General features: G+C 49.3%; 4 protein-coding genes and 1 non-coding gene across 16 annotated transcripts; 3 read left to right on the top strand and 2 right to left on the bottom strand.

Annotated features, from left to right (window-relative positions):
* Positions 1-35599: 35599 nt before the first annotated feature.
* WDR48 (WD repeat domain 48) lies at positions 35600-69065 on the top strand. Of its 2 annotated transcripts, XM_070391586.1 has the most exons (20): positions 35600-35691; positions 45402-45542; positions 47366-47444; positions 48285-48367; positions 48495-48624; positions 50481-50569; positions 50958-51059; positions 52874-53098; positions 55221-55295; positions 56164-56266; positions 57064-57161; positions 57587-57694; positions 58013-58109; positions 58773-58868; positions 61019-61124; positions 61998-62085; positions 63379-63414; positions 65018-65094; positions 66462-66654; positions 67087-69065. In XM_070391586.1, exons 1-20 carry the CDS (start codon positions 35644-35646, stop codon positions 67180-67182), a joined length of 2070 nt encoding a protein of 689 aa, XP_070247687.1. In that variant the 5' UTR covers positions 35600-35643; the 3' UTR covers positions 67183-69065. The 2 variants fall into 2 exon arrangements, with proteins under 2 accessions (XP_070247687.1, XP_070247688.1); XM_070391587.1 differs by lacking the exon at positions 63379-63414.
* On the top strand, positions 42151-42257 carry LOC138992831 (U6 spliceosomal RNA). The gene has a single exon (XR_011468160.1). It is a non-coding gene; the product is annotated as a U6 spliceosomal RNA (small nuclear RNA).
* On the bottom strand, positions 68994-78635 carry GORASP1 (golgi reassembly stacking protein 1). 2 transcript variants are annotated; one of them, XM_070391589.1, is made up of 9 exons: positions 78505-78635; positions 75768-75848; positions 75106-75309; positions 73604-73690; positions 73349-73479; positions 72770-73097; positions 71881-72031; positions 71258-71407; positions 68994-71032 (listed from the first exon to the last, which is right to left on the bottom strand). In XM_070391589.1, exons 1-9 carry the CDS (start codon positions 78565-78567, stop codon positions 70755-70757), a joined length of 1473 nt encoding a protein of 490 aa, XP_070247690.1. In that variant the 5' UTR covers positions 78568-78635; the 3' UTR covers positions 68994-70754. The 2 variants fall into 2 exon arrangements, with proteins under 2 accessions (XP_070247690.1, XP_070247691.1); XM_070391590.1 differs by having other exon boundaries at positions 75106-75273.
* Positions 78636-78772: 137 nt separating this feature from the next.
* TTC21A (tetratricopeptide repeat domain 21A) lies at positions 78773-108210 on the top strand. Of its 10 annotated transcripts, none has more exons than XM_070391585.1 (29): positions 78773-78881; positions 80380-80509; positions 81760-81870; positions 82558-82724; positions 84022-84144; positions 86210-86367; positions 89366-89450; positions 89923-90021; positions 91194-91386; positions 93526-93623; positions 93793-93993; positions 94690-94819; positions 96679-96836; positions 97033-97248; positions 99608-99846; positions 100533-100605; positions 100728-100838; positions 101208-101346; positions 101536-101639; positions 103063-103251; positions 104177-104287; positions 104992-105073; positions 105893-106043; positions 106266-106427; positions 106532-106712; positions 106812-107036; positions 107563-107683; positions 107847-107914; positions 108027-108210. In XM_070391585.1, the coding sequence occupies exons 1-29, from the start codon at positions 78855-78857 to the stop codon at positions 108102-108104; spliced, it is 3930 nt and encodes a 1309-aa protein (XP_070247686.1). In that variant the 5' UTR covers positions 78773-78854; the 3' UTR covers positions 108105-108210. The 10 variants fall into 10 exon arrangements, with proteins under 10 accessions (XP_070247686.1, XP_070247685.1, XP_070247684.1 ...); XM_070391584.1 differs by having other exon boundaries at positions 106520-106712; XM_070391583.1 differs by having other exon boundaries at positions 80359-80509; positions 106520-106712.
* A 3209-nt stretch (positions 108211-111419) lies between these two features.
* Positions 111420-123251, bottom strand: CSRNP1 (cysteine and serine rich nuclear protein 1). The gene is given in 6 exon segments (XM_070391574.1): positions 111420-112621; positions 112623-113519; positions 113619-113933; positions 114379-114638; positions 116353-116586; positions 123124-123251. Coding segments are annotated over 5 exon segments (1761 nt in total). The 5' UTR covers positions 116564-116586; positions 123124-123251; the 3' UTR covers positions 111420-112543.
* Positions 123252-136397: the final 13146 nt, after the last annotated feature.

Below are 136397 nucleotides of genomic sequence, written 5' to 3'. Positions count from 1 at the left end.
CTGAGGGTTGTCCACAGGGACATTAGCAGCCTCCAAGATGGCCCAATGACCCTTATCTCTGATATTAGCATGTAAATACAGTGGTTGAGAGTAGCCATTTTGAGACTACATAGTCTCATCCCAAATTGAACAGGTGTAACCAACATGACATTGCAGAAGTGACAATGTGCAATTTCTGAGGCTCAGTCAAAAAAGGTAAGGTGACTTCTTTCTTGCTCTTTTGAACAGCCACCATGCTGTGAAGATATTCAATCAGCCATATGGAGACTTCATGTGGAGAGGCAATGAGACTTCTTGCAATAGCCAGAATCAATTGATCAGCCATAAGTCATCTTGAAAGCAGATCCTCCAAATATCAGTTAGGCAATCATTTCCCTTCAACCTCCAAATCTCTGGGCTGAGAGAGCTCTGAGGGCTTTGGAGAAAGCACTGAGACAGAAAAGCCAAGAGAAGCAAGACAGCTCCTCAAGGTGGGATGCTGTTAGCATGCAGGAACTGTCCACCACAGCTTTAGCTGAAATCAGGGTTCGGCTGAGGGAATGTGACAGGGATACCGAAAGTATCTACTATACTTGGAAACTTCCTAATAGATAGCTCCTGTGTATTCTCTATTCTGTCCAAAGAGTTTACCAAAGGGCTTCACATACATGTAGGTACTAAGCAAATGCTTCAATGCCCAGTTCATGAGGTCTCCTGTAACCCAACAGTGAAAACTGCTCCATTCTCTAACATCCACATTTCCTTACTTGTACCTATATTTAACATTTAGTTCACTTAGCTTCTACTTTCTGATATGTATTATTAAGGATTATTTTGGCTGCAAGTAATCAAAATCCTAACCTTAGCACACAGTATTTGGAAATAAAAGAGACTTTATTAGCAGGAAACAGGATTCATACAGAATCCAAGGAAAAAGAGGCTGTAGACCCTCATGGACTAGAACCAAAGACTGAATACGGGTAGGAACCTTATAAACTTCTATCCCTACTCGGTTTTGTTGTTGTTGTGTTGGGAGTTCTTTGCTGTTGCTATTCCCTAGCCTCTTTGCTCTCTTGTCTTGCTGTATACTGGCTTCCTCTGGTCCGCTTTGACCTGACCAAAACTGGCCACTCTCAACCACTGTATTTACATGCTGATCCCTTTCATTCTCAGACAAAATTTCTGGAGAAAGAGCTGAACCAATCAATGGATTCACTCAGCTCCCACTGCCAGCCTGGCGATGGATGCGGGAGGAAGAATTCCTAAAGAACTCCGGAATGGGGGTAGCACTAACATCACATTATTTTCAAAATAAATGAGGCAATATGTCTGAACGCCCCTCTGAATACTCTTAGATGTTATTCAAAGGCGCAACTTTATTGTTATTTGGAAAACAGTATAGTATAGAAGGAAAATACGAACACACACAGGACTTACAAATCAAAGACCTGACCTGGAATTCTACCTTGTTCTCTGAGCCTCAGTTTCTTAATCCATAAATGGCCCTGGTAACACTTACTGTACAAAACATTCACGAGATTTAGATGATCAAGGATAACACTTTGTAAAGTACAAGCTAAAATAAATGCAGATAGCTGTGGTGAGAGTTAACATTTACATATGGTCTCCCACTAGCAACTATGTCCCTACCCCACACAAGATACAAATACACACAATTCCAAATTCTTCATACCCACCATAGCCCCTACAGAGTTTAAGCTCCAACAAGAAGCAGCTACAGTGAACTACTGACTTGTCTGTGCAGGAGGGATGGGGAAAGGGATGGTGGGAAAGAACAAGGCAGGCAGAGGCATGCTGCCAGCCTGAGGCTGGAGAGATGGCCAAGTCTATATGGAAGCTCAGCGAAGGGACTGGCTGGAAGTCAAAAAGGATATAATTAACTTAGGAATCACAATAAACTTGTAGCCACACTTAATAGGCTTCAAATATTTTCTCAATTTACTCTGGCTTCATTCTTCTCAGTTTGCCCTTGTTAAGGAGGAAGGAAAGGAAAAGGCAAGGAGAAGTCTTAAAGGGGAAGCATCAAGAAGCTTATGAGGGAGAGGAAAAGGTTTAGATTTTCAAGAAAAACTCAGTGTCCTGCTGTGACATCAGATAACTGTGCTGCCACTCCTCAGAGGACACATGGAGAAAGAGAGTTCCAACAGGAAGCAATGCGTCTGACCTGCCCGTGAAGCTGCCTTCCCCAGCTTCCCTCTGTCCTCCGTCCCTGCCCTCCTCTTGCCTGTCCATTAGAGGCTGTAGGTGGCCAAGGGCTGTGTGGTTCAGTGTCCCCTGAAGATGAATGCCCGTTGTTTGGCCATTTCAGCTTTTTTTCTCTCTGCTTTTACTGATTAGATAGAAAGCAGGTGTTTGTATTTTTGGAGCAAATGTAAATGCATCCAGAAATGAATTCACACTGTGCATAGAAGAGAGGCAATAGAGAAACCAAGATGGCGGCATAGGTAAACACCTGAAATTGCTGCCTCGCACAACCACTTCAAAAATACAACTAAAAGACAAAATGGACATCATCCAGAACCACAGGAAGGCTGGCTGAGTGGAAATTCTACAACTATAAGGAAAGAGAAAAGCACACTGACACACAGAGGAGGTGCGGAAGTAAAGTGCAGAGGTATGGAGGCACGTGCAGAAAGGGCTGGCAACTGAGGACGTGGCTGTCTTTTTCAATCGGGAGGGGGACACAAGCTCCCGACGGCCCTAACTCCTGTTCCAGGTGAGTTTCTGGGGACCCAGACTCATACGGGGAGAAACTGGACTGTCTGGCAGCGGGTGGAACTCGAGGGCGGCTTTCTCTCAGAGGTGCTTGCAGTGATTACTGCGGGACACTGAGACCCTGGACCTCTTAGGGCAGGACTGAGGATCAGCCATAGCTGCTTGCTCCGCCCTGTGGATTCCCTGAGACCCCGCCCCACCCAAGCTGTGCGCAGAGGCTTTTGCATATGAATGCCCTGGCCCTTTGCAATCTAAAATTACCTAACAAACTGCAGCTGGGTCAGAGAGACCCAGAACATCCAAAAGCAGGCCCAAGGCCCCACAGCAGCTTGCATTGCTTCACAGCTGGGCCTCATCTGGGCACCTCCAAATCCCAAACAAAGAAGAGGAATCTGCAGATCTCTCCGTAGCTCCTGCTGGGTAGCCTCAGACAGAGGCTAAATTAGCACCTCCTTAGAGATCCAAGTGCCAGTGTACGCAGTGGTCAGAGTGGGACCATCCAGATTACAACTCCTCAGATCCATAAGGGACACACTCAGGGGCCAGACTCAGTGGGCACCAAAGCCCCACTGAAGCAAGTCTTGCCCCAGAAGGGTGTCTCCAGCACAGAAGTTCTCCCACTGTAGACACAGCTGATTCTCACAGCCAATTGGCCTGGAGGTCAATTCCTCCCAGTGATACCAACTACAATCAAGGCTTAACTACAACAAGACTATGCACACAGCCCACAAAGGGGTGCACCAAGAGTGTCCACCTCAGGTAATTGGGGAGGCTGAGCCACTGGGCCCTATAGGACACCTAGCACAGAAAGCCACTCTATCAACACAGGAAAGCAGCCAAAATGCGGAGACAAGAAACAGGTCACAAATGACAGAAATGGAGGAAAGAAAGCTATAGAGTTCAAAACCACGGTTACAAGGTTTTTCAAGAATTTACTAGAAAGCGCCGATAAATTTAGTAAGACCCTCTAGGATATGAAAAAGGACCAACTAGAAATTAAGCATACACTGACTGAAATAAAGAATATTATGCAGAGATCCAACAGCAGACTAGAAGATCGCAAGAATCAAGTCAAAGATTTGAAGTACAAAGAAGTAAAAAAAAAAAAAAAACACCCAACTGGAAAAGAAAAAAGAAAAAAGAATCCAAAAATTATGAAGATAGTGTAAGGAGCCTCTGGGACAGCTTCAAGCAAACCAACATCAGAATTATGGGGGTGCCAGAAGAAGAGAGAGAGCAAGATATTAAAAACCTATTTGAAGAAATAATGACAAAAAACTTCCCCTACCTGGTGAAAGAAATAGACTTACAAGTCCAGGAAGCTCAGAGAACCCCAAACAAAAGGATTCCAAAGAGGACCACACCAAGACACATCATAATTAAAATGCCAAGAGCAAAAGACAAAAAGAGAATCTTAAAAGCAGCAAGAGAAAAACAGTTAGTTACCTACAAGGGAGTGCCCATAACATTATCAGCTGATTTCTCAATAGAAAATATGCAGGCCAGAAGGGAGTGGCAAGAAATACTCAAAGTGATGAATAGCAAGAACCTACAACCAAGATTACTTTAACCAGCAAAGCTATCATTGAGAATTGAAGGTCAGATAAAGAGCTTCACAGATAAGAAAAAGCTAAAGGAGTTCATCACCACCAAACCAGTATTATATGAAATGCTAAAAGGTATTCTTTAAGAAGAGGAAGAAGAGGAAAAAAGTAAAGATACATATCTATCAACAAGTAGATCCAAAAATCAAGTGAATAAAAAATCTGATGAACAGAATAAACTGGCAAATATAATAGAATCAGGGGCATAGAAAGGGAGACTGACAATTCTCGGGGGGGAAGGGGTGTGGGGGTGCGGGAAGAGACTGGACAAAAATTGTACACCTATGGATGAGGACAGTGTGGGGAGGGTGTAAGAGCAGAGGGTGGAGTGGGAACCGGGTGGAGGGGAGCTATGGGGGGGGGGGGGGGGGAGGAACAACTGTAATAATCTGAACAATAAAGATTAAAAGAGAGAGAGATAGAGAGAGAGAGAGGCAATATCTGCTGAGACTCAAGCTCAGAATGAGAATGACTGGTGTCACAGGGGAAATTGGAGGACCTTGCTCCTCATTTTGCTATGTGGCCTCAGGTTAATTGCTTCCTGCCAAAACCTGAACCTGATGAGCTCAGTTCTCTCTCTAAAACCTTCCCCTGGCTACCTCTATAGAAGGTGGTCCAACCAAACTCCAGGCATGCTTGACCCTGTGGCCATCGGTCACCATTAACAGAATGTATCCTTTTGCCCTGACTGGTGTGGCTCAGTTGGTTAAGCATCGTCCCATGCACCCAGAGGTGGCTGGTTCAATTCCCAGTCAGGGCACATGCCCGGGTTGGGGCTCAATCTCCAGTAGGGGGCATGTGGGAGGACTTCCTTATTGATGTTTCTATCTCTCCCTCTCTAAAATCAATAAAAACATTTTTAAAAAATAATAGTAATGTGTTCTTTTATCTGTCCTCAGGGATCTCTCTTAGCCTTCCCTAACCCCACTGGAGCCCCAGTTTTTCTACTCACCTCATTTTCCTACCATCTTGCCTCTGAGGAATGAGGCAAATTTCTTTCAAGGCCTTGAGCATAACAGTGTCAAAGGTTCCCCTCCCCCTCTATTTTTTTACATGTATGCCCTTGGGGACCTTCCCTCCATCTCAAGCAATTTATCTGAGTGTTTCTTTCAAGTTAATAATATGCTATCCCCAAAAGAAATTTTAGTAAATAAATGTGCTTCCACTTCATGGGATTGCCATAATTTAGAATTAAAGGTAATACTGTCTTATTTTTTTACTGTCAACTTTAAATTTAATTTTGGAAATTAAAATGGACCCCAGAAATCTTAGTTAATGCTGTTTTTGTTGCTGAGCCTCATTTTTAAGACATTTTGGTCAACTGGCATCTTGAAGTGAGCATGCGTGTACAGACCACCTGGGGAACCTTCCCCACCTCACCTTCTCTCACACTAGATGGCAGCTCACACTGTGCTTCTGCCAGACCACTTCTTGGACTGCCCTCCCCTCTCCCTCCTCCCCAAATTCACACCAACACTCAGGACTCAGTTCAAGTCCTCTCCTGCAGGGAGCTTTTCTCACAGAAAGGTCTTCCTTTGCTGGAACTGACAAATACTGCCCCCTCCTTCCTCCTCTGACCATTTCATGTTGGATGAGCCTCATCACCTCAGTTAGATTAAAAGACGGACCAGGGCAAAGACCATCTCCTCCTCCCTTCCGCCTCTCAGCACCCAGCCTGCAGCTGATGCTCATAAATTAACATCCAAGTTCCCTATTAAGTGGGATGGGAGATGCTAGATGGGAGATGCTCAACTGCTTCCAGAAAGACACTCATGTTTCAAAGCCTAAGGAAAGCAGGAGGAGGAGAAGGGGAGGAAGGGAGGCGCTCACTAAAAGCCTGTGGAGTACACGGAAGAGCTGAGCCACAGAACAAAGCCTCATTTAAAAGGGCAAAGGAAACACTAGAAGGCTGTTAATGGTGAACTGGATATGATAAATTATTACTTAATTCACTTGTTTTCACTCCTTATTGTTATGCACAGTTAATTGGAGGGAACAAAATGCTGGGCCTGAAGGGGGTGGGAGGTGGGAGCAATCCCAGGCTGGGAGCTTCTCCAAGACCACAAAGCCATCATGTAGGGATGACAAGCCCTGGGCCAATCTCACTCCCGCCTCCTGGGTGGCCAGGTCCCATTTACCCACATTCTGATCCTCCTCGGGCTGGATCTGAGGGCAGCCAGGTGGCCTAAGGGAGGGAGAAGCAGAGGGGTAGGCTGAGTGGCAGGAGGTCTCCCAGGCTCTGAACACCAGCTTTGCCTCTGCTGGGCCCTACTCCATGTCTCCCACCCTAAAGAAAGCCAGAAGGCCTCAACAGCAAATTTTGACTGATTTTTTCTTACATTTCTATTTATTCCCTAAATTTATCCTGCGCTCCTATGAAATTGTAAAACACTTAGTGGGAGAGGGAGGCAAAGGGAACAGAGAAATGAGTAAGACAGAGCTGCCTTCACTCAGTGGGAAGGACAGATACAAGCACATTGAAACCATTGTGGGCTGCACAGAAAATAATCTGTCTAACACTTAATTTAAGACTGAGAATCTGATAGAGTCTGGAATTTGATGAATAATCCTGTGGCCAAAGGGAGAAGAGGCAGGCAAAACAAGCCTGACAACACCATCAGCAGAAAAAGAAAGTTAGAACATACAGAACTGCCACCGACCAGGATTTGACAAGTAATCTTTGTATGACAATTAATTAGCAAGGCTTGGAGAGTTATGGTTACATGGCATCAGAGACAACATTAAAATGCTGAAGTCCACCTGTCTACAAGATAGTTTAACAAACAGTATCAAAAGACATTTTCCTAATTATAGAATCAGAAAAAGAGGGTTACAAGATATAACACAGGTCTAAGTTTGTCCCTTTTCCTGAGCATGCAATTAAATTTATATGTAATGTTACATTTAAGAACTCTTCTCAACCTTCAGTTTTATCACAAGAAAAAGTTTTTAATTGCTACACTCCTTTTAGTGAAGCTTTTGTGTAAACAAATGTAATCTCAAGAGAAAAAAACGTTTTCACAAGCCTGTTAATTAGAGGCTCACAGTCTCTCCTTGCATATATATCTTAAAGAAGACCCTGGAGTGACATTTCTATCAGTACAGGGAGCTAGGTACCTTGGATAATTCTTACAGTTGAAACAACTAAAATGCTGTATTAAACGCTGAAAAATTGAAACATTTAAAAATCTCTGAGGACTCTACGGATAAAGAGAAAACAGAAACCCTTGGATGGAAGAAAGTGTTAGAACCAGCTTTTACCGGGAGGCCAAGCCCTGGAGACCTCGTGCTCCATTTGGATGGTTTCACGGGGTGTGAGGCAGGACAGAAAGCCTGGGCCCATTGAATGTGGGATGTTTAAGAGGAGCCTACTGGGTAAAGGTGGAGTACCAAGGGCTTGAACCCATAATATAAGATGAACAAGAAATAAAATCTGTTTCTACAATCAAGCTGGTGGAAGCAAACACAAATCCTTTCTAGAGGAATTCCACTCTGATCAGGCCCTAAGCAGTTCCCACAATAAGGTTTTAATAGCACTTAGCAGTTCATAACCAAAATCACAAAACATACAAGGAAATTAGCCACCGTGAGTGAGAACCAAAGCAATAGGCAACAAAGATTTTAGGCACTAGAAGTATCAGACAGGAAGCTTGAGAACTAATAGGAATGCTTAAAAACATGAGGAACAAGAGACTATAAAGAATGATCTTAGCAAATTTTTAAGTGAAACAAATAGAATATCTGAAAATTAAAATATTTTTTTAAATATATTTTTCTTGATTTCAGAGAGGAAAGGAGAGGGAGAGAGAGATAGAAACATCAATGATGAGAGAGAATCATTGATTGGCTGCCTCCTGCACACCCCACACTGGAGATTAAGCCCACAACCAAGGCATATGCCCTGATCGGGAATCGAACTGTAACCTTCTGGTTCATAGGTCGACGCTCAACCACTATGCCACACTGACTGGGCTGGAAATTAAAATATTTAGCAACTGCAATTAGAAATGAAAACAGCAGAGTAAACACATTTGAAGAGAAACTTTTTAAACTGGATAATAAGTATAAGGAAATTAGAACAGAGAACATCACAGAAACACAAAATGATACAAAATAAGTAACAAGTGTGAAAAGACTTGTGGGAGATTAAGGCCTAAATAAGTCCAATCGAAGTTCCAAAAGAAAATAATTGAGAGAAAGAGGAGAAAAAATATTCCAAATATATTAAACAATGGAAAAATTCCCAGAATTGTTAGAAAAACATCAATCTTCAAGTCCAAAGAAAGATTTTAAAAATTCTTCAATGAAAAAAATTTCAGAACAACCAAAGCAAGCAGATTCTGAAAGTTGCCATAAAGAAAAGGCAATTTAATTGATGGTTAGCTCCTCAATATCAATAAAGGAATCCAGAGAGGAAGAGAATAAAGTGTCCAATGTTCTGACAGGGGGGAAAAGTCTGTCTAAAATTCTATGTTGAGAAAACTATCTTTTAAAAACAATGGTGGGATACAGACAATTTCAGACAAAGCCTAAGAAAAGTTTATCACTAAAAGATCCTCACTAAAGAAAATTCTAAAAAATATACCCCAAGCTGAAGAAAAATTTTCCTAAATGGAAAGGCTGAGACCTATGAAAGGAAGGTTAGTTAAAATATGTTAATGTCTGGGTAAAGCTAAGCAAACATTGACTTCAAAATTAATAACAGTAATGGTAATAATAATGCCCAATTTAAGGGGTGAAAAAGTAGACTAGAAATAAAATACTAGATAACGGAGAGATTCAAGCATCCTTAGATCCTTGTATTGTCTAATTCAGCAGGATTCAAGTGTTGACTGACTTTTAACTAGTGTAGGCATGTTAAACAAACTTGCAAAGAAATAGACATCTGCCATTAGCACGTTACAGTTCCCAAGATTATAGTTTATTTTACACAGCTCCTTGTTTTCCTCGTTTGGAAAAACTCTAATCTCATCAACCACGTGTCTACAAGCCTTCTGTAGAGCTGGCAACTGTTATTGTCCAGGAATGTCACTCCCTACCTGGTAGACAGATGCAAAGAGTGTAACTCTCTCCCCTCGTACCTTAATTATTTCCAAGAAGTAGTTCAGAAAAACAGACTGGAAAGTGGCTTCGAGTTATCTCTGATACCAGCTAAGAAAACCAAGGGGAGCCAGTGCCTCCTGGGTCCAGGCTATGGTGGTCGGTGTCTTTAGGGATCGGTCTTCAGTTCCTTTTTGTACACTTCATCCACGGTCCCCAGAAAGGGCAGCGGGCCATCTGACTTACGGCAGATTTATGAGGTCAAGTGCCATAGTGACCATCCCGAGGTAAAGGATGAGGCCTGCAACAGGGCAATCTTCAGGGAGAACTCCAGCTCAAAAAACGAGGGACCAGGAGCAGCCCCATTCAATGTCAGACCTTCCAGTGAGTGGGATGAATCTGACAGGGGGTGTAAAGTGAGAGAGCATTAACTCAGAGCCATGGGAACAAGGGTAAGACAAAATTACAGACTGAGGCCAACACTAGGCCCTGTTTGGGGCTGCAAGGGTCAAGAAGCCAAGTGCTCAGGAGGAAATGGTGACCCTGCTGCCTGCTCTGTTGGAACAACACCTGGACCAGCTTAGGATGCAGAATTCCTGGAACTTTTAATGTTTTTCACAGAGCAAGAGGAAGTTAGCTTCACTCCCAACAAAGTGCACAAATTGTCCTGGCCCACAAAGACATCTTTTTTCTTAATGGTTTAATGGGCTCTGGGTAGATAGGTGAGCCTCTGACTTAAGTGGAGAAGTCTGAGCTTATATAATACAGCCCCACAGAGCTAATAAAGTAAGGTGAGGAGCTCCTTTAAAGTTGCTACTCCTTCATAAACGTAAAGGGAAATGAAAGAACTCTGTGGTTTGTTTTACTGGAACAAACTTTCCAAAGGTTTAATTTATTAAGAGAAGGAGGTTTCTCTGAAAGTAGGGAAACAACAGAAATACTGCCTGAAAGATACAATGGCGAGGCATTATGTGGTTGCCTAAAATGTGTCCTGCTGCACAACCAAGATGGTTGATGGCTCCGGAGGGGATGGGAAAAGGGCAAGCAGCAGGAGTCAATGGCTGAGTCAGGGATCAAGCATTTTGGAAAAGAGCAAACATAGGCAAGGAGTGACTGAAATCCATACCAAATCCATACAATTCTGGGAAAACCCGAGTGGAGTCCTAGCAACCCTGTTCTATTTGCACTGTGGCTCAGCCTCTTGCTAGGTTTGCACCGATTCTCTGGAAGCTGGGCTCAATAGAACCATATGACATTTTCCAGATACGGAACCACTTCCCACCTCATGGTCAAAAAGGAATGCGGTCCCCTGCATTTCTGTGCTTCCTTCTACTTTCCTTCCCTCACCTCCACAAATATAGCAGGGCCAACAGAAAGGAGACACATCTCACCTCTGTCCAGCCCTATTCCAACTCCCCACCATTGTCCTCAATGCCCTTTCCCCTATTTCTCCCTCCATTGTCACCAAGCTTCTGTCCAACAAGAGTTCTGCCAACAGCTTGGGACTATTCCAGTCCCTTGCAGTGGTCGGCAAACTGCGGCTCGAGAGCCACATGCGGCTCTTTGGCCCCTTGAGTGTGGCTCTTCCTAAGCCTTAGGAGTACCCTAATTAAGTTAATAACAATGTACCTACCTATATAGTTTAAGTTTAAAAAATTTGGCTCTCAAAAGAAATTTCAATCGTTGTACTGTTGATATTTGGCTCTGTGGACTAATGAGTTTGCCAACCACTGCCTTATAGTAATCCTGTGCAGTTTGAAAGGACAGCTACATTTTAAAGATATTTTATAAGTGATGAAAGGTAGCTAAGGGCTTATTTATTTTGTAATAAGTGATTTTTAGAAATGAAAAAACAGAACTTTGAATGGGTTAGATGGCTGGTTCAATGTCCCACAGCTAGTTAGTGGGAAAGCCAAGGCAGGATTCTAGCATCTGCTGACTCCAACTACAATTCCTAAAATAATTAGGGATCAATGGAGTCATAAAGGAGTAAGGGTATAAAGGAATAAGACAACATAGTGGTGTTTAAAAGCAATAGCTACAGCCCTAGCCAGTTTGGCTCAGTGGATAATGTCGACCTGTGGACTGAAGGGCCCCTGGTTCAATTCCCATCAAAGGCACATGCCAGGGGGTTGTGGGCTCGATTCCAAGTAGGGAGTGTGCAGTAGGCAGCCAATCAATGATTCTCTCTTATCATTGATGTTTCTCTCTTCTCTCTCTCTCTCTCTCCCTTCCTCTCTGAAATCAATAAAAATATATTTTAAAAAATAAATAAAATAAAAGCAATAGCTACGTATTCTTTTGCACTACTGAGAGTTGGGGGCCTATGTCCCTTCCCTTGAATCTGGACAAGCTTGTGACTGCTTTGATCAATAGAAGGAGTTGGAAATGGTGCTAGGTCAAAAAAGGCCTGCCTGGTTCTCTTGGGATGCTCACTCTGGGGAAAGTCAGCCTCCATATAAGAGCACCAAGTACCCTGAGACTGCCATGCTACAAAGGCCACATGTGGCGCTCTGGGCAACAGCCGCAGCTGAGCTCCCAGCCAACAGCCAACATCAACCCTCAGCCATGTATGTGCAATCCTGGACATCTAGCCAGCGGTACCCTTAGAAGATTCCAGCCCCCAATTTTCAAGTGATCCCCCCTGCGTGCATGTCTTCCCAGCTGAGGCTCCAGATGCCATGGATCAGAGAAGCCACACCCCTTGTTGCCCTGCCTGAATTCCTGACCTGCAGAACCTATGAGTACAATAAAATGGTTGTTGGAAGACAATCTGTTTTGGGGGTGATTTGTTATGCAGCAGTAACTGGAACAGACACATACAACCTGTGCATCTGTTTAAGTACTAAATTTCATATGACTTCCTCTAACAGCTTTTCAGGTTTCCCTTAACAGACCATGAGAAGGTGCCAGTTTTGGAGGATGTGCTTACAGAAAGCAAAGCTTCCCCCTCCTCTTTCACACTCCTCACTCCAGCCAGATCTGCTTTCTGTTAAGAAGTGGACAGGCTATGTTTTCCACTCCAGAGCCACATTAACTTCTCTGAACTTACGTTCCTCCTCTATAAAATGAGAGCTAGCGAGAAATTCTCACCTCATGGATTTGATGGGTGATCCAGGAAAGTGAAGGTGTAAACCTGCTCTGGGAACTCGTCAGCACGCTCTAAGGATTCTCATTACAGCTACCTACTACCTTTTTCCCCTGCCCACTCCACAGTCCCTCCCTTGCCTTGCTGCCCAGTAGATATGGCCTGACTCTGCTGAAATAATTTTCCCAGCCCGAGCCATTAGCTCTACAGAGCCCACACAGCTGTCATCCTTCCCCTCTAGTTTGCACCTTTCCAATAAAAGCATTGCCTCTTTTGATTACAGGAGAATTCTCCACTCTAATTGACTTCCATGCATTAAAGTTTTACTGAGATGATCTCAGAGGCTCCCAGGGGACAGGAGAAGTGCCTAGCATTGCCGCCCTTAGGGCTCTCGTGCTAGTGGAGAATTTCTAAAACTGCTCTAAATTTTGGCAAGGCACCTTCTGGGGGATATAGAGAAGCACTCAATTTCTCTCTCACCCTAGGCACTAGAGGGTGAGGGCAGCTGGGTCCCAGGCTCCCTGCTATCTCTCACTGCCCTCTGCCACGGGGGGCAGAGCAGGTCACAGGCTTGGAGATCCGGGTACCTGCATTCCTGCCCCAACTCCGTTCATGCAGACACACACAAAGTGAGAAGTGTGGTGCCTGCCTTCCATTGCAATATGCCAACATTAGGTGGTGTAATTAGCACTGAAAGAGGTAAATTAGAGGAGGAGGGGAGCTGGGATTAGGGATAATCAAGCGAGGTTTCCTACTAGAAAAGAAACAAGTGTTAGACCTTTGAGAACAACACTTATATCCCACTTGCTTTGTGCCGAATCCTGCCCTGGGCCCCTCATGGGCTTGAAGGCATTCATTCCTCTTCGAGGCAGATTCTACTTGAATTGCCTTGAACAGATGAGAAAATCATGGCATGAAAAGGCTGAGTAACTCCGCTGAAAAAAGCTGAGTAACAGAGCGAGTAAATGACAGAGCCAGGGTGGGGAGCCAGAAAGTCTGACTCGCAGTCTGTGTTCTTTATCACTACACTGTGTGGCCGTCCAATGAGAGGAGATGAGGAGGAAGAGAAAGGCCTTCGAAGCAGGAGACACAAAGGTGCAGAGATGGGATTCTGCTCTCTGCTTGGTGGTCAATCATGTCTTTCCTCTATCTGCCAGGTGAGGGGGGAAAAGAAATCATGCATATGGTTTTATATGCTTAAAACATTTCTAAAATGACAGGCTCAAAAATGTTATCAGTAATTACCTCTTAGAAATGGAAATGGGGGAGAGTGGAAGGAAGGGAGGGAAGCTCTTATTTTTACGCTCTCCAAATGTTAGAAAAATTTGCCTTGAATTACTTTTAGAATTCCATATTGTGAAACATGAACAAAGGAAAGACTCGCCTCCCCATACCCCCACCACGGTTCCCCTCAGGGAAACAGCTGTCAAGAGGGGAAGCTGACCAGTCAGAGACAGTCCTTGGGCTCCAGAAGTGTGCAGAGACGATGAGCCTCCACACCCTGTCTTCTGCCCAGAGGGAGCTGGGGACCTGCCCTCTGGCCAGTCAAAGGGCCCATCCTTCAGGCTCAGGATGCCAGGCTGGTCCCCTACCTCTCTTTTCTCTTCTCTGAGCTTACCCAGCTTTCCACTCACCACCACGTGTTTGCAAAGATCACAAAAAGAGAACCACAGAACCATGTTTTGCAATTTTTAAAAATTAATTGAGAACTTACAAAAATTGTGAAATTCCATATAAACATCTGGATTTCTCAGTTCTTTTGACCAAACTGAAAGATGTGGGCAATTCTAGGTGTGCATTCTTTTACATATATATTTTTTTATTTTTTACAAAGAGGAAGGGAGAGGGATAGAGAGTTAGAAACATCGACCAGCTGCTTCCTGCACACTCCCTACTGGGGATGTGCCCGCAACCAAGGTACATGCCCTTGACCGGAATTGAACCTGGGACTCTTGAGTCCGCAGGCTGACTCTCTATCCACTGAGCCAAACCGGTTAGGGCTAGGTGTGCATTCTTACCAGGCACCTTGGAAGCTGAGTTGAGGTTGCCCCTTTTGACAGGACACACACTCTGCTTGCCTCCATCTTTGCCTTTGCCATGCCCCATTAAGGTCAATGCCATTTATATTGCTTCTGTGCTGTTGTTTTTCTTACAAGTGGCAGGCTTCCTTGGCTACATCCCCTGCTAGATCCTGGTAAGTAGCTGAACCTGCAGTCTGTGGTTTAGACTGCAAATAAGTCCCAGTTGTCTCACAATTCTGTTCTTTCCAAGATCCTTGAGTGCAGGAACAAAGTTCAACACATCCTTTACATTCCACACACCCTCTATGGGTAAAGCTTTTCACTGAAGGCCTGATAAATTGATCTGTCATGGTTAAGTCACAGAGTAAAAACTTGGATTTCAATCTATCCAGGACTGGCTGAGGCCAAATCCTCCTCGCAGCTGAACGCTCAATCCTCCTCAAGAGTGCTCTGTGCTTTTATGCTTCAAAACACTGATAGACAGGACACTGCTCTCCCCTAGGCTTATAGTTTTGCTAAATATAACTGCTGACTTCTGCTATCTGTCTTTACAGACAATCTGCATACCTCTGGCTGATCTATCTTCCCCTCTTGACAGTCAACTTCCCATTACATCTTTCTCCTGCTCATGCATATTATATGAATAACTTGTGTATCAACAAAAGGGGAAATCCCTTTACCTTCTACCTGATTCATTTTAAATAGTAAAAATACCCTTAAAGTCATTGTGTCATGTAAAAACTCTTTCACACCTTTCATCTCACTTAATCCTTACAGCAACCCCACCAGAGTGGTGCAGTCACTATTTTAGAGATTAGGAAACCAATGCACAGATAGGTTAGGTGACTTGCCAAGCATCACACAGCCCCTGTAGGACCGACTCTAATCCAGTGACTTTTAAGGACAGGTAGGGTTGACTGATTCTCAGGACCAGGGATTGTGCTGCACTTGGCCCACTCAGTCCCAGAAAAGGGTTGCAATGAAAAGGGGGAAAGAAAAATTCATCTCCCAAGGCACTTTTCTGCCTTAGATAAACTGTGACTGTGTTTGTTTGGGGTGATGTAACTCCCAAGTGCTTGGGGATCCACTTGTCTGGCCATGAGAGCAGAAGAAATATTTCTAAAGGGCTTTGTGAGGCGCTACAGACCCCAGACATGGGACACTCACTCCTAGGAGTCTTACTCATTGAAGAATTCAGAACCAAGACTACAAGAATCAGCAAAGGGAGCCCGACCAAAAGTGCATTTCAAATGTCACTTAAAGGCACTGAACCAAAAGTGTCCCTCACCTTCCCCAGCCAGGTCATGCTGCATTTAGGTGTCTCAAAGTTATGCTGACTGTTTTAACCAGTTCAGCCTGCTATAACAAATACCATAGACGACGTAGCTTAAATAACAATCAATTTCTTACCGTTCTAGAGGCTGGGAAATCCAAGACCAAGGTCATTTCTTACCGTTCTAGAGGCTGGGAAATCCAAGACCAAGGTCATTTCTTACCGTGCTAGAGGCTGGTGAGAGCCTCCCGTGTCTGGTGAGAGCCCACTTCCTATTTTGCAGACAGCCACCTTCTTGCCGAAGAGAGAGAAGTGGGGGCAGTAGGGGTGGGGAGAGAAAACTCCCGCAAGATAGAAAGCTCTCTGGTCTTTCTTATAATGACCAAATTACCTCCCACCTCCTAATACCATCATTGTGGTGGTGGTTAGGGCTTCAACACACTAATTTGGAGGTAGAGAGACAAACATTCAGTCCATGAAGCTGACCTTGGATTCCTTTTCCTCTCTTTAGAATTATTAGCATCCAAATAAATACTTTTATACTAAACAGGAGAGGAATTAATTTCACTAAAATAATCAAGTCATGCATCGATCATAAAACCAGGCCAATAGAAGCTTTTAGTCACTAAATGAGATTTCATAAAATTATAGGGAAACACTCTAAGTCCAGAAGACATAGAGGTCTGAAAAAAATCTATATATTCAAAGAAAGAAAACCTCAAGTGTCAACACCTCTCAGAACACTATTAATCTTAAATTAATAAGATTCAACAGGTAAATGTTGGGATGAAATATGTTTGAAAAGTCAAAATGTCCTCCAGGACCACAGCAGGAAGAACAGGAGCCGTTGCACCCTCATTGGCAACACATGTAGTGGAGAGCAGGTGGATAAAGGGCTGATACACAGAGAAAACAGTCAAAGAGCAGAGCGCAGCAGCACCCATATAGCATTATCCAGAGCAGGGGGTGCCTAGCAGATAGGATATCTTAATCAACTTGGAAAGTCTGACCTTTTCAAGAATGGGTGCATCCGGCTGTCAAGCTCCATGACATCAGCCATCAGTTATCCAATTAGATCCCTTTGTAGGAGTCCCAGACTTCATGGTTAGGTGGCTTCCAGGAGACATTTTTCCTAAAGGTAGACTCTAGAAGCTGCCATACGGACCTAGTTCTCTTGGCAATTTTGTTGTTCATTATCAATGAATAAATCAACATAAGCCTGGCATGGGCTTTCAACATGAGACCTTACCTTTGAGAAAATTAAAGCACTTAGAAGATAATTTCCCCAGAATCCCACAGTTACGTCTACCCACCTGTTGGCATCTGCATTCATAGTCCCTGCCTTCTGTCCTATAGCAAGTTGCAAAGATGGCCACAAATTCTCCCCCTCCCAGAACTCATGTCCCATTGCAATGTAATTATGCAGCTTCTCCCATTAGGAGGTGGAATCTATTTCTCTAACTCTTGAATATGGGCTTGGCCTTATGACTCGCTTTGGCGTGTAGGACATTAGAAAATGTGATGCAAATGAAGGCTTCAGAAATATTTGCACATTATGTTTTGCCTTCCCTTGCTAAGCTTGGAAATCAGAGACCACCATGTGAACAAGTTCAAGCTGGCCTTCAGCAGATAAGAGGCCATGTGGGAAACAAAGAGGCTCCCCAGTTGGCAGCCATATAATTGCCAGACATATGAAAGGCGCATGAGTGCCAATCAGATGATCTGAGATCATCCAACTTCCAGCCAATCCACCAGCTGACCACAGCAAGCCCAGGAAAGATCAGTCAAGACAGTCCACGTAAGAACCAACCATCCCGCTAAGCCACTAAGTTTGGGGATGGTTTGTTATGCCACAAAAGCTAACCATACACCCCTCTTTACTTTGAATGGACTCTCCATGGTCCTGTCGAGAGCCAGCCCCTTCACATGCACACATATCTCATCCTCTCTTGTAGCTTTAGAAACACCGTTTCATCATTTCTCCCTTTTTCTCTTCTGCAACAAAAATGTTTCCCACTTTAATGAATCATTTCTATCTACCAGGTTGCAAATATGCTGTCATTTACTCATGTTAAAAAAAAAAAAACTTTCTTCTGACTCCACATCCCCTGCCAGTTTCTGCCCCAATTCTTTACTTCCCTTTGCAGCAAAAGTGTTGTCTATTCTTCCTTTCTCACATTCCTTCCCTCCTGTTTTCTCTGAACCCATTCAAATGAGGCTTTTGCCTCCATCCCTGTAACAAAACTCCTCAGGTTAAGTCACCAGTGAAGTCCAGGTTATTAAACCCAATGACTATTTCCCAGTCCACATCTTTGATAACTTAGCTGCAGAAGACACAGTTGATCATTCTCTCCTTTCACATACACCTTCTTTTTTCATATACACACCACACTCTTCTAGTTCCCTTCCCACCTCTCTGGCAGCTCCTACTCAGTCTTCATTTCTGTGTCCTCCTATTCTCCCCAAGACCTTAACATGTTAGTGCCCTGGGACTCCATCCTGGGAGAATCATCCCTTACTCCTCTTTCTTTCATATCACATATCCAATGCATCAAGGTAAATGTTGGGTCTACCTTCAAAGACAATTAGTCTTAACACTTCCTTTGCTTCCACCGAGGTGTAAGTGATGACCCATTCCCACCTCAGTTATTGCAATGGTCTCCTAGCTGATCTTCTGCTTCCACCTTGGCCACCCAATTTATAAAATAAATACGTTGAATGTCTATATAGGGATGCGGAGGGAAGGATTTTCATAATCCCCTTCCCAAGAAAGAGAAATTATTTGCTTTAACAATCTCCTCCCATAAACGAGGGAGTTTCACTGTGATTACTATGAACTTCCCCACTTTCCTAAGAGTTGGTTCACTTTATACATCTTTTATTTACATGTATTGCTTTTTAAGAAATGTGGCTGCAGTGCTAAGGAGAGGAAGAACAGCCAGTGACATCAGCAGCTGGATTTCTCACAAAGCCCAGAGAGCAGTTTCTGTGAGCCAGCCCAGCCTTTCCATGATTCAAGTCTGGGACAAGCAGATGCAGCTCTCATGAGGATACCTCACTCCTCTTGTGGGAAGGAGCTGGGCCAATGATCTGGAGCCAGGGTTGCAATTGCTGCTAACGAAAAACACAGCACGTTCAAAATGCTTTCATGCCTAGTGGGCCCTATATGCTCTTCTAGAGTACAATTAAGGAGTTCTTTATAAAAAAGCTTTTTGATAATTGGTCCTGGGAAAAGGTCACTTTAAGTGAATCTATTTAAATGGGAAGCAAGAGCTTATAGTAAATAGTGGGAATTAAGAGGAGTGTGAATTGGGGCTTTATCTTTAAAAGAATTAAAAATTATGATAGTGAATTTCTTTTATATTTAACCACATTTTTATTATAACTGCAACTGTGAACTCATTTTTAGATCATAACAGTGAATCAAGACATGTTTGGGGAATGCTTTTTTCTGGAAAAAAAAATTTGTAAGATAGCAAAATATGACACCTGTCACTTCTCATTTGACCTTCACAGAAAGGTTGTAAAGAAAGGAAATTTTGCAAAATAGTCAAAGGCTTTATCTCTTTTCCCCAGGGCCTTCTAATGTTTTGAATTTCTGATCATCCCTTTCTGAAGCCTCCAGTATGTCATCATCTATGCTGATTCTCTTTCTCTCAGTTGTGACCAAACTCTGCCAAACCTTCATTTCTTGGAGATTTCCTAATAATTATTGAATCAGTCCTCCACCATCATTTTCATTACCTTTAGTAAAATCCCACATCTTTTGCAAGATTGGCAAATTCACTCTGCAACTGGTTGGCATCGTAATCACAGTGAAACATCTGACATTATTGTTGGGGGAAGATGGATGCCAGTGTTAAGCCAGAGGGAGGTGTGAAGGGGGGACGAGCTTTATAAGAATCTGTTACTAAGCATTTCAGGTTGGGGTGACCTTCATTTTGGGGATTCCTATAGTAAGCACTTTGATAATGAGGCTCCCCTGTGCTCACGAACAGGAGGTAGCACTGCAGTTTCTGGGTAAAAGGACGGTACCGGGAGAAGTGTGAGTGGTCCATCCCTGCTAAAGGTGGTCACCTGTAACCTATGTGATGCTGGCTGAGGACTGAAACGTCCATCCAGGCCGTGGTTTCCAGACCCTGTGTGTTTAAGCCTTAAGGCTGTGTTCAACACCTAAAGCTAAAGTACTGAAAAACAAACAAAGAACAAAACCCCACAAATATTTGCTTCGTGACTACTGCCATCTGCTGAGGTTAAGCTTCATTTCTGATTTTACTGTCCACATTACAACCAACTGCAATGGGGGCGTTGCAGTTTCTGACGTGGGTAGGTTTTTCCGTTTATAACCAGCCTCTTCCAATCACACCTGGGTTTATGTTAATGGGGTGATTTTTGGAAAGTCCCTAGATAGTCTCAGGGTGGGGGATGGTTGACAGGGAGTACCAACCATGTGATTAGAGGGTTGGGACTTTCAGCCCCACCCTCTGACCTCTGGAGTCATCACTAAAGGCCAAAGATTTAATCAATCACGACTCCATAATGAAGCCTCCACAAAAAGCCACAAAAAGCCAAAGGACAGAGTTCAGAAAGCACCAACCGGAGGTGCTAGGAAGGTAGTGTACCTGGACAGGGCATGGGAGCGCCACACCCCTTCCCCCATACCTTGTCCAATGCATCTTTTCCACCTGACTGTTCTTTTTAATTGCATGCTTTATAATAAACCGCTAAATCCTCGTCTCGTGCAGTAGGAAGTCAACAGATGATTACTAACTCTGAAAAAGAAGATATAGAAATATAATCATGTCATTTAGAGATATGGAATAAAATAAATCATAAAAGCCTGAGAAAATAAGTGGAAGTGGTAGCCTCTGGGGAGGGGGAAATGGAGAAGAGAGGGCTGGTGTTTCCCAGGAAGTCCTATAGAGCTATCGGACTTTAATAATGTATAATTTTAAGATAAAAACTGAAAAAGTAAAAAATATAATACAAATAGAAGTTCTAGTATTTTTTTTCTTGACCTCAATTTTTTAAAGTTTTCTAAAAATATATTTTTATTGATTTCAGAGAGGAAGAGGGAGAGAGAGAGAGAGAGAAAAAAAAAAACATCGAAGAGAGAGAATCATTGATTGGCTGCCTCCTGCACACCCCCTACAAGGGATGGAGCCCACAACCCAGGCATGTGCCCTGATCGGGAATCAAACTGTGACCTCCTGGTTCCTAGGTCAACCCTCAACCACTGCGCCACACTAGCGGGCTTGACCTCAACTTTGAAAACATTGCCCTGGCAGGTCTGGCTTAGTTGGCTGAGTGTCCTCCCATGCACAGAGAGATTGCCAGTTCAATTCCCGGTCAGGGCACATGCCTGGGTTTGGGATCCCCAGTAGGGAGGATGCAGGAGGCAGCTAACTGATCGACATTTCTATCTCTCCCTCTAAAATCAATTTTTTTAGTTTTATTTCATAAAAGAGAGAGAGAGCAGTTTAGTCCTTTGATTCAGAGACCACAATCACAGTACATTTGGGATTTCAAATTTTTATTTAAGAAGCGGAAAATTCTCAATCTGGGAAGAGGCATAAAAGAATCATAAAGCAGGGTTGCTGAGAAGGGATACATGTGGCTTGAAGAAAAACCACTGTTCATTTGAGAACCACTAATATTTATAGGAAACAGAGAAGATAGAGTCAAGAGGATGGTTTGTGGTTCTAGGTCTGCCACTAACTCATCTAACAAAGCACTTGGTCTCAATTTCCTGTTGAATAAGAGGGCTGCACTTGATGGTCACCAAGATTACAATTAAGTCTGAAAATTATTTTATGTTCTCCCAATATTATTCTGAATAGCAAAAACAGGTCAGACTGATCTAGACAAGGTAACTCTTTTATCTTTAAAATAGAAATAAGAACATTTTAGAAAAAAATATTTGGTCTTTGAGAGTTACAAATTAAATAATACATAATTCTATTTGTTGAATAAAGTTAGTACACTGGGTATGGCTTCTTTACATGCAAATGCCATGATGTTTTTATTTGGGCTCCCTGCCACTAGCTTCGCTGCTTCATAAATTCTATTTAAGATGCTGTTTTCTCTTCCTGATCTCTATGTGGCTTAGAAAAAGGAAGTATGCTTAAGTAATAAGTGATGATCCCCATCTCTTACTTTTGCTTATGTTCATTTCTATGGTTCCTACTGCAATTATGTTTCTTTACGAAGGATGGCTAAAAATGTATCCGCAGTAAGAGCTTATAAATGCAAAGGTAAATGCTTGATTAGCTGCAATTAGAGACCCGTGAAAATAAATACCAGGTGACAATTTGCACTGATCATCAAAGAGCACTAATGGAGGTGAGAGGGAGCATCCTTTTCTTTTAAAAAATAACCAGATAACAGAAAGTTCTCAATAATGTCACCACTTAGAGAAAACCACCTTTGATAGACTGCATCATTACCAGTGTCTTCCAATTCTCCTTTTCTTGGCAGATATCGCAAAAGTCGCTATATCTGAGACATGTTCAAAGGCTTAGCACACATACCAACTCACATACACCAACTTTGTATGTGCCATAACTAGACTGTGGAGGAAACACAGCCCCTGCCAGAAATGAGGCAGAGAGGAAGCAAGGAGAAGGAAGTTCCCTGGCTTCCTTTCTTTTTCTCCAATCCCCCAGGAGTGCCTCCCATTGGCTGAACCTGCCAGAGGCCAGCTGACATGGGGGTCTGGAAAATGAAGCTTGCAGGGGGCAAGCCCCAGGCAATCATAGAAGGGACTGGGCGAGGCAGAAAACACAGGATCAGCTCGGTCCACCCTTCATTCTCATCCTCCAACCCATACCTCACGCTCACAGAGTCACTCTGTGCTTCTACCTGGCTGACATTAAGGGCTCCAATAGAACTGACTTACCACCAGGTGTCTGGCTTGTCCCTCAAGGGAATGGTGTCATAGGAGGGGCTAAGCATTGGCCTTTGCTGTTGGCATATTGTACAGTAAACAGTAGCAATAGCCAGAACAATCTTAGTGCAAAAAGTCTATGCCTGGCATAAATTCCTAATGTCATGGCCACTTTATACATTCAGTGAGCAACCGTGTGGCTGAAAAAAGATACCCAACTTAGATCCACAGGACGGTCACCTTGAGAGATCAAATCTAAAGGGCAATTGTCCATGTTCCCCAGAGAACCTGAGCTCGTTATCCACAGCAGAAAGCCCGCTCCTGTATGCCTCCTGGGTGTGGCTGTCCTCCTTCCTGTCTCCCTGTCCCTGCTCTTTCTTGTGCTTCCTGAGACTACCTCCTAAATAAACCATTTCCACCAAGACTCGCCTCAGAACTTGCTTTCTGGAGGAACACAGACTAACACAGACATGCATGTATTAGATTATCCTAGCAATTGTACTGTTCACATCCTCTAAGCAGCGGTTCTCAAATCTCATTTCATATTATCATAAATAGAGAAAAATAACATCAAAATTTCTTGGAATTGTCACATTTTTTAAATCCAGATTTAATGAGAGACTTTATTTGGAAAGGATTACTTCGGGGGGTGGGGGGAGGCAGGACCTTCCAATAGGTGGAGGAGGTCTACTGCATAGGGAGAAGCTCTGACCATACATACCATCTCCAGTGTTAGGCAAAAAGAATTTTTCATTTACAGTAGAGAGGAGTAAACAAGACTAGAAAAAACAAGAGTGACCTGATGGGATAGCAGGTCAGAGAATGTTTAACTCTGAGGTCAGCCTTTTCTCAGGAGAGGTTAAGGAGTTAGCTGTGTACTGGCTCTTGCTGAGAGTAGGACCAAACTCAGGGACCTGGAAGGAGAGGATCTTAACCAAAGTTTGGTTAACAAGCATTTTGTCCTGATTACTCAATGGAACAAGCAGTTCAGCTAATTATTTATGAAGCCAAGAATGGGAACTTCAAGGGTCTGTGTCTGGCCTTGTCATAGGTAAATGAGGGGGCCTACACCTAAGTCATATGGAAAACGATGGTTCTTTGCAGTGTCTTTTCCAGAACACAGACAAGGCTGTGTGTGTGTGTGTGTGTGTGTGTGTGTGTGTGTGTGTGTTTCTTAACTGTCACTGTTTTCCAGGAACACAGGGCTCAGATAAAATTCAACATTGTCAAGAAGGAGCCTAGACAACAGTATTTTCTAGAAGATCCCCAGGTAATAGATTATAACAGATTTGAGATAATCAGAGTGTGTGGTCCTTATTCAGATTCTAATTCAAACAAAGCGATTTTTTAAAATGACACTTATGAAACAGTTGAAGATTTTAATACTGAATCTTTGATGAAGTTAAGGAATTACTGTCATTTTAGGTGTGACAATGATATTGTACTAATGAATTTATTTTATTTTATTGTACTAATGAATTTACTTTAAAAATGATTATGGTATTGTGGTTACGGTCTTTAAAGACAGTTCTTATTTTTTAGAGCTATTCACCAGAGGAAATATTTATAGATTAAATGATATGACTTCTGGAATTTGCTTCAATATGAAAAGGGGGAAAGTGGGTGGGGAATTTGTTGGTCATGAATTGTTGAGTGTTGAAGTTGGATGGTGGGTCATGTGAGTTCATCAGACTAGTCTATTTTGCATGTGTTTGAAATAAAAATGGTTTTCTAAAGGAGCTCCCAAATAGCTTTTAATATGCAGACTGTTGAAAACTGCTTTTCATAGTCCTACTTTTTGTCTGCTCAAACGTCAAAACCAGAAAGAGGTTTGCCATGACTACTACATTTCCATCTATTTCTCCTTGTATTTTCTGCAATGCTTGATTTACATATTTCATTATTTACCATTTGTCACACTAAGGTTTATGAAAGATTGCCTTTTTTCTTTGAAAAATGATATATGCCCTTGGCAAAAGCAAAGAAAAAATCAAGCAGTATATAAAGGTATACAGTGAAAAATAGGTCCCCCCTTTGTCTCAGATTCCTCTCCCCGGTGTCAGCCACAGCTGCCAATTTCTTCTGTCTCCACTGAGGAACAGTCAATGTGTATGTGAACATATGCATGTACATACGTACATATACTTGAATGTCCTTTTTTATATATCTTTGGGACCCCAGTATTTTATACTCTGTTAGATCCTTGCATTTATCATTTCAATCTTATACAGAAAATTGCTTCAATCAATGGAAAATTGTACAGTAGCAGAGCCTGCATCATTACTGATCCTTTTTCTATGAGCTATTTTATAATTCTACAAATTACCCATAACTGATAACAATGCAGAATAATTCCTATCAATTTACATGCAAATCGATTCTGTCAGATGGAGAGATATCCTTACCCACTCGTGGAAAAAACAGTTTTGCCCCCATCCAAGCATTCGCTGTAACATTCCTTTACTCCATGTGATTTATGCTTCCTTGACTTCTCCTTTGAACTAACCATGACATCTGCCTAGTTCCTTCATTGTAAGCAAAATGAAATCTTCAACTTATGTTCATTTTATACCTGCACGAAAGTCATGATTTTGCTTTTTATTTTTATTTTAATTTTTAAAATATATCTTTATTGATTTCAGAGAGGAAGGGAAAGGGAGAGGGAGAGGGAGAGAGAGATAGAAACATCAACCAGAGAATCATTGATTGGCTGCCTCCTGCACGTCCCACACTGGGGACGGAGCCTTCCCACAACCCAGACATGTGCCCTGACCGGGAATCAAACTGTGACCTCCTGGTTCATAGGTTGACACTCAACCACTGAGCCACACCAGTTGGGCCTTTTTTCTTTTTAGAATTATTTTTTAACAATACTCATTTAGCAAACAGGTTGAGCATACAATTCACTGGATGTGAGGAAAACGCAATTTTATTTTTGCCTCTCATTGCCCTGTGTGAATAACTGTCTAGAAGTATCAATAACTCTGACCTGTACCAATGACTTGCTTCAAGAATGCCTCAATAAATATTCCTCTACTTGTATTTTTAAGTCAAATGTAATTACACTTGTAGGATTAATTTATAAAAGAGGAACTGCTAATTCTACTCTCCAAAAAGATTATACTGATTTACCCTCCCACTGAGACTGTATAAAATCATGGGTTTTCCACCTTCTCTGAACACTGTACATTATCAAACTTTTAGATCTTTTTCAACCTGGTAGGTGAAAAATGAAATCTAATTTAAGTGTTTCCTTTATTATGAATGAAATTAAGTTTATTTTCAGACAATGTAAGCCATTTTCTTTTCCCGTATGTAAGCTGTCTGTTTATGTCCTTTGCCTATTTTGTTTTCCTATTGTGTTATGGTATTTTTCATAGTCACTTATAAGCTCTCCTTCTATACTAAGGAAATTGGCTCTTTGTCATGTGTCGCAAATACATTTTTCTACAGAGGGGCCAGGGCAACCATGAAGAAATGACACAAGGCAAGCATAGTACAACTCAGTGGGTTCAGGATGTGGCTGTGTAAAGAAAGGCGGCCTCTCTCACATCTCTTCCTGCCCTCCAGATGTGATTGAGCTGTTACCTTCTAATTCACAGCAGATCAGCAATGAAGATCTAACAGGAGTGCAAGAAAAAGGGTGCATTGAACAGTCACCATGGAAACTGCCCCTCCCACAGCATTTACCATTCAAAAGCTTCTGCAGGCATTCATGTACAACAAATTAGCAAAGGAAGATTTACAGACTCACAACTCTAATTTTGAATGCACTTTGAAGGTGTTTAGAGGCATAAAGAATGCCTGTGGTTTTTGTAGGGCGATTACTAGGGGAAAATTGTCTTCAGTTCCAGCTTCTGCAGAGGATAATTGGTCAAAACACTAGAGTGTATTTTGTTTTTGCTGTACTTTTCCTTCCTTCCCAACCTTGTGCTGATGATTGCCGGTCCATCGTGTTGCTGATCTCAGAAGTACTTTGTATTACTGAGCCTTAAGCAGAAGCTCTTAAAGACTACCCCTGGTCTAGCCTTTCGTGAGAGCCCACGCTCCCTGAAGAAGTTGAGCAGTGAATCTGGGTGGGAAAAGGTGTGCAGGGGACAAATGAATTCTCTTTGTAGGTCAGAGAAGAAGTCAGTAAAAGCAAGAGAGGTTCTGCAAGGTGAGGGACTGTGACTACTGTTGAAAGCATCCAGGTTGGTGATAGAACCTGGTCAATGATGGCAGGTGATCTTAGGGAGGTGGGGCCTGGACACTGGGATTTCTAGCTGTAACAAAAAAAGCCCAGTCCCAGAGGCCTGTCCACTTTCAAAGGACACTGGGCATCTCAGCCATAACCAGTGTAGCCTGAGGCTTGTTGGTGCCTCCAGTATATGACCCCTGGGATTGATGAGTAACCTTAGAGTGGGTTACAGGAGCCAGAGAGCCTTAACAATGACTGAGGTTTGCTTTTCCATCATTTTGGTTGGCTGTGAGCTCAAATTATAATTAATTTTAACAATCTAATATGACATCCTATATAATAAAACCCTAATATGCAAATTGACCCAACGGCAGAACTACCAGCAGAACGACCGATTGCTATGATGTGCGCTGGTGATCAGTGTGCTCCCACAGGGGGAGCACCGCTCAGCCAGAAGCCGGGCTCATGGCTGGCAAGCGCAGCAGCGGTGGCGGGAGCCTCTCCCGCCTCCGGAGAAGTGCTAAGGAGGCAGGCAGACATCCCCCAAGGGGTCCCGGACTGCAAGAGGGCACAGGCCGGACTGAGGGACTCCCCCACCCCCTGTGCACAAATTTCATGCACCAAGCCTCTAGTCTTTATATATCCGTTTGTGGTATAATATTCACACCCATTGTACTTCTGTGGCCTGGCATTTTAGGAAGCCTCACTCAGTTCAGCTCCTGTATAGAAGTCCCACCACAAAAAATTACATTTGTGATTTTAGGGGATCAAATAGATTTCCTAAAAAGGTACTTTGGTTGTGGCATTTTATCAGCAGGAAATATGTATTAAATTTTAAGGTCTGACTTGTCAGATTAGAGTCTAGACTCTAGAGTCCAAAATCAAGGATGGCCTAAATGGTTCTCTACTGCCCTCCAGTGGATAAATTAGACAACGGTTGAAACATTTTTGGAATGGAAAAGAGACTGGTTTGTATTTCTAATACTGTAAAAAATATAGACATGTAGAAAATATATACAGAAAGAGATAAAAGAACTAACTAATGGCTATTTTTTCCCAGTGTGTTAAAAACTAAATGCACTGCGGAATGATGAGCCATTTAATACCATGCCTTCTAAGACTGTATTTAAACCTAAAGATTTGCTGACAAGACAAAATAACAGACAACTTTTGACAAACACCTCAAGCATTCTGTGGTTCTGTGTCTCTATATTTATGTATGTAATAGTGTTTTACTTATGCATACTTATTTAATTACTAGAGGCCCGGTGCATGAAATTCGTGCATTCAGGGGAGGGGGGGTCCCTCAGCCTGGCCTGCGCCCTCTCACAGTGAAGGAGCCCTCAAGGGATGTCCAACTGACGGTTTAGGCCCGCTCCTGGGCCTAAGCCATCAGTTGGACATCCTTAGCACTGCTGCGAAGATGGAAGAGACGCCCACCACCACTGCTGTGCTCGCCAGCCATGAGCCTGGCTCAGGGCTTCTGGCTGAGCAGCACTCCCCCTGTGGGAGTGCACTGACCACCAGGGGGCAGCTTCTGCATTGAACATCTGCTCCCTGGTGGTCAATGTGCATCATGGTGACCTGTCGTTCTGCTGTTTGGTCAATTTGCATATTACCCTTTTATTAGATAGGATAATCTTGTAGTCTATTATATATAACAACAGCCTTCTTGATAGAGAACCATTAAAGAGTTATAAGGAAACTAGTGGCCCGGTGCACAAAATTCATGCATGGGGGAGGGGGTGTTCCTCAGCCCGGCCTGCACTCTCTCCAATCTGGGACCCCTCGAAGGATGTCCTACTGCCGGTTTACAGGGATCGGGCCTAAACCAGCAGTCGGACAACCCTCTTGCAATCCGAGATTGCTGGCTCCTAACCGCTCACCTGCCTGCCTGCCTGCCTGCCTGATTGCTCCTAACCACTCTGCCTGCCGGCCTGCTCACCCCCAACTGCCCCCCCTTCTGGCCTGCTCGCCCCCACCTTCCCTCCCCACTGGCCTGCTTGTCCCCAACTGCCCCCCTGCTGGCCTGCTCACTCCAAACTGCCCCCTCACTGTCCTGATCACCTTCAACTGACCCCCACTGACGGCCTGCTTGCCCCAACTGGCCCCCCTGCTGGTCTGCTTACTCCCAACGGCCCTGCCCCCCACCAGCCTGATTACCCACAACTGCCCTCCCCTCTTGGCCTCTAACCACCTCTACCTCGGCCCCGCCACCATGGCTTTGTCCAGAGAATGTCTGGAAGGTCTCCTGGAAGGTCTCCCAGTCTAATTAGCATATTACCCTTTTATTAGTATAGATTATGCAGCTTCTCAATTTCTCCACAAATCTGATTGATATCATGACCAGCCTGCACAAATAAGTTTATTTACTTAGCACTTCTGCATTAAGATTCTATTCTTTTTAAAGTTGATCTTTTTAAAAAATATTTTACTTATTTTTTTTTAGAAAGAGAGAAACATCAATTTGTTGTTCCACTTACTTATACATGCATTGGTTGAATCTTGTATATGCCCTGACCAGAGATCGAACCCGCAACCTTGGTGTATCAGGACAATGCTTTAACCAACTGAGCTACCTGGCCAGGGCTAAAATTAATCTTTAAACTATCCAATTGAGTCCAGCTGATGTGGCTCAGTGGTTGAGCATCGACCTATGAACCAGGAGGTCACAGTTCAATTCCAGGTCAGGGGACATGCCCAGGTTGTGGGCATGATCCCCAGTGGGAGACATGCAGGAGGCAGCCAATCAATGATTCTCTCTCATCATTGATGTTTCTATTTCTATCTCCCTTCCTCTCTAAAATCAATAAAAAATATATTTTTTAAAAATCTCTATATGTAAAAGCCTAAGCGACTGTTATGACTGGTTGACTGAATGCCTGGTCGACCAGTCACTATGATGACACACTGACCACCAGGGGACAGACACTCAATGCAGAAGCTGCCCCCTGGTGTTCAGTGCACTCCCACAGCCAACCGCCTGCAGATGGCCAACTCCCATGGTCCCTCCCCCTCCTCGCCCACCTCCTCCTCTTGGCCAGCCGCCTTGATCAGCCCCTATTGATCGCTGGCCAGGCCAAGGGACCCCACCCATGCACGAATTCGTGCACCAGGCCTCTAGTAAATAAATAAAAAATAAAGTATCCAATTGAATGCATTAATCACTAGCAGACAGTACTAGTTACACACCAAGCCTCTACATGATTTTGTGTTTTTAAACACATTTTTAAAACCTATGAATTCCTCTAAATAATTAAAACAAAAGAACACTAAAGCATTCATGCCCACCCCCCACTCTGGTGATATCAAGTCTGCAAGGCCATACCTGGTTACCTTCCCTTTGCTCACTAAGCAGATTGATCGTGGAGCCAGAAAACATGTATTTAAAGCATGAGGACAATCTGTAAAAAGGCCTGATCACAAATCTTTCTCCAGGCTATTGAGAAAAAGGGAGAAGGCAAGAACCAAAGATATGACATTTCAAGCTGTTTTGAAAACTTTAAAAAGTGATGAAGCCTATATTACATAAAATTTATGAGACAACCTACTCTAGGAAATTATAACACTAACAATGTTTCCTGAACAAGGTGATGATTAAAAATAATACCTAAAATATATTGATGATTTCCCACATACTAAGTACCGTGCTAAGATTGTTTCATTTACCTTGAGATAGGTAATGTTTTTATTCCACTTTACAGATAAAGAAACCTAAGTTAATTATTTGCTCAAGTAACTGGCAGAGGGAAGGAACAACCTCCAGAGCAAGATTTAATAAGAACAAGCCTGGTTTATTTGGAAACAGAAGCCCTCTAGAATTCATATTTGCTTTTATTTTTCAAAAATACATTTTTATTAATTTCAGAAAGGAAGGGGGAGGGGGGAGGAGGAAGAGGGAGGAAGGGGGGGGAGAGAGAGAGAGAGAGAGAGAGACATCAATGAGAGAATCAATGATCAGCTGCCTACTGCCCCACACCAGGGATCGAGCCCGAACCCAGGCATGTGCCCTGACCGGAAATCAAACCATGACCTCTGGTTCATAGATGGATGCTCAACCACTGAGCCACGCCGGTCGTGCTTCATATTTACTTTTAAATTTTACTGCAATTTTATTTAACGTGTGGGGGGGGGGGGGGGTTTTGGCAGAATGTCAGAAGTTTTCATGTTGTCGTTAAGCAGAGTTCTCCAAATCTGAGAACAATATAATAGGTATCAAGCCTTCTTATATTTTGAACAGAGATGCCAATCTTTCTATGCAGGAAATGCCAAGAGGAATTCCAACAGGATAAGCCTCCTGGCAGTTACAGAAGACAAAGAATTAAATGGAGATTGATGAGGCTGGTGGTGAAGATATCTTTGTAGAGTTGTGAAGGTACTGACATTTCCCCTCCTTGTGGAGAAGGGAGGATGTATTAGTTATCTATTGCGGCATAATAAATTACCCTACCATTAGGACACTTCAAACAGCAAACATCTATTATCTCATACAGTTCCTGCAGATCAGGAATGTAGGATCAGTTTGGCTGAATGGTGCTGACTCAGAGTTTCTCAAAAAGTTACAGTGGAGATGTCATTTGATTAATCAAGCTGAGGTCACATGCACGCATTCTTGCTGTAAGGCTAGAAAAAAAGAAATGAGTAACTGTCTTTTTCATTTTCTGTAAGCAGTGCTCACCACAACAAGACACATAGTGGGGAATTCCTCAAACACAGAAAGAGAATTCAAATGATGAACAGCAGTAAATAAAACCACAAAAATGTCAAAGAGGTCATCCTTTTAGCTGCCCAACACCAATATAACCACCGCTTTCAATGTTTATTATGTCAAAAAAAAAGTTGTCACTTAGAATATTGCAACTATCCTTCATACAATCAAAGGTGTACTCACTCTGTCACCCTCTGAGGAAGTCAATCCAAAGTTTCATCAGTTACCACATCCATCCATCCATTTCTAAGTTTAGAACCTCAAGGTGATATCCATTCCTCTAACTTAGGGACTAAATAACGAAATTTACCAACAACAGCGCATCCTACAAACAATAGTCAAGTAAAAGGTAAAGAAAGAAAATAAAAGTTAAAATATATAAAAGTCTACATGATCTATAATAATAAAAGCAATAATAATATGCTAATTAGACCGGACAGCCGAAAAGACCTTCTGGACGAAGCCGGGGCTGCGAGGGCCAAGGCAAGCCGCCGCAGCTGCGAGGGCCAAGCCCCTTGCATCAGTTTCGTGCATGGGGCCTCTAGTACATGAATAAAGGAAATACAAATAGAAATGAAGCTCTCATTTCTTTCCCCGATCATGAGGATTTTACCTCCATTATGACTTCCTTGCTTTACCAGCCATTCTGTGTTCCCTTTACCTTCAACTAACACCTTCATTTCTAAGGAATCTGGGTGTTTACGTATACCAGCAAACCTATTGCTGCTTGGTTATCAGGGTTAATCACTCCCACCAATACCATAACCTTGTTCTTCTCCTTCTCTTGACTATCCAGTGACACAAGACATACAAAACAGATAGCAGACTCAGCTCCAAATCAATGGAACCACTGTTCAGCCTTTGTTTGAAGAATTCCTTTCTTTAGAATATAAATGTTCCACACTCCCTCCTGCCACGAGACCGTTCCCTCTCCTTGCCTAGTTAACTCCTCAGATCTTGACTCAAGGATCATTTCCTGTCTTATAACCATCTTTCTTCACTGAAATTAACCTCTAAACTAGGGAGGCCCACAATCTCAAAGAATGGCAGTTTAAAAAACAAACCTCTAAGTGGGGGTCACTAGGTATATTTCTTTGCTCCGAAATCCATCAAATTTTGCTTATGGAACTGTGGTGGTTTTAAAAACATATCCACAAGTTCTTTTGACACTTCTACCATTAAAAAGGAGTCTGCTTAGATATAACCACCTTTAGTAAGTCCTAATAAACTAAATGTAAAGTGATGCAGAACTTCCACTGGTAGTTTAGAAAAGGCATTAATTACAGTGTCCACCTGAATTTCTCTTTTTTGGGATGCCTGCCCTTGGAACCCAGCTACTATGTCATAAGGAACCTACCAGCATCTGGAAAGACCATGAGTAGGTGTCGTGGTACAGATTCAGCATCAGTCACCAGACAGTGAAGGAGTGAGTGGTCCATTATATGATTTCAGCCCCCCAATTTTCAGCTGCCCCAACTGAATCATGGGAAAAGTAGAACACAGCTAAACTGTCCCCACTGAGCCCTGCACAAATTATAAATTTGCAAGCAAAGTACATTTTGTAGTTGTTTTTAAACCACTAAGTTTTTGGGTGGTTAAAGAGCAATATAGGAACAGAAAGAAAGAGTGCCAAATATTGGACACTAGTTCAAAGCATACACTGCATCCTAGAAGTCACATCAAATAGGGTTACCTCCCAGAAGGCACCATAACTAAAGCTTCAATAAGACCGGGTGCTTCTTGGAGACAGAATATACAACTAGACCAACGAATTCTATGGACATGAGCCCACTGTACTGCTTCTTTCATTACAGAGTGAGTTTCTTGGTCAGAAGCATTATGGTGTCAGGCACAACAACAGGCTAGGAAGCATTCTGTAAGTCCCCAGATGGTGGTGCTGACAGAAGCACAGCAAGCAGGGAAAGCAAATCTAAATCTACAGTAAATGTGTTTCAGAGAGGACAAATAACTATTCCCTCAATGACTGGGAAGGGCCAATGGAATCAACTTGCCTCCAGGTGGTTGGCTGATCCTCCTGGAGCATGGGGTATATTACCAGCTCAGGATTGGTCACTGCTGCTGGCAACCTCAACATTCAGCAATGGCTCGGTGATCCCAAGCACAGCTCAATCCTGTCTATCATTGCCTTTTTTTTCCCATAATTCCACTGAGCCTGAGAAAAGAGGCTAAGTTTCATCCACACAGGGGTTCATGTCATCCATATTGTTCTCCAGATTTATTCTGCAAGGTCCAGAATATCCCTTTCCAAGTATGCCTTATCACCAGTTCTCCAATCTTATTCTTCCCATGTCCTTGACTAACTGGCCAATTAGTCTTTGGCCATGAATTACTACCAAAGGCCATTTCTCCTTTCAGGCAACGTGAATTTCAAGACATCCCTCTGGACATTCTGTCCATTAAACGGACTTCACAACTTTAATGTTCTTCAGGTCCAAAGTGGGAACACCACCACCTAACAGTCCATTTCTGGCAGGCATGAGCATATTGTCCTGAGGAACTTGGTGCCTGGCACAGCATGGGTAGCCAATAGGTATTTTTTAAATAATCTTTTAAAATGCAGATTATGTCCCTTCCCTGCTTAAAGCCAATAGCGTCCCACTGACATTAAAGATCCTGCTAGGCATGGCCTCTGTATACACTCCTTCCTCTTGTTCTCTGTACTCTAAACCTTGGCCCCTAATTCCTGAATGTTCCAAGCGCCCTCCTGCCTCAAGATCTTTGCTCAGACTGTTCCCTCTCCTTGCCTAGTTAACGCCATCCTCAGATCTTGACTCAAGGATCATTTCCTGTATTATAACCATCTGTCTTCACTGTAATTATCTCCCTATTTATTTATATGTTTAATTCCTGTCTTACCCAGGACCCTAAATTCTATGACTATGTGCACTTAACACTGACTCCCTGCACCTAATATAGTGCCTGATACTTAATAGGTGCTAAATGATATTTGAATAAACAAATAAATGTGTCTGTAATAAAATGCAGTACAGGTAATTTTCCTACAAGTTATCACTGCCAATTTTGCTTAAGATGCTTCCTGCCATTCCTTCCTACTCTTCTAACTTGCATTTCTTTATTAATTTAAAAAGGCATTTTTTTAGACAAGAACTCTCCTAAGCATTCTATCTATCCTAGCACTATGCAAAAAAAAAGTGAATACATATGAAGCTTTAAATATACTAATAGCCACCTTATAAAAAGTAATTTTATTTTATTTAACCCAATATATTCAAAACGTTATCATTTCCACATGTAACCAGTACGAAAATTATTGAGATACTCTGCATCCCTTTCTTTGTACTAAGTTTCTTCTATTCGGTGGGCATTTGAGTTACGTATCTCCAGGCGAGCGGGCCATGCATGTTTCAAGGGCGCCCTGGCCACACACGCCGAGGGGGGGCTGCGTGGGGCGCCGTGGTCCCAAAGGAGCCACTTTCCCCGGAGTCCGCGTGTTCTCAGCACCTGGACGTGTCGGGGAAGCTCCAGGGCCAACCTTCATCCACAAGTGAGCCCCACGCCTTCAGCATCTGCAACCTCAGAGGCTGTCCCGGAGAACACTTTTAACCAGTGTGCATTTTTCACCTTCCTACCAGCCTTTCCCCTCGTGTTTAAACATACTTGGCTCCCCCTGAAGATGGGAGCCACCTCCTTTGCAGTCTCCTCCTTTGAAGCCAGTTTGTGGGGTGTCGTGGCACATCTGTGGGTTCCCGTGGCTGCCTAGGGAAATCTGGGGGGAGGGTTTCTGCGCTTCTGTGCAAGCCGCCCATGTCCGGCATGATGGGCTCTTTCGGCGCTTCCGCGAGGCCGGCCTGGGCCTCCGGCGATGGCGCTGGGAGAGAGCAAGCCGGGGCAGAGGCTCCCGGAGCCGGACTGGACTGCTCCCTCGGCTCGGAAACGAGCTCTCGCCAGCATCACACTCACGCGACAACTTGGCGGTACCTCTGCCTCCGCACGGGGCCACCGGCCGCGGCCACACACAGCGCCGGCGGGACGCACCGGCCGCCCGACTCCCGCCCCGCCGCCGGCCCTCGGCCGAAGGGGAAGAGGCGCGACTTCCGCCTGGACGGAGCCACTTCCGGAAGTGACGTCGGAGTGTCAACATGCAAGATGGCGGCCCATCACCGGCAGAACACGGCCGGGCGGAGGAAAGTGCAGGTACGGGAGCCCGGCTCCTCGATCCCTCGGACGTGGCTGCCAGCCCGGCCCACCCACAGCGAGCAGATGCCTCGGGCCGCGATCGGCCGGCGTGGAGGCTTGGGGCGAGTGGGACGCCGGGCGCGGCCGGGCGCGAGGGGTGGGGCCGCGGCGCTAACGGCTTCTGGAGGGGGCGGGGGGCTGGGGGCGGCCCACCGAGCCTGCCTGGGCCCCGTCCCGGGACCCTCGGGTGCTCCGTTCGGAGCCCGGGGTTACCGATCGCCCGCTTTCTCCGGGGATTGGGCTTGCGAGGTCGGGAGAGGCTCGCTCTCCGCCCACCTGCCTCCCCCGGTCCCTAAGCCGCGTCGGAGCGGAGGCCTCCGGGCGCTTCCCCGCTGGCTGGCGGCCGAGGCGCGAGTGGGGCCGTGCGGGGGCGTGGCGGGGCAGAGACCGCTCCGCGGGGTGGCTGCGGGGGCTTCTGCACGTGAGAGCCGCCTGCGGTCTTTTGTGCGGGAGCTTTTTGCGTGTTGCGGTGGAAACGACGGGGGAGTGTGCTGGCGTTGGTGGGGAAAATACGATTTTTACTGTTTTGGAGTTTAATTTCGTCTTCACCATTTCTTCATCTCCACTGTGCATCCTTGAATCCTCTTTTCTGTTTCTGTAATCTCCTAGCTAAGGGTAAAGAGTTACCTAACCCTTCCGTGTGTGCTTGCTGCCTCCGTGAACCTGCTTTTGTTTCACGGGCACGTTTGAGAGTTTACTGTTGGCTATTTTCAGCGATGCAAGGAGTAAAGCCTTACTACAGGTGTTTGCAGCAGGGATAGCTTAGGTGGTAGCGAGGGTATGGTGCACTCATGCATTGAACATTACTGTGCACTTAGCTTGCAAAGAATGGAGAGAGTAGGGGAATAAGTGACACCCAGACTTTCTGTATAAAACAGCATGGTCTGTAGGTTGAAATCAGTGAGTGTTCCTCAGTAAGGAAACCCCAGCAAGTTGCTGTAAGCCGTAACGTTCTCTGGGCAGTTGACTTCTTTGTTTTGTGGGTCTCATTGATGAGTACAGTATCCAAGCATTCAGTGGATGTTGAATTGAGTGAAATGAATAAAGATCTAAAATAGCTAACCCTGTAAGGTGATTTAAAAAGCTGTTTTTTAATCCTTAACCCAAGGATATATTTTTATTGATTTTAGAGAAAGGAGGGGGGGAGGAGAGAAATATCGATGTGAAAGAAAAACGAAAGAAAAACCGATCGGTTGCCTCCAGTATTTGCCCCATCCCACCTGGGATCAAACTACATCTTAGGTATGTACCCTACTGGGGATCCAAACCGGAAATTTTTTTGTGTATGGGACCACGCTCCCACCAAACTGAGCAACCTGGCCAGGGCTGTTAGGTGATTTTTAAGTGTATCATTGACAGAATTTAAGTAACCCAGCATGCAAACCAGGTGGGGAGAATGTCTGCTTCTGAGTATAATGTAACTAAAAATGGTAACTGTATTCCAGGCACTAGAATGGTACACTCCTTAGGGTAGTAAGGAGAGCTAATCAGGCCACTCCGTTTCTTGTGTTTAGACTTAAAAGGCAATATAAAAGTATAGGATGGGCAAATATAAATCTTCAGTCTGTGTGGAAAAACTGGGTGTTTTAATAAGCTGAATATGAGCTATTGCATGTAGAATGAGAGAGGTGATCATTCTACTCTAACTGATCAGAGTGAATTAGAGTTAGAGATACGGCAATCAGGTTAATAAAGTGACTTTAAACTATTCCTACAAAGAGCACTCAAAAGAACGAAGACTAGTCTGCTGAACAGAAGATGCAGTGAGTCTTGTTAGCTGCTTTCAGAATTTCCCCCCAAGGTCTAGAACCAATGTGAAAAGCCACAGAGATTGATTTTATCTCAACACTTCAGAACTTTTATTTATGGAAGTGTTTTTGAAACTAGAGCATGTTCACTGCAAAAACCCACAAACAGTACAAAAGTATAAATGATAATTGTCCTCCACTCTTCCAAGAAAACTATGGACAGTGTGACATACAGTCTTAGACCAGGGTTTTCACCACGGGTGTTACTGACATCTTGGGCGGGATAATTCTTTAGGCGGGGAAGGTGTCCTATGCATTGTAAGTTTTGCATCTTCCTGGCTTCTTCCCACTAGATGTTAGCACCTTCCCAGTTGTGACAACCAAAAATGATTCTAAACATTTTCAAATGACCCCTGGAAGGCAAAATTGCCACTGGTTGAAAACCAGTGTTTCGTAACACTTCATGCACGTATACCTGACTTACATGATCAGACAATCAAACATGTGAATCCAGATATATAATGCAGTTATTTTCTGGTAATCAAGATGTCAAAGCCAGTCTTTTCACTTCCTGGTGGTTCCTTAGTGTCATGATTTTCCAACAACCTGAGTCTGTTGGTTGGCTCTCTCCGTCTCCATCCTTCCTTCAATTATGGCCTCTTCTCTCATTTGCTTCAGAATTCTTGGGGGTGCTGGCGGGGGCGGGGGGGGGGAGCGGAGATTGGACAAAAGTCACTAGTATTCCTGGCTTAAGAGCAGCAACTATGCCGTAATACTCAGTGATCATTCAATAATATAAATACTTGCTCTTTCATAACAATTTTTTGATTGGAAATGACTCCAACTCAACCAGGCTCAATAGGCAGTGCTAGTTGCGTGCAAATCTCGAACCAGAGAGCTCCCTGTGACTCTCTACCCTAGGAAGTGATGTAAAGTCAGCTTTACCACGGGTTGGTCCTCTCCTATTCCCAAACTTCCAGCTCTAGGCTCCCCTCTTGGTGGCATGGTGGCTGCCTCCAACCCAGACCTTGTCTCCTTTCACCACACTATCAGTTGGCAGATAAGAGCCCCTTAAATAGTCCCTGTCTAGTTTCTCCTGGAATCTGCTTGCCTTGAGGAAAACACATTGGGAGCAGAAGTGAGGGATGGAGAGACAGCCAACAAATGTCTATTCTACCAGTACTTAACTCTTTTCCCTGCTAAATATTTAGTTATTCTACACCTATTCAGAGCTCAGTATGGTGTTGAGTCCTGATTTTGAGTCCCAGTTCTGGGTTGGTTGATTATTCTTTGATACTTTTTAAAGGAAGTAGAATGATGCCAAATCCTGGCTCCTCAAGAAAAGACCCTTACAAATTAGCCATATCTGAGTCACTTTTTATGCAGGATGGGTAATTAAAACTGCGGCGTCAGTTTAGAACAGGGGTCTGCAAAATTTCTCCAAAGGGCCAGATAGTAAGAATTTTACACTTTGGAGGCCATTCTGTGTCATAACCAAACCTCTGCCATTATAATGTGAAACCACCCATAGAAAATACCTAAATGCATAGGTGTGACCGTGTTCCAGTAAACACTTGTTTACTAAACAGGATTTGGCCCGTGGACAGTTTTTTTACTAACCAATGAGTAGGAAAAGTCAGGCAAGACTGCTTTTCAGAATCTTTTTAAAATTAACGCTCCAAAAATATAGGTTCAAGCAGAAAGTCATGGTCCACAAGATTGAGCAGGAAAAACAGATGTGAGAATTATTGATATTTAGCCAGTTTTTCTTGGCCAAATTTAGCCTGAGTTAGCTTGATAGCTAGAAGTAGCCTTATATAAAAGAGCTGTGTGATTCCATTTATAGGATATTATAGTACAAGCAAAACTAATCTATGGAGAAAGCATCAGATCTAGATTGGGAGTGGGGTATAGAGGTTGGGGACGAGGATGAGGCAGCTTGCTAGGGTGGTGCAATGTTCAATGTATCTTAGTAGGTGTTTGTATTACACAGGTATATTCATTTGTCAGAAGTATCTATGTACACTTACATCTGTACATTTCACTCTAAGTAAAGTTTATCTTTTTAAAAAAGGAGCTATGAATAAATAATGAACTCTAGTTAATAATATACATGCTGAAGTATTTAGGGGGGAGTGTTATTGATGTGCAACTTACCTTGAAAGGCATTGAAAAATAACATGGATCAAATGAATAGATGGTTACGAGGTAAAGCAACTATAGAAAATGTTAATTGTAGAATAGATATATGTGGCAGGTATATGAATGTTTGCTGTGTAATTCTTTCGACTGTTGTGTTTTAACTTTTTCATAATGAAAGGCTGAGAGAAAATAAGTTTTAAAGGTTAAACAATAGTTAGATAGTGATAAGCAGCAGAAGATGAGGAAGTGAAATTTCAGTTGCAGTGGCCAGAGAATGCCTTGCTGAGAGGCTGACTTCTGAGTAAGGATCCAAAAGAAATGAGAAAACGAGAGTGCCATGGAAGGGGCGGGCATTCCAGTGAGAATATCACATGCAAAGGTCCTGAGTGGGAATGTCCCTGGCCTGTTTGTGGAATGAAGAGGCCTTTGTGGCTGGCATGGAGTGAGTGAGGGGAAGAGGAGCCGGAGATGAAATCAGAGCGGTAACTGCAGACCGGACCATGTAGACAGAGCACCAGGGCATGGTGAGGTCTAGAGTGCCATGGGACGGAGTTGGTGGGTTTTGAGCAGAGGAATATACAGGATATGCATGTGTTTTAATAAGGGTGGCCTGGCTTCTGCGTTCAGAACCTCCTGTGGGTGCACAGGGCAGAGAGGGGAGGCCAGATGCTATGTGGTAATGGCCCACCAGGCTCCTGAGAAGTGCTTGGAATTAAAGTCAGGAAGGCACCAAGGTTTTGCACCTGAGCAATTGGAAGAATAAAGTCACCATTAACTCCATCAATGAGGAAGACCAGGAAAAGCTATTTGGGGAGAACTCTCAAGAGTTGGGCTTGGAACATGCCGTGATTACGATGTGTGTGAGGCACCCAAGGGGAGATGAGTTAATGCACACACACCTCAGGGGAGCCTGGGGAAAGAGCCCAGAATATTCCCTTTGTGAACCGGAAATGCTTTCAGAATCTCCCTTCTTTTCTTAAAAGTATTGTGAATTTTGTACTTATTCCATAATATATCCACATTTGTTTTCACATAAAAAATTGTTTCGTTACTATAGTAGGCAGAGTGCCTCCCCACCAAAATGCCATGACCTAATCCCTGGAACCTGTGAATATGTTATGTTATGTGATAAAAAGGACTTTTCAGATATAATTAAGGTTACAGACCTTAAAGTAGAGGGTTATCCTGGATTATCCAAGTGGGTCCAGTCTAATCATATTAGCCCTTAAAAGCAAAGAACGTTCTGCAGCTGGCAGAAGTCAGATTTGAGGCATGAAAGGGATCTCTGTTGCCGGAGAGGGTGGGAGTAAACGGACTAAACCAAGAAGGGGGAGATATTGGAATTCAGGAAACAATGGCTGTAGCCCAGAAAAGCAGTAAAGGGAGGCACAGAGGATGAGGCTGTGCCAGCAGACCTAGAGGGCAGCCAGCCCAGACTGAGTGCAAGGTGGAGGATGCTGAGGGGGAAGCCTGGGAGAGGGGGTGGGGTGGATTCTTGCTGTCATATCTAATATGGTGCAGCAATTAAAGAAAATTGAACTTAAAGTAGAGGAAACCATTGAAGAAGGGAAGAAAGATAGAACTCTAGGGAAAAGAAAAAGCTCTCCGAGGAAAGAAATGTATTCATAATATAGTACTTAGCTAGTCAGCAGATAGCAATTACAAAGTCAAACAGTGTAGCACTGATTATTTATTCAACCAAAAATAGCGATGCATCTATATCAGAAGAGGAGAGGGAGGGGTTATTGGGGGTAGTTTCAGAGTTACATCCTAATCTACCGTAGCCTGAGTAAATAGGTGAATCTAAAATGGATAAACGGAAAGCTATAGAATAAACACAATATTTCAAGAAATGCAGTAACTATCCAGAAGAAACCAAGAGTTGAAATTAGTTACTCCTAGGGAATAAGACTGGTATGGGGAATGTTACACAGACAGTAGGTATGTGATTTTTCATTATAGTCTTTCAGTATTTCATATTCTGAGTATAGGCAAGAATTACTTAGACAAAAATTAAATTATAAATTCAAAAAACTAAGTAATATATGCCCATTGTAAAACATTGAAACCATATAAAAAAGGAGTGACAGTCACCATAATTCCATTACTCGGGTTAGTTTTTTATTTGTATGTCTTTCCAAACTTGTATATGTATTTTTTAAATATATATTTAATATTCTGAAGCATTTTTACAGTAATGATTATTATACACGCTGTGTTAGACCACACATTTCACTTAAATATAGCACGGCTGTGTTCCCATGTCATTCATTCTAGATCTGCGTCAACATTTTTAATGATTAGATAGTATTCTGTTTTATGGATGTGCCAAAGTTTATCCAATTAGGATACTTCTAATTCTTTGTCTTTTTTAATTGCGCATCTGTGGTGGATACCTTTGAAGAAGTGGCCCAGGCTTGTTTGCTAAGAATTACTTTCTACCTAAAATGAGGACCTGACCCTTCCCCACTGGACCAATCAAATAATCTCGAGAAATCTGAAAATTAAGATGTACATGCTAGTGCTCGCTAGTGCCAGCCCTCAACATATACTAAAATTGGAACTATACAGAGAAGATTAGCATGGCCCCTGCGCAAGGATGACACGCAAATTCATGAAGCATTCCATATTTTTTAAAAAAGGAAAAAGAAGAAAAAAAAAAAAGATGTACATGCTACATAGTCTCTATTAAAGGAAATGTATGGAGAAAAGCAGATAAGGGGTCATAAAGCCCCAGAGAAAGAGAGATCGAGAGAGACTGAAATTGACATTGACGCCAACTTGGTTCCTGATGGTTTTCTAATACCTGATTCATACAACAAATATTTATTTAATGTCTTCTATGCCAGACACTATAATGAGTGGTGGGAGGAACAAGGCAGACAAGTTTCTTGATCTCTTGCAACATTAGAATGGAGAAGATGTCACAAAAAAGAAAAATGTGGAGTGTGGTAAGAACTGTGAGAGAAATAAGCAGTGTAAGTGATAGAGGGTGGAGATCAGGGAAGGCCTTTGAGAGGAGGTGACCATTCTGCTAAGACCAGAGGGTTAAGGTGAGCCAGACAAGGTATAAGCTGGGGAAGCGTGCCTGTGGGGATTGGAGGGGGAGGATCTCCTCAGCATGGGGAACAGTGAATGGGAAGGGATGGGAAGAAGAAAGCTGGCTGTGTTGAGGATCAGGAGTTTGGTGTGACTACCATGAAAGGAGCTGGGGGGAGCGGGGGGGCCAGGGGGGAGTTAGTTTGAGGAGAGTGTGAAGATGCAGGAAGCATGTGGGGGAATTTGAACTTTAAATGTAGAGGAAAAAAGCCTTTGGAAGGCTTCAGCAGAGAAGTGTCATGATTTTATTTTTAAATATCTTGTGAGTCATAACTGTATTTCCTGCCCCTGGGCTGTTAGATATCTTGTATCCTTGTGTTAACATGTTTCTTTTCTCAATTTAAGCAGGCTTGAGTAGATCTCAGCTACATTGCTTGTACCCAAAGGACTGAGTTAAGACAACATCCTTGTTGTCTTCATGTATGCAACTCTGACCCTTTTCATGTCATTGATTATTTATGTTCATTGGCCATTTTTTTAAAAATTTCCTCTTCATGATCTTTACTCCTCTTTCTGTTGGAGAGTTTGACATGTTGTTAATATGTTGTAAGGAATCTTTGTATGTAGTCAAGATTAAACTTTTGTCTTGTGTAGTAGTATTTATTTCATTATTTTCCCAGTTAGATGTTTGCCCTTTAACCTTGCTCATACTATTCTTTTCAGAAAGCATTTTTTAAAAAGTAACAGCTTTATTGAGATAAAATTCACATATTATAAAGTCACCCTGTTAAAGTATACAATTCAATGATTTCTTAATATATTCACAATGTTGTGCATTGATCACCCAATTCCAGAACATTTTTCATCAACCCAAAAAGAAACCCTGAGCCCATAAATAGCCCCCCCTATTTCCCTCTCTTCCAAGCTCATGGCAACCACTAATCTACTTTCAGTCTCTGTGGATTTACATATTCTGGACATTTAGAATAAATAGGATCCTAAAATATGAGCCATTTTATAACTGGCCACTTTCACTTACCATGTTTTTAAGATTCATTCACATTATAATATGTGTCAGTACGTCACTCCTTTTATGGCTGAAAAATATTCCACTGCATGCATAACACATTTTCTTATCCTTTGTCAGTTGATGGACGTTTGAGTTGTTTGCACTTTTTGGCTCTTGTGAATAATGCTGCAGTGAACATTTGTACGTGCAAAAGGTTTTGACTTGTATTTGGTCAGATCAGCATTGCTCTTTTCCTTTGTACAGATTACTGTATTTCTTGTCATGTTAGCAGAGCCTTCTCCAAGTAGTTTCATGTAAATATTCACATGTCTTTTAAAATGTATTTTTATGAGTAAATTATTCTATTTCAATCTTAAGTCCTCATGAAAATTCATTTTGGTTTAAGATTTGGAAAAAGGATATATAATTTTTCCCAATAGAATCACTAGATGCTCCTAAATAATTTATTATTTAATAATTATCATGCCCTCTTTGATCTGAAACACCATGTTTACATCAAAATAAAAAATTTATAATAGAAAAAATATTTCTGGATTTTGTTTTATTCCATTCATTTTTAATATATTCCTATTGTGGTACTTCATTTTAATTTTGGTAGCTTTAGCTTTACAAAACCTTTTAAGATCTTTAAAGAATATGCTTTCTTTTTTAAAAATAACTGGATATTACACACACACACGCACAAAACACACATTATACTATATATTTTGTCAACTTCTAGAAAGCAATTCCATGGGATTCTGGCCAAAGCTAGGTTTCTTAAATTCACAAATTTAGGAAACAGTTGTTAGTTTGGAATCTTCCTGTGCTATAATATGGCACCTCCTTTATTCAAGTTTTTCTTTTATGTACATTGTTCTGTCAATTATTTTAGGTATTCGTTCTTGTTGCTATTGTAAATAGGTCTCCCCACTCCCCCTGAACCTCCTGTTCTGTTCTTAACACTTTATTTCATTAAATTAGGAAAGTTTTGCTTTTGGCTACTGGCCAGTTTGTTGACTTTTTCATAATTGTAATTGGTTGATTCTCTTGAGTTTCACATGAAGCAGACAGAACTGACCTACAGTAACAAAATAGTGGGAAGTGCTCAGAAGGAGAAGTTTAGTGTGTTAAAGGAACACAAGACTCATTTGCTTGCCAGGTCGGAGAACACCTTTTTGAGGAAGCATTAAACAGAACCCTAAAGACTGCAGCAGGATTGGCCAGAGAGAGGGGAGGAAGGCCTTCCTGGGACATGGGACGCTCTATGTGCAAGGAGGTGTGTTCAAGCAATGGGGGCAGAGTGAGCAAAGATGAGTGGCAGGAGAGGTGAGCAGGGAACTTGCACGTGTGGAGGAGCCCTGGTCAAATCGTGAGTCTGGGAGAGCAGGCGCCGGAGAGGGTTCTGAGCAGAGGTGAGACACACTCCAGTTTTGCTGCTTTGTGGGAAATGGATTAAAGACAAACCACAGAGTGTGGGAGGCCCGTGAGGAAGCGGTTATAGTAGCTCAGCATCAGACCGCCTCCTCTTGGACTAGGCTGCTATTAATGTCATTCTTCTCTCCTCAGCTCTTCACTCTTTTATAGAGTAAAGCAAAATTTTTATTGGATTGAAAAATAAGTTTTATATGGAAAACATGGGATTTTGAATTTCAGATCTGCCGCCAGTAGGCTGCCTTTACTGCATGTTCTGTCACTTCATAAAAAGCAAATGTCCACTCATTCGTCAGGTTTCCTATGTGATTCGAGATGAAGTGGAGAAGTACAACCGGAATGGAGTCAATGCCCTGCAGCTGGACCCAGCCCTCAACAGGCTTTTCACGGCAGGTCGAGACTCCATCATAAGGATATGGAGCGTCAATCAGCACAAGGTAAGGCAGGGGTCGAGTGGACACTTGAAATTCATACTCCAAAAATTTTGCTCTAATACAGCAGGCCTTCCATCTCTGAGCACTGAGTTATTTGGTACACTCTATAAAGACATGCAACCAGCATTCTATGAGCCCTTGAGAAAAACACCCGTAGGGGAGTTTCCGAAGTATTTCAGGGACCCCATAAAACGAGGCCTCTGATAAGAAAGACATAAAGAGATGTGTCTGGTGGGGGAATTACTTGCAACAATTTATTTTTCTGCTGTAACTATGTTCCCAAGAAGCTTCTTGGCCACCCTTTTCACTGCTACTAAGAAAAGGTTGACTATGCTTTTACAGTTATAACTAATCTTGAACAAATATTAGATTTCTTCAAGGTTGTCTTAAAAGTGTGAAGGTAACCTGCTGCCCTTCTTCAGATTTAAAGCCTGCTTTCTTAAACAGATCAGTATTTAAACACATGTAAAGACAAATCCCGTCAAATTGCAAGGAATTCTTTTTCTGTTTTGTTTGAATGTCTGTATTGTGAATGACATAGGCAGATTCGGGGAAGGAGAAGGACATTTCTTGAGCTCCTAGCTATGTACCAGACACTCTTAGCACTTTCATATCCAAGATGGTCTTAATTCTCACAGTCCTCCTTCGAGGCAGCTGTTACGGTTCCTGTTCAGAGACGGGAAAACAGGCTCACAGAAATCCATGGTTCAATAGCTAGTAGGTGGCAGGGAGTTAGAGCCCCTCTGACTGAAGCCCTGGCGCTAATCCTTAGGGTGTTAAAGTCTGTGTCTTCCTAGCAAGCTCTGCAAGGCTGACGTTCAGTCCAAAAAAGACCGCTATTTTGCACACTTGCTCGATGACGTTTCTTTACGTGGATTTCGGTCTCGTGGGCTTCGGATTCTTTAAACCGTGGCCGTAGAGGTGGCCCAGTGTCAGAAACGTGGGAAGGAGGACAAGCATGGCTTTTAAGTGCTTTTTGAAACTTATGTCTGAATTGGAATGTCACCTTTCTGGGAATTAACAGTGCTGTATTTCAAACAAATTACGGGAAAACATTCACAAAAGCTAACCTGGAAGAATCTAGAAAGCTGCCTATGCTGCCCTTAAAACATCTTTTTCTGATCTTCGTTTTATGACAGGATTGAATAGCGTTTCTCAAATAGACTTGTTCTCTTTGCCAGGAAGTTTCTGGAACTTGCCTGTCTTAGGTGTAGGATGTAACTAAACACTTGGCTTGGTAATTAAGCCAAGTGAGAGGAATAGAAGAATCTCAAGTTACTGAATTGAAATGGTGACCAGGGTAGCACTCCTTTAGCCCTTGGCTTCCATTTCTTCTCAGAAGGACCGTAGATAACATGAGGAAAACACTTAATTCAGAAGGTAAAAACCACAGTAGGAAGCTAAAAGCAGGAGTGTCCATCTCCCTCTGCAGCAGGCTGGGCTCCTCACCACTCGGCAGCCTCGTTTCTGCCCCTGCTGTGTGCGGTGAGCCTTCGGCATCACTGATTCATACCCCCCAGCCTGCAGGTGGGTTCATGCCCTGTCCTTTTCAATAACACCTTCCTGTAGCGCTGTTGCCTTCACTGACTCAAGGCATAAAAATTAAGCATTTGTCCTGGAAACCTAGGCTTTTATCAGTAATAAAACTGTCCTGGAACAAAAATTCTATGCACATGGTATGTGGAAGCATCAACTCCTGGGGGCTAGATTTTAAGATCATAGAGCAGTGGGTCACACTGAAGAATCAAAACATATCTATAATTTGTAATACAGTTCATTCTCTAAGATAAGCTAATGATATCCTGTGGTTTTTCTTTTAATTTCAGCAAGACCCGTACATAGCATCTATGGAGCACCATACCGATTGGGTAAACGACATTGTACTCTGTTGTAATGGGAAAACATGTAAGTATTTCTTTGATTATTGGGCTTCAGGAAGCTTCTCATTTAATTTGATGTATTTTTTTCATTTTTCATGTAAGCTTTTTATTAAAATACAGCATACATACAGAAAATATGCACACTTGAGAGTACAAGCTTGCAAGGTGAACACCCACATAAGAAACAGATGACCAGAAGTGTCCCGCCCGTGCCACCCTTTCAGTCACTATCCCTTGCCCCACTGTCCTCTAAACACTATAGATTAGTTTTGCCTACATTTGAACTGTCTATATAAATAGACTCATATACTTTGTATTCTTCTTTTAACCTTACTAATATCTCTTTCTGTTCTTATTATGGTAGGATCCATTTCTTGGTTTTTCAGTCTGTTAGAGAAGTTTTCCCAATCAAATTAGCTCAACTGGAACTTTAAAAAATATTTGCCTTAGCTATTAAAAAAATAAAATTTTGAGGCAGAATACAATAGGTTCTAGAAAAAGCTTTTATATATATATTTTTTAAATTTTTATTGATTTCAGAGAGGAAGGGAGAGGGAGGGAGAGACAGAAACATCAATGATGAGAGAGAATCATTGATTGGCTGCCTCCGGCATGCCCCACACTGGGAATCGAGCCCACAACCCTGGCATGTGTCCTTGACCGGAATCGAACCTGGGACCCCTCAGTCTGCAGTCTGACACTCTATCCACTGAGCCAAACTAGCTAGGGCGAGAAAAAGCTTTTAGATTATGTATGTACTATATGTGTGTATAAACATGAACAGATGTTTGAATTAATATTAGGAATATTATAAATATTGAAGTATATAGCACTAAGGTGTTTGTTAATTCTTTGCCTCTTCTAGTAATATCTGCTTCTTCTGACACGACAGTAAAAGTATGGAATGCACATAAGGGATTTTGTATGTCAACATTAAGGACACATAAGGTAAAAGAGCTAACATAATATTTCAATTTTCAGTGTGTTTAGTGTAATATTGGGGTCTCAGTACTTTAAGTGGCTCATTTTCTTATGGATCTACAGTGTAGATCATAGTACGTGTGTTCTGTTACAGGATTATGTAAAGGCCTTAGCATATGCCAAGGATAAAGAACTGGTAGCATCGGCTGGGTTGGACAGACAAATATTCCTTTGGGATGTGAATACTCTAACAGCACTGACTGCCTCAAATAACACTGTCACAAGTAAGGAGTTTGAAAAAATGTCTTTGAAAGTGCTCCAAGTTGACATAAACAAAGAACGGTTTCTAACCTATTTTTGATAAGTTTGTATTGAGACAGTGGTTCATACCTAGAGTGCTTCTACCTCCAGCGTTCTAGCCCCCAAGGGTGTGCTTGGGCAAGGAGCTAGTTCCTCACCCCATCTAAGTGGTAACGTCTCCAGGTGCCAGCTGTCATGTGCATCCCTTAGATCCCTAGCTGAAGCCTGAGGCCTGAGGCGGCAGAGTCTGTCTTACTGCTGCTTTGTATCTCCCACAGCATCGCCTGCCCAAAGCCACACCCTCAGCAGATACTGTTGATGGAGGTGGTAACCCCCTGACAGAGTAGGCAGTTTCTGACTTTCCAAAGTGTTACTGTATATTAAGAACCTTTGAGTTAATGGCCCAGATGGAAAATACCCAAAGCAAAGAAAGAAAAGGTTTTGAGTGCGAATTTTGCAGGACCTTTTTAGAGCAGCCCAAAGAATCCAGCCAATTCTAGAGCAGTTCGGGGAGGCTAGGGTGCTGCGAGAGGCGATTCAGAACGTTCACAGCAGGTTAATAGCATGGATGCCTCTTCGACTAAGAGATCTCGAATGACCAGGTCAGACCCATCCAAGTCTAAACTTGAAACTCAGCCTCATGCTTGGCCCAGCCTACTAGAGTCCTGCAGGCCAGGTGTCAGACGGGACTCTAAAGAGCACATTTTTTGGCTAAGCCTGGCCTGGAAGGTCTGTGTTCAGGACGTGGGCTTGAACTATCTAGATCCCTGTGTTATAGATTCAGTTTGTCATGACTGTGGAACACTCACACTGACAGAGCCAGGGCAGTTCTAATAAAACCTAGTATGAGCCAAGAGGGGCAAGTTGGGAGGCTGGTGTTCATGATTTTTTTAATACTGTTTTCCTTTTCCCCCCTGGGAGATATGTGAAGGTCTAAACACTATTCTCCCCTTGTTGTTGATTTTCCACCTGTACACTCTCTCAGTGCTTCAGTACCTGGTCCCTGCTGAGGCTATCGTGAGCCACTTAGCTCTTTGTAGATGTAAGTCCTGCCTCAAAGAGACACTAACAAAACGGAACAAAGCAGAACAGCAGGGTGGTCTCAAGGTCAGAGACTAGGCTTAGTGGTTACAGATTCTACAACAGATATGTCTTGGCTTAGAATAGTTTAGAGAGGACCTCATAAGTTTTTTGTGATTATAGAAATAATACTAATAGCTAACATTTATTGAGCACTCCTACAAGCAGTTACTTTTCTAAATACTTCACATATATTATTCTTTATTGTAAAATTAGCATCATATTCTATAGTTTTATATGCTTTTTTTTTCACTTCAGTGATATTTTGTTCTGAATCAAAGGGCCTGAACATGATTCTTGCTACATGTTGCCTGGTTTCCTTCCAGAAGAGTTATACCAAATTGTCCTCCCACAAGCAATGTGTGAGAGTGCCGTTTTACTGTGTTTTCTGATAATTGAATATTACCTTGTTTTCTTTTTAATCTGTTTGGTGAAAATAGTATTTTTGTTTATTTGAAGTAGTGAGTTTGGACATATTTTTCATATATCTCAGTGGTACATGTATATCTTTGAAAATATATTACTTATGTGGATAGGTTTTAAATAGCAGTGCAGTTCAATTTAGCAAATATTTATTGAGCATTTGTGTATACTCAAATCCAGAAAAGATGTAAAACTTGATATCTCTGTTATAGATTTCTTTAGAGCACTCATAAAGATAAGATTTTCAAAACTGAATAATTAAGCCTGCAATTTTTGCTGACTAGCTACTAAACATCTGGTAATTTTGTTAACATGTAGCTCCATTTATCCTTAATAGCTTCTTCTTTAAGTGGGAACAAAGATTCCATTTATAGCCTGGCAATGAATCAACTGGGAACAATCATTGTATCAGGGTCCACTGAGAAGGTAAGGGGGAGCTTAAAGGATGTACTTTTAACTCTAGAAAACAAAGAAACCAAAATAATTTGATCGGTGTCATTACTAGCCATATAGACAGTGGTTTTGCCTGGTGGAATGCTAAAAGAAAGGTTTTATTTGAACAAGTAAGAGCATAACTGTAATTACTGTCGTGTGTGGTAATGGGGGTGGGTGGACGGGGTGGGAAAGGCCTGTTCATTTTTTGACATTAAAGAGGCTTCCTCCCACTTGAGAAGGGAGCCTTAGACGGTGTCCGTTGGCAGAAGCAATGTTTCTTAGAATTTAGTGGCTGTCATTTGATTTATAAGAGTCATCTGTTATTGAAATTTGATCATGGATATACTCCGTTTATGTAATGTTTTGTTAAAATTTACAGGTTTTAAGGGTATGGGATCCAAGAACATGTGCAAAGCTGATGAAGCTTAAAGGGCACACGGATAATGTAAAAGCGTTGCTGCTGAACAGAGACGGCACCCAGGTACGCAGCTTCGCGTGGGCATCGACCTAATGGCTTTGCCAAGTTTCATACAACAGAAACCCCCCACTTAGTGGACTGCTGCACACACTGATTGAACAAAGCTGCATATATTATAAACTGTGGATTAATTTTAAATCCTTAAAATATTAAATTGTACATATAATAACCCCAGTTTTGAAAAAACGATCTTTCATCATTGTAGATAAAAAACGAAAACTAAGCACCACTTACTCCACTACCACTTACTCCTGCTCCCCCAGCCATTTTTTCATGGGGCAGGGATAAGTTCACAGCTAATTGGAATTAATTGATTGTGATGGAGCTAGAAAAGGGAGAGTAGGAAAATTATGAGATGAGGAACACCGTAATTCTATTACTTCTGTGGAAATTACGTCATGAAAATTGCCTCACATGTGAATGAGAGAAACCTTTTTGTCCCCAAAGGTGAAAGGAAGGTTTGGAAAACTAACCAAGGAAGGAAATCACTTTGCAGAGCCAGACGAAGAGCGGCTGGGAGATGTGGGAGGCACTCCGTGTTAATGCATTGGGTGGCCTGGAGGAGAGGACTTCATCCTGGTCCTTAGTTAGCTCATCTGCAAAGTGGGGATCAGATTTAGTCTGTGTAGTACGTGAGAAGATTAGAAATGATGAGTATGTTCTTGTCGTAGTCCCTGGATTTTTAGAGCTCCTGAACCCTTTGCAGCCCCATTTACATGAGTCAAGAAGCCTAGTGCAGTCAGCTGCTCAGGTTTTGCAGAGTAGCTGCTGGGCTGCGTGGGAGACGGGTGCAGGCCTTGTTCGCTAAGCTTTGTCCAGGTTGCCTGGGTCCTATGGTCTCCATGGGACTGCCCTTACGTACGGGCTGTAGACACAGTTTCCAGAAGAGGGGTCTGGGCCTGGCAGACTTGCTAAAGCTCCTCCTGACTGCTACACTCCATGCCTTGTTTCTATATATACGTTTATGAATGTGCTTTTTAAAACCAAGATAACTTAAATACAAGTCAACGCACTTCACTAAAGTCAGCTACTGATTCTCAAACTCTTGTTTGAGACAGAAGCGCTAGATATCAGTTACTGGACCAGAGTTTATTTTGCATCCTGCAGAATTACCCTGCAAGCTTCTAATGCAGGGTCTCTGGTGGCATTGTGATTCAAGGACTTATCCTATCTAATAAAGAGGGAATATGCTAATGGACCCTCACACCATTGTAAAGATGGCGGCGCCCACAGCCACAAGATGGCAGTGCCCAGTCCCCTCAGCCCCACCAGGGCGGTAGGCATGCGGCCTGCCTCCGGAGATCCCCAGTTCCCTCAGGCCCCCAGCCACCCAGGGCCAGCCCAAGGCACAGGTAACCAGGGCCAGCCGAGGCTTGCGCTGCCGGCAGTGGCAGCAGCAAGGTGTGATGGGGTGTTGCCTTCCCCTGATCACTGGATCACCTCCCGCCCCTGAGGGCTCCTGGACTGTGAGAGGGGGCAGGCCGGGCTGAGGGACCACCCCCTCCAGTGCATGAATTTTCATGCACTGGGCCTCTAGTGATGTATAATAGGCTAGTGAATCTCATGGACAGCAACCTATTGCCTCACTTCCTTTGTTGTAGCGTAAGATCCTTAGTTAGCAAATCTTATGATTTGAGGTCCGTCACCATAGCAATTATTTTGATTGGTGTCAACATACCTGGGTCAAGCCACTTTTCAGAGGCAGAAATACAGGTTGCTAGGGGTGTGTGCTTGACAGTGTGGCGTCAGGAGAGAAGCCTGGGCAGAGCACAGGAGCTTTCGGACAGATCTCTAACCTTTACTTGCTTTGTTCCCAGTGTCTTTCTGGCAGTTCTGATGGGACAATTCGCCTGTGGTCCCTCGGTCAGCAGAGATGTATAGCGACGTACCGAGTCCATGATGAAGGCGTTTGGGCTCTGCAAGTCAATGACGCCTTCACACACGTGTATTCTGGAGGGAGGGACCGGAAGATTTATTGTACAGACCTAAGAAACCCTGACATTCGAGTGCTGATTTGTGAAGAAAAGGCACCAGTTCTCAAGGTATGTGATATATATTTTTAAAATTGACTTGAGAGGAAGGAAGAGAGAGAGAGAGAGAGAGAAAAGAACATCAACGTGAAAGAGAAACATTGATTGGTTACCTCCTGTATGTGACCCGACCAGGGATCGAACCCGAAACTTGGGTGTGTGCCCTGACTGGGAATCGAACATACCACCTTCTGGTGCATGTGACGACACTCCAACCAACTGAGCCACACCGGTCAATCAGGGCAGTATGTCATATATTTTAGTTTATATAATTAAGATTGTTACATTGCTCCTGAGAGCGCCTGGCTGTCTTAACCTGTCATTAGAGGAGGAATATGAGGAGTTCAGGTATCTGTAAGCAGAAATTGTCCACTGCTCAGAGGGAGGGAGGGTGTGGCAGAGCACTCCTCAGGAGGAGGGAATGAGCTGGCTCACACCCTACACGTGACTGCTCAGCGTGGTCCTGATCGGGGTCTGGATGTGGGTGAACGGGTACTTGGGAAGCCATCCATATTGACACCTATTAGAAGTAGAGCCGAGGCTAAAAACTGGCCAGGCATCACGGGACAGATGTCCAGCCTCACTGATAGTCCTAGAATTGCACACTGAAACACAGCGAGGAGCTTTCAAAGGGAGCATAAAGACAGACTACCCTGTCTTCTCAGAAATCATCTGCAAACATCAGGGAAAGCAAGAAACAACTGCAAGTACCCATCTGTGAAGCTGAGTGACATCTGACACCCAGACCACAGCATAGGAGGAAGGGCTGCATCAGGGAACAGAGGTCGAGGAGACGTTGAGAGGATGCCTGTGGTCTGGCTGAGTGCAGTTCTCTAAGGTAGAGGGCACGTCCTAATGGACAAACCAGTAATGCTTTAGAGAACAGCAAGCGAGTTAGGGCTGCCATCACAGACACAGCATGTGTGCAGGAAGCAGCTGATGGGGTGACAGGTGGGGAGGAGGAACACGGCACTGTGAGTCCTGCAGCTGCCAGGGTCTCTTGGCTGGAGAAAAAGACCTTAGCGCAGACAGCCGTGTGTTACAAGGAGCGTCGCTCTGAACTGAAGAGGATCCCGGCTTGCTAAGAGTCCGGCCCTGTCCCCACAGCTCCAGTCCTGCGGTTTCCTGGTACAGGAAGAACAGTGGGCTAGTGCAGAGTGATTCCCGTTGCATGATATATGGGCATTTGTATATTTTATACATTCAGTATTTTTTAATACATATTTATTAATTTCAGACAGGAAGGAAGAGGGAGAGAGAGATAGAAACATCAATAATGAGAGAGAATTTTTGATTGACTGCCTCCTGCATGCTCCCCACTGGGGGTGGAGCCCACAACCCAGGCACGTGCCCTTGACCGGAATTGAACCTGGGACCCTTTAGTCCACAGGTTGACGCTCTATCCATTAAGCCAAACTGGCTAAGGCATACATTTAGTATTTTAAAAATACAGAAGGGCACACAGTAAACTGTTCACAAGTGCACTATCCTGGGTGAGGGGGCAGATTATGTGGGGTACTTTTCACTTTGGCTGTGTTATATTTTTACTACTAACATTTTCAAAGAGAAAAATAAATCCATTTCTTTGTTATTAAGAACATAAAAAAAGGGTAGCAAAACAAAAAAATTCTGGTAAGTCATCCTTTGGCCTGTACCCATGTAGATCCCTTAAATCAGGGGTGGGAAACATCCAGCCCACAGGCCATGTAAGGCCCACAGATCATTGGGTCTGGCCCTGCTGAGGTATTAGGTGTGAGGTAATTAAATGTTTGACCAAATATAGCAGGCTAATGTTAAGTTGATAATTTTGTGTGGCCCTCAAATGATGTTATAAATATCCAAATGGCTCTTGGCAGAAAAAAAGGTTCCCCACCCCTGCCTTAAATTAACCACACTTAAACCTTTAAGCCATTATTTTTGGTGAGAAGTCACTGCTGCTACACTTTTATAGGGTCATGAATTTCTTTAGCACAGACTCCCTCATTCATTTGTTGAATCCCTAGCTTTTAACACGTGCCATGGTATAGTCAACACACAGTACTGAATGGAGGAGTTATTTAATAATGTAGAGCTGGTCCTGGCAGCTCAAAGAGTCAGCATTCCACACAGCGGCATTTTTGTGGGTTGTTTTCAGATGGAGCTTGATAGATCCGCTGATCCACCTCCTGCAATCTGGGTTGCAACAACGAAATCTACAGTAAATAAATGGGTAAGTGAGCCATTGGACAGCTGACAAAGGGTTAGAAGCTGATAAAGGATTAGACCCAGTAGCAAATGCTCAGTATGAGCCTGTCTCAGCATGCCTTTCAACAGTGCAAAAATCTGAAAGCCCCCATGAATGCAGGTGTGGGCCTAAGGGTTGTACAGAAATTAAGGTAGTAGTCAAAATGACGCTTCGATGTCTTTGTCCAAGAAATATATGTGACATGCCTAAGCTGTGGCCTGATACAGCCAGTAGATTTAGTACAGCTCTGACCTCATGGAGCTGCATTTGACAATAGGCAGCCCAGTACCAGCACAGCAGGGAAACTGGTTAGGCTTCTGTTTCTCTAAACAGAGAAAACAAAACTGTGCTTTCACACTCATTTCCTTTTTCTTCATAGTATGAAAAACAGGGAGAGAAATAAGAGGATGGTCAGAGAGAAGTCATCAAAAGTACTATTAATGCTTAAATCTTAATTGAAGACTTTAAGTTTTCTTACCAGACTGTTTGTGGATAACAAAAGAGCAAGTGTTTATATTTATTCCTGTTTATTACGCAGGTCAAGTGGTCTTTCTCTGTACTGTAACAAATGTTACGTTTCTTGTCTAAATTTCATTGTGCTAATTTGTGATCAACTTAGTTTACCTGGAAGAATGCCTGCTGTTCTCTCCAAAAAGACATTCCCTTCTTAATGTTCGTTTGGATTTTTTAAATCATGGTAGATAATCATACTTTGTCACTATGTATTTTTTGGCTGATGTTTTATTGTTGGGTTGTTCTCATTTGTTTGTTCTTTGTTTTTCTTGCCACTTTAAACAGATTGGCAAAGCTTATAAAGCATAAAATTATTAAATAATAAATTTTGTTCCTTCAGACACTGAAGGGAATTCACAACTTCAGAGCCTCTGGAGATTATGACAATGACTGTACAAATCCTATAACACCCCTTTGTACACAACCTGACCAGGTTATTAAAGGTGAGTAAGGAAATTGGAAGGTATTTAGTACCTTTTGTGGAGATTAATTGTAGTTACTAAGAGACTGACAGAAATGGAGGAGATGACCTTCTATTAATGTAATTCTGATGTCAACAAAAGACTCATAATAGCATTTTGATTTATTTTTAATAGAAGAAAGTTTTTAAAAACTGCTATTTAGTGACTTCAAAATGTGGGCTTTCTTTAATTAATCTTTTTACCCAGCATCAGGATAGTCACGGTCTTGGTAAAGCCAACAGCCATTCTGAAAAATATATAGAGTTTAGTGTTGTCTTTTAGCACAAGCCAGAAAAGTCAGATCTGGTCCTAGAATTCTACAGACTACAGCTGTAATGGCACCTCTGACTTAATGTCAGAGCTTGGGATTAGAATATTGAATGACACATTCAACAACAATGTTCCTGCAGGAGCATAAAGAGAAGGAAGATAGGAAGCAAAAGTTGATGAGAGATGGGGCTCATTTAAAGGTTTCCTGTCATCATTTGGACTTTCCCAGCGGGTAAAACTGTCTGCCCTTAACAGTTTCAACTAGTAGCCCCGTGTTGAAGTGAGGATTCTTTTAATCTATAATCTGTATTAAAACCAGACTATTTTTGTTTGATTGACCTTAAATTGCCTTAGATATAATGACATAGTCTTCTGATTTGCCTTCTTCTTCCTGGGGGGCTAGTATGATTTATGTTCTGTTAGATACCAGTTCACAGTTATTGCCACACAGTGAATTTAAATGTAGTAGAAGGATTGTTCTGCTAATTGTGTGGGTTTTTCTCCTTTAGGCGGTGCTAGTATTATTCAGTGCCACATTCTGAATGATAAGAGACATATATTAACAAAAGATACCAATAATAATGTGGCATATTGGGACGTATTGAAGGTAAGTATCTTTTATATTAAATATATGATACTGGTTCATGTATCCCACTTATTTTTTATGATATAGATATACATAGATGTAGATATATAGATAGATATACACCAAGATAATAAGTATATAAATTAAGATTTAATTTCAATAATACTTTATTTGGGGAGTAGATACTTTCTTACGTGAATATTAGATAAGGCTATAGTTTCCAAAATGAATATTTTGTGTGTGGGGGGGGGGGGGATTAATTTAAAATTGTAATAGTTATTTAAAGGTAACTGCTCTAAAATAAAAATGTTTGACCATTTTTTTAAAAAATGTTTTAGACTCCATATTAATAGGCAAAATGTGAAAATGTGTAAAATTTTGAGTAGCTAAGTCAGAATCAAATTAAGTTGCCACTTAATTATTATACTTTCTTTTTTTATGTATAGGCAAGTAAAGTGGAAGATCTGGGCAAAGTGGATTTTGAAGATGAAATTAAAAAAAGATTTAAGATGGTGTATGTACCAAATTGGTTCTCAGTAGACTTAAAAACAGGGGTAAGTTCACAATTGGTACTTGTGCAATTTGGGATAGTTGAAAATTTCTAACGTAGCTCAAAATTAAGTATCATTAATTACAGAGTCCTATGTTTTTAAGTATGAAAGGGAAAAAATTATTAATTCTTGCAAAATGTAGTTTAAATATCTTTTGGTGTCCTAGTAAGTTAAAGTGTAGTTGCATAGAACTGCATGAAACACCTTTTGGTTCTGAATCTGTGGCTTAGCACTTTAGTTAAACAGTACAAATAAAGGTTTAGATACGCGTTTGGAGAATGTATCCAATGGCATGCCACTCACAACTTTTATTCCTGACAGATGTTGACTATTACTCTGGATGAGAGCGACTGTTTTGCTGCTTGGGTTTCTGCCAAAGATGCCGGCTTCAGCAGCCCTGATGGGTCAGATCCAAAACGTGAGTGTGTCCTTCCTTCTCTTCCTCCTTGCAAAAGAGAAGGTGGGTCTGTGCTCTCTCCTTGTGCTCATCTTTCTAAGAGTCTGTTCTGTTGTGTTGATGATGTCTTTGGTCAGGATTTTCCTAATGTAGCATGTACCCGATGTATACAAATACCGTTCTAGTGGCTTTATATGAAATAGCCTTTTAAAGAATGGCTATATCTGAACAACCAAATAGAATATGTTTGCTCCATATTATCACTGCTTTAAACATTCAAAGTTAAAATTTTAATAGACTTGGCAAAATCTCTGAAGGCTTGCTTTTAAACATCATTGGCATTGGGTTAAGAATTTAACATCAGGCTCTGGCCAGGTGGCTTGGGTGGGTGCAGTGTCGTCCCATACACCACATAGTTGTGGGTTTGATCCCCAGTTGGGACACATGTGGTGTTTCTCTCTCACATATCTCTCTCTCTCTCTCTCTCTCTCTCTCTCTCTCTCTCCTTTCTGTAAAAGCAATAAAAACATATCCTCAGGTGAGGATTAGGAAAAAAATTTAACATCAGAATATGTGGAAACTTGTTTTTATTTCTTTCCCTCTATTTTTAGGTAAAAAGGAGTAATTCTCTTTTCCTTTTTTTTTTTTTTTTTTTTTTTTTTTTTTTAATTAACTCTGTTGCAGTGAACTTAGGAGGACTTTTGCTCCAGGCACTCCTAGAATATTGGCCTAGAACACATGTGAATCCCATAGACGAAGAAGAAAATGAAGTGAACCATGGTTCGTGCTTTATATCGGGATAAATGGTTAACAGTTACTCAGAAGTTAAAAAGACTTAGACTGGTTGTTATTTTAAGAGGCATTTTAAGCATTTGCTAAATTGTGACATAATATTTGTGATGTGCCCAATTTATTGCCTTCCCTTCCACGTCCCAAAGAAGGAACATCCATCCAGTCTTCACTGAAAATCCAAGGAACTTCCAATCAGTGAAACTGCTCAATATAGAGAGAATAAACCCTGTATATTTACATGACCTTTGTCCTTAAAAGTAGACAGCTTAGCAGGCTTATGCTGAAGCTGTTTCTCAGGGTATCCATGCACCTGCTGGACTTACCTTCAAGCCTAGCTAGTTAGCTGCATCAGAAAGCCAGGTTGGCCTTGTATTGTCATATTTCATGTTGGCCTGAAATGTTGCTATTACCTAGTCTGATGATCTGCCTGATCTTGGCTCTGAATGTTTCAAAAAAATCAAATTTCAACTCAGAAGTGTCAGGAAAAGTGAACACGTCTATATAAAGAATGAATGCCCTTGAGGACATTCAAAGACTGTGTGTGCCACAGGCAGGGGCAGCAACCTTCTCATAGGCTCAGTCTGATTAAAGAAAGGGGAGGAAAGATCTTAAAATTTGACAACTCATGTGTAACCTACAGCCAGTTGAAGATGCCTTGTGTCCCACCTACTGAGGGCCCACTCTGCTGAGGATTCTGAGTTCCCTGAAGTCTGCCGAGGATGGCCCGCTTCTGGTGGTCAGCAGCGATGCGCACCTAGCAGGGACTTCACTCTGCTGACTGACGCATCCAGAATGATTTTTGGACTTTAAATCTCTTTTGTAAGCATGGCATGTTCCTTGAAAGCCAGTCTTCTGATGTCCCTGCTAGAGAGAGGGCACCGGTCCCCCCATGTGGCTTTTCTTTTATGTCACCTCCCCATCAGAATTGCACAGTGGGCTGGGACCCAGAGAAACTCAGTGGACAGATCTCTCCACTGAGGGTTGAGAAAGCGAGGCTCTGGTATGGCTCTGCCATTTATCAGCGGTGCAGCTGTGGGCTTGTCCTGTCCTGTTCTTCGCTTGTCCTCCATCTATAACATCACAGACAGGATGTCCTCAGAGGCCCAAGTGTCCGATAAAGATTAGTCAAGAAACAGTGCTACTGTCAGCACCTCTTGGATCCAGGTTTGGGTTGGGGGAAGAAGTCCCAGGAAACCACAAATCATTCTTCAAGTCAAAGTGCCACAGTAAAGCAGGGCAGGGCCCGCCCACCTCCCCAGCCAGAGCTCAGGACACTATGGTGTCCACCTGTCTGGTAATCTGCTGTACCTGCTCTGTACTCAGCAGATACTCAGGAGTTGCTTAGATTATATTATTGAGCTCAAGTACTCGGGCCTCTAGTAAGTTATAGGTGGGGATGATGCAGATAAATGGGCAAGAACCCTGTCCTGCAAGGACTGACGTTCTGCTGGGCAGAGAGCTACCTGCATGAAGCATTCTGAGTCCAGGGAGAAGAGCTGGGTGTCATGGGAGCGGCTCTGAAGGTGCTGTAGGATTTCAGAGGATGGGCTGCTTCCGGATTCATTGGGGAAATTCATGAGCAAGTTGGCACCTGAGTGGGGGTTAACTTCACTTGGGTCAAAAGATTACAAAGAAAACAGTGAAATGAAATGTGCAGAGAACAATATGAACAAGAGTATGACCTCTCTGAGGATTTTATTTTTCACTGGTCCCTCTGCCATCAGTTCTGGCCACCATGACAATAATTTTTTTTCTGACCCAAGAAATATTTCTGAGCTTAGAGTTCTACTAAAAACACACATCAGATTACCATTTATAAACACACTTTCCTAAACTCCCCTGTGGTTCAAGTAGATGGTTATGCTTTTGCTTCAAATCTCAAACATTAATCTCTTCTACTAAAACCCTCTGAAATGCAGTCATTTCTCATGGGGCACATCACAAGTTGCTATACCAAGTATTTCTTACTTTCAGGAATTTGACTTGGTTTGTTTTTTGCCTTTATTTTTTACTCTGGCTGACTTAAAGGACTTTTAACTTTAAAAATATTGCAGTGTTTGAAGCCTGGGTAAACATAATGTTTAGAATCTGTTCGTTGCACTAACTCTGCATCTGACACCATCTGTATCTTTTCCTAGTAAATGGGGAGCAGGAGAACCGAGTACAGAAGGGGAATGGCTATTTCCAAGTGCCCCCCCACACCCCCGTGATCTTTGGCGAAGCAGGAGGCCGCACACTGTTCAGGTATGAGCAAGGAGGGCTGGAGGCAGAGGCTACAGATTGTTCATTATCACTCTAGAGGTGTCAGGGCTTGGGAAGCTTTTCATCTCGTGAGAGAGTTAAGTGATGCTATTAGACCACTGATCTGAGAGCTGAGCCTCTGCTGTTAAATGAGGTCGACACCTTGCCTCGAGGCAGCTTCTCTGGTGGTGTCTGCAGGAAACTCACTTCCACTTATTCAGCATGACTGCCAGGGTCAGGGGACAGATGGCAGCACCAGAAGTCCCTGTCCACAGGCCAGCATCAGAGTAGGTGACTGCCCTCAGGCTGGGTCAGGCGGGATGGACGGGGCTGCTCCTGGGAATTGTTGGGCCCAGCGATGGCCTGATCTGAGGTGTGAGGCTGGGCTGCGTGTGTCCCTGCAGGAAAGAGCTACGCTGGCCTTACCTACACGTTGCCAGCAAGGCCTGCTAGAGTGATGGGGAGAGCGCAAGAGAGCCTATGTAGGGCCATAAGTAAGAAAGGGGCTTGTCTTGCCCTTGAGCGCAGCATTCTCTGCCTTTATGGTGGTTTCCTGAGTGTGTTACCAAAATACCCTGCCCCGCTCCGTGGGGAGGCTGTGCCGGGGGCTGCAGCGCTGGCAGGGGGTCTTTCTCCAGGGCTTTGCCTACACACAGGCTTCCGCATTACGCAGGGACTCAGGCAGCGCTGGTGCTGCTGGCCCGGAGTCTGCTCCCGCTCCAGCTGAGTGAGCCATTCAGCTGGCTGCACTTCTTTCCTCAGCTCAGTGGGTTGTCCTGAATGAACGCTGTAAGGCCCTGTCCCTTTGTCTAGTGTTTATAACAGTGATTTTGTCATCTGCTGCCGTGTCACTCACTACCTGATGGCTGTGTTTAGGCTGCTCTGCCGGGATTCCGGAGGGGAGACTGAGTCCATGCTCCTCAACGAGACGGTGCCGCAATGGGTAATTGACATCACTGTGGATGTAAGTGTCCTCCACTCCCACTTCGCCCTTGTGTTTTTTCCAAATCACGAAGCAAGTTCAGAACTGCTTCAGACTGTATAACCTGAAAGTGTCATAAAAACTAGATTGTCAAAGAAAACAAATACCAGAAAGCTGACAGGACAGCCATCCCCGAGTCCTCGTGCTCCGCCTCCCGAGGCTCCATCAGGAAGAGTGCAGTAGGAGTAGCCCTCCCGCTGCAGCCACGGAGCCTCGGGAGCTGTGCCAGGGACAGAGCCGGGAGCCCCGTGTGTCAGCTCTAAGCCCTTTGCAGCCACTGGGCAGCAGCCACTGTGGCCACTACACACCCTGCGCCGGTGCCAGACTGGTTGGCATGTCTACAATGACTTCTGTGTCTCTGTCAGTGAAAACCAGGCGGCACCCAGTGAGGGCTGCGTGCAGTTCTACCAGCTGATGCAGGAGCCGCCTGGTGCCGGCGACACCCCTTCACCCCTGGCACACGTGAAACCCTCCCAACACCCTGAAGTCCTGGGCTCCCCATTCACCTCAGAGACGTCTTTTTAATCGAGGATGGAGGAGGGAGTGGTTGTAACTCCCGTTTTACTTTATGTGATTACAAAGCACCCTTCCACCTGGAGGGTCTCTTGTCTCCCAGCCCTATATACAGAGCTCTCCAGGCCCTGCCCGTGGACCCCCGTCCCTCTACAGTCTCACTTTTTGTGAGTAAATTTATTAAGTAAAACTAGACTGCCAGGTAGAATCCTCTTCTGCTTCCCTGTAGTTCCAAAGTTGCAGAAGTAGTATTGGTATTCATCTGTGGATATCAGTATTTGTTTTTAACTATAAAAATAATATATGCTTATTAAAGAACATAAATGAATAAAGTGAAACTCCCATCCCTTTCTCAATCACTCCTTCTCTTCCATTTGCTCCCTGTCCTTCTCCCCAGAGGTAATAACTGTTACTAGTTTAGTGCAGAGCCTTTAGTGCTTTTTCTATGCTACATCAGCATATATTACCTGCATGCAGCTTGTTTTATTTTCACAAGATCTGTTATGCATACTGTTCTGCAACTTGGTGGTTTTTTGTCTTGTTTTGTTTTTTTACTTAAAAATCTATCTTGAGCATTTTTTCATGACTCTACAGATTGGATCATTTCTTTTAAATGACTGTATACTATTCCGTTGTATAAATGTACCATAATTTATTTAACCAGTACCCTATTAATGGGCACTTAGGTTGTTTCCAATGTTTTCTATTACAAACAATGCTTCAGTGAACATCCTTGTACATATAACTTTGTGTACTTTTTAGGATAAATTCCTAGAAGTGGAATTGCTGGATCAAAGGGTATGCACATTTTAAATTTTGATAGATATCGGCAAATTGCCCTCCACAAAGGCTGTTCCAGTTTACACTCTCTCCACAGCGTATGCGTGCCCACACCCTCACCCACACTGGATACTTTCAATCTTTGCTAAAAGATAGACAAATACTATCTCATTGTTTTAATATAATTTGGGTGTTTTTTTAATTTCTAGTGAGGTTAAGTATCTTTTCATATTGGCCATTTCTATTTCTTCTGTGAATTGCTTGTGTTATTTACTTATTTCTCTATTGGGTTATTTCTCCTTCTTATTAATTTATAGGAGCTCATCATATTAAATATTAACTCTTTGACTATTATGTCTCTTAATTGAATTTTTACTTTGTTCGTGGTATTTTTGTCAGGCAAAAAAGTTTTAATTTTATATAATCAGATTGACACTTTATGGTTCTGAGTTTCATGTCTTGCTTATGTATTTCCCTCTCCAAAGTAGCAAAAATGTTCTCCTGTATTCTCTAGTATGTTTATGATAATTGTTTATGTCTAGGTCTTTAATCTATTCGTTATTTTGTTTGGTGTGAAGTAGGATGCTAACTTTCTACAAATGGACAATAGCCAGTGTGCCAACACAATTTTTAAATAATCTATCCTTTTTCTACTAATTTGAAATGCTGTCCTTATCATATACTAAATTTCTGCGTACACACGGGTCTGTTTCTAGACTCTCTTCTGTGCTGTTGACCTATTTTGTATACCCCTAAAGCCATATGAAAAGAGATTTAATCTCTAGAGCCTTCAGAAAGTATTTTCTGTCCCAGATATACCACCTCCACGCCAGTGTGACACCTGGTGGATATTCTGTGGTCGTCTCCAAGTCCGAGCTCCCCCATAAACCACTACTCCTCTGAGTGTGCATCTCACCTGGCATACTTTAGGCCTGTGGCTTATTCCTGAGAGGAGACATCTGGGTGGGCCAGGGCATGGAGGCTCAGAGGGGATTGATACCCAGAGAGAAGATGACCAGTTAGTTTTATCTTTCACTAAGTATGTGGTTTATTTCAGGGTAGATGTCTAGCTAGTTGGCTGAAGTTTCCACTCTTGTGCAAAACCTCAGCCCTCTGACGTCAGAGGGAAGGAGCGTGGGAGGGCCTGGTTGGCCTTTCCATTGCATGAGGGGCCTCACCAGCGTAGAGTATGGTTTTGCTCAAAGACAAATGTTACAGGTTTCTCTCAAGGCACTTAATTTTTTGTTTGGGCCTTTAGGGATCAGCCTTAATAGTTTAACGTAGAATTTAGATTTTGGTTTGTATGGCTTCAAGAATTAAAATAAAATTTGTCTCCCTTTAATACTTTGAATTGTTATTTGAAAAGAGCCGTGTTTACAAGTTCATATTGCCACTGACATTACATATAATCTTTTATTACAAAACTGAACATTATACTTTTCTGATACATTTTGTCTAAGGCTGACTTAGATAATTTGATAGCTTACTGTAAATTTCATAGAAAGTGACTTTTAATTGTAAAACAACTATTAACTTGTAAATCATGTTCTCCTATTGACATCATTTTAATCTATCAGTTAATAGAAACTATGATGCCATTTTTTTACTTTTAATATTTCAGAAAAATATGCCCAAATTCAACAAAATTCCTTTCTACCTCCAACCTCATGCATCTTCAGGAGCAAAAACCTTAAAAAAGTAAGTAAATGTACTGTCATGTGATGCTTTTATCTAATTAATTACCAGACAGGTTTTTTATTCCTTATGATTGCTTTTATAGCAAAGGAGGCAAGGACTAGATATAAGGCTAGTTTTATAATATCACTTCATACAGTTTAACCATTTACCAAGTACCTACTGTGGTAAGCTACAGATGTTCAAAAATAAGACATGGATTTTGTCTCTTGCCATAATCTGTGCCCTACACTCTTTTGTGTGGAAGAGTGATGGTGACCTCGCCCTCCATTACTGACAGAAGTCCACGTGAGGGGTGGGTGAGTGCTCCTGTGTATCCATAATAACTGCTTTTATGGATACTTAAGAAATCATGAGCGTAGGGGAAAGAAATGAATTTTTGGAGCTTTCCAGAAAGGCTTCTCGAAGGACATGGAATTTGAGCTAGACCTCTAAGGATGGATAGAACTTCAAGAGATACTCCAGGTCCAGGAAATGGTTTGATCAGGGATGTGGAAGTGGAAGTAGAAGCATGCGCAAGAACTGAAAACTAGCCAGGACCTCCGTGCTGCAGCCTAGGATGTGGGGGTGGTGGGAAAATAACTTCCGAGGGGAGTCAGAGAAGAAATTCCGGTTTCATTGGTGTATATCCTAGCAAATAAAATTAGTAAGACTTTAAAACCTTTTGTTGGGGGTATTTCCAATCATATACAAAACAAAGAACAGGAGAATGAACCCCCATTTTCCCATCCAGCAGCTTCCAGTCATTCTCCACACACAGCCAAACATTTGCTTCATCTGCTACTTCCTCCTACCCTCCCCCCACCTGCCTGCACACACACAGGAGCAAGTCCTAGATCTCTCTTCACTAGATGTAATGACCCTACACTCAAGGTGCTTTCAGAGTTTGAGCCTGAGCCTACTTGGCTCAACCATTAACTGACATCAGAGAAACAGAAGTAGGTTTGGGGGTGAGGCAGTTGATGAATCTAGGTTTGGACATGTAGAGTTTGAGGTTCCTGGGGAACAGCCAACTGGAGATACCCAGTCAGCTATCGGGTTTGTGGGTGTGGAGTTGGGGCAGGAGGTTGAGACTCACGGTGTCAGCTGTAGGAAGGCAGGCCCTGGGGGAAATGGGCCTGGGAGCCCGGGGCCGCCTCCCCTCCCAGAGCAGTTAGTGTGTCCGCTCTGGTGCAGCATAATCATGGCTTAAAGGGCACCACGGAGGTCGGTTGGCAGTTCTAAAAATGGGGTAAGGCAATGACTAAAACTTGTATTGGTTTATGTTTCTGTGGTCTGTTTTCATCTTTATAAAATGTTAACGCCAAAGAATATGGAAGAGATAATATCCAGTGACTTCCTGGTGTCAAGTCTGCCCTTGCTTTTTACAGAGATAGACTTTCTGCTAGCGACATGCTCCAAGTCCGGAAAGTCATGGAACATGTTTATGAGAAAATCATCAACTTGGATAATGAGTCGCAAACCACTAGCTCTTCTAATAATGAAAAACCAGGAGAACAGGAAAAAGAGGAGGATATTGCTGTGCTGGCAGAGGAGAAAATTGAACTTCTGTGCCAGGACCAGGTAGGTGGGCTTGCGGACCAGGGCCGGTGCTCGGAGTTACATCACGGGGTCTGATTATGGTTCCCAGGTCTGTTGCCTTTGGGGGGAGGAGGGGCTTCTGCTCTTAAAGAGGCTCTAAGGAACTCCGGGTGTCTCCCAAGGAAAGGACACGGGGTCATCTTGATTTGCAGAGCAGATTCTGTTAGTTTCGGATGTGAAGTGGGGTGGGTGGAGCTGTTTTCAAACAAGATGCACTGAAGGCCTTCTGGAGGAATGACTGGAGACGGTGTCCTGCGCCCAGGGTTGTGCCTGTATGCATGGCAGTCAGGCCCAGAAGCCGGCCACCCCGGGGGTGGGGGAGGGGAGGGCGCTCTGGGTCACCTGTGAGAGGCAACCGTAAAGGCCTTAGATAGCAGAGGCTTTGACATTTCTAATTTATGTTTTGCTGTTCAGGTTTTGGATCCAAATATGGACCTGCGGACAGTGAAACACTTCATATGGAAGAGTGGCGGGGACCTCACCCTCCATTACCGGCAGAAGTCCACGTGAGGGGTGGGCGAGCGCTCCTGGGTATCCATTTACTGACCTTCCTCTGTGGCCCCAAGAGTAGTCCTAGGAAGCCCACTGAGCCCAGTGGGAGCCAGACTTCTAATGGCCGACTTGGTGTGGACTGAGATTCTCTTTCAACTGCAGTGACTAATGGAAATGTAATATAGAAACCAGTCTCCTTGTGTAGAGCAAGCTGTCCCCAGGGAGGCAGAGTCCGAGAGCAGAACCCCAGCCAACTGTCTCTCGAGATGTACAGAGAACTGACAGGCCAGCGCAGGCCTGGCTTCCTCCTTTTATTTCAAAGGACCTTATCTTCGTTAGCACTTGCTAGAAACACATCCTGTAGGGCCATATCTGTCACTGTGTTTCCACTTCACACGTGCTGAGTAGCTTTTCTAAGAGAGTACATTCCATTCGTGCAGTACCTATGAAGGCTTTTTCCAAGTTTGTCATTAAAAACAAATTGTTTTCCCATTTAAGACAGTTATTTTTAATAGGAACTTGCTGTTGCACAATTCGAGAGCCAGCCCATTTCATAATAAATGACTAGTGTTGGGCTTGTTTCTACTACTGCACCTCAGCTGTGTTCCTGCAGGTGGAGCTGTGGCACCTCCAGGGGCTGGGCCATAGCACATGGACCGCTGTGTCCCAGCGATGCCACACTGACGCCAGTGCCCCGGACTGTCCGGCAGCCACAGGGAGGTGCAGCTGTCTTACTCCTTCCTCCACTGTGTCATTTTATTTACGGGCAAAGCCAGGTGGCACCAGAGGTACTTGCTCTGGTAAGCAGCAAGGCACCATCAAAACTTAAGACCGTGGTGAAATTTTAACTTCGTTTAAAATGCTACCTAAAATGTATGGTGTCAGTGCAAGGATATCATGGTGAGTTGCTTTGGTAATTCATAGCCTGGAAACATACATATTTGTTTTCCAGAGTTTTATATGCAGGTTTTTGTTGTTGTACCTCTATCCAGATCGCTTTTCACTGTTCTTTCTAACAATCTAAAGCTTTCATAGAATCATTTGGATCTTGTACAGAATATAACTTATTGGGGATAAACACTTCAACTTTTGGCATAAAAACACTCTGGACTCTCCCCAAGGTCATTTGTATTCAGACGAGAGCAATGGTCTGCCCCGACCAGACTGCGTGAGACTCGCCTCCCGTGTGGAGCCAGAAGCACAAGTGCCTTCAGAGGCAGTTCCTTCCAGGCCAGGGGCCTCCCCAGCTCGTGTGCAGCGGCGCCCATAGCAGCGGGGCCTGGGGCGGGGGTGGGGAAGGATTTCTTTTCTACATCTTCACGGGTTCAGCTGAAGGCAGCCTATGGGCCTCGGCCCAGACCTTCCTGTTTGAGACACTGGGATTCGCACAGCTGTAGGGACAGGGCTCCCTCCCTCCCGCACCGCGGGCAGCCTCCTCTGGGAAGTGGACAGGTCACTGCCGCTGGCTCTCTGAGGACGTGAGCCCCATTCCACCGAGCCCCCCTCCCTCACGCAGAGAGCAGCCCATTTCTTTTGTAAACAGCCCTTTCTATCTGTTGGATACAACAGTGCACTTTTGCTGCACGTTTTTTAGCAATAGTCGTGAATTCATGTCAAAAAACACACCAAACTCATTTACCAGCCCTGTTGTGTTTGCATGAGGGGCCCTTGGGCTAAAGGGAGGGTTTTGCTGCTGGGCCGTCTTGCCCTGCTCCCGAACCTCGAGGGGCGGCTGTGCTCCCTTCCTGTCATAGATCTGACCCCAGCATGGTTGTACTTTTTTCTTTTCTTCCCATCAAACCAGTAAGTTTCCAGAAAAGTGGACAGTCTGCAATGCCAAAAGGGTAAAAATCTGTATTTCACAGTTGTATAGAATAAAGGCTTTAGTTAAAATATTCAAAGCATAGTACATGTTTATTTTTTCACTTGTCATTTTCCTTCAGAGCAGATGATAGAGAAATTGAGAAACCTCTGGTTTTCCTGTTTACCCTGGAAATAATTAGCATTGGTATCCGCTTTATCCTGCAACTTGGGAAGAGGCATGTGTGAAGCAAGGAAGACCAGAACCCTTGGGTGAGGGTGCCGGGGTCAGGGGGCCAGGCTGCAGCGCAGGGACCTGCCCTCGGAGCAGTCCCTGGGCTTGTTCTTCCTGCAGTTCTGCAGGCGGAGCTGGGCTCCCAGGCAGCCCCGGAGCAGGCCCCGCGCTGGCCTTGCACCCAGGCCTCCTGCTCTGCAGTGTGGCTGCGCTGGTGGGCTGGACAGGGCTCGCTGGCCGTGCAGTCAGAGCGCTAGAAACTCAGTGTTCACTAATTGGGGGCCTCCCTCCATACACTTGGCCTGTGCCACCTTCGGCTGATCGCCCTTGTGCTACAGGCCTAAGAGCTCTGAACTTCCTTGTACATGAGAACATGACAAATCAAGCAGCAGCGGGGACTCAATGTGGACAGAGACTAGAGGTGAGGACCCCGTCCCTGGGGGAGCCCTCCTCGTCCTGCAGGACAGAGCACAAGACCCATGCGTGCATTAGCCTCCCAAGGCACCTGGTGGCAGGAGGAACAGCACACGCACACGGGGAAAGGACAGAAGGGCCCTCACCCACTCTGGCCCTGGCCTCTCGTTTCCCCTTGTGGTAGGAGCTGTGTGTAAAGAGATCTGGTCAGGACTGGCTTGGAGAGTGTGAATTTAAATTTATAACTTATTCACCACTGGGGCTGGCCGGGTGCCTTGTGTATGTAGAAGAGATTGTTGTGTAAGTTTGGGAGCTGACGGGATACACTGGAGATACTAGGTCTGTGGGGTGTCAGCCCGGGGAAAGAAGAAACATCGTGGTCTAAGCACAGGTGAGTATCTGCTGAAGGTTCTAGAAATTCCAACCCTCCTCTCCCATGAGAGGTGGGCAAGTTCACTGCCTCTCTTCTCCAGCTGTGACTGGCAGATGTCAGTCAACCTGAGCCGGCTGTGCAGTGTGGCACAGGGATGGGGGCACGTGACAGAAGAGACAGTAATTGGGGCTTCAAGGGTCCCCAGGGTTGGGGTGCCTTCCAGCAGATAGCACAGGCTCAGCTGTGCAGGAAGAATCAAGGCAAGCTCTGCAAAGCGGTTAGGCAAACACCACACCCACCTCTTCCTCCCTTACCCCACGGCCACACCTGACCACGTCTGGGCCCTGCTGCTTCCTGGGCAGCCAGTGACCACGCAGGAGCAAGCACTGGGCCTCAGCGTACACGGCCAAGATGCCCTTCCCCAAGGCCCACACCGCCTCTCCCCACCACCAAGGCTCCGTGCACCACACAAGCAGCAAAGAAGCCTTCCTCTCCTCCTCCAGCTCCCTACCACCCCAAAGATGTGCTTAAGATTCTCAAACAAGGGCTCAATTCCCCAAAGCCAGGACCATCCCGCAGATGATGGCAGGTCATTTCTTAGAAACCAGTAGGGTGAGTGGACACGAGTCCCCCACCTACAGGAGTCCCCACACATCACTCGGAGCCACAGCCCAGGAAGCTGGACATACTGGGCTGGGATCAGGCAAGGGGCTGGACCCACAGTGTGGCCTGAGCCACCTCCCCACACCTGGACCTCAGGAGATGCCATCAGGGGCCTTGCCGTTGCCCAGGGTGTTGTTCAGGGGTAGCGAGCTGGGCCTGGCTGGCTGCCTCCGCTTCCGCCCTGAGACCTGGACTTGCTGTGCTTGCCGGCTCCTCCTCGGCCTGAGCTTCGAGCAGCTCCGCAGACAGCCCGTCCTCTGGCGAGGCTGCAGAGGTGAGGCTGTCGGGAAGGGTCAGCTGCGGCAGGTGGTCCTGCTGGGCCTGGGCACCGGGGCTGTCCGGGAAGGAGACCTCAAACTCTGAGCCAGACCACGTGGCCTCCCCTGAAACACACAGGAGGGGGCTCAGGAGGCCTGCAGGACCTGGGGCCAGTGTGGCCGGGGCAGTAACCCCACTGACCTCCAAATCCCACCCCAGACACTGAGGGGGAGGAGAGAGCCAGTGTACAGACACCTTGACATGGCCGGATTCTTCTCACACACCAGCCTCTGACCCATGGAGAAACGGGACAGCCTTCCCAGAGGCCTCTGCAGGTGCAAGCCACTCACCGCCACGCTCGTGAGAGCCACTGCTGGAGCCGACGTCCTCCAGCCCCGCGGCTGGCACGGTGGTGGAGGTCAGCTCTGGGAAGGAAGGCAGGCTGGGGCAGACGCTGGCACTGCTATCCAAGAGGGAGATGCCCGACACGTCCAGGAAGCCTAGGGGAAGGGGCACAGCTCTTTGCTAGCACAGGACCCTGCCTGCTGAAGGCCAGTCCCCTGGCTCCCTCAGCCCCGTTCCTGGGGCACCTGGCTCAGCCTGAGACTAATCTCAGCCTGTGGTGATGCCCCTAACACAACCCAGAGGTTCCCCTCCCCACCAACTGCTTGCTTCCAAGGAAAGGAAGGGGCCTGGCATTGGGCATCATGGGAGTGGCACAGCGGCAGAAGGACCAGACCCTGCTCCGGCCCCAATTTGCTGCAACCTTGAGCGGGCACCTCCCTTCTCTGGAGAGTAGCCTCCCCGTCTACACACTGTGTGAGGTCACCTGCAGCCATCCTGGCACAGAGCAGGGGTCAGTAGGTCTGAGGAAGGTTTTGGTTCTGTTGCCAAAGTCCAGGCCTGAGCCTGGGGCCCATTTCGGCACCAGGGGTGGCAGGTTCCCAGCTCCTGGCCAGGGCCTGCTCACTACCTGGGTCCATGACTCGCTGCACTGGAGGCGGAGGCTGAAGAGGAGTCTCCACGGGCCGTGGCAGTTCCCCAAGGTCACGCACACCATAGCTGAGAGGCCCGGGCTCAGGAAGCAGTCCCTCCAGGGAGGAGCCGGGTGCCTGCAGCAGGGCCTAGGGGAGCCAGGGGAAAAGAGGGCCCAGGGAGAGGGCGGTCGGGACAGTGTAGTCCAGCTTCACCCCCAGCCCCCACCTGCCCCAGAAGCATCGCTCTGCCTGAAGGAGCAAACAGCCTTGGTGGTCGGTCCCTCTCTACAGGTGATGTGAAGTCAGACGGGGGCCTGGCTGGCCTCCCCAGCAGTGCCGACACGGAGAGGGAGCGCTCTTGCCACTCTGAGGAGCCCAGGTGCCCATCTGGCTGGGCCCCGTCAATGACCCACAAGAAGAAAGGGCCTTCCCTGAATTCCAGCAGGCCTGGAAAGCCATCCTCCATGCCCCGGGCACAGGCCCCAGGGACCAGCCCAGGGCCTAAAGGCATCAGGGGGCCTGCTCAGCAGCCATGAAGACAAGACCAGCACTCTCCTGCAGATGCAGCCGGACAACCAGCCCGGCGGGGACTCTGATGCCCAGCCTCTGGCCCAACCTTACCACAGACTCACTGGGGCACAGCGCAAGGCTCCGCCCACCCCGGAGCCTGTTTCCCACTCATGAAATGTGAGTGACAGCTAGTGCCTCACCTCCCCACCTCAGAGGCAGGAGAACCAGAGCGGGTTTCATGGTCCCAGAATGGGCCCACCTGTTCCCACTGGGTCCCACAGCAGGTGGGCCTCCTAAGGGCCTCCAGAACCCTCTCTTCCTTCTGTCCACATGAAGCTCCCCACGTCCCCTAGTTGACAGGGGCTCCCCACGTACCTCCAAGTAGTCACCCTGCCTGGCACCCATCTCTGGGCCAGGAGGGGCAGGAGAGTCCAGGGGGCTGGTTCCAGGAGGCAGGGCACCAGGTGGTGGGGTACCAGATGGCAGAGTACCAGGTGGCAAGGCACCAGGTGGTGAGGTACCAGATGGCAGAGTACCAGGTGGTGGGGTACCAGGTGGTAGGGCACCAGATGGAGGGTTACCAGATGGCGGGGCACCAGGTGATGGGGTACCAGGTGGCAGGGCACCAGGTGGCTTCTTGTGGTAGCTGGGGGGCTGGATTGGGATCCGATGCAGATACCCGTAGCCGATACCACACCCCAGACTGCCGAAGTCCAGAAACATTCAATCCAGGAGTTGTCCCACAGCCTTTCCTGTGTCTGCCACCCCCACCCACCAATGGCAGTGAGGGGGCTAAAAGGATGCCTCCTGGACCATGGTCAGCCTCAGGATCCCTAAACCAGGGCCCAGCCCTCCACCCCCCACCATGGGGCTCTGGGGTCCATGCCCACCAGCCAGGCCCACCCAGGGCCCCACCAGGACCCCACCCTACAGCCCTCCGACTCCCGGAAGTACCTGCCCTCTCCACCCCAGGCTGCGTTGGGAGTTACAGACACCTCCCGGCAGGAGTCGGACTCGGAGTTATAAACCATCAGCTTCAAGGGCTTCCCTTCGTGGGACTCGATGAGCGTGAAGAAGTCCTCAGACTGGGACAAACACACGGGCCTGAGCCCTGGCCCCAGCGCTGGAACTGGAGGCACTTCCCATGGACAGCACCCACATCTCCACACCCATCCGGGGTCTGGGAGGGCTGGGCCTCGGGTTCCTCACCTCCTGGAGGAGCTGGTCTGAGCCAATCACATAGTCTGTGTAGGGGCACAGGCCAGCAAGGGAGGCGGGCGAAGAGGGTTCCACATCCTGGGGAAGAACAGAGAACCATCACTCACTACTGGCGCGGAGGAGGGGCCGGGAGCTGCCTCTCCAGGTAGCCTGTAGGACACTTGCCCTCTGTCCCCAGGCCAAGGCCTCGAGCCCAGACTCTACCTTACCCCCCAATTCCCCTACCTCCCCAGCAGAGGGCAGTACCGTGGCATGGCTCACAGCTCTGAGCTCTGGAATCTGCCCTGGGTTCAACTCCTGACTCCACCAACTGCTAGCTGGGCGATTGGACAAATACTTAACCCCTCAGCTGCAGGTTCCCAACAATTAAGACTACGATATGCAGTGCTCACTCACAGGGTTGCTGAGAAGATTTTAGAAGTAATATAGGTAAAGAATGAAAACCACACTCTGGCCCACAGTCAGTGCCCAACTGCATGGCTGTTAAGACCCCTGGGTATAAGGATCACCCTCTCCCTTAGAGGAGCCGTGAGCCACTGGCCCGTCCCAGCCTCCTAGGAATGCGCAGGGATTTCCATCTTCGCCCCGTGGCACTAGTGGACAAGCTGAGGTAGGTCTAAGGTTGAGAAGGCTCCCCGAGAAGTCGGTGAGCAACAGAGGAGGCTGGAAAGCCAGCCAGTTTCCATCTCAGGGCACCCTCCTGTGACCAGGTCGCGGGAGCAAGCATTCTTGCGAACTTGGGCACCATCAGTGGGCGCACATGTCACGTGTGCACGTGTAACTGTGCTGGACACTGACAGCGACGTCTGTGACAATTCCGTCACCGAGACTCACAGGGTTCAGACCCCAGGCACCAGCCCAGTGCCGAGGCGTCTCAGAGGACCAGCCGGAAAAACACACCAAGGCGGCCACGGCGGCACCACCCCCCTCCAGTAGGTGGCAGCCCCACCTCTCGAAGTAAGAAACCATGTAAAGAGCAGGGGTGGGGAACCTTTTTTCTGCCAAGGGCCATTTAGATATTTATAATGACACTCGAGGGCCACACAAAATTATCAACTTAAAAATCAGCCTGCTCTATTTGGCCAAACGTTTAATCAACTCACCGCTCATGCCTTGGCAGGGCCAGACTAAATGATTTTGTAGGCCTTACATGGCCCGCGGGCGGGATGTTCCCCACCCCTGGGATAGAGGGTCAAAAGTGCCCAAAGGCACACGGCTAACAAGAGGCAGGGCACACCATGCAGGTAAAGAGCTGCCCTCTCTGGACACTGGAGTGAGAAGGACCCTGCCCTCAGGGAGTCCTCCAATAGTCCACCTGGCTACTGGCCCTGTCCCAGTTGCCCCCACACCCTACTCCCCACCCCCAGGTACCCCCACCCCCAACGCCCTCACATGTTCTGGCCCCACCACCTTCCCCTGCAGTGCTTGGCCTGTGGCCCCAATGCCCAACTCATCGCCCCACCCACACCCATGCCCAGCCCCACCCCACTCACCAGCACGTGCCACACGTGCTCGCTGGCCCTGTGGAAGCTGCAGAAGCGCACACTGGCGCCCAGCAGGCCTGGGCCGCCCCACATGTTGCTGGGCACCACCTCCACCTCGCGCACCCGCATGGTCTTCATGTTGAACACCTCCAGCTTCACCGGCTTCTCCACATTGGCCTTCAGCAGATCCCTCAGCGTGTCAGTCTCCTTGTTCTATGGGGGCAGGGGGCTGACTCCAAGGACCCCCACACCCCATCCGGGCCACTCAGACAAGTCTGGGTCTGAGGTGGGGCAAGGGCCTTGGTGGCCAACTGCCCCGGCAGGGCCACACACCCCCCCCCCCCCAAGTAGTGCTAAATGGGCCTCCCTCAGCTCCCCCTCTGACCCAGAAAGCACAACAAACTCATCAAGGAGCCTCCTGGGTTCAGGGCACTGCAGGCTGTCCCGCTCTGAGCTGCCCCGTGGCCAGAGCCCACATCTCTCATGCCCCAAGAGGCAGGCCCCTAGGCCCCGTGGCCAGCTCCAAGAGTCCATTAACCTCCAGTCCACCCCAGAGAGCTCAGGAGCTGAGCGCTGGGCAGGGAGAAGAAAAGGGAGGCAAGAGCTGGGCTGGAGCCTCCTTTGGGGCATACGGGACACACACACACACACACACACACGGCAAAGCTCACCAGCCTTGAGTGCCCGATGGTGATGATGAAGTCAAAGTAAGGCTCCAGGCCCGCCTGCTGGGCTGGGGAGTTGTCCTGCACCTGTCCCAGGGCAGAGGCCGGTCACGGAGCCCGCCCCGTGACTTCCAAGAAGCCCGGCCCTCAATGTCAGGGACCATCACCACTCCCCGCGTCCCAGCGAGGAAACGGCACTGGCAGGAACCGTTCCGGACAGGCCACACATGGGCACTGCTAAGGTGACCTCCCTCCTCTCCCAACACCTTCCCGGGCACACAGTTTCCTCTTTAGGAAAACAGCTCTTCCCTGACCATGATCCACAGATCATGCTTCCAGGGATGCCTCGTAGGAGAGCCCTGGGCAGTCTGGGGGCTACCAGGAGGCCCCAAGGAACAGGGTGGTGCAGGCCTACAGGGAACGCCAGGAGGGTTTCCCGGAAAGGTTAAGATGTGGACAGAAAGGGAGGGCCCTTCGTACTGAAGTGGGCAGGGCCCCATGAGAGATAGAACCAGGGCTGTGGCCAGAAAGAGGCAGCGGGGAAGGCAGCCTGTGGCCAGATCCCAGAGGGCCCCAGACCCTGTGGTGACAGATCCCAGGTCAGCCCAGCAGGTGATGGGAGGTGCTGAGGAGAGCAGACCGCAGGGCAGGAAGGAGCCTGAGCCACGGAGCCTGGTGAGCAGTGCCAAGGCCGCGCCTCACAGTTCAGCCTCCGCTCCCATGCAGGGCATAGGAGTCACTCCTGGCCCAAGGGTGCTCCCTCCCGGCACTGGACTCCCTGCTCCTCCCATCTCCAAAAGCACAGCAACCAGGGCTGCAGCTGCAGCTGAAATCCCTCTCCAAGGCCCCATTTACAGAGCCTTGCCCTTCAGGCGGCCTTTATCTCCCTTCAGGTCCCAGCCCTGAAGGTGGGCTCCACCCCTCAGGCCTTCGGGTGTCATCGCTTGAGGCCCTGATGACCAGGCATCTGCCAGGCCCCCAGCCCAGAGGGCTTGGGGTTCCTGTGGCTCTGGTTCTGCTCACCTCTGCCAGGGGAAGACCCTGTGGCTTCCGCCACCCACCAGCCCCTCCAGGCGTGGATCCCCCAAACTGAAGGACAGCTCACTGCTGAGCCTTCGGATCAAAGCCAGTCCACCCCTGGCCTCCTTCGTGGCAGCGTCACCAATGGAGCCCCTGCGTGCCACCTCCAGAAGCTGCCGTGGCTTCCAATGAGAGGATCTACTGGAGCCCAGGACCCCACCGCTTTAGGGGAAAGCTGGGACCACGTGGCTTTTGAAAACCAAAGGACAATTCATCAGAGAGAGAGCGTGGAAGAGGTGCTCCTCCATGTTCGGGGGCCACTCTAAGCCACCCCACCTCCCTCTGGTAACACCCGGCTCCTGGCACCTGCCTACTCCTGCTGCCCTCCACCATTAATGAGGTCCAGAGGCTCAGGCCCCCAGTCTCCAGGCCCAGCCCCCTCCCAGCCACCCAGAGCCTCTGCCTACCCTCTCCTGTGGCCTTGTGCTCGGTCTGGCTGTACTTACTGCCCTGGCCCTGGGCCTTGTCATTGACTCTACAGAGGAAATTATCTGTGCTGCTGCCCACTACACCCCCGCACCTCCCTCCCTCCCCGGGACACCCCCCCCCCACCCCCCCAGCAAGCATGGCCCTCAGTCTGGCTTTCCCTTGGGGGTTCCCATCACATCCAACCCTCCAGCCCCCCACCCACAGAGCCTACCATCACAACACAGAGACCAGGCAACAGCCAGGCACCGAACTGACAAGCTTGCACCGGTCTCTGCAGCCATCCACGCTACACAAGGGAAGCGGGGTCCTTCCCCAGTGAGTCAGAGGCCCCCCTGGTCTGCTCACCTCCGTTACAACCCCTCCTTCTCTACAGTACAAATCTCGACCCCCAGATCCCCATCGGGCTACGGAACCCTCGCGACCCGCCGTGATCTTTCACCCCGGGACCCTCCCCTGCTGCAAACGCTGTCCCCGCGTCGGCTGCGGGCTCTCCCGCTCCCGCTCCCGCTCTCCCCGGCTGGTGAGCGCTGGTCCTCGAGCCCCAGAAGCCTTCCCGGCCCCAGGACGGGCGGTGTGTGCGCCCCCGCCAGCCCCCCGCAGCTGGCGTCCACTTGGTTTTCCCGACCCGCGGACACAAGAGCCGGGACCGCGTCCCAGGCCCAGCACGGAGCGCGGCACACATTGCACAGCAGGCGATCACGCAGGCAACCTCCATGCACAAATGCGTCCCGCCTGGGGCTGGTGCAATACTCGCCCGGGAGAAGGGCTATTGCTGGGGCCCGACCCGACCAGGAAACGCTCCCGCTTCCTGCACAGCTGGCACTGGGGCGGGCGCCGGGCCGACAGCTGGCACTGGGGCGGGCGCCGGGCCCACAGCTGCCGCGGACCGGACTGCCGCGGGGCCGCCTCTCGCGGGCCGATCCCCTCGCCCAGGGGGCCTCCCACCACCCACCAGCCCCTCCAGGCGTGGATCCCCCAAACTGAAAGACAGCTCACTGCTGAGCCTTCGGATCAAAGCCAGTCCACCCCTGGCCTCCTTCGTGGCAGCGTCACCAATGGAGCCCCTCCAGAAGCTGCCGTGGGCAGCTCACCCTCCAGGGGGCCTCACCCTCCACTCGGGCAGCCGCACTAGGGCCGGTCCCTGCCTCCGCCGCCCGGGGGCCGGCGCCGAGGCGTCCCGGCGCGTCGGTGTGGACGCCCGGCCCCGGTCGCCGGCGCCGCGGGAGCGACTCACCCCGTGCAGGTGGAAGCCCTCGGAGGTCTCCGCGGGCTGCTCGGTGCTGGAGCCCAGGCCCATGGCAGCGGCCCGGCCCCGGCGCCAGCGTCCCCGAACGCAGCGCGGACCAGGTGCCACCAGCGCCGACTCGCCCTCTCGGCGCTCAATTACCAGCGCCTGGTCACGTGGACGCTTTGCCACGCCCACCCCGGATTCTGACGCTCTTAGCAACCGGCCGGCATCTCCGTCTCCAAGGACGCGCGCGCTGCCAGCGGCCGGCGGTTAGAGGCGTGCCCTGGACCCCGATTCCGGCATCCGGCCCCGCTCCGCCCCGCTAGACCCGGACTCCGAGCCGTTGGCGTCCAGAGATGAACAGCAATGACTCCTCCCTGATGGTGCGTGGCCCGGGCGCTCCCTTTGGGACTCTCCGCCCCTAACCCGGTGACCCCCGAGCCCTGCCGCTCTCCTGCCCTCCCCTTGACCCGCACTTCGCTGTCTTCCGCTGCTACTGGGGGTCCTGACCCTTCTCGCTTCACTCTCCCTGACGAGGGCATCCCCTCTGGTGCTTTCTGTGCACCATGAACCCCAAATCAGCATCCCCATCCAGTCCCCTCCCCAAGCTCCTCCAAACCAACGCACCCCACCCGTCCATCATCCTGCCATAAGCTCCCCTTTCCCTGCCGGTGCCTCTTCTGTGTCCCCGACCTCAGTTGATGGCACCACCATTTGATCCCCCAGCTTTAACTCTTCCTCATACCCATCCCCTGATCCTATCTATCAGCAAGAAACGTCTGCTCCTAAATGTCTCCTGAGATCACCCACTTTTACCTCGGAGCCCCGGGTCACCACCACCTTTCCCCTGGGCACCTGTAACAGTCCCCCACCCAACTGGTTTCTCTGCTTCAGCTCTCTTCACCAGCCATCCCCCCTCCCCAGCCCCCCCCCCCCCGCCCCCCCACACACACACACACAACCACCAGGGTGGTTTTTTTTTTTTTAAATATATTTTATTGATTTTTTACAGAGAGGAAGGGAGAGAGATAGAGAGTTAGAAACATCGATGGTAGAGAAACATCGATCAGCTGCCTCCTGCACATCTCCCACCGGGGATGTGCCCGCAACCCAGGTACATGCCCTTGACCGGAATCGAACCTGGGACCCCCCCCCCCCTCCCCCCCAGTCCGCAGGCCGATACTCTATCCACTGAGCCAAACCGGTTTCGGCCACCAGGGTGGTTTTTGCAAAAACGCACATCTGAATACGTCCCTCTCTTCTGCTTAAACCCATTCCCACTGCGTCCTGTTCTCCTCAGGATGATGTCTGGACCCTTTCATATGGCCCACAAGGCTGTTACAATCCAACCACATCTGTCTCCAACCCCAGCACCCAGAAACCTTAGGGGAAGTGAGACTCGCTTTACAATCTCAGCCCCTGTTACTGTGTGGCTTCTGCCAAGCCACTGTCACCATGGCCTTTAGCTTTCTTAACTGGGAAGGCTATGAAGAGAGCAATGCAGAAGTTAATGAACATAAAGCCCTGGGTACACTTTCCAGAGGAGGTCGGCCCACAATAAGTTGTAACTAACTCCTGATGCAATTATTCTTATTATTGGTCCCCTCTCTTCCCCCTGAGCCCCTTCCTAAGACAGCTCGAGTTGAATTTTCCACCTTTGAACCAGAATCTGTGGATAATTCCACAACAAACACCTCCAGGCTCCTTCCTGGGGAAACTGCATGGAGTTGCTCCTGGGCCTGGTGAACAGGATGAGGCCAGAAACTTCTCTTTCTCTTTCTCTTTCCTTCACAGAACTGAGGAGGAGCAGGGAACCAGGGAGGGAGAGGTCAGAACAGAGGCAGAGAAGGGCTATTGCAGTGGGTGTCTCCCCTCCCGCAGGCTGGGATCATTTACTACAGCCAGGAAAAGTATTTCCACCATGTTCAGCAGGCCGCGGCCACGGGCCTGGAAAAATTCAGCAATGACCCTGTGCTGCAGTTCTTTAAAGCCTATGGAGCCTTCAGGGAAGGTAAGGACTCATCATTGGTGGCCTCCTGACCTGGGCACTAGCCCAGCACGAACACTGACTCCACCCAGACGCCCACTCCTACCCCCAGTCATCCCCAGGCTCGGCCGCAGAAGCCTGTGCCATCCATATGTAGTCGACTCTGAGACCTTAAAGGGCTCACTACTGCTGCTCTGCACCTCGGTTTCCCTATCTGCACAATGAGTGGGTGGAGAAATGACTGCACGAGAATTGAACTGATCCCGAGGCTGGAAGCCGAGAGCTGATAGTGTGGGAAAAGGAGGAAGTGGTGGGGGTGGGTACCAGCAGGTATGGTACAGGGGCAGGGGGAGTGTGGAGACCAGCTACAGTGTTTGGACAGGTTCAAGCCTCGGACTAATGAGAGAGCACAGTCCTCTCATGGCCACGTGCAGGTCCCAGCTTGGAGGGCAGAGCCCTCCCAGCACAATTATAGCCAACAGCTGTGGTTGTGAGCGCGAACCTATGGTCCGAACACGTGGCCCCATGTGCCTGAGTGATGTGGGCTTGATAGAGTTCAGGTGCCTGTACTTGAGTAGGATCGAAACCCACGAGACTGTTGTAAACATCTTGACCACGCCCTTACTTTGCCTCGTGGGATCTGCTATAAAATAAAGACACGGCGTGTAGGCCGTGGTGCTGTCGCTCCATCAAAGAAGCAGGGTCCCACGGAGACCCAGCTTTTCATTCCCTTGTCTGTCTTTTCTAAATCCTTCACCGCCCCCACTCAGGGTCACCCTTGGCCGTGCTGGCACGGCACAGGAGAGGAGTGGGGCCCATACAGGTGCTGACTCAGACATTCAGAAGGACCCTGGGCTAGGGACAGGCTGAGCTGCCCATGGCCAACGTCAGTGGACATGGAGGGATAAATGTAGTTGTTGGCTCTTGTGCAACTAACTAGAAATGCCCTGAGGTTCTTTTTCCAGAACCGTCCCAAGCCAAAAATCTCAACCTCCCAGGTATCCCTTGTGTACTCACGGGTCCATCCTCAGCTCCAAGCCCTCCGGCTCCTGGCAGCCTGAACCGTGGTGCCAGCAGCCTTTTCAGGGAGCGTCAGTCTTCAGGGACCTCAGGCCACTGGACATTTTGTACCAGTCAGTCCTCTGATCCTGGGTCAAGCCAGGTGGTGCCAAGCCTCGGGTCAGCCCTAATGAGGATCCCCATGTACTTGCCATGGAGCCTTCTGCCCTCTGGGCCTGGAGCCCAAAGCATAACCACGTGGTCTCACTTGGCAGAGCACATCCAAGATGCCATCAGCAGCCTGGAGAGCCTCCGGAATCACCCAGACGTGTCCCTGTGCTCCATCATGGCCCTCATTTATGCTCACAGGTGCTGTAAAACCATTGGTGAGTGCAGCTCTGCCCAGCGGGGCCTGGCCCCACCAGGGAAAGATAGCCCCCCTCCGGGAGCCAGCCCCTCCAGGGCTGCAGAAGGACGTATGTGACCTGGTGGCTGCAGGTTCTGTTGGCCTATGAGGAGTGGCTGCTGTTCCCCTTCCCTGCAAGGCCTCAAAGAAGACCTCGTGCCCAGGCCCCATTGAGTGGGAGCCATAGGCAGAGAGCATAACAGTGGGAGGGGTCCTCCTTCCAGACCCCAAGCGTTGAGGAGAGACACCTTGCTTTCCTTCACCGAGATGTTGTCAGGAAAAATCAAACTGATATAAATAATTCTATTACTCATCTCCACTTCCCTAGAGAGGTTCCAAGAGACCACAAACTACTATTTCCCCACCCAGAATGAGTTGTGCACCTGAGGTGAGGGATTCGGGTTTGGCCTGACTGCTCAGCACATTTTTATTTATCCACCCTGGGCACCGAGGAGAAGAGACAGCAAGCCCAGGTCCAGGCCCGGGCAGCTCCCGGGGCACCATGGGGCCAGTGTGCCTTGTTTCCAGGCCCCGGGCTGGCATGTCATTGGCTCCATGTGTTGTGGGAGCCCCAGAGAGTCCAGAGGCAGCCGCCAGGGCCCTCGGTGCCCCCTGCGGGACCAGGCACACCTCCTCGCCCGCACTCCTCTCTCTGTCCAATTCACAGACCAAGAAGCGATTCAGGAGCTGGAGAGCAGCCTGAAGGAAATCCGCAAGACGGCCAGCTGGATTGCCCTCTACTACGCCGGCCTCTTCCTCTGGCTCATGGACCGCCATGACAAGGCCAAGGAGTACGTCGACCGCATGCTACAGCTGTCCAACGGCGCCAGAGAGGTACTCGCCACGGGCATCACCAGGGCGACGGCCCGAGAAAGCAGCGCCCCATCACATCAGAGTAGAGCGGCCATTACTCCCACGGACGGGCGGCCACGGGGATGGGGGGAGGCCCCAGCCTGGCCGGCACTGCCAAGACCCAGGGTCTCGAAGTGACCCCACCCAGGGTGTCTCGGGGCTTAGTCCGGTACAAACTGACGTTTGTCCAGAGTCCCCTCTGCGGGTAGGCGCCCCGCGGCCTGCACTATATATCCTAAAAATCTTGAGTTCATCGCTGACATTTAGAAATCAGAAGATTTTTAGCTAAAAGTCCAGATGTCGTGTTTGTTTGTTGGTTTAAGTAGATGAGCCAGCTGCACTGGGCCTGCGCGCGTCCTCCTCGCGGTGACCTGCTGGGTAGGTAGCAGGGGGCGCTCAGACACCAGAGACCTCCCAGGCACAGAGCCGCCCTGAGAGCGGAACTTGCAGCCTCAGCCAGGGCCATGCATTCTCGGCAGCGGAGATATCACCCCCAACAGGCTGAACACTGGCTCTGGGAGGAAAGCGCAGATATACGTACAACACGTATCACAGTCTATCTGTGATATTAAAATTTCCTGGAGGGGGAGGGAATGATTAGGGGGAAAATGTCTAAAAGGGCTCCTCAGGAGGGCAGTAATGGCAGAGTGGAGAAACACTGGTCTGGGCCACGAGGGATACTCCAGGGCGGGTGCCCTGCCTAGGGCTCCTCTGAGCCCCCCACCCTCCCTGCCTGCCCTATCGGCCAGGAGAGGCTGGGTGAAGGCTGGAGGGGGGCCGGCAAGGCCGGGGAGCTCAGAATGGCTCCTGCTCGCCTGCTCAGAGGGCCTGCCCGGCTCACGTGCAGAGAGCAGGAGCGGCCCCATGTTGGCCTCCGGAGCGCAGTGTAAATTAAGCAGGTGAGAGTGCCTCAGCGAGAGAGCTGGGGGGCCCTGGGGAGTGAGAGAGCTGGGGGTTCCGGGGAGGGCCCAACCCCAGCCCGGAAGGTCAAGGAAGGCCGCCTAGACTGAGTTTTAAAGACTAGTGGTCGTTAATCGGGGGAAATACTTTGGTTTGGGGGACGGGTGCTGAGCAGGGCGTTGCAGGCAAAGGGACACGAGGGACAAAGGAAGGCCTGGCGGTGAGAACGAGCAGGGCTGCCCCGGGATCTGCATGCAGCTGTGCCTGGCAGGGCCGCAGGTGTGCGGTGACACCTGATGGGACGTGAGGCAGGAGACACGGGCTGACTCCAGGCTCAGCAGGACCAGAGACCTCATCTTTCCTCTTCTTCTTACCCCAGGGCTGTGTGCTGAAAGGCTTGGTGGACCTTACCTCAGACAAGCCCCACACGGCGAAGAAAGCCATCAAGTACCTGGAACAAGGAGTTCAGGACAACAAAGACGTGCTGGGGCTTTTGGGAAAGGTGGGCAGTGGGGAGCGGGGGAGGGGGGTAGCCCTGACCGGGCCTTTGGAGCCCGCGACCCGCCAGGCGAGCTCAGCCCCGACCCTCTGTCTCCAGGACAGGAAGCAGACCGGGGCAGGGTCACACAGCAGCCCAGGAGCCAGCCCAGTTCCCAGCTCCTTCCTGCTCCGTCTGGGCTCCTGTCTCGTTCTGCGTGGCGCCTTTAGGGTCTCGGCCTCAGGGTCTGTCCTGCCTTAGCGTATCCAGGCTTTGTTTGCCTTTGGTGTCGCTCACTGCCCCCTTTCTCCGAATCTCTCTTGCATACTCCTCGTGTCACCTTTTCTCTTCCCACCTGTTCAGTTCACTTGGTTGGCCATCAGTGAAGGGGGAGGTATGCTTTGTGTTTTTGTATTTTCTGATCTTAATTTAAATGAAGTTCCTTGTTCCTTATGTGACGCTCACTAAATCAGTCTAAGAGGAAAACCTCCCCTTTATTCTCTTCTGTTTGTATATATCTTTCTTACGAAATGTGTGTGCACTCATTAAAAAGCAGAAGTCTAAAAAAGTCAAAAGATGAATGAAAATGACACCCTGAGCACTCCCACTCCAAGACAGCTCATGTTAACTCTCCAGGGCGGTGCCCCGCCCCCCTCTTTCTTCTGTGCGTGGGTTCGGGGTGTGCCGCGGCCACTTTTCATGGAGATTATCATGCGGGGCCTTTCTCAGGGAGCACCCTTGGGACCAGCACCTGTGGGGAAGGAGAAAGAAGTGGGGCTGGGCAGAGGGAGAGGCTGGGTGGTACAGCCGTCACAGCGAAGGTCTCGGCCCACTCTGCTTGGACTTGCGGAGCTGGGATGGCCCTTCACTGCCGCCCTCGCTGACAAGGTGCTGGGTGTGGGCCGCCCCCGGGGAACGGTATGACCTGGCAGCAGGCAGCTCCCTTCAGTCCAGGGCAGTGGTCGGCAAACTGCGGCTCTCGAGCCACCTGCGGCTCTTTGGCCCCTTGAGTGTGGCTCTTCCACAAAATACCGACTTCTGCGCATGGGCCACAAAGTTTCAACCGCACTGAACGTGCGCGCCCGCACGTGGTATTATGTGGAAGAGCCACACTCAAGGGGCCAAAGAGCCGCATGTGGCTCGCGAGCCGCAGTTTGCCGACCACTGGTCCAAGGCGATCCCAGAAGGGGGGCTCCCCTGAGAGCCACCAGCTGCCACCTCTCCTGGACCTGAGGGGATCACACAGGGCCCCCACCGTAGGGTGGTGGGTCGTGTGGTTATTCAATAGAGTCACCACCGTGGGGCATGTTATCATTTGGGCTCTTTCCCTCGTGTGAGCTGCAATCGGCAAACGCCGTTTGGAATGGCCACCCAGAGCCAGTCCCCTATTGAATGGGCCTGTCGTAACTCACCGACCGGCTCTTCTGTTTGGATATTGAGGTTGTTTCCAGGTGCAGACTTGGAAAAAGTGCTGCGGTGACACGTTTATTTGTACGTTTTTATTTAGAATAGTCCCCTCCGTGGAAGGTTGCTACAGGTCCAACATAAGCATCCTCTCAGCCTTTTCAGGGTGCAGGTTCAAGTCTTTTAGGAGCATTGCCTCCTACCCCGCAGGCACCCCTGAGTCAGACGCACCCAGGAGAACCTGGTGGCTGGCACTGGCCAGCCCAGCCCAGCCCAGTGGCCGTGACACAGAAAAAGCCCCACAACCTTGCTGTAGAGGAGGTTGCTCTCAAACCCTCATTGACACCAATTTGCTGTCCTGGGCCCCAGAGGGCAGTCTTCAGTGACAAGCTTCAGGAAAGCGGATGGGAAATTAATGGGCCGGTTCTAGAATTGGCAAGTGGCTGCAACCCCAGCTCTGTCCCTAGGGGGCAGCTCTTGCATGGCCTCCAAGAGGCCCAGGCCTGCTCAGGGATCAGCTCTCTCCCTGAAGCCGCTGCCTTGCCCCTCCTGGAACCCAGGACGGTGGTGGACCTGGATTGGCCACCTGGTGCCCAGGTGTCCGCCTCTGCTCCGGACCTGGCGGAGACACTGGCATCTCCACCACCCTCCGTGGGCACTGACGGAGGCTCTTCGGCTCCTCCAGGCCATGTACCACATGACCCAGCAGAACTACTCGGGGGCCCTGGAGGTGGTGAACCAGATCACCGTGGTCTCGGAGAGCTTCCTGCCCGCCTGGATCCTCAAGATGAAGCTGTTCTTGGCTCGGCAGGACTGGGAGCAGACGGTAGAAACAGGACACAGGTGAGGGGCGTGGGGTGAGGGGCGACCATGCCCCTAATATGCTCCCATCGTGCAAGGTGGGGAGGTGGGAGATACTGTGTATTTGGTGGAACAAGACAAAAGTAAAAACTGTCACCAGAGGAGTTGTGAGTACCGATAGCATCCCATCATGAGGGGGAGGAGAGGGGGGACACCTACCTGCCACGGCAGGAAGCCGGCCCTGTGGCCTGCAGGGGAAAATCAGAAACGGGCATCCCACGAGGTATGAGCATGTCGTTTAGACGAAAGATGGAGGGAACTGCCCGTAGAACCCAAAACAGCAAGAGTTACAGGGTGAAAGCAGTCGCTGCTGAGGAGCTGGGGTAGGGGACTAAGGACTGCTGTGCTATTTCATTTTTTTAAATATGGATATGATTTATTTTAATAAAAACTTCAGGGGCGCCCTAGCCGGTCTGGCTCAGTGGATAGAGAGTCGGTGCGGACTAAAGGGTCCCGGGTTTGATTCGGGCCAGGGCCACATGCAGGGGTTGCAGGCTCGATCCCCACCCCACCCCCAGTAGGGGGTGTGCCAATCCATGATTCTCTCTCATCATTGATGTTTCTCTATCTCTCTCTCTCCCTTCCTCTGTGAAATTAATGAAAAAAGAATGTTTCAAAAAACAAAGAAAAAAAGAATATGGTTCCTTAAATGTTAAAAAATTAAAAAAAAAACCGTTAGGGGCAAACGGTCGCTGATGACTGAGAGAAGACTTTTAGTCTAGGGCTGGGCAGGCCCTCCAAACAGCGGAGATTTCAGGAGTTACTGGGACTGTGGAAGCTCAAGGCCAAGGGTAGCTGTGAAGAGAGCTAAAGACAGTTTCAGGGGAGGGATGTCTGATGGGAGGTTTTCTTTTGAGGACGGTGTTTTCTAGATAACTGAAGCTTGTCTTTTTAACTCTAAGGCTTTAACTGTTTTTACCAAGTAATGCTAAAATGTATGATACTAATTTTCTACCTGAAAAGAGTTTGTGGATCTTCCATTTTTTCCCCTAAATGCCCCAGTCATCACTATGAATTGTTAATAAGTTCTGTGATGATGCACAGCACAGTTGGGAAGAAAAACACACAAACAAACCTCATTCCTCTGGAGATGAGTGGAACTGGCGTCTCAGAGAGAGCGGGGCTGGTAGAAATTGAAAGTGATCCGCCCGGGGGCGTGGCTCAGTGGTTGAGCGTCGACCTATGAACCAGGAGGTCACGGTTCAATTCCCGGTCAGGGCACATGCCCAGGTTGCAGGCTGGATCCTCAGTGTGGGTCGTGCAGGAGGCAGCCAATCCATGATTCTCTCTCATCATTGATGTTTCTATCTCTCTCTCTCCCTCTCTCTTCCTCTCTGAAATCAATAAAAATATTTTTTTTTAAAAAAAAAGTGATCCCACCCTGCTCAGCCTACAGGGCCCCACAGGTGCAGTGACTCTGTGGGCCCCCAGCGTCCCTCTCTCTGCTGATACCTGACCAGTGTCCTTGGCAGGAGCCGGGTCAGGAGCTTGCTCTGGAGCCTCAGACCTGGGCCCACCGGCTATCTAGAAGCACCTGGCTGGAAAGGTCACAGCCCTGGGTACACGTGGCCACCTCGCCCAAGTCCTGCTGCCCTCCCTCCTCCCCCGCACAGGGACGCAGAGTCTGGTGCCAGGGGGTCGTGCCTCACACCTTGCCACCTTCCTCCCCAAAGCTTTGCCAGCTCTGGGTGTTCATGGAATTCTCCCACTTTTAAATCTCTGCTGTTTCTGGATGTGTTGCTTTGGTCATACCTAATATTATTTATTTTTTCCCTCCTCTCTCATTTTTCTTCAGCAGTGTTAAAATAATTTGTCGTTTTTATCTGTCTTATGAAAGAACCAGCTTTGAGTTTTGTTGATGCTATTATGTCTGTTTTCTAATTTATTAATTTCCGTTCTTTATTATTTCCTGCCAACAGCTTCCTTTGGAGTTATTCTGTTGGGTTTTTGTTGTTGTTGTTGTTGTTGTGTGTGTGTTTTTCTAACTCTTGAGTTGAATGTCTGGCTCCTCCATTCTCAATCTTCTTTCAGAATATAACCATTTCATTCTACGGCTGGCCCTTGAGGTACCATTTTAGTAGTAGCTACATATTTTTTATCATTCGGTTCTAAGAACTTTCTGATATCCATTCTGATTCTTTAGTCCGTAAATCATTTACAAGTGGTGGTTTTTTCTCCAAATGTGTGAGGTTCCCAATCATTGTAAATGGTTAGAACTCCTTGAATGTGGACTGTGCCTAGTGGTGCTGAATTCTACATGTTAATTAGAGTAACCCTCTATGAAACAGAAGGCCATTCCCTGACTAGACTGAAAAAAAATATGAAGTTTCCTGTGAAGAAACAGAATATTGTAAAGTCTGTAATATGACCAGAAACAGCCTCCCCCCACGACGGCAGAGGATGGAAACCGAAGTGCCCTCTCCATCTTGCAGCTGCGTGCACCCCCTGCCCCACCCCACACCCTGGTACCATGGTCATGTCTGTGTGTGTTGGGCTAGGAATAGGCTTCTCTCACAAAGACACCCCAAATGCATGACCTAAATAACATAAAAGGTTGTTCCTCTCTTAGGAAAAAGTTTGACTGGTGGTTCAGGGCTATAGGATACCCAAGCCCCTTCTGTCTCGCTGCTCTACCATCCCTGGGATGTGGCTCGCATGGTCCACGTGCCAGCCAGCAGGAAGGAGGAAAAGGAAGAACTGGAAGGCATGCCAGTAAGGGCACCGCTGGATATCACACTGGGCACCTGAGTGTATATCCTATTGGCCAGAACTCAATCACATGGCCACACCTAAGCTGCAGAGGGAAGCTGGGAAGTGTAGTTGTTGTTCTGGGTAGCCATGTGCCCCGCCAGTTTGGGAGTTCTAGTATTAAAAGAGGGGAGAATGGAGAGTGGAAGACAACCAGAAGTTGCCGCTGCTACACCATCCTCGCCTTGCCTAGGAATACTCTCCATTCATGTGGCTCCTCTTCCTCTTTCAGAATCCTAGAAAAAGATAAAAGAAATATCGATGCCTACCAAATCCTAGCTGTGCATGAGCTTGCAAGAGAAGGAAACATGACCACAGTAAGTTCTTTCAAGACTCAGAAGTTGAGCCTTGAAACAAACATAGTCATAGAGGAACCTCTCATAGCACCTCCAACCCCAAGGCTTTGGCAGGTGCTCCCTGGAACTTGGCTCCTTCCTCCCTCCCAGGCAGTCTGCTGCTGGCCTGATGCCCTGCAGTGTGGGCACCGTGACAGCTGGCCCCAGGCTTTGCCTGGGTGGGTGTGAAAGGGCAGCTTCTCTTCACACACCCAAGGGGCAGTGCCAGCTCTTCGATGGACAGTGTTCCTGAAAGCTCCACCTATGAGGCTCTGAAGCAATGCCAATACCTGGATCCCCATATCCAGTTACATCTGGGTCTCGGGGGCTGGCACTCAGGGGTGGGTGTTTGTAAGGTTCCCCAGCTGATGGTGACGCGCAGCTGGAGTGGAGAACCTCTGCCCAACTCCTGTTGGACACGTCGCCTCTGACGTCGTCTGTTTTGTCCCTGCAGGCTGCCGATCACATTAGAAATCTGATTAAGGCGCTAGAGACAAGAGAACCCCAAAATCCAAGCCTCCATCTTAAAAAAATTATTGTGGTTAGCAGACTGGTAAGAAGGCGCTTTCCTGGTTCTGAACAACTGCTTCTCCCTGTGTCCCTTGGGGGGAGGGGGCGGTTATGGTCCCCCTGAGAGCTCCCTGTGTATGCCACCTCTCCTCTCTCTGGTTCAAACTTGGCCCCTACCTGCCTCTGGCCAACACCTGTGTCATGTGGGCCCAGGTGCCCCTCAGAGATGCCAAGAAGATCAGGGAGATGCCGCCAGGCAGCACTTTTAGAGTGGGTGGCGCCTCTTTTCAGGAAAGAGGGTGGTAGTATGGCTATTGCCCAGCAGAGCCATGCCCAGCTCTGGCCTCAGGGTACCGGGCACCCAACTCCCATATTCCTTCTGCGGAAGCGACCCGGGAAGGCCGGCCCGTCCAGGAGGCCTCTCTGACATCAGGCAAGGCGAGAACAGGCCAGGCCGCCAGACCGTCGGCCTCTGTCAGCTCCATCAGCCCCAAAGCAGGGTTCACTAGAAGGACTTGCTGTAAGAACAGGGGTGGCTCTCGGGCCTCAGGGGACAGAACCGTGGGGTCAAATGCCACTGGGAGGCCATCTCTCCCTCCACGTCTGGGCCGAGTCTCTCTGTGGACCCCGCACATTGGCAGGGAAAGTGGCTGCTCGCAGCCTTTGGGGTCACTTCCCATCAGCGGGGCACAGGAACCTCTCTCACCCAGCTGCAGTTTCTGAAAAACCTCCTGGTGATTTGTTGGACCAGTTATTTCAGCCAGACAGGGGATGGGTCCCTCGGGCCGGAGGCAGCTGTGGCCCGTGGGAGGTTCTTTGGGGAGCTGATCAGCGACACAGACCCAGCTGCCTGGACATAGGGTGCCTCCGAGGCTCTCCTGAGCCCCCCTCCTAGGCCTGTTAAAATGTCCCCCAGCCCTAACCGGTTTGACTCAGTAGATAGAGTGTCGGCCTGTGGACTCAAGGGTCCCAGGTTCGATTCCGGTCAAGGGCATGTACCTTGGTTGCGGGCACATCACCAGCAGGGGGGGTGTGCAGGAGGCGGCTGATCGATGTTTCTCTCTCATCGATGTTTCTAACTCTCTATCCCTCTCCCTTCCTCTCTGTAAAAAATCAATAAAATATATTTAAAAATAAAAATAAAATGCCCCCCAATTCTGATGTGGCCTTGTTCAGACCCACTGCGCTGACTGGTCTCCCATCCCTTCCTTGCAGTGTGGGAGGCACCAGATGATTCTACAGCTGGTGTGCAGCTTCATCGAACGTACCTTTCTGGCCGCACCCACCTACACCCACCTGGCCATAGAGCTGGGCTACCTCTTCATCCTGCAGGACCAAGTGAAAGAGGCATCCGTGTGGTACTCGGAGGCCATGAAAGTGGACGAGAACAGTGTGGCCGCCTTGACAGGTCTTTGCAGGCTGGGGAGGGTGGGCGCTGGGAGGGCAGGGGTTGGCAGCCAAGCAGGGTGGCCTTCCTGGGCCCAGAAGAGAGGTGTGGGGGAGCACTGTCCCCAGAGGGTGTGTGAGTTTGGGGGTGCACTATATGACAGGGCGCTTTTCCATGACTCTACAAGCGTAGAAATACTCACACAGGAGAGGCACCGGAACACTCAAAAGTGGATTCAAAGCAACACTGGCGACCGGGGACGGGACCAGGAGGCTCAGGAGGAAGCAGAAACAAACCTGTTCTTCTGCCCCAAGCAGGTGGCTTCCCACCACCACAGGGACATGCAGGACAACAGGATGTGGCTGCTGGGCACATGGGCAAAACCCCCTCAAATGTTCCTCCATTAGGCTGACTCCTTCCCTGTTTCCTCATTTAAGAGGAGAGCCCCAGCGGGTGGGCCAGAAGGGAAGTCCACGGGACAGTCCCTGGGCTCCAGCCCAGGGCAGGCCCGCTCACACGCATCCTGGCATCACCATCGTATCTGGCCTGGCTGAGAAAATCAGTCGCCTTCACAACTCGGGGGACCTGCCCAGCTGCTAGTGCGAATGAGCCTCGTCCTTCTGTAAATCTTCTGACAGTTTGAATGAGGGGCCAAGCGGGTGCGTGCAAGGTCATGGCTGATACAGAGAAGACGTTCCCCCACCATACACCTCCAGAGTCAGCTGGCTCCAGAGGCTGTGATGTCAATAAGTAAAGAACATGCTACTGTGAAAAAATACAGGGAACAAAAAAGAGTTGTTAAAAATGTGAATACAAAGTAAAAATTCCATAGATGAGCCAAAGAGCAGGACAGATATCACTGAAAACCAAGATGGTGATTAGGAAGACAGGAATCAATATAGCAAAATGGCCAAAAAAAAAAAAAAAAACATCAAAAGAAGAATAGTAGAAACAGAAGGGATTTGTCCTCCCAAATTCAAAACGTATCACAAAACAACAGTAGTTAAACCAGCCTGAGGCCAGTACTGGAATAAACAGATAAAACGGGATCGAGACAGGCCTTAGGATAAAGATGACACTTCAAACCAATAGACTCCAAACCCAAGTCCGACGATCTTAGTTGGATAATTGGCTATCCAGTAAGAAAAAAAACTCAAGGTAACGCTCCACCTCACACCATATGCAATAATAAGTTCCAAGTGAATTAAGTATTTAAACATAAATATTAAATTGGACTTGGGTTCACTGGGGATTCTAAGCATGACCACACACTCAGAAACTGTAAAGAAAATATTTTACTGATTTGACTGTGTAAACATTTAAAACTCATGGATGGCAAGAGACTAAAAATAGTTACAAGGTAAATGGCAAACTAATAGGAAATGTAGGCTACAGAGAGTTAATAATATATGGGGCGGGGGGAATCACCCCAAAAGAGAAACAGGAAAAAGCTCTGAACAAAAAATTCATAGTAGAAAAGAAGAGGCCATTAAATATATGAAAAGACGTTCATTCTTCCTAATAATCAAAAACATGTGAATTAAAACAAGTTAGAATTCACTTTTTAGACTGGCAAAGAGTAAAGTGTGTGTGCGAGGTGAAAAGGAAAGGATACTTTCAAATTCTTGGCAGTAACATGAATTCAAACATCAGTGGAGGACAAGTTGGCCTTATCTCTCGGTGTTTTAGATACGCATGTTCTTTGACCCATTGCCTCTGCTTCAGGGATTGGAACGCACACAAAATGCTCACCACAGCCCTGCGATGGTTAGTCACTGAACACAAACCAAGTGTGCGATGAGGCATCCTTCAGTGGAGCAACAGTTCCAACCACTGTGCAATATCACATCTTCATGAAAGAGAATGGGGTAGATGTGTATGAACTACTAGGAAAAGCTGTGTATGCGTTAATAACCTGAAGTTACCTCTGGAGGGAGGCACGGTTAAAGCCAGAGCATGAACTCGGGCTGCTTTTCTCCTCTGCCTTAAGATCTGAATTGTTTCCCTTGAGCAGGTATCACTTTAAGTTTGTGAAGATGTTGGAAAAGGTCCCCCACCCTGAGATCCTTCCTGCCAAGGTCCCACCACGCTCCTTGGCCTGCTGGCCTGCTGGCCGTGCTTGGGAGCTGGCTGCTGATCCATGTTCTGTTCCATTCCCAGGGATCATCTGGGGCCAGATCCTAGAGGGCCACCTGGAGGAGGCCGAGCACCAGCTGGAATTCCTGAAGGAGGTGCAGCAGTCCCTGGGGAAGTCAGAGGTCAGAGCTCCCTGAGGGCATGGGTTGCTCCAGGAGTGTGTCCCCTCCTCCCCCAAAGCCCTCCACCCCAGTGGAGAGAGTAGCCAAGATGGCCTGGACCTCTGCTTCACCCTCATTGACCAACTCTGCCGCCTGGCGTTGGTTCCGAGCCCCGGGCCTGCCTCCACAGGTGCTGGTTTTCCTCCAAGCCCTTCTGGCGTCCAAGAGGCACAAGGGGGAGCAGGAGGTGACGGCGCTGCTGCAGGAGGCGGCCGAGCTGCACTTCTCCTACATGCAGGGCCTCCCCCTGGGCCCCGAGTACTTCGAAAAGCTGGACCCCCTCTTCCTGGTCTGCATCGTCAGGGAGTACCTGTTCTTCTGCCCCAAGCAGGTTAGCCGCTGGCGCATGCATCTTCATGGCGGGGCCTGGAGTACAGGTTCGGACAGCGGCAGGGGCCTCCCCTGGCCAGTCCCCGGCTGCTGGGAGCCCCAGGTCGGGGGCGGGGGCGGGGGGAGCCCAGTGCTTTTCAGACTCACACGTGCAGTGCAGCACGCAGATCACCCGGGGTCATTCCGGTGCAGGGATTGACTCGGTGATAGGAGCCCTGCATCTGGAACAAGCCCCCAGGTAATGTCAGTGCTGCTGGTCCAGGAACCTCACCTGGAGGAGCAGGCCCCTGGCTCGTGCCCCGGCCTTTATCCTCGAGAGGAACTGCGCTCCCTTTTCCCAGAAGGCTTCGAAGAAGTATGTTCGTCTTGACTTGTCCGTCCTGCTTTCCCAGCCAGTTGAGATTCCTGTGGGCAGGGATCAGATCTGACATGCCTAGTAGCCCTCATGCCTGGTCTGAGTCATCCCCACAACTGTTTACTGAGTGCTCTGCCCCGTGCCCGGCACCACGCTAGGCACTCGGGGCATAATATGGACGAAACAGAGTCCCTGTCCCGGGAGCGCCTGCTGGGCACCAGGTGTACCGAGCGGGCAGTAAACCTGTGTGGAGTCCCGCTCCCTCCTGGGAGAGCTTTTTCTGAGGCTCCAGGGGTCGCCCAGGATGGGGCAACCTCACAGCCAGGCCCCCCGTTCCCGCAGCCCCGGTCGCCAGGCCAGATTGTGTCTCCACTTCTTAAGCAAGTCGCGATGATCTTGACTCCTGTCGTGAAGGCAGCACCAGCTCTGATTGGCCCCTTGTATGTGATGGCTCAGGTCAAGTATCTCTCAGGTGAGCCCTTGGTCCTGGTGGCCAGGTGGGGACTTGCGTCCTCCCGCATCTGTTCAGACACCTGGTGGGACTTCTGCCCCTGGGTGAGTGTCCATGGGCTCCCTGCCTGGGATGCTTTACACACACACACACATACTCACACACATACACTCACACACATACACACACACACATACGTACACACACTCACACATATACACACATACACATTCACATATACACTCATACATATATACACACATATACACACACATACACACTCTCACACACACATACACACACTCATACACACACACACACACACACACACACACACTCACCAGGCCTGCCCCGTCATGCCTTCCAGCCTCAGATCCCCTGAAACCTTCCTGACCTCCCTCACCAGCAGGGGTCTCTCCCACCCAGGCCTTTGCTGATGGCCTCTGGGGCAGTAGTCACTGAACTTGCATTGTGTGCAGGCACTGCTCTGACGCCAGGATACCCTCGCAGTCAGATAGGCAGAAATTCCCACCTGGAGTTTGCACACTGTATTGTTTTATTAGGAGAAAACTACAGCAGGAAGGGAGGGGGTAGTGTTATGGTTTTTATCGGGAGGTCAGGAAGGCCTCGTGTGGAGGGGACACCTGTTCCATTCGTCTTTCAGAGCCTCAGGGTGGCCAGAGTGGCTTCCTTCTCCCATCTCAAGGCTCAGATCCTGGAGAGAGAGGGGAAGAAGGAACAACCCTTTTGGGTGCCCTCTCGCCCTCTCTCTCCCTCCCTCTCTCTCCCTACGGCCTTTCACCCCTCGGCCTGAGAGCCAAGCTGACGTCCGTTGTCTCGGGGCTTCCCAAGCATCCCGAATGCCATGCACCTGTCTGTCCTCTGGCGCTGCATTGGGTGGGTGGCTCTCTGCCGAGGGCTCCCCTGTCTGCATCCTCGGCCCTCCCGGTGTTCATCTGGGTACCAGGTTTACACACAGCTTTAAGGTCTCCTGGGCACCAGGTGAAGGAAGGCGCACTCCCCCTGGGCACAAGCAAGGCCTCCAGCTGGTGGTGTTGCCATGGAGACATCTTGACATTTCTGCAGCTCGCAGGGAAGGAGCAGGGCGTAGGGGACCCAGGAGCAGGTGTGCCCCGCCCACCAGGTCATGCGGTGGAGGGCCCTGGCTGCTGGGGGGCCTGGCTGGCCCATGGCCTGTTTTGCTCCCAGCCTCTTGTGACCCCCGAGCTTGTGTTTTCAATGCTTGTTTTTCCTGGAGCAGGAGCTGTTGAGGGACCTGGCTCCCCTCCCAGCTCACTGCACCCCACCCCTGGGATGCCACTGCCCCCGCAAAGGGCCAGCCCGGCCGCAGGGAGGCTCTCAGCCCCACAGTGCCAGGGCATCCACAGCTCAGCCTCAGGCACTGAGGGCCCAGGTTCACATGCTGGCTCTGTCCCAGTCTTCCAGCTAAGCACCAAGGAGAACGATACCAACCTTGCAGGGCTGGGCAAATACTAAGCCAGCCTTTCTGAAGTGCTCTGCGTGGGTTGGGCATCGAGCAGGTGCTTGGTAAGTTGTGGCAAGTACAGTTGCCGTTATTATTGGGTTTCATCCTGCTCTTAGGTGTGGCACCAGGACTTAGGTGTTCCCCGGAGCTTCCAGGTGGAGCAGTGCAGTGACAGGGAGGAGGGAGGTGTGACACTGAGGTTTGAGTTTCACAAAAACTGTGTCGTTCTCATTCTAGGAGGAGCCCTCTGAGTGAGGCGGGACAGAACTGGGTAAAATGCCAACCTTGGGTGCTCCTGGGTAGCAGGACACGTAAAGCTCACCCTGCCTTGGCGCACTGGGCCCCCAGAGGCCCCCCAGCTCCCTGGACGCAGGGGTCTGTTGGTTATTTCCAGGGGAATTGGAGAATGCCCAGAGCACCGTGCAGCGCTGCCTGGAGCTGGACCCCGCCTCCGTGCACGCCCACCTCCTCAAGGCCCAGATCTACCTGGCTCAGGGCAACTTTGCCATGTGCTCCCACTGCTTGGAGCTGGGCGTCAGCCACAACTTCCAGGTGGGGCTCCTCTGCGCCCTGTCACCTGCTCAGCATCCCCAAGCCCAGCTGGCTGCGGTCCCCATGGGCCTTGGGAGAGGAGCCCCCTGCATCCTCTGCCCCTCCGCTGGCCCGCAGGCGGGGGAGGGCCTAGTGGGCTCAGGGTGCCATGAGCAGCAGCGGTGATGGAGCCCCACCCTCCGCTCGGCTCCTCTAGGTCCGAGACCATCCCCTCTACCACTTCATCAAGGCCAGGGCCCTCAACAAGTCTGGGGACTATCCAGAAGCCATCAAGACCCTGAAAATGATCATCAAATTACCAACCGTGAAGGCGGAAGAGGGCAAGAAGGTCCGCGGGCCTTCTGTGGGGCCCAGTGAGCGGGCATCCATCTTGCTGGAGCTGGCAGATGCCCTCCGGATGAACGGGGAGCTGGTGAGGACGGCCAGGCTCTTCTCCCCGGGGACTGGGGCACGCTGGAGGGCCAGGGTCGGCCTGGGCACCAGGACTTTTGATTCTGGCTAATGCTTACTTAGGCTAACATTTGAGTCTTTATTCGTTTGAAAGCATAGCTCTCTCCTGCCTAAAAGGCCTCAGTGGCTCCCATGGCCCTCAAGATAAAGCCCCACTCTGACGGGGACCTGCCTGATCTGCCCCCTGCCTGTGTCCCTGTCCCCGTCAGCATCTCAGGGAGGCGGAACACACAGACCCCTCCGGCCCACCCCAGGTGGCTGTGCAGATTGGGCGATGCCTACCTGCCAGTGGATGCCAGTCACGCCATCACCTTTATGAACTGCGTCCCCTTGGAGTTGTGCAGTGTCTGGCCTGTGTGAGGCAGCCCCGGGGCCTTGGGAGGTCTGGCAGGGGCAAAGCCAGGGCTGGGGGAGCTGGACTCTGCCTGTGACCCTTGGCCTCACTGGCTTTGCCCACTCACCTGCTCCCCAGGACCGCCTACCTCCATGGTCCACCAGTCCTGGGCCATCCTGCTGCCTGCTACGGCGATCGCGGCATAGCAGGGGAATCAGTCCGCTAGGACTTTTCTTCTTAAAGTTAAAATTTGCCTCCTGGGCAAAGATGGGGATGGGGAAGCTTGTTTACGGTACTTCCCTCCCTTAAATCTGCCAAAAAGAATTAAAAGGGAAGGAATCTCCATCTGTAACAAAATTAGGGGACAGCTGCCTCTAAGAATAGTTGACTGTCAGTCATTTGTTCAGTGATGGATGAAGGGCCTGGGATGGGGCCCGGGATAAAGGAGAACAGGTCACAAGACCCCCGTCCTCGCCGAAGGTACCCTGGGTGACAGAGAGAGAGCAGGGTGCTGTGAGTGGGGGGCCTGAGGTTCTGGCCTTTACTTGAAACTTTCTGAACTGGGGATGTGGTGAAGCCACGGGAAAAGCGGGGACATTCCTGGAGGAACCCACATCCAGCCCATAGACAGGCAGGCTACGGAGCGAGAACTCCCCTCTGAAAGGCCCGTGGTTTCCTCTGTCCCAGGCTCCCTCGTCGGGGTGGTGGGCCAGGGGACGGTAAGGAGGGAAATAACCTGGCAGCCGTTCTGCGGCTCCCTCGGCCCAGATAACAGACCTGAGAGCCGTGGCCTTCACTGCGAGCCAGTGGGTTCCAGCCCGACCCTGGCTTCTCGAAAAGGCTACCTCCAGCGGGAGAAAGCCAAGGGGAGAGGCGCTCCCAGCCCGGCTCGTGAGAAAGGCAGGCTTAGGTGAAGCTGTTCCCGTAGAGGAGAGGGGTGATCAGAAGGGGCCCAGTGTGGAACTACAGTATAGGTTACTGAGTGAATGGAGGGAGGGGGCATAAAATAGACCAAAGACAAGGTTATACTTTAGGAGAAAGAGTACTATAAGAAATAGAAGAAAAAAATTTTTTTTTTCAGAAAACTTGGGGTCTTATAAAATGAGCTCAAAGTAGAACATAAGAGATCAAGAAAGGTGTCCCAGTAAAACGGGGAGCGGTGAAAAGTCAGCTGGCGGAGTTAGAGTAACCACAGAAAACAACGATGTCGTTATAAAACTACGATTTCACGAGAAGGAATGGAACGTAGCCTAGCCCTTGCTGAAGCTCTCTGACTGGAGGAAAGGGTTGAGAAACCAGGAAAAATAAGTGATTTGAGGGGATGATGGATAAGAAAGACAACAGGTCTCCGCTAAGGGCTTAACCCCTGTTCCTACAGAAGAGAGAACCAGTGGAACACAGAAAGCATTGAGGACATCGTAGGAGATTGGGCAGAGGTTGAGGGAGAAATGGTGGGAAGGCTGGATGCAAGGCAAAAAGCACCAAAATGGGCAAAGAAAGTATCTGCATTAAAATAATCAAGGGTATAAATATAATGAACATATCAAGAGACCTCTTTGCACCCAATCCCACAACATTTAAGCAGGGAAGTTCAAGGACATGTGTCCATAGGTCTCCCATGGGAAGACTTTGAGGTGGTGAGGAGTAGGGAGGTCCTTACAGTTGGGGGTTTCTGTACCCCCCCCCGCTAGCTGGGCACCTTCCCCCTGCCCTCCAAGAACAGTGGCCCTGGACAGCAAAGCGATCTCTCTCCTTTCTGCCCCTGCAGCCTCTCCACAGATGGAGGTGGGTCAGCCTATGCTTGGCTCCCGTGTAGCAGGACTGCTCCCGGCCGCCGTCTCCCTGTTTCCTTTCTCTCCCGGGCCAGGCTGGGAAGGGGGACTGCTTTACGTTTCCTAGGAGAGAGAAGAGATGTTAAGTGTGATCGGGCCACCTGCGGCGGGTGGAGGCAAGCGGAGGGCGTGTTGGGTTCCCGTGTCTTACTTAGCACGAGGCCACCAAGGTCATGCAAGATGCCATCGACGAGTTCAGCGGCACGCCGGAGGAGACCCGCATCACCATCGCCAACGTGGACTTGGCCCTGAGCAAGGGGAACGTGGACATGGCGCTGAGCATGCTGAGGAACATCACGCCCAAGCAGCCCTACTACACGGAAGCCAAGGAGAAGATGGCCAGCATCTACCTGCACACCCGCAAAGACGTCCGCCTCTACATTGGGTGCTACCGGTAAGCGCGCCCGCAGCCGCCTCCTCGCAGTGGCCTCGGCTGAGAGTGTGAGATTTCCCCGAGGGCTAGAACTGAGCGTGGTAGGTCAGCCAGGCTGGCTCCTTGCTGAGTTCTGAGGACACCGAGCCCTGCTTGCACCCCCTCCCCCTTGTATGGCCCACATTCTCGGGGGGAACCATGGGAACGCACTTCTGCCCTGGCCCCCGCTCTGCCCATCCTTGAGGAAATGTCCAATGACTTGGATGTGACCAATGTGAGGTGAAGGAGGACGGAGAGCGGATCTGAAGCCCCAAGCCGCTGTCTCTGTGATTTGACATTACCTTCCCAGTCCCTTTCCTCAGGCAAAACTCCATTTGGCAATTCAGGTGGGAGGGGCATGCTGGGAGCGGGGAGGGAGACTATCCCAGTGGCAGTGGGAAACATTAAACAGTGGGGTGGCGTGGCCAGATTGGAGTCCTAGAAAGAGCAGTGTGGCTGCCTCACGCAGAGGGGTCTGGAGGGCTGGGCGGAGGCTCTGGCCACGGCCCAGGTGACAGAGCAGGAGAGCCTCATGCACATTGGGCTTTCGATGAGTATTGGATGAATGGATGCATGTCAGCCAGGACTCGTGGAAAGAAGAGAAGGAGGCGGCCTCAGGAATGTGAAGGATGCACAGGTCTGAGATAAGCTTCTGGTTACTTGTGCAGGGAGCTCTGTGAACATCTGCCTGGCCCCGACACCAGCCTGCTGCTGGGCGATGCCTTCATGAACATTCTGGAGGTGAGCAAGGGCCTCATGGCCTGGCCAGTCGCCGCCCCCCACCCCCCCAATCTCACCTGCCCAGTGGGAGAGAAGGCAGAGACCCCTGACAGCTCTCCCCGCCTGCCCCCCCTGCCCCCCAGCCCGAGAAGGCCCTGGAGGCTTACGACGAGGCCTATAGAAAGAACCCACACGACGCCTCCCTGGTCAGCAGAATCGGGCGCGCTTATGTGAAGGCCCACGAGTACACCAAGGTCAGGCTGGGCTGGGCAGGAAGAGGTGGGGAGGGCCAGACCAGCAGGGAAGAGGGAGGAGGGTGCCTGGGTGGGAGAGGGGGTCGGGATGGGAGGGGAGTGGCTGAGTCGTCGCCCCCCCCGCCCCCCCCCCCCCCGCCCCCAGCTCCCTGCGGAATGGGGTGCCAAGGGGAGAACTCCACCACCCTCCTCCACTCCGCACGCCTGCCCAGGTTGAAGCTTGAGCCCTGCCAGCTGGGAAGGCCTTTTCCTCGTAGGCTTCTGTGTTCTGGAGGGGCCCACAGGTGTGGCGGCTGCTGAGGGGAACACAAGGCGAGGCGCTCAAGTGTAGAGCCCGACCTGATGCCAGCATTTCCTGTTTGCACAAAGGCAATCAATTTTTATGAGGCGGCCCAGAAGATTAGCGGCCAGGACTTTCTGTGCTGTGATCTGGCTGAGCTGCTCCTGAAGTTAAAGAAGTTCAACAAAGCAGAAAAGGTTTTGAAGCAGGCACTAGAACATGACGTAGGTGAGGCAGCATTCTAGCTCGCTCCCCTTGCACTGGGAGCAGGCATATCGCTCCCCACCCCGTTCTCTCTTCTCTTGCAGAATGGTGCGGGGACCAGGCACTAGCTGAGGTCCTGAACCCAACCCCTTCCCTCCCCCCTCCCTCATCCCCAAGAGGCAGAGAACAGTAATTTGAGTTTCCATTTTGCAGCCACAGACATCCCATCCATGATGAATGATGTCAAGTGCTTGCTTTTGCTGGCAAAGGTTTACAAGAGCCATAAGAAAGAAGATGTGCTGGAAACCTTGAACAAGGTAATTGACCAGCAGACTCAAGGTCTGTGTCTGCCGTTTTCTGATGGAGCTGAAGAAGGAAGGATAGGACTAAAGGTTTGGAAGCCTCTAGGCTTGGTCCTCAAAAGAAGGCTTCGTTACTCCTCTGAGCTCCACCTTCCATTTATTCCCCAACCCTTGCTCACTAATTTGATGGTGCACCAAAGTGCTGTAAGCCCGGCTGGACTGGGCTGGGCAAGGCTGGGAACAAGATTAATGCCTTTGTCCTCAAGGATGCTGGTGGTGGTGATAATGGGCAATGCCCATAGCTCTATGCTGGATTCTGTACCAGGCTTTTTGCTTTCTTATTTAAGTCTCACAGTAGCCCTTTGAGAAAGGCACTGTGACATTTACTATTTGACAGAAACGGCTCAAAGAGATTAAGAAATGTGCCCAAAGTCACACTGCTCAAAAGTGGTGGAGCTGAGGTTTGAACCAGAATATGGCCGGTCCCGACCCACACCCTTCCCCCCTGGGCTGCCCCTGACAGGACGGCGCCTGGCCATTCCTGTGTTGCCTCCCTCGCTCTTCCTACCCAAGGCTGTGGCCTGTCCCTTGTTCCTGGGGTGCATTCTGTGGTTGGAGAGGGACAGCCCGCTTTCCCACTGCTGGATTTATTCCATTGTTTGCCTTGGGGTCCCCATTCCTCTCTTTGGCCCATGGGGAGCTCAGTGCTGACTTGTGCCGTCTTCCTGAAACTTAACTCTGGCATCGTCATTTCCCTCTCGCCCTGATGCTCTCTACTCACTCACTCGGTCATTGCATGTCGTGGACATGTGCGAGGGCTGCCTCAAATTCGCAGCAGGGCAATATTCAGAACAAACGCACCCATCAAAGCACAGCTTGCATTGAATACCTACTGTGTGCTTGTTCTAGCCCCTCGGGCCTAAGCCAATTAGACACAGTAAGTGCCAAGGCAGGGGTCCTCAAACTTTTTAAACAGGGGGCCAGTTCACTGTCCCTCAGACCATTGGAGGGCCGGACTATAGTTTAAAAAAAAAACTATGAACAAATTCCTATGCACACTGCACATATCTTATTTTGAAGTAAAAAAACAAAACGGGAACAAATACAATATTTGTATTTGCATGTGGCCCGCGGGCCGAAGTTTGAGGACCCCTGTGCCAAGGTGTGATGGAAACAGGCAAACAAGTAGAATACAATAGCGTGTTTTGTTTGAGTGCTTTTGCTCTGGGCCTGTCCCAGAGGTGGTGCCAGCTTGCCACCGGAGCACTCGGCCAGCGGCCTGGCGTGTCCAGAGGGACCCAGATTTGCTAAAGGCGCTTGAGATGCCCTTTCTAACGCTGCGGGCTCTGGAACCAGAGCTGGGACTGGCTGTGAAGTGGCCTGGGGCCTGGCACATCAGGCTCCAGGTTCCTGACCCTGCGCTGACTGGTTCCCCCAGGCCCTGGACCTCCAGTCTCGGATACTGAAGCGTGTTCCGCTGGAGCAGCCGGAGATGATCCCCTCCCAGAAGGAGCTGGCAGCCTCCATCTGCTTCCACTTTGGGGAGCACTACGTGGCGGAGAAGGAGTACGCCAAGGCGGTGCGGTCTTACAAGGATGCCCTCTCCTACTCGCCCACTGACAACAAGGTGGGGTCCTCAAAGCCAGACCCTACTCCTTCTCTCAGGGCACGATGCCCTGCTGAGCTCCCTGCTGAGCAGGGCGCAGGCCAGCAGGGCACAGGCGTAAGCGGCATGGGACTTCCGGTGCGGAGGGCCCGCTCCAGCTGACCCCAGGGCCTCTCCCACCACAGCCCTCGGAGCAAGGCTGGGGAGCCCCACTTTGACAGCCATTTGTCGAGGGTGGGGTGGGAAGACGTTGCTGGAAGTCATGTTAGTCTGGCGTCTTCAGGTCCCTCTCGGAGGTGGGGAGACAATGAGAGAGTGGCTGCCAGGGACTCTGGGCATGAAGCCCAGGCTGAGTTTCCAGGGAGGCTTGGAGGCGTGAGGGAGCTATGGCTCCGGTTAGGGAATGAGGCTGGAGTTCACGCGAAGAGAGTAAGTGGAAAGCTTAGTGACAGGCCCATTCATTCATTGAAATTGTACTCATCTCACAGATTTCTAGTGCGTGCCAGGTACTGCTCTAGGCCCTGGAGACCCGAGGGGCAAGACATGGTCCCTGCCCTCAGGCCACGGCCTGTAGACAAGTACACAAGCAGTTCTTCCACCATGAGACCCGCGCCTGCATGTGGGTCAGGGCCCGACGGGAACCCGGCAGAAGGGTGCCTGTCCCTGAGTCTGGGGTGCAGAGGGCTTCCCAGAAGAGGTGAGGTCAGAGTCGAAGCTGAAGGATGAGGGCGAGTTACCCGGCCCCCAACTTCGAGAGGGTCCATAGTGAAACGTGCGGCATGGCCGGAAGTACTGGGGGGAGGAGAGGAGGGCCAGTTCTCCCGGGAACCTGAGACTTATCTTGGGAGCAGAGCGGGCAGAACTGGGCACGAGAGAACGAGGCGTCCATCCCCGAGCGGTCCCGTGACGCTCCGAGGCTGGTTCATCGCTTCTGGTCTCCTTCCAGGTGGTGCTGGAGCTGGCGCGGGTCTCTCTACTGCAGGGACATCTGGACCTGTGCCAGCAGTACTGTGCAGTCCTCGTTGAGACCGAGAAGTACCATGAGACCGCCTGCGTGGTAAGAGGCCCCCCCTGGACCTCCTCCGGCCCTCGGCAGGCGCTCACAACCACATGCAGGCTGCTTCCCAGCCCCATAACCTCCGAGGCCTGGCTCACTCCGGCCGGGCAGAGGAGACTCCTGGCGTGGACCTGCTGTCCTTCAGCCGGGAGGGGTGGGCTGTCAGCAGGGGGCAGCATCTACCTCCAGGGACAATCCGGGGGAGGCGGTGAAGTCCGTTCACTCCAGGGGAAACCACACCCACAATTGGTGAAGGCAAGGGTGGGGCTGGTTCCTGGGGCTCGGGGAGTGTGTGTGGGAAAAGCCCCCCTCCCCAGAGCCACTTGTCCCTATCACCCAGGCCACCTCCAGGGCCACCCCAGCAGAGCAGGGGAGCCCCCATTCTACCTCCCCTGCCTCGGGCTGGCAGTTCTCAGACACGGGTGAGGGGCTGGCTGTGCTAGCTGTCAAAAGGTCCCATTGGTGTCCAGCCCTGGCCTTCCCTTCCCACTTCCATGCTCCTCCCCCTCCCCCCCCCCCCATATCCCCCAGGCAGCCCCACCTTCTGGGCTCCTCCTGTGGCAGCTTCTCCCAGTGCCCAGGGATGCTTTTCTACCTTCCCTCCTTACCCCTGACCCCCACTCCTCAGCCCCACCCCTAACCCCGCCCCCACCCCCTTGCAAGCTGCTGTCGGGAATTCCGGAGCACTGTGTCTTTTCTGATAGATGACGGCAGACCTGATGTTTAGGAAGCAGGAATACGAAGCTGCCATCAACCTCTACCACCAAGTCCTGGAGAAAGCGCCAGGTAGCTGCCTGCATGCAGCCTGCCCACCGAGATTGCCGGGGCAGTTCCCACCAGCTAGGGCCGCTCTCCCCAGAAGGGTGGGCCCTCTCCCCTCCTTCCTGACTGGGCCGAAGAAACCCCTTCCTCTCCGATTGTTCCCAGAGCAGCAGGAAACTGATAAAGCCCCGATGGAACGTGCTGGTCCTTCCCGTGTCCAAGGGGCCGGTTCCGGGCCTCAGGCAGGGCAGTGCTTGGCACTGGGCCCGGGACAGCCTGTCTGTCCCCAAACCCCAGGCAGTGGGGACCCACCTCAGTCCCCTTCTGAGGCCACAGCCCCCTGGAAGTGGCTGAGAATTTCTCCCCTGGTGTGTAGCTCCATTGCCTCTCACTACCGCATCGACCCCTCCCCCGCTCCTGGCCAGAGAAGGCGCCAGACACAGCAGGCCCCAGCCGTCTGCCCAGAGGCCCAGCGGATCCTAGCTGTTAGGCGTGTGGGTCCCGGAGCCACAAAGTCTAGGTCTGAATCCTGGTCTTCCACTTATCAGCTGTGTGACCCTTGGCAGATTTCTTAGCTGCTTTGTGTCTCATTTCCTCATCTGTGAAATGGGAACAATAAGAGTAACTGCTTCATTGTGTAGTTAATATCCAGGTAAAACACGTCAGGCCAGGCTCAGTATAACTGTTAGCTGCGATTATTGCTACTTTACGCATCATTATCCTACGCTCTCAGCTCTCAGCGCTGGAGACACTGAAGCGGCTGGCGTGTCCCTGCTCGGCCCAGGGCAGCGTCTCCGGGTCCTCCCTTCCCCCAGCCTGGAGATCGCTGCTCTCTTATTTTAGACCATTTTTCTGTACTGAATAAACTAATTGATCTGCTACGAAGAAGTGGCAAGCTCGAAGATGCCCCTGTCTTCTTTGAATTGGCCAAGAAGATGTCTAGCCGCGTGCTTTTGGAGCCAGGGTTCAACTACTGCACAGGCATCTACCACTGGTGAGTGTGTGTGTGTGTGTGTGTGTGTGTGTGTGTGTGTGTGTGAGGGGAGGTGTCCAGCCTTTACAGTGAGGAGGCTTTCTCCTTAACAGGCAGGCACGCTGGGCTTTTGCAGAAATTTAGCTTCCGGACCAGGGAACGGGGAGACCGGCTCTCCAGCGCCTGCACGCCCCGGGTCTCAGTTTCCCCACCTGGGTCCGGTGTTTCTCTCCTCCACTGCAGGCATATAGGGCAACCCACGGAAGCCCTGAAGTTCCTAAACAAAGCCCGCAAGGACAGCACCTGGGGCCAGAGCGCCACCTGCTACATGGTGCAAATCTGTCTGAACCCAGACAACGAGATAGTGGGAGGAGAGGCCTTCTACAACTTTGTGCCCGAGAGCATGTAAGGGCTTGGCTGGCCCCTGGGGGCAGGGGCGGGACCCTGGGAAAGCGGGGAGAGCCAGCCGGTGGCCTCAGGCTCACCGATGCCTCCAGTTCCTCCAGCAGGAAGGAGTCGGAGCAGCTGGGCGTGCGAACCGCTGAGAAGCTGCTGCGGGAGTTCCACCCGCACACGGCCTGGGGCCAGACCCAGCTGCAGCTGCTGCAGGGCCTCTGCCTGCTGGCCACCAAGGAGAAGGCGAACATGGAGGCCGCGCTGGGCACCTTCATCCAGATGGCACAGGCTGAGGTGGGCTGGCTGGCTGGCTGGCCGGGCGGGCAGGGGCGCAGGCGGGAGAGGCTGAGGTTCCCAGCGCAGACGTCTGCTTCCCACCTCCCTCGGGCACAGAGGGACAGCGTCCCCGCGCTGCTGGCCATGGCGCAGGCCTACATGCTGCTGAAGCAGGTCCCCAAGGCCCGCACGCAGCTGAAGCGTCTGGCCAAGGCCCCGTGGTCGCTGGCCGAGGCCGAGGACCTGGAGAAGAGCTGGCTCCTGCTGGCTGACATCTACTGCCAGGGCGGCAAGTTTGACCTGGCCTCAGAGCTGCTGCGGCGCTGCGTGCAATACAACAAGGCAAGGGGCGCGATGCCCTTGGGGGGGCGGGGGCGGGGGACACCCGGTGGCGGGCGTCTAGGGTAGAGCAGATGTGGGATGAGAAGAGACCAGGAAAGAGCAGGATGGGAACAGGGAGCACAGCACAGGGCAAGGCAAGAAGAGGCGTACAGTCCAGCCCGTGTGGCTCAGTGGTTGAGCATTGACCTATGAACCAGGACACAGTTTGATTTCCCCATCAGAGCACATGCCCCGGCCGTGGGCTTGATCCCCAGTGGGGGACATGCAGGAGGCAGCCGATCCATGGTTCTCTCTCATCATTGATGTTTCTATCTCTCCCTTCCTCTCTGATAAATAAAAATATATTTAAAAGAAAATAAAGAGGTGTACAAAGTCGGGCAGCCAAGGGGGACATGGGATGGGGGAGAGAGTTGGGAAGGATTCCTGGGTCCGGGGGTCGCTTAGGCGAGGAGGGGCTGTGGGTGCCCGGCGCTGGGGCCGGCGGTGGCTTCCCCGCTGCAGAGGCTCTGACCGGCTTTCTCTGTAGTCCTGCTACAAGGCCTATGAGTACCTGGGCTTCATCATGGAGAAGGAGCAGTCCTACAAGGACGCAGCCGCCAACTACGAGCTGGCCTGGAAGTACAGCCACTACGCCAACCCTGCCGTAGGTAAGGCCGCCCGTCAAGGTACACTGGGCGCAGGAGGGAGTCGGCAGCAGGACCACCACCCTGACCTTACCGCAGGCCTCAAGGCCTGTATTCAGGCCCGCTGTGGGAACCAGAGGGTTACTCGGGTCATCAGGGTGCGTGTGTTCTCTCTGCCCTTGAACAGGCTTCAAATTAGCTTTCAACTACTTGAAGGGCAAGAAATTCGTGGAGGCCATCGAAGTCTGCCACAATGTAAGCCACCAGCACTGGCAGGGAGGGGCGGGAGGGGAGGCTTGGGGCAGCGGCCTGGTGTATGGCGGGGAGCCTGCCTGATGTTTTTACCCCCTGTCTCTCTCTGTTCAAGGTCCTCGGGAAGTACCCCAACTACCCCAAAATCAGAGAAGAAATTTTGGTAAAGGCCCAGGGGTCCCTGAAGGCCTAGCTGTGGCCAGTGGGGGCCAGGTTGGGTGGAAGCCACCAACCTACGGACATTTCATGGAGGGGGTGGGATGTGGGTCAGTGGAGAAGAGATTCAGAAAATGACATATTCTTCCCCATGTCAGTGTTGCGTGCTTTATTTGAGCCATGCCTCCTCTGGTCTCAAGGGCGTCCTGAAGCTTTATGTGTTTAAGGCACAAGAAGCAGTTTTGCACTGGGGAACAAGGACAACAAGCAGCTTAGCTTCCCCTGGGCTCACTGGGCACCCCTCTTTTAGATCAGGTCCCCTTCGGTCAGCCACCTTTATTCCGGACTCTGGGAGGGGACATAGGGGAGCAAAGAGGTGGTTAAAAAAATACCCTACAGCTATTTTAATATTGTTCCGGTAGCCCTGTAAATGCCTCTCCTCTCCTGCCTGGTCCCCCGAGTCCTGGAGCTAAAAAAGCAGCCCTTTATGATGCTCTTCCCTGCCATGGTGCTCGCTGTGTCCTCCCTGACAACAGGAGCAGCTGGGAGGACCAGCTGCACAAGGTCCCCAGGGCTGCGGTGCCGTGTGAGAGAGAGACCGCCACCCTGCAGGCTGCGAGGGTCGTCGGCCCACTCTGTCCCCTCCTCCCCGAATCCCCAGCTGGCCTCTGCTGGTCCCCACTGGTTTGGGAAATTGCCCTTGCCTGGTACAGGGCAATGCATCATAAGAAAAAACAGTTCCCACTTCAGCTTCTGGAAAAGACACTGACCAACTCCTTCATCCTCCAGAGAAACCCTTTAGCACCTAAGGGGACAAAAGCAGTGGTCCCTACGTAAGTGAATATCGTTCATTGTAACCGGCAAGAGGGTGAGAGAGGTCACCTCTGCTGTGCTCCCAATGCCTGCCTTCCTGTTTATCAGGATGGCAGTAATGGGCCGTCTGACCTCGGGGGAAGGGACTCTGGGAATCAGGAGGTCTAGAATGTCCCTGTGTGACCTTCCCGAGACCCTTCCTTCCCCTCTCTTGGACTCAAGGTCCCCATCTGTGGCAGGAAATTAGACCAGATCCGTGTGTTCCCAAATCATGGTACAAATCCCTGCCGGTGATATTTAGCAAACACGTTTAAAGTTTAATAACTATGTGTTTCAATAGTTTTAGACAATGGAGGAGAACAGCACAACCAACCCCTGAATCCGTGGGTGGTGTCACATAGACTGGGTCTAACTTTTAAGCATGTTGATGTAACTGATGCGGAGTCAAATGCTTCGTCTGAGTAGCATGTGGATATGGCAAAGTTATCGAGAGAAGGCCGGTGACTAAGGTTTGGGAACAGTGAACGGGGGAGGGTCCCTTTCAGAGCAGCTCAAGTTGTCCTTGCTGGCTGCTGAGCCTGGTGTCTGATGGGTGGTGTGTATGGCCTCTGGGTACGAGTCGATGACCTGGAAGGATTTCCCCAGGTTACTACCATCTTCCTTATGGGAAAACAGTCCACTGGACTATGAGGTGCTTTACAACGCCGTTTCTTCAGGAGGACTTGTGCCCCTCCTGCACAGCCAGGTTCGGTGAGCCTGAGCGGGGGCGGTGAAGGATTTAGAAAAGACAGGTGAGGAAAGCTGGGTCTGGTTGGGACGCTGCCCTCTCTGATGGAGACACAGCGCCATGGCCTGCAAGCCCAGTCTTTATTTATAGCCAGATTCCACAAGGCAAAGAAAGGGCGTGGTCAAGATGTTTACAACGTTCTCGTGGGTTTCTACTCAATGACATGCACCTGATCAAGCTTTGTTTACTTGCTGCACCTCAGGCAGCCTGAATCACAGCCACGTGGGACCACAGGTTCGACCCATAACCTGTCCAAACACTAGCCCCTCTCCACAAGGGCTGTGTCGAGAGGTCTGTCTGTATGGAAAATGATGCCGTAAAAGATTGTATATTCAGCACACTTATATTGCTGTAAAACCTTGACTGTCTTCATTTATCTTTAAAAAAAAAAAAAAAAAGGCCAAGTGGCCCTGTAGCTCTAGAGGGGGCGTGAGCAGGTTGAGTCTAGCCATGGGCTGTGTCCACAGGGTAGGAGCTCACAGGGTCTTCCAGCTGGGATATTGGAGCTGCTGGAGGCTGCCACCCAGACCCCAGGCCAGCCAGAGCTGAGCCTCACTGCCTTTGGAGAGATGTGTTTTTGGCTCACGCATGCCGAAGCAATCTCTACAAAGGGATTCCCAGGGGCCAGTGAGAGAGACAGGGCAACTCAGTGTCCACCATGAGAGGCCTAAGACCCGGCTGTCCCTGCCTAAGCTGGTCACAAGGACAGCCTACCCCACCATGGGCCAGATGCCAAGCCTCGAGTCCTCTAGTGGCCACTGACCATATGGCCATGTGGCCACGTGCATGTCCCAAGGCAAGAGATGTACCTAAAAGGTGACAAAAGTGGTAAAAAAAAAAAGAGGATAAAACATAGAAATAGAGGCCAAAGCATGAAAAGAGCATGGAAGTCACGAGGCTTACATGTTCCAGACGCTCTTCAGAGTACTGTATATACATGAACTAGACAAGCTTAGGAGGTGAGCAGGGTTATTTGCACAGTACTGAGGACACCTGGGCACAGTGAGGAGGAAGTCATTTGCATAAGAAATCTCACTTGGTAGTAGAAGAGCTGGGATTCAAACTTGGCACTGTGGGTCTGTGTGCTTAACCAGTAAACCACAGAGCGCGAGAACCAACAGAGGCAGAGGATTAGAACAAGAAGTCAGGTCTCCTTGCTGGGTCCCCTTCCCAGCACTTGTGCAAATTATTATTATTGCTAAGAGGGAGGTTGACCTTGCTCCTCAAGCCCCCAGACTGGGGCTCACCAGGGCAGAGTGCAGCTTGCTCCTCTGGCCTGCAGCCCAGGCGGCCAGGGACAGGTCGGACAGGTCTGGCTGGTGCAGATGGATGAAGTTCTACAGCTTCCGGTGTGTGGTGCACAAGTCCCCAGGGACATCAGTAGCTCAGCCCCACACAAGGCCTCTACCCACCCTACCCCTCCGCCTGCCTCCACCTGGGGGAGGGGCGGTGACTTCACCCTTAGAGCCTCAGCTCAGTTTGGGTGAGTGCCCTCACCCATCCAAGTACACAGCTTGTCTCAGACTATCCCTGGAGAGAGAGAGGGGTTCTTCCAAAGGGAGAATTGCTCCATGAGCCCAGCCAGCCCCTCGCAGCTGGCTTCCAGTGTCCAGGTTGCCTGGCCTGCATGGAAGGAGGCCCAGCATACTGTGTATCCGCGCTGCCCTGCAGGGCCTGTCTCCCCTTCCCTCCCCCTCACTTCCCGAGCGAACACCTGTGTTCTTAGTCTTCCCACAAATGCAGACCGCACCATTAAAAATAGAGCCTTTTTATTGGTACCTGTAAGTTCAGGTAGAAGGTGTTCCCACAAGCTCACAGGCTGACGGCCTCCTGGGTAAGAAGGCAAGCCCAGAGCCTGGGCTCCTTGGCACAGACACAGAGAAAAAAATGAATAAATTATAGTTACAATATTCAGGGACAATATAGAAATTAGGATGCAAAATTCATCATCAACAAACGGGCATAAGAGCCATAAGGCATCACCCCTTGTCTTGGCCAACTGGCCAAGGGTACAGGCAGGTGGGCTAGCCTGGAGTGCAGTGTCCAGAAAGCCCTGAGATTGTCTTCAAGGGCATGCGGTGGGCCCCGAGGCATTGAGGCAAGCCCCTTGCGCGCTCTCGGCCTCCTGCTTCCCCTTCCTACATTGATGGACCAGGACTAAAGGCTATGGCCCTTGGGGGAGGGGAGATGGGGCAGAGGACAGGAAGTAGAGGGGGCTGAGTGGGTCACGGTTGGTCAGCTCAGTCCCTCCTCTGCCCAGACACTGTCCGAGGCTAACCTCTGCCTGCTCAACCATCCAGAGCCAGGCAGCTGCCACAGTAGACATAGGGTTTGAATCCACATCTGGTCTACACCTAAGACCAGGCAGGGCAGGGCTGCAGGACTGTAAGGTAAAAGGGACTGGTGGGGTCTGTGCCCCACCCTGACCCCAGCCAGGGATGAGAAGCCTAAGCTGCCTAGTCTCCAAATAAATTATGGAAATAAATTATGTTCTTCACAGTCCAGAGGATTCAGCCACCCAGGGGGCGAGGGCTCAGGGTGGCAGAAGCCGGAAGAGGTAGATGTTTCCAGCCCTGTCTCGCTGTCATTAGGGTAAGAAACATCATGCCCTCCTCTTCCTGGCATGTGCCATGGAAGTGGGAGAAACTGGGCGCCAGGGGCTGGGTGGCTGAAGCGGGGAGCCCCCTCCCACTCTCTCCAGCACAGAAAGTTACAAAAATAAATAATACATCAACCCAGAGGGTTGCATGGAAATTAGGAATGCCCACATGGGTGAGCCGGCCAATGGGAGACGGTTACCTACAGGCCCTAGAGAGCCCCCAAATTATGGCACAGCAGCAACAGGGCTTTCGGGGCCGGAAAAGGCCCCCTAGTCCTCACACAGGCACAAGCTCCAGCAGTGATGCCAGGGCAGTGTCCTCAAACAACCGGCTGTTCCAGAAGGAAGCCAGCGTCCTCGGCAGCTGGCTCCGACAAGCCCATGATGGATTCCAAGAAGCAAACGCCCGTGTCCCCCGGCGGGGAAAAGGCAGGTAAGGGAAAGTGGGGTGCCTCAAGGTTGTCCAGGCTGTCAGACACCTTCCGAGAGGTGTAGTGGGGCCCCAGACTGTAGTCTGGCAGGGCCTGGAGCAGCTCAAAGGAGTCGCAGGAAGACCAGCTGAGGTCCACTGAGCTGCTCTGGCCGGCATCCATGCTGGGCGGCATCTCGGTGCCAGGGAGGCTGCCTTCTCCCAACCCTTCAAGGCCACTGTTTAGGAAGCCGCTGGCATCCAGGTTGGCATTTTCATCCAGGATGCCTGATGTGAAGCTGGTATTGGCATAGCTGTGGGTCCAGCCAGCCAGGCCACCGGGGTCACCAGAACCAAAGATATCGGCGAGGTGGAAGCAGCTGAGGTTGTCGAGGTTCCCCACACCCCCTTCTTCGTCGTCCTCTCCACCCAGGTCTGAGTCACTGAATCTCAGGATCCGCTCGAGGCTGTCATCCTCCATACCAGGCTGGAAGCCAGGGTCAGGCAGGGCTGGATGCGCAGGACTGTCAGGGGGCTCGCTGGTGCCCGATACTGCGGAGGAGTCAGTCATGTCGCTGCTGCAGCTGTGGTCTCCCAGCTCGCTGCTCACGGGGGGGTTGGCCAGTGGGAAAGTGGGGGTCAGGACCTGCCCACCAGGGCTGGGTGGACTGCCCGGGGCAGGGGCCTCCAGCTCCCCAAGGCTCTCAGCCCCCTGCTCCAGCTGCAGGCGGGTGAGTGTGTGCAGCAAGTGGGTCTGAACCCGCGCCTGATTGAATTCCACACGGCCCTTGGGGTTCTCACAGCCCTCCTTGCAGCAGCCACAGGGGAATGCTGTGTGGTCCATCTGCAGAGAAGGTAGAGGCACGAGTGAGGACCCCGAGGAGCCCAGAGAAGCAGTCCCCCAGCCCAGGCTCCCGCTCCCAGCCCAGCCCGACCACCGTACCTGGCACTTAATGCCCGCCAGGCTGCAGCTGCAGGTCTCAGGGTCACAGACCCTATCGCAGCGACAGCCACAATCCTCCCGGGACTGGCGCAGAGCCTGCAGCTCCCGCTTCTCCTCTCGATCGATCTTCCGCACGCCTGCAGCCCGCAGCAGGGCCCGCCGCTTCCGGGCCGGGTAGGGATGGAGGGAGGTCATTTCCTCCAACCGGCCACCTGCCACGGCCTCTGCCAACTCCTCATCCACAGAGGCATCATCAATGGCATCCACGGTCAGAGTCAGGCCGGCCTCCGCCTCGGGTACCCCAGCCTCTGTAAGCTGCATCCAGGGGGGAGAGGAGGGATGTGAGAGGCACAGACGTGGTGGTCTCCATCCCCACAGCCACCAGTCATCCGACAAACACCCCCATGTGCTACTCTGGGCTGGACACTGTGGATTCCCCAGTGACCAGGACGGCCAAGAACACTGCCCTCGGGGCATCTGCAAAGAGATTTCCTGTCCATTTCATGGACAAACGCCCTCCCCCAGCCAGATACACCGACCCCCGTGTCCGCCAATTCCACATCCTCCTCCCCACTGAGGCAGACAGATTCAGGTACCATGCCCCGTTCTGCCTGCACATAACCCCGGCAACAGATCCCGATCAAGCCATCACTGGCCCCAGGCATGTCTTTCCCCAAATAGGGGGCAAACCAGCACCTGCCCCTGATGCCCCTCCCCTCAAGGCTAGGACTTCACTGTGGACCTTTGAGGGGTCTCCTACCTTCGCTCGAAGCACCTCCAGCTTCTCCTCCTTCAAGCGTAGGCGGAGCTTCTCTTGCCGTGCCCGGGCCTGCTCCTGTGCAAACTCGGCCAAGGAGAAGCGGCGGCAGGCACTGTGGCGAGGGGCCATACCCAGAGTGCAGCCACCGCGGCTGGGCACGCTGGTGAAGCCCTGGCACCGAGGGAAGTAGAAGACAGTGGTGCCGTTGAAGGCTACGCGGCCTGGACGCTTCCGGGGAGCCCGCTTCAGGATGGACAAGGCTGGAAGGCAAGCGGAGCAGGGGTAGCGCATGAGTTCTCTGTGATACGCAGCACAACCCCCTGGAAGGGGACCCTGATCCACTGCTCCTCACACCTCCTTTCTCCTCCCCCCCCCCCAAAGAGATGGATTCAAATTTAGAAGCAAAAAAAAATGAGGAGCCAGACTGGCTGGGATTAGAGTTGGTAAAATTGAACACCACCCCATGCCAATACTAGGTTATTGCTATTACCAGCTGAAATGAGAGCATTTGTAAGTGTAAACATCTTTCCCATCTTTATAAGCCAACTAGAGGCCCGGTGCACAAAACTCGTGCACAGGTAGGGTCCCTAGGCCTGGCCAGCAATCAGGACCAATCAGGGCCTTCCAGCTGCTGGCCGGAGCCTTCCTCCATTCTACACCGTCCCCTGGTGGTCAGCGCACGTCATAGTGAGCAACTGAACTCCCAGTCCCCCGGTCAAACTCACGAGGGGACACTTTGCATATTAGCCTTTTATATATATAGATTATAGGTCCCTTGTATAGTTTCCTAATTTTTTTTTTTATTGATTTGTAGCATCACTTTATATATGCTATTAGAGACATTAGTGGCAATTTGGCCTGTCCAATGTAATACGGAGAATTCTTGTTCTCTCTGCAAACTGAATTGGCTAGCACTTCCTGAACCATGTTAACCAACAGTGGTGACAGACAGCATCCTCCTCTTGTTCCTGACTTAGTGGGAAATGCTTCCAGTGTTTCCTCATTAGTCAGATCAGCTTTCGGGATGAAACCGATTTTTTAACCATTTAAGTAGAATTCACTTATGTCTACCTTACCAAGAATCTTATCTAGAAGGAACGTTATGTTTTATCAAATATTCTTCAGCATCTAGAGTAGCTCTTATATTTTTCTTCCTCTGACACAGTCAGTTGGTAAACTATGAGATTGGTTTTTATATTAACCCATCCTTCTAGTTCTATGATAAACCCACAGTTGTTTCGTCAGTTAATGTACCGTTAGATCTATGTGCTAAGAATTATACTTTTTTATATATATAACGCAGACATGCAGGTAGTACCTAAATGAACATCATCTCTGTGCTCAGAAAATATCAGGTGGGGGTGATGAGGGAAAAAGCTGTCTAAAAAGGCTCCTTGGGGCTGGGGGGAGCGATCGTACAAAGCAAGGTTGAGAAACCGCTCCCGGGCCTCCTTGGTCCGTTTGGAATCAGAATCTGCCAGCTTGAAAAATAACTGGGGAAAAGCTTTCACTCCGGTCAGGTAAAGCCAAGCGGCATTTTGACAGGAGAGGGACCGGCTTGACAGGCCTCACAGCGGAGAAGTGCGGGCGGGCGTGGGGCTCTGGCAGAGCAGCTGGAAGGAGGACAGGGCGAGAGCCGAGAGCCGGAGAAACGAAACTGGAACAGAAGGGAGGAGCCGGGGCGGGAGGGCTAAGGGCCACTCCGGGAGCTCTGCTCTGAATGTCATGACTTGGAAACCGGGGAGTCCCAAGGTCAAAGGTGAATGTACCCAAGACCAAGCGCCTCTGGACAGTGGGCATTCCTAAGTGACCACTGTATTCCAGGAAGTGGATGAGGTGGGGAGCTAAAGCCATGGGGACACAAGCCTCCAGTGGCCAGGACGGCTTTGTCACATGCCTCCCAATTTCATCTTTAGGAAGGAAGGAAGAAGGGGGGCGGTGTGTGGTGGGGTTCCCAGGAGGGTAGGGACTCACGGGTAAAACTTTGGGGGCCACAGACGTTTCGGTCAGGCGGGGACATCTGATCCCAGGGGCTCTCCTCTTCCAAGTCCCAGGCTGGGGAGACTGAAGAGCTTGGGGAGCAGGAGCCAGAGTGGTGGCCGGAGGAGGACAAAGACGAAGATGAGCAGAGTGAGGAGTCATCCTCTTCCAACTGGTCAAACTTCCTTTTCAGCAGCCCAGCCATGGTGGGTACCGGGCGCAGACAGCCTGGAACAGGAAGGAGAAAGCTCTCAGAGGCGGGCCTGAGGCCAGAGGTGGGCTCAGCTCTGATCGCCACCTCTCCTACTTACCCTTCGAAGTGTCCCAGGCCCTCCCGCCCCGGCCCCGGAGCTCCATGTGCAGGGGGCACATCCCCAGGGGGCACATCCCTAGGGGTCTTCTTTGCACAAGACAGAGCAGAGAGGCCCAAGCCCTCGTCCTGGGCTTGGAGACTCCCATCACTCCACCCAAAAGCCCTTCCAGGACCCTGCCCGGCACCTTCCCCACCACCTCCCACAACCCACCTACACAGGCGCGCACACACCAGACGAACAGATGGACCGACAGACCTCTGCCTAGCCTCACTCACTCCCCGACAGGAATCCTGGGGGCTGACTCACTGGCTGGGTGATTCACAGGGCTCACATCTGTGTGCTTTTGTGTGTGTGAGAGACTGTCGGCGCGGCCATGGCTCTGCTTCCCCCGCCCCCTCCCCTCCAAGCACACCCACAGACAGGCACACTGCCCTGCACACACGCAGCAGCTGTGGGCCCTGCTTCCAGGGCCAGGCCAACCAGGACACACGGGGGAGCAGGCTCGCTCTGCCGCTGGCCCTGTTTCCCAGGCCCAGGACTTTCCCGGGTCCCTCCTCTCCCGCGAAGGACCTGCTCAGACTTACCCTCAGAAACCCCCGCCCCACGGAGGACCTGCCTCCAGTCATGACTGTGGGACACCTAGGCTTCATGTTGCTTTCGTATCTCCTGTTTGGTCTTAAAAGGTCGCCTACATCTGCCTTCTACTCCAATATCTAGCCCTGTTTGTTTGAATTAACTTCCCATGGAAATTGTTTCCCATTAAAAAAAAGACAACTCTTCCAGTGAAACCGACCTGCCAAGACCATGTCCCGCTCTCTCCAGCCTGCAGCTCGGTGGCTTGGAGCCGCCCAGGACACCCTGCTCCTGTCTCCCTCTGCAGGTCTCAGTCCTCCGCGGGAATGCAACGAGGCTCCCACAGGCTGGCTGGCCCCATCCAAGTGGAGTGGAGGGGACTTGGGGTTCCCTCCCCTAAATGCCAAGGCAAATAACAGCCCCTTCCACCCCCTTGGGGATCCCCTAAGGACTCAGTCCCAAGGGCTGATCACCTTGTCTCTGCACATCCGGTGGCACTCAGGACTCGGCCCCCAGGAGGGAAACGATGCAGGGGCCCCAGTGCTGGGGAGCCCCTCCCCCACAGCTATCACAGGAAACGAGAGAGAACAGGAAAAACCAACCAGAGGGCTGGCGATCTCCCCTCCTCAGGTGTCCTTTCCAAACACCCCTTTCTCCCTTCGCCCAGCCTCTCACAAAGTCCCTGGATCCTAGACCCAGAGGGTGTGCTGTCAATCAACTTCCTGGTAGGCTTACTGGATACCATTCTTTGCAGGGACAGCCTCTCCCTGCAGGCACAAGAGAAGCAAGAGAGGGCTGGCCTCCTTGCAAACCCTCCACGTTGGGGCCCACAGGGAAAGAGGACACACAGGTGTTTCCGGGGGCTTCTCGGCGGGTGCATTCTCAGGCTTGGCACCCCCCTCCCAGGGCCAAACCACAAACAAAAACAACCCAGCTCGCAGCTGACCTGCAGGTTCTCCCAGGAGATGGGGGGACTTTGTGACCCAGAATCAGGCATGCACACATATAACAACACATGCAGACCAGAGACGCTCAGACACACAGGGACAAACCACACCCAGGCTTGCTGTCCCCACCACAGTCTCCCAACGAGGTCCATCTTTTCCCAAGCTCCAGATGTGTCTACGGCAGCCGTGGGCAAACTACGGCCCGTGGGCCAGATCTGGCCCGTTTGAAATGAATAAAACTAAAAAAAAAAAAAAAAAAAAAAAAGACCGTACCCTGTTATGTAATGATGTTTACTTTGAATTTATATTAGTTCACACAAACACTCCATCCATGCTTTTGTTCCGGCCCTCCGGTCCAGTTTAAGAACCCATTGTGGCCCTCGAGTCAAAAAGTTTGCCCACCCCTGGTCTATGGGGTGCTGAGTGGCTCCCTAATCACACACCCAAGCCTGAAACCCCTTCCCCCAAAACCAAATGCCCACTTGGTGTTTCTGCCTGGCTGTTCCCTAGAAACATAAAATTCTGCAGGCCCCAAATCGAACCCCTCGTCTGTGTTCCCCACCCCCCTGCCCGTGCCATCTGTTCCTCTTCCTGTGTTCCCTATCTTAGTAACAGCACTGCCACCCACCCGGTTACTCAAGCCAGAAACCTGCAGCCATCCTCAACTCCTCCTTCCCTCTTCTCTCCCTCCAACTACATCCAGTCACACACTAACTCCTTTAATCCGCACAGGGCCCGGCACGGGCTCAGTAGGTACCATGGAGGCCACCCAGCACAGGGTAAGAACCTTGGCTCCAGAACCAGACTGCTTGCAATTGAACTCCGGCTTAGCTCTTAATTAGCTGAGTGACCCTGGGTCAGTTCCCTAACCACGACACTCCAATCCTCCTTCATAAAACCTCACAGGGTTCGGAGGCTTTCTTGAGTCAATTCATGTCAAGTGCTTAGTGCTCAGTGCTTAGTGACTGCGTCATTCAGCACCGTGAAGACAAGAACGAGCTCCTGGACACACACACACACACACACACACACACACAGATGAATCTCACTGATGCCATGTTACATGAAAGGAGCCAGACGCAAGAATGCATGTGAATGAAGCTCAAGAAAAGGCAGACCCGATCAATGCTGATGCGAGTTAGAACGGTGGTTACTGGGGGAGGGGAGGGATGCACCAGAACAGCCAGGAGGGGATCTTGGGGGAAGTAGGGGGGGGTGGGGGGGGCAGTCTGGAAATGTTCTAAGTTGATCTGGGTTGATATTTGTTCCATGAGTGTCTAAAACCATAAAATCCATCTAGCTGTGCACGTAAGATTCATATACGTCATGCATTTTATGTACGTCACCTGCAATTTAAAGTTTATTACACTATGTCTCCACCCCCACTGCTATTACCCATGTCCTCGCCCCACAGCCATTCTTTACCCTGTAGCCAGAGTAGTCTTATTAAACCCCCTATCTACCTGCCACCCCCACGTTTAGAATCACTCCCTCAGGGGATTCCACGAAGGGTCAGCGAGGCCAGAGTAGGCCTAGCTGCAGCCCATCCTCCAGGCTCATCCTGGGAGTCTCCCCACTCCCCTCTCACTTTACACTCCAGCAGAACTGTGGCGCCCCTAATCGCCACAACTTGCTTACCTCCTGGCCTATCATCTCCTAGAGGGCCTCCCCGAAACCCCCACGGCTCCTCACTCACCACATGCCTCTCTGAGATCCCCACAACACAGCCCTCACCTCCCCACCCTGCAGTGGCCTCACTGCTCATCTCCCTCACACCAGGCTGAGGGCCTCTCGGCCTGGCTGTCACTGTGCCCAGGCCTAGTACGGAGTCTGGCATAGAGAAGGCAACTGAGGACCATCAGAGGTAGACAGGTGGGTGCTTTGTATAAACACAGAAACAAGATTAAGCACAGGAGTTCTGGGGGGGGGGGGGGGGGGGGAGTGGTCAGTGTGATCGCATGCTCCTGTCACAGTCAGTTTAAGGGGGGCGGGGTTCACACCCCTCCCCCAGCCTGCAGCGGAGGGTTTGAACTAGAACAGTACCCAGAAGGGGGTGGCTCTGAGGGAGAAGAAAGCTCTGCTGCAAGCAGGTGCCAAAGCAGGTGCCAACGCATGCATCTCAGGAGGCTCCCTGTTCCCGAGTAAACAAACAGCGGGGTCAAGGGAGCAGGTTTAAGCCGTGGTTCTGCCTCAGGGATAGCTACAGAATGGGAACTTAAGGTGAGGGGTTATCAGCTCCAAAACTGCAGACGGAGAAACTAGGGCCGCGCTGCAGGTTTTGTGATGAACCCCCGCAGGATCTGCAGGCCTGGAATAAAACGAGAAACCATCTCCTCCCTGATACTCCTTTGCGGTGAGGGAAGAAGGAAGAGCCACCATCCCACCTGGGAATCAAGAGGCTGCGAGAGGCAGAGGCAGGCGATAAGACAAAAAGACTCAGCCAGAGACAAGGAGAAGCCAAGAAAAAGGAATGAAAGATAGTGGAAGAGTCCAAGAAAAGTGTCAGACAGTGAGTCAGAGGGTGGGGGAGGGGCCTCCAGCAGCTACCCAGGAATCAAGATTCCCGGCCGTGGCACTGTTCCCAGGGTGAGCACAGCCCCCTCCCAGGGTCCTGGAGGAAGGAAAAGCAATTCCCAGGAGCTGGCTCAGACAGAAATACCACACCCCCAGGAGCCCCGGAGACAGGCCCTGAATCAAAGAGAACCACCAGGCTTCTTCCGGGATCTGCCTGGGCCCTGAGAATCAGACCGCCTTCCTGCCAACACACACAGGAGCTGACAGTCCAGGGCGAGGGGGGCACACCTCCCCTCCCTGCTCACCATCACTATCTACACACTCAGGCCATACTGTGTGAATCCGGGACAGGGCACCTCACCCTGGGCACCAAACAAACCAAGGCTATTGTGGGGGGTGGGAGGGGGTGGGCTTTCGGGGAAGAGACAATCTCAGGGCCTCTGAAGTCACACCAATTCCTCTGTGCACTTCAGCAGTCCCAATGCCCCAACCCCCACCCCAAGCTAGTATTGGGGAGGGGGCACCTTCAGCAACCTCCTTCTAACTCCAAGAATCTGAAAAATGTGTCATTTAACCTCGGAGCCCCTGACTAGGGCAGGTCAGTTTTCCCCAAGACCCGAGCCCCCCCCCCCCCCCCAACCCCCGAACTACTTCCTGGGAGAAGGGGAGGGCACCTCTGGGGCCCCCACTGGGACTGGCTGGAGAAACAGCCTGGGCAGCCCAGAGGGCAGACAGGAAGCCTGGGCACACCCCTCCCCCACCTCTCCCTCTGAAAGTGATCAGAGGGGGGGGCGGGGACAGTTCCTCGCCTTGGCCTCCAGGGCCTGGCACTGGGTAGGTGCCAGATGCTTGCTGGCTACGTGAGGCAATTGCTTCTGCAGCAGGGAAACTGCACCTGACAGCGACGGCCTCCTCCACCCAGCGAGGCCTCCTCCACTCCCATCCATTCATTCATTCCACAAATAATTACCGGACTCCAGTGAGGTGCTGAGCCCTGCTCAGGCACAGAGGGAGCGAGACATACATCAGTGCGGCCCCCTGCAGTGCTGAGTTTAGGGAGTAGGGGTACAATCAGAGTTTACAAGCCCTGTTGTGAGCTGCGAGGGTGGGTGGAAGGGGTGGGCAGGCGGGGTACCGGGCTCTCCGCGGGAAGGATGTAGAAGGAGTTCAGACAGAGGGCACAGCGTGAGTGAGGGACGTGAGGAGAGGCGGGGTGGGCGGTGCTGCAGGCCCCGGGCGCCCAGGTCAGGCCTCAGCCCGAGGGCACAGGAGCCACAGCAGGGTTTCAGCAGGGAGTGACAAGGCCGGATTTGCATTTTAAGAAGATGGCTCAGCACCGGGACAGGAGGGGGTGTGACCGGTTGCGCCCGTGCAGCCCGAGCTCAGCGAGAGGTGACGGGACAAGGACACGGGAGAAAGGTGAGTGGCCTGGGCGACCTCAGGCTGTGGACACCGCAGAGGGCAGGGATCTTCGGGGTGTGGGGGCTGCGGTGAGCTGGGCCGGAGGGGCTGTGGGGCATCTGCACGGGGGTGTCGGTGGGCAGTGGAGCTGGGAAGGGACCCTGTGTGTCAGGAGTGTGGGCTTGGCGTGTGACTGTGCCAGGGGGCAGGAGTGACTAAGTGCGTGGCGGTGGCTCGGGAGCCGGCATCTCCAGTGGGTGCGGGTGGAAAAGCCCCCCGGGGGGGCCGGCACGGAGGCCGGGGAGGAAGTGCGTGCTGGGGAGGGGAGAGGAAGTGCGTGGGAGGCCGCCCGCGATGCCCGGGGTGGCCGGTGGAGCTGCGCCGTGACTCACCGTGGTGGCCTCTGCGTGTGACGGCGACTGACAAACAGGTGAGTGTACGACACGATCCCTCCCCCTCCCTCCTCCCACCTCCCTCTCTCCCCGGGGTCCGTGACTCACGGAGCCTCCTCCTCGCTCATCCCTCCACTCCCTCCCGGTCCCGCCTCCCAGGGGCGCCGGGCACGCGCCGCAGCCCCAGCATCCACCCCCGGGGGGAGCCCGAGGAAGAAAGCGACAAATGTCACCTGCTCCGGCCACGAGAGGAACTTCGGAAAAGTTCGCCGGCAACTGGGTCAAAAGGAAACTCGCCCGCGGACGCGCGCACCCCGTGCCCCGACCTCCGCGCGCAGCTCGGCTCGGCCGCCGCCGGCACGGGGCTCGGGGCGCCGGGACTTCGTGGGGTGCCTGCGGCGGGGCGGGGGAGGGGAGGGGAGCCGAAAGCCGGCGCCTCCGCGCCCTGCCCCCCGCCCGGACCCCGGCCGTGTCACGTCGTCTGGGGCCCGCGGGGCTGTCCTGGCCCCCGCGCCCGCTCTAGGGGTCGGGGGGCCCACGGCGGGCCGAGGAACAGCGGCCCCCGCGCGGGACGCCCCCTCCCCAAAGTCCCGTCCCGTCCGGCCCGGGACCCTCCGCGCTTACCTGCCAGCCGGGTGCGCTCCACGGACCCCGACGCGACCCCCGTCCCGCCGGACGCCCTCCGCTCCGCGACCCCCGCGTCCACTCGGCCCGCAGCCGTCGGCCCTGCCTCCCCGGGCTCTGCGGTCCGGCAGCGGCGGCGGCGGGAGACAGTCTGCGCGGCCCCGCCCGCCGCTCCGCCCTCGTCGTCAGTGGAAAACTCCGGGGCCGGCCGCGCTGACGCAGCCCGGCCGCTGGCCAGGCCTCCCGCCGCCCCGCCCCGCCCCGCCCCGCCCCGCCCCGCCCCGCCCCGCCCCGCCCCGCCCCGCCCCGCCCCGCCCCGCCCCGCCCCGCCCCGCCCCGCCCCGCCCCGCCCCGCCCCGCCCCGCCCCGCCCCGGAGGCACCGCCCCAGCCCCGCCCCGGAGGCACCGCCCCCGACCCACCGGCGCCGCGCACGGCCTCCCCGCTCCGCCCCGGCCCGGTCCGTCCGGACCGCGAGCCCGCGCTCCCCGCACTCCCGCAGGGAAGGTGTGCACGCCCGCAGCGAGCCCTGCGGGAGCCCCCCTGCGCCGCTCTTCCCGGCCGCGGGCGCCACCCTCCCCCACCGCGCGTCCCTGAGCGTCCCCACCCTCACACCTTCGCTGCAGCCCGTCCTCTCGCCTGTCCGACCCCTGGCTGCTGCCTAGCACCCCATCGCCTAAGGCCTCGGCTTCCAATGCCTCCGGGGAGCCTGCGGGGACGCCTGGCCCTCCCCCGCCCAGTCCTCCCCCGCAGCATCCTGGGTTCTCGGACTTTCCCAGGTGAAACTTGTCAGCGACGAGCCCAGCGCTCAGTGTTCCTTTCTCCGCCCCCCCCCCCCCGCCCCCAGGTGTGTGTGTGTGTGTTGGGTGGGGGGGGTTCCCTGGATGGCTCTGCCTCGGCGATGGTGGTGAAGGCCCCTCTTCCGCCAGAGCTGTATGTGTAGCAGGGGCTGCCTGCCTTTACTTCTCAGGGAGGGGCACTAGGGCAGTGGTTCTCAACCTTGACTGCACATTAGACTCACCTGGGAATCTTGTTAAAATCCTGATTTCTGGGCCTTATCATTAGTAACAAAGAAACAGAATTTCCGGAGGATGAGGCCCAGAAATCAGGATTTTTAAAAGACTCCCAGGTGATTCTAATGTGCAGCCAAGGTTGAGAACCACTGCACTAGGAGAAAGCGGGTTGGGGGCAGCCACGGTCCCCGTCCTTCCCGGATGCCCCGACTGCATGAACCTGGGGGCCTGCCGCCGGAGGTGTCTGCACAGCTGCGGCCACGTTCCCGTGACTTCGCAGCGCCCTCAGGTTGACGTCTCCACTAACTCCCTGGCCCATCTGTGCAGGCTCGGGGCTCTCTCTTCATACTCCCACCTCCATTTTAACGTCTTTAATTTGTGCGCATTTCTTTTTATTTGTGCATTGTGCTTGTAACGTCGGTCCAGCTGCACACAGTTTTAACTTACATGTGAGGTTTTCTGCTCTGTATCTCATTCGGTTTCTCCCAGCCTTACCTCTACACTCCCACCCCACACCCTCGATAAAGCTCTAGGGTGTGTCCTGCACGTGGGCAAGATTGCCGAGTGAATTACATGCGCCCAGTGAATGTGCACAGGGAGGTGGGGCTGGAAGTGGAGACGGAAGGGTCATCCGCATAAGGCTGGTGCGTTGAAGCCATAGCTGATGGCTGAGAGGCTGTAAAGGCTGTGGAGCTGGGTGTCAGTTGCTAGAGGTGACTCAGCCCTTAGGGCTATGATGCCCACCACCCTCCCCGTCAGGCACTCAGCTATGCCCTCCCTGTGGCTGCCTCCTTCCAGTCTCTTATTCCCTCCCCTCCCTTCCCCTCCCCTCTCCTCTCCTCTCTCATAAATGGGAGCACTAGACCAGAGAACCCCACCAGCTTCAACATTCCTTGAGTGAGAAGACCCTGCCTGCTGATCAGGGAACCGGGCCAGGTTGAGCACTAGAGTTCATGAGGATCTCTCAGGCTGCCTGGGTTTGCATCCTGCTGGGCACCAGGGCAGGGAGTTGGCAAGGGATTGGGGGCTTAGAGCAGGGAGCCCAATGGGTGACGGGGTTTGGGGCCAGGAAGAGAGGAGAGAATAAGGGAAAATATAGGAGACTAAAAAGAATCAAATAAGGGGTGCGTTTTCTCCAGAAAAGCCTCCCTGACCTGGGATGGGCTCGCCAGATGTTGCCCAGATGTTGCCGATGATGGAAAACATCTCCCTCTGGGATCCCAAATAAGTGCTTCCTGTTGGTGGGGAAATAAAGGGTCTGTTCCAAGTCAAGGAGGGTGGGGTCTGGAGCAGCATCCATCTATGACTATGGCACATACATAGGCAGAAACACACCCACACATCCTCAGGGAATCGCTGAATACTTAGGAGAGTCCAACAAGTTTTCTCAAACATTCAGTGTCCATGGACCACCTGTTTTAGGTCAATAAAAAATTACTAGTTTTAAGTATTTTTTAAAATTAATGATGAGCTCCCATCAGAAAGACTAAAATTAAAAGGACGATTTAAAAAAATAGTAGCAAATGCAGCAAGATTGAAAATTCACCAGCTTTATTAAACATGGTTGGCGGGACAGTGAATTGATACAGTTTGGAAAATAATTTGGCAGTACTTGCAAAGGTCAAACATAGGTAAACTCTATGATCTTATAATTCTTTTCCTTAGTATATACCCAAGAGAAAAAAAGGCTTTTATGTTCACCAAAAGCCACAAGAATGTTACGGCAGCTTTATTCCTAACAGCCTAAAACTGGAAACAACCTAAATATGCAGCCTGTGTGTGGGAACAAATTGTGATTTATCATACAATGGGATTTTAGCACTGGAAAACACACACAAACAACTGCCTCATTCAATGACAGGGATGACTCTTTAAAACATTATACTGAGGAAAAGAAGCCAACCATAAAAGAGGAATAACTACGATTCCAGTTATTTGCATGAAGTTTAAAAACAGGCAAAACTAAAGCACAGCAACAGATAACATTACCTTAGGGAGTAGTGACTGGGAAGAGCCACCAGCCAGTCTTCTAGATGCTGGAGATGTTTCTTTTGATCTGGGCAGTGGTTGGATGGACAAGTATGTCCACATGTAAGAAGTCAAGTTCAACACTTCAGATTGATTCACTCCACGCAGGTTTTGCCTTGATAAGAGGAGGGAGAGGGCACGACAGTCGGCGCCCTTGTTTTCAGCCTTCCACCGGTAAGTCTGCCTCCTTATCAATGAGAGATAACTGGGGCTCACAGGTCAGTTTCAACGGTGTAGGGTTCTCTCCATCTATATTAGTGGAGCGGGGAAGGATTTTATTCCACCATGATTCTTAGGTTGCCAGGAGCTTCATGTTATTTTGCATCTAAGAATTTTATAGCTTTAGCTCTTACATTTAGGTCTTTTAGTTAAGAGTTAATTTTTTGTATGTGGTATAAGGTCAGAGTCCAACTTCATTCTTTTGCAGGTAAATAGCCAGTTTTTCCAGCAACATTGATTGAAAAGATGTTATTTTTCAAAATCAAATCAAAGCAGCCAAGTCCCCAGAACTTCAACCTCAGTCCGCAGGGACACTCTCCCATGCGCTGCCCCAACCCCACCACCTCCAAGGCTTATCTCACAAATGGGGATGCCTTTCTCTGTCCAGGAAGGCCTGGCTGATTTTTCAGCCATGTTGTCTGCTCATGGCTAATGCACCTCTTATCCAAGCCTATGGGTTTACCCAGAGTAGGTGGTGGCACCCTCGGTTGTGGGAGGGAAGGCAGGAGTCTTTCGTGAGGCTGGGAGTAAGGACTAAGGTCCTATCTCCTTAGGATGCTCAAACACCCCTCTCTGGACAGCCCCACCCCTCCAGTCCTGGGGAGAGTCCTGTCCATCTCCACCTTGCTTCTTCCTCCTTCTACTCAAAGGAACTTACTTCTCCAGGCTCCTGCTATGGATGTAGGAGTGAATGTTCCTACAGGGAACATTCTTGTTTATCCATGAGAGAGAAACATCAGTCGGCTGCCTCCTGCATGCCTCCTACCGGGGATCGAGCCCACAACCTGGGTATGTGTCCTGACCAGGAATCGAATGGGCCACCTCTTGGTGCATGGGTTGACACTCAACCATTGAGCCACATCGGCTGAGCTAAACTGGAAGGCTTTTGAGTGTAGATCTGTGGATTAAAAATTCGAGCTGTTGAATTCTGGGTCAAAGGATTTTGACAGATATTGCCAAATCATCCTCCCAAGAGTTGCACCAATTTCACTCAGCCAGTAGCATCTGAACATGCCTGTTTCCTAACACCCTCCCTGGCACTAGGTCTTATCAAACTTACTGATCTCTGCCAATCTGATAGGAGAATCAAAGAAGATATCTTACTGCTTCCATTGGCATATCTCTAATTATGAGTGAAGTTGAGACTTTTATAAGCCATTTGTATTTCTCTCTCAACTGCTGGTTTATAGTCTTTGCTTATTTTGTATTGGGTTGTTGTAAGTCTTTGAGGAGTGAGGAAATTAGCCCTTCTGCCTGTCACACCTGTCACACTTATTCCTGGCTGGTTTTCTGCCTTGGTTTCTAGTCTGTTGTATTGCCATACAGAAGTTGTGAATGTTTATACAGTCCATTGAGGGACCCTGGGTTTGTTGTGCTGCACTCCTATCAGAATATTATAAATAAATTTACCTATTCTTTTCTCTAGCATTTTATTGTCTTTTAATATCTAAAACCTTTATCCATTTGGAATATTTTGATTTAAGGAATGGAATAGGGTTCCCACTTTACCCTTCCCCTCCAACGTGATCAGTTCATTTTCCTATCTCCTTTCTCTTCTAATGTCAGTTACCTTAAACAGAAATGGACTTCTCATGTGTATTGGGACCTGCTTCAGGTTCTCTATTCTGGTCCACGGGGTTATCTATTTATTTCATCTTTAAGTACCACATTGCTTAAAAGATTATAATTTCATAGTGTGTTTTATCATCTGATAGGTCTAACCCATTGTGTTACTTTTCTTTTCCAGGGCTTTCCTGGCTCTTATTTATTTCCACAGTTGAGTTTCATATCATTTTTTTACGCATTCCCCACCTGACAAACAAAAAAGTCCTATGAATATAGTTGACTCTTAAACAACATGAGTGTGAACTTCACACTTACATGGGGACTCTTTCAATAAATATACAGTCTGCCCTCTGTAGCCTCAGTTCTGCATCCAAAGGTTCAACCATCCACTGACGGAAAACAGTATTTTCAATTCTTGGTTGGGAGTCATTGGATTCAGAGGGCTGACTGTGTGCATTGTTCTGTGCCAGTTTATATAAGGGGCTTGAGCATCTACAGATTTTGGTAGATACTGAGGATACTTAGGGAAGACGATTGTTAAGTTTTGGGGGAGTCAAAAGTTATATTCAAACTTTTGACTGCAGGGGTTTAGTGCCTCTAACTCCACTTTTTCAAGGGTCAATATATTTTAATTAGGATCACATTGAATTAATATGTTAATTGAGCACTGACATTTTTAAATTTATTGATGTTTAGAGAGAGAAACAGAGACAGAGAGAAGTATTAATTTGTTGTTCCACTTATGTATACATTCATTGGTTGTTTCTTGTATGTGCCCAGACCGGCAACCTTGGCATTATCAGGATGACACTCTAACCAACTGAGCTACCCGGCCCGGGAGCACTGACATTTTAATACTGTGTCTTTCTATTCAAAAGCACAGTATAGAATGTTCCCTGTATAACTTTAGTATTATCTTTGTAAAGGCCCTGATATGTCTTTTAAATATTTTTCTGAATATTTTATCTTTTTGAGTGCTATTGTCACTTCAATTTCTTGCTATTATATTTTCTGATAAGTTGTATTTTTTCAATATAAAAGAAGGCTACTGAGTTTTTTATATTAACCTTGGAAACCACCCTCATCCTGAATTCTCTTATTGTCTCTGATTATTGTGCATTTTTCAATCGCATCATCTATACATACTTTTGCTATTCTGTTATGGTTTTGTTTGTTTTAAGCAGGACTAGATGTAGATATGTATCAAATCTCTTTTTGGCATCTATTGAGAAGAAATTATGTCATTCTTCTTTGATCTAATAATATGGTCAATTTTATTAGACTCCCTAATATTATTGAACCACCTGAATGTTACTACAATGAACTTACTTGAAGGTGATAACTGATTTTTTTGAGATATTGATGATTTATATTTGCTTGTATTTTATTTGAGATTTTTGCACCTCAAGCTCAATCATATTTAATATTATTCAGATTCTCCACATTCCTCTGTCTTTTGTTTTTTTGCTAGCTCATGAGCTGATGTGCTCAGTTAAAATATACTCTTCTGTTTTACCCTCTTTCTACTTGCGTCTTCTGTATATTTTTATTCTCAGCTATCATATCTTACTCTTGATTTTGAAGTTATGCTATTTGGTGCATAGAGATTTCTAAAAACTAGATTCTTAACATGGATACTGTTCTCTCTTCTGTTTAACTTCCTCTTGTCTCATTTAACATTTTTATTTTAAATTTACCCTTGGCTGATGGTAGCACTGCATCCTCAACTCAGTATTTTCTTCTATATCTGGTTTACATTTTATTTTTAACTTTTCCACGTTGTTTTGGTAATGATGTATCTCTTCTTTACAACACACAACAGGACATTGTTTTTGATCCAATGTGAGAATCTTTTTTCTATTATAAGGACGGGTTTATCCTATTTATATTTGTTGATGTAACTGATATATTAGTCTTAATTCTGTCATCTTATCTTCTGTGTTTTCTATTTCAATGCTTCCTCTGTTCTCTGTTTTACTATGTGTATTTTTTTGTTTTCTTTGATATGCATGTGTGCGCGCACATGTGTTTGTATTTTTGCCTGATGATTTGAAGGTTTATAGTCTGCTTTTAATTTTTCTAGTGGTTGCCTTTATATTGAGTTATTTCTCTGCCAAGAGAAGAAAACCTTCATATGTAGAGAAAGAGTCATACCCTCAAAGGTTGAGCCTTGGCACCACCATTCTGTCTTTGAATTCTTGATATCTTATCTTCAACGTGAAAAATAGTGATAGTCTTGCCCTGGAGCGAAGAGTTCGAAGTAATCAAGATTTTGAACGTGCCACTGAGATGCTGCTTGAGCCGGCCACCTATGGCAAAGAGCGATAGCACAAAGGGATGCTGTATCGCCTCTCATATCAAAACCTCATGGGAATATATTTCCCTGAACAGGCAGCATACTGTTTAACAGTGTCTCTCACTTGCTGTCCATCTCTCCCCACAGTGTCTGAAAAGACACAGTCCATCAGAGAAGACATGAATATAGGGCATTGACCCTTCTTGCTATTTGTTTCCACACATACCGAGATCAGGAGCCAGATTGTTGCCTGACAGCTGGTGTTTATAAATACAGTGGTGTGTGATTGGCGTTCAGATGCAAGTTGTGTGTGTGTGTGTGTGTGTGTTTTCTTTTAAACCTGTGAATTGATGCTGGTTGATCAGCCAGTTACCAATATATAATAGCACACTCAAAAAATAGGATACTTTTAGGAAAGCTTATTTACAAAAAGACTGACGTGTGTGTGTAGGAGCATCCCAAGGAATGGTGCAATAACCTGCATGAGCACCAACAGAGCTGTTAGCACCTGAAGAGGAAAGGGCAGGGGAGGCTCACCAGAAGGAGAGAACCGAGTAGAGTGGGCTGGCTGCCTCGGGAGGCTCAGTGGCCCCTCGGTGAAGGATGCATCCAGCACATGGAGACTCACAGGCAGGGACCCAGGGGACTAAATGCCTTGATCTCAGTCTCTTCCCTTTCCCTTTCTTGCTGAGGCTCCCCATGGCTAAACCCAACTGGGATCTATAGCTCATTAGAGGAAGAGAGAGGGGAAAGGAGAAACATCAATGATGAGAGAGAATCATTGACTGGCTGCCTCCTACATGCCCCACACCGGGAATTGAGCCCGCAACCCAGGCATATGGCCCGACTGGGAATTGAACCATGACCTCCTGGACCATAGGTCGGTGCTCAACCACTGAGCCAGGCGGGCCGGGCCTCATTTATCTTATCTTGCAAATAGAACAAAAAGTCATCAGGTACATTTCTCTCGTGTATTCTGCAAATATGTAGAGAGCAGACACATCAGTGGTAGACCCATTACGAATGCTGTCAACTACCGGTAATGGAGTGGCTTTCAACAGAGAGAGGGGTTGCTCCTGTGCCCGAACAGGAAGGCTGGAAGGAGGCAGCCACTCACCTTCGGTCACATCAGTCATGTCAGTGCTGGCGTCTTAGAGTTCTCAGGCTTGGCCTTGTGCTGGTTGCTTCCTGTTTGCAAAGATGGCTGCCCAGCACCAGGATCATGACCATCGTTAAGTTAGGAAGAAAGGGGAAGAGAGGTCCCAGCACGTTTGCCTATCTGTTTTTTAAAATCCAAAAATTTTTATAGAAGTACCTTCAGCAGATTTCCCATTGTGTTTCATTGGCCAGAACGGGGTCTCACGGTCTCCTATACCAGCAAGGGAGATTGGGAACGTGGGAAATGGGCTGGTCATGACTGATTTGGACCACTCGTCATTTATGGCCTGAGACTGGAGATCTGGGTGCATGGATCAAAATCAGAGGTCTGTTATCAAGAGAGAAGGGATAGGATAAATTCTGGACCCACAATGAACAAGGCTTGCCACAAGTGGTTTAGTTCAACAATAAAGTGATTGTCTGCCAGCTCTCAGGACAGCGATGGCTCTTTCACACTGTGTGCCATTGATTCTCTGTGACGTCCAAAAGTGTTGTTTGATCGAGGAGTTTTGTCAAGGGCTTGCTCTACTTTTTCTCTGATCATACTATTTCTCAGTAGCCTATGACTCAGTTCACAAGCCATAGTGTGAATTGTGTTGGTTTTCAGTGTGAGTTGGACAACTTTAGTGACACTCCTCTGGTTTTGATCTTTTCTCTGTCTTTAATGATAAAATGCGTTGATATCACACTGGACATCATTACTTTCCACATTCTGGAGAGGCTTGATGCAAATGTCTCAATGGGCTTTGTGCCACTACTTGACAAAATTGCATAATAGAAAGTGCCTTTAGGACCCGAGGAAATGTATTACCAGCTAACAAAATCCCATTGCAGATATTCATTCCCATAGCTGTCTTTCTTATTCATACTTTTTTTCCCCCGCTTGTATAAAATTATCTCATTCTACAACCTCATCTACATGGCTATACACAATCACATTTTATTTTGCAGTGTTTTTGCTACTATTTTCAATACTTTTTTTTTGCTTTAATGAGCCTCTTTGGAACTACTGATCCATCTTTATGATTTAGGGCCATACTACTGTATAATAGTAACTGTAAGATGAAAATATAACAAATGTAAGCAATAACATGAAAGTGGTGTAAAAATAATATTTTAGGGTGGTGGGCACATGGTGCAATATACAGATATTGTAACACAGAAACCCTCACCTGAAACCTATACATTCATGTTGACCAATGTCATCCCAATAAATTTAATAAATATTAACACTTGGGTTGTGGGAAACGAGTTAAGTCGGCTCGCGTGAATTGCGCGTACTCCGCGGGAGCCGTCTTAAACTCGGTTCATATAGATTTGCGGTGGAGTGCGGGAAACGTGTAAACTCGGGCCGATTGTAACTGCGTATTACCAAATATTTCATTTCAATCGAACCCATACTTCAAAAGATATAGGCATTTTAACGCGCCATCTTATATTTTGGCGGGAAATTCACCCGCAACCCAAGTGTTAAAAAATTATATTTTAGCAAGTTGAACTACAGTTAAGTGCATTCTTTTTACTAAAAATGAACTGAGCTCAACTGGCCAACTCCGTTCTGGTGGCACAGGTGCACCTGCAAGGCCATGATAACTATTACAAAGGTAATGGATTTCTGTGGAAATTATTGCTGATCTCACATTCATGAAATGTACGTGAACAAAATTGCTTACCTGGGTAGCAGACCCTGCCACACCTTCCTCTCTCCCCTCGCACTCACAATCCTCACATGTGCTCATGGCTTCTCCCTGTAAACACATGCAACTCTCAGCCTCGAGGGATTTCTCTGGCCTCAGAACTGTGCTCAGCTGGCACACAGGGCAGGCGGGGAGTGCCAGGGAACTGATACCCTTGGCTGCGGCCCTTACCCTTAGTGGGCTGGGGTGGGGGGCTCTGAGGCTGTCCCACACTGTGTCCCAGAGGTCCCAGTGGGACTGAGCCATAATCGCAAATGCTCATCTACACACCTTGGGTTGGTCCCTTTCCTTCACTGTCCACCTTCTCTTTCCTCCACTGGTGCTTCCTGGGATCGATCACCTGCAAAGTGAAACTCCCACACTCACATCTTTGTCTCAGGGCCCGCTTCTGGGGAAAATGAGCCCCAGGCTGGTTTTTGCTCTGAAATACCCTTGCTGACTGTGAGATTCATGAGCCTCACTTTAGGGAAAACTGCTTTAGACAACTCTGGTCATTTTACAGATGAGAAGACTGAGGCCTAGAGTGGGGGACCTGATGTGCCAAGGGTCACACTATGTCACACACAGGCAGTCCGGTTGGTCCTGGAGCTCCCTGTGAGGGAACCAGCACAGGCAGAGGTCCTATGCCCTTGGGGGCTGTATTAGAGGGTCTGATGGAGCTCCCTGACCCAGGCGTGGCACATGGGGCCCTCAGCCCTTCTTGGGCTCACCTGGAAGAGCTACTGAGAGAGGACAGGAACTGCCACCATAAACTGGGCTGGAGAGGAACAAGAGGAGGGGCAGCTGAGGCTGAATGGGGCCTGGGAGTGAACCCACTGCACCTTCTCATCCTCCTGAGCCCCTCCCAGCTTGTTCTCCAGCTCTTGTGGGTGCTCCTCCTATTCCCTGCCCCATCACTGAAATGAGATTTTCTGGGTCTTCCCTAAAGAAGTCCCAACATCACACACACACATACACACATGCACACACACTTCTCTCTGGGGTTAGGCCCCCGGTCTGTGGTCTCAAGCACAATGTGAGATGGAGCTTTCTCTCCGCCTTGTCTTTCCCTTTTTCCTAAGAGAGTAGCTTGTGACCCGGTCAACCGCTGCCAGAAGAAGAAATTGGCTTCTAGCCCAGCTTCCTAAATAATAAGATGATTTGTTCCAAATGCCCAACCCACAGACCTTTACTTATTCCCAATTGACAGAGTGGGAAACCTGAGGCCAAGGAATAACACAGACCATGAGCCTATGACCCGACTCCCAGATGGTGACCTTGCCGTCCCAACTTCAGTGCAGGCTGGTGAGTGAGTTTATAACTGACCCTCCTGGTCACCCACAGCCCCAGGATGAGTACAGCCTGTTGAGGTCATGTCCTGCCCTGCCCAGGTCCCTCGCCTTAGTCTCTATGGGGCAAGCAGGGATGGCATCCAAAGCTGGAGCACCAATTGTCAAGGCCAGCTCCTAGGAGAGGAAGTTCACTTCCGTAACCTTTGTGAACTCTGCAGGGGGCAGGGCCCAGATTCCCCGTGGAGAGCTGCGGGGTGCCGGGACCTTCATGAATCCCTGCCCTTCCACAGGGAGCTGAGGCTAAAAAGTAGGGCAATTCACATACTAGAAGTTGGACTATGCTAAGGGCCACAATAATAATATTAGCTGTGATGTTTTAAAAATGTCCACAATCTCTTTCACAATCTTCTTATCAAAAGGGAGTATCTAATTCCTCTCCACTTGAATACAGGCAACCTTAGTGACTTGCTTCCAATCAATAAATTGTGGAAGAAATGATACTGTGTGATTTCCAAGGTAAGTTTAAAAAAAAAAAAAAAAAAAGGTGATACAGCTATTGGCTGGCTTTTTCTTGGGATGCTCACCCTTGGACCCCAGCCACCATATGGCGAGAAAGCCCAGCTTACACAGAAAAGCCATGTGTGGGTGTTCTGATCTCTATCTAACCCCAGCTGAGGTCCCAGCTGACAGCCAGCATCAAATGCCAGATGTATGAGTGAGCATGGTTTCAGATGATCCCAACCCCCAGCCGTCATGCCTCTTTAGTTATGGGCTATCTTCACTAAGTCCTGCCCATACTACAGATTCTTGAACAAAATAAACATTGTGTGTTAAGCCACTAATTTGTGCGGGTGGTTTGTTATGCAGCAACAGATAACCTGAACGATACTAAAGTGGATTGTGTATTTACTAGTAGCCAAGCATTGTGCTAAAGACATTACAGGACTGTAATCACATTTCATCCTCCAGACGGTCCTGTTAGGTAGGTTCTGTGGGTTCGCCGTCTTATGGAGAATGGAAGCTCAGGGTGACTAACTTGTCTGGATTATAGAACCTGTAAGCGGCAGAAACAGAACCCGAGGCAGTGGTGAGCCGATACATGTTTAACAACCAGTTCTCTGGGGAAAAAATAGAAAAGGTCATAATTTGCAGTGTTTCCCAATTTCCGTGGTATAAATTCTCTTACCATGGCTGGTTTCAAGCTAGTGGCACTGCAGGTGAAATTGGGAAGAGATGGGCACACTCAGCTCTCCAGGCAGTTGGTGGTGGCTCCAGTCCACCACTGGGCGCAGGCTGCCAGCCCAGGACCCCTGCTCTGGGAAGACGATGGAGAGAATGTGTGTAGTGATGGATGGTCAGGAGAGTGTTCCAGATTTCTTCCCTGAAATCCAGGTTGAGCTGCGGAAAAGTCATTTTGCGCTTTCGTTCAAGCTGTTTACTGAGCTACGACGCCAGAGACTGTTCTAGTCATGGATCGTTAGTGGCAAATAATACAGACAGGGTCTCTGCTCTCCTGGAATTTTCTTTTTTAGCAGGACAGAGACAGACAGGCTCAAAGGCGAGGGCATACTGAGAAGTTTGAGTTGTTCTGGAGTGGGAGATGGAGACAGCATCTCACAGTCAGTCCCCAAGAGGGGAGATGGCCCTTTCCTGGCCCTTCCTTTGGGAGAAACCCTGACTTAGAAAAGTCGCAAGCCTGTTCCATTGGGAGTCTCCCCTTCCCGCCCAATGCAGCAGCCCCAGGAAAGGAGGGACACGGGTTTCCCAGGGCGGCCCACCCCCTTCCCATCCCCAGCCCTCCAGCTGGTGAGAAGCTTGCTTACTTGTGCTCAGGCTACTGAGAGTCTGGTTCTGCTGGGACCCTTAAGTGGGTCACCATCCTCAGCATCTGCAACAGAGATAAGAATCAGTGCACAATCCTGAAATAATTTTCACCTGGAGCTGATTCTTAACTGGGAAAAAAAAAATGCTTCCGATCCAAAGGAGTCAGACTCTGCAGAGAAGTCACCTGCCTAAAGGACTCACTCT

Source organism: Myotis yumanensis, unplaced genomic scaffold (genome assembly GCF_028538775.1).
Source record: "Myotis yumanensis isolate MYYU_CA2020_CCGP unplaced genomic scaffold, mMyoYum1.0.hap1 SCAF_14, whole genome shotgun sequence".
NCBI lineage: Eukaryota > Metazoa > Chordata > Mammalia > Chiroptera > Vespertilionidae > Myotis > Myotis yumanensis.
Note: the sequence above shows the minus strand (reverse complement) of the source record. Positions and strands in the feature narration are given on the sequence as shown.

Excerpts from the sequence above, each read along its gene's own strand:
- WDR48 (XM_070391586.1), top strand. The coding sequence starts at position 35,644 with ATGGCGGCCCATCACCGGCAGAACACGGCCGGGCGGAGGAAAGTGCAG. Across the intron at positions 45,543-47,365 it reads GGAGCGTCAATCAGCACAAG|CAAGACCCGTACATAGCATC; the intron begins GTAAGGCAGGGG and ends TTTTAATTTCAG. Across the intron at positions 53,099-55,220 it reads AAAAGGCACCAGTTCTCAAG|ATGGAGCTTGATAGATCCGC; the intron begins GTATGTGATATA and ends GGTTGTTTTCAG.
- GORASP1 (XM_070391589.1), bottom strand. The coding sequence starts at position 78,567 with ATGGGCCTGGGCTCCAGCACCGAGCAGCCCGCGGAGACCTCCGAGGGC. Across the intron at positions 73,691-75,105 it reads AGCACGTGTGGCACGTGCTG|GATGTGGAACCCTCTTCGCC; the intron begins GTGAGTGGGGTG and ends GTTCTTCCCCAG. Across the intron at positions 71,408-71,880 it reads GCAGCGAGTCATGGACCCAG|GCTTCCTGGACGTGTCGGGC; the intron begins GTAGTGAGCAGG and ends CCCTTCCCCTAG.
- TTC21A (XM_070391575.1), top strand. The coding sequence starts at position 78,855 with ATGAACAGCAATGACTCCTCCCTGATG. Across the intron at positions 82,725-84,021 it reads TGTCCAACGGCGCCAGAGAG|GGCTGTGTGCTGAAAGGCTT; the intron begins GTACTCGCCACG and ends TTCTTACCCCAG. Across the intron at positions 93,624-93,792 it reads AGTCCCTGGGGAAGTCAGAG|GTGCTGGTTTTCCTCCAAGC; the intron begins GTCAGAGCTCCC and ends CTGCCTCCACAG.